Source organism: Coffea arabica, chromosome 2e (assembly GCF_036785885.1).
Source record: "Coffea arabica cultivar ET-39 chromosome 2e, Coffea Arabica ET-39 HiFi, whole genome shotgun sequence".
NCBI lineage: Eukaryota > Viridiplantae > Streptophyta > Magnoliopsida > Gentianales > Rubiaceae > Coffea > Coffea arabica.
Window position 1 is genome coordinate 11,122,981 of NC_092313.1, and position 117,653 is coordinate 11,240,633.

At 35.5% G+C, this 117,653-nt stretch overlaps 6 protein-coding genes, 1 long non-coding RNA gene and 1 pseudogene across 8 annotated transcripts; 3 read left to right on the forward strand and 5 right to left on the reverse strand.

The window, feature by feature from the left end:
• The first annotated feature begins 7,059 nt into the window (after nucleotides 1-7,059).
• Nucleotides 7,060-10,732, forward strand: LOC140004030 (metal-nicotianamine transporter YSL1-like). 2 transcript variants are annotated; one of them, XM_072078919.1, is made up of 8 exons: nucleotides 7,060-7,311; nucleotides 7,406-7,780; nucleotides 7,884-8,056; nucleotides 8,555-8,649; nucleotides 8,768-8,908; nucleotides 9,005-9,194; nucleotides 9,334-9,448; nucleotides 9,648-10,732. In XM_072078919.1, exons 1-8 carry the CDS (start codon nucleotides 7,275-7,277, stop codon nucleotides 10,571-10,573), a joined length of 2,052 nt encoding a protein of 683 aa, XP_071935020.1. In that variant the 5' UTR covers nucleotides 7,060-7,274; the 3' UTR covers nucleotides 10,574-10,732. The 2 variants fall into 2 exon arrangements, with proteins under 2 accessions (XP_071935020.1, XP_071935019.1); XM_072078918.1 differs by having other exon boundaries at nucleotides 7,060-7,780.
• Nucleotides 10,733-14,126: 3,394 nt separating this feature from the next.
• LOC113730932 (caffeoylshikimate esterase) lies at nucleotides 14,127-15,496 on the reverse strand. Its single transcript, XM_027255930.2, has one exon. It carries the CDS (start codon nucleotides 15,248-15,250, stop codon nucleotides 14,294-14,296), a length of 957 nt encoding a protein of 318 aa, XP_027111731.1. The 5' UTR covers nucleotides 15,251-15,496; the 3' UTR covers nucleotides 14,127-14,293.
• A 4,517-nt stretch (nucleotides 15,497-20,013) lies between these two features.
• Nucleotides 20,014-24,884, forward strand: LOC113728553 (serine carboxypeptidase-like 31). Its single transcript, XM_027252948.2, has 10 exons — nucleotides 20,014-20,696; nucleotides 21,288-21,395; nucleotides 21,582-21,677; nucleotides 21,880-21,972; nucleotides 22,058-22,140; nucleotides 22,589-22,876; nucleotides 23,158-23,288; nucleotides 23,405-23,500; nucleotides 23,612-23,717; nucleotides 24,588-24,884. The coding sequence occupies exons 1-10, from the start codon at nucleotides 20,423-20,425 to the stop codon at nucleotides 24,732-24,734; spliced, it is 1,422 nt and encodes a 473-aa protein (XP_027108749.2). The 5' UTR covers nucleotides 20,014-20,422; the 3' UTR covers nucleotides 24,735-24,884.
• Nucleotides 24,885-29,121: 4,237 nt separating this feature from the next.
• LOC113730933 (S-linalool synthase) lies at nucleotides 29,122-35,983 on the reverse strand. The gene is made up of 12 exons (XM_027255931.2): nucleotides 35,611-35,983; nucleotides 34,044-34,236; nucleotides 33,658-33,884; nucleotides 33,200-33,323; nucleotides 32,988-33,103; nucleotides 32,659-32,891; nucleotides 31,988-32,103; nucleotides 31,402-31,500; nucleotides 31,077-31,292; nucleotides 30,241-30,373; nucleotides 29,888-30,133; nucleotides 29,122-29,802 (listed from the first exon to the last, which is right to left on the reverse strand). The coding sequence occupies exons 1-12, from the start codon at nucleotides 35,933-35,935 to the stop codon at nucleotides 29,293-29,295; spliced, it is 2,538 nt and encodes an 845-aa protein (XP_027111732.1). The 5' UTR covers nucleotides 35,936-35,983; the 3' UTR covers nucleotides 29,122-29,292.
• A 5,970-nt stretch (nucleotides 35,984-41,953) lies between these two features.
• LOC113729706 ((E,E)-geranyllinalool synthase-like) lies at nucleotides 41,954-46,989 on the reverse strand (annotated as a pseudogene).
• Nucleotides 46,990-57,856: 10,867 nt separating this feature from the next.
• LOC140037190 (uncharacterized) lies at nucleotides 57,857-59,725 on the reverse strand. Its single transcript, XR_011841115.1, has 3 exons — nucleotides 59,562-59,725; nucleotides 58,490-58,643; nucleotides 57,857-58,310 (listed from the first exon to the last, which is right to left on the reverse strand). It is a non-coding gene; the product is annotated as an uncharacterized lncRNA (long non-coding RNA).
• Nucleotides 59,726-82,355: 22,630 nt separating this feature from the next.
• LOC140036103 (uncharacterized) lies at nucleotides 82,356-82,758 on the forward strand. Its single transcript, XM_072077374.1, has 2 exons — nucleotides 82,356-82,682; nucleotides 82,729-82,758. The coding sequence occupies exons 1-2, from the start codon at nucleotides 82,356-82,358 to the stop codon at nucleotides 82,756-82,758; spliced, it is 357 nt and encodes a 118-aa protein (XP_071933475.1).
• A 49-nt stretch (nucleotides 82,759-82,807) lies between these two features.
• Nucleotides 82,808-95,222, reverse strand: LOC113728554 (calcineurin B-like protein 4). The gene is made up of 8 exons (XM_072077375.1): nucleotides 95,021-95,222; nucleotides 94,719-94,801; nucleotides 94,534-94,572; nucleotides 93,768-93,876; nucleotides 93,566-93,618; nucleotides 91,892-91,975; nucleotides 91,688-91,825; nucleotides 82,808-82,873 (listed from the first exon to the last, which is right to left on the reverse strand). The coding sequence occupies exons 1-8, from the start codon at nucleotides 95,220-95,222 to the stop codon at nucleotides 82,808-82,810; spliced, it is 774 nt and encodes a 257-aa protein (XP_071933476.1).
• Nucleotides 95,223-117,653: the final 22,431 nt, after the last annotated feature.

Below are 117,653 nucleotides of genomic sequence, written 5' to 3' on the forward strand. Positions count from 1 at the left end.
TATGAGATGAGAAAAACCTTTGAACTAATCGTGCTTGGCACCAACACAAGTTGGTTCAATTGATAAGGACGAGATAATTTTTTCATAAAAGATCGTGCGTTCGAAATCTCCTATCGATGTAAAGGCTGTATTGGTGGGTGATCTGTAACAATTCCAATAAGCGATCTATCATTTCGGGGGTACACCTTGACCTCCGGTGGTAATTAGAGACGAATTCATTCAAACTTAAAAAAAAAAAAAAAAACTTGAACTTCGGTAAGTGACTTATGGTTTCGAGAGTACGCCTTGATTCGTGGTGGTAACCAGAGCCGAATCCATCCAAATTTTAAAAAACAAAAAAAAAGAGAAAAAAAAAACCTTGGTTGCCAATATTAGTATTTGTCCAACCTTGTTTTTTTTTGTTTTTTGGAGTATTCATCCAACCTTGCTTGGTTAGCTTGGCCAATGTACGTATTTAGGCAAGTCAATAGGTAGGGTCTGAGTTGGATTCCTTTTATCCAGATCCAGATTTATATAATTTAGTTAAATCCAAACCCAGATCTAGACCCTTTTGGATTTGAAAAGGTAAATCCATACCCAGAACCTTATGGATTTGGGTATCCAATAGGCATCCATGGGTATTTTCTAAACATATTAAAGTAAAAATATATAGAGTTCATAAATAATATAAATGCCATCTAATTTTTTTTCAACTAATAAAATTAACATTCAACAAGTTGAATGCAATATTGTGAACTCAAAGAAAGAATTATTATTGACTATTTCTATATATTTTCAAAGATTCAACTTCATCCACATCCAACATTTCATTCGTTCACTTTTACCTTTTCTTGAAAAAATTTGTACAAATTATAATGACAATTAGGATTAGTTTTTAAAAAGGAAAACAACCATAACATATATAAATATTTAGCTTTATTAAAAAAAATATAATTTTGTACCTCTTTTTCTTATTTAAATCTCAATATTGGTAGATGTCTCGCGATCCAGCACTAAAATAGTGAATGAGATAAAACTCATTTGACTAAGAACCAATGGCAAATAAATAATAGAATAAGAAAATTTATAAACACTTAACTCATTTTTTTATTCAATCCAATCATCAGTAATCACTAATGTTTCAATCATATCTGGAACCAATTTAGCACAAGTCTCATCAATTATCCAACCACCAACACTAAATGCAAATTCTGATGCCATGAAATCTTACTGTATTTGATCCAATAGTCATAAAATATTAGGTTATTTTATAAATTTACTAATATATATATATATTATTTAATTAAATATATATGAGTTTGAGTAGGAATTGGTATGGATTTGAATTTGAATATGAATTCTAGAAAACTAGACCCTATCCAAACCCAGGACTCTCTCATAGGATCTAAGTTTGGGTAGGTTCTGAATTTGAGAAATTAAATACAAATTCTGTCCAAATATATTAGATCTGAGTTGGATATGGATAAGATCCGACCCATTGACATGCCTATCCGTATTCATCCAACCTCGCTTGGCCAGCTAATGTTGAAAGCATGCTGAGTCTGAGAGGTCATTCTCAAGAGAAAATGTTACCACTAATAATCGCGGACATTTGCTTAGGCAATAAGCAGAATAAAAGGAGTATCGTTTGATTTAATTTCCTTGTTTCTGAATCCTAAGGTATGCCAATAATACATTGGCTATTCTTCCTCCTTAAGACGCATCGAAATCTGGCCAATTCTAAGGTAATGAAAAGCTTAACAATAAATTTCTAATGGTACTTTGCTTAAATTCTCAAAGTAAAAAGTTAAGGTATTTGTTAAATATAAATAACTTTTCTAAAAAAAGAAAGAAAAACTACAAGAAATCTGTGAACATAGAGGGTTCGTAGCTGGCTTCTCCTGTTGAGCAAATAAAAAAAAAATGCTAATATCGTAAGTAAACAATTTCAACTAGATATAGAAAAAATATCACGTTAAATTTTGGAAGCTACTGGGATAAAAGTTTTCAATTCCGTGGCTCATCACCCACATGGACAAGTCATTAATTTTCTTTTGTTCTGCAAAAATATGTAAGAGTTTGCAAAAATCGTAATTGAAGCTTTAATGTAGTATATTGGAATCCATGGAAATAGGTGTAGTAGCGGAGAGGTACAAGGGAATAGACAATCTGAATAAAGAAATTTAGGCCTTGTTTAATAACTCAATTCAGCACTTAAATTTAATGGATTCAAATTTTAACATATTCACACCGTTTGATAACGAAAAATTGAACATTTGAATTAATTAAGTGGCACTGAATTTTCTAGACAAAACTTTCTCTCAAAATTAAGTGATAAGCTATTCACTTATCATTGAATGTAATATGTACTCAAATGTATTAGATTTAATGGTTAACAATTTAATAAATTAATTGATTCAGACTTTAGATTTCAGATTTCAGACTTCAATTTTATCAAACGCACCCTTAATCGGTGTAGAAAAATTTTCCTTTAAGAATACTTGCAAATTTCTGAGATTCATACTTTCTAAATAAAAAAAATTATGTTTGGATAGCAAATTTTTACAAAAAAATTTTTTCACTTGCATTATAAACACATTTTCAATCTACCTTTTTATATTTTCAACCACCTTTTTATCTCACATAAATCACATCACAAAAAGTGCTGCAGTAATATCCAAACATGTGTCACTTTTTTCCGTGTTTGTCCATGTAAGAAGTGATATAATCGTGATGAGAAGATCGACGTTATAAAAAAGAGAGAGAAACATATTCACTGAATGCGTTGTTTAAGAAATTGGATTAATTATTTTCTCAAAAAAAATTCTCAAATCGTGCTACCTTTTTTTTTTTGTTAAAAGAACTTTCAAATAGTGAAGGTTTTAGAAGAACATATTCACTGAATACGCCGTTTAAAAAATATACATCTATATAAATTAAAAGACATATTTAGTAAATGCATCTTCTGAATAGACATTGTATTCTTTTTTTTTTTTGTCAAAAAAAAGGGTCTGGCCCCACTTCAGGCCCCAACCCTTATTTGGGTTGTTGGGTTATTCCCCATTTTTGTTACAGGGTTCGAACTCTGGTGGATGCTCTAACTAGAAACTACACCACCAGGTCGGCTACCCTAGAAGGGTTGAATAGACATTGTATTCGCTAAATTCGTTTTCACCATTTGAGAAAATGTTCGAAAAACATCAACCTTAAAAACAAAAAAATGTCACATTTTGGAAATTGGTTGGATGTTGCGATTCAAAATCTAAGGTTAGTTAATAGACTTTGTGTGACATGTTCGGTAACTTTGATGCCATTCATGTCTTTTTTTCAATCAACAAATAACTGAATAAGCTGCGCCCTTTGCTCCCTAAGGGGCCCTTTCCTTTAGTGAGATGATTTTCTCATGAGAGCTAAGGGGAAGAATTATCTAGTGGACTGCCGTGCACGTCCGGAAAGCAAATAATTGAGAAATGATTGTTAAGACCTTTTCAATTGTAGTCAATATCTTATAAACAAATAATTGCAAAACTTTCAGTAGCAAAAAGGGAGCAGACCGGGGCTTAAAGAAAAGAACTTGTTATTTGGCCTCATCTTAGGAGATGTAAAAGTAATTAATTGGACAAAAATAAAAGGATCGACCTTCCAAACTATGGGTTTTTTGTTTTTTTGCAAAGAAACGATGTGTTATCTTCTGAATCGAGAAATGTTTACTTAAAATTTTTGTTTTTAAAGAGGTAGACAAAATATGGACCCCCGAGAAGGACTAGAAAGATGAATTTGAATTAGTCGTTCGAAAGGATGTTGGCAAATTAAGATAGGACATCCTTTCGGCTAGAAAATTTTGGATTTGGAGCAACTAGAAAATTTTGGCTTCCCCGCATAGTTGATTTTGGACGAGACATTTGCTGCTTAAGAGTAGTAATATGTTTACTTTTCTGTAAGTTGTGCTTTTCATATTTTTATGTTAATATCAAGAACACCAAAGTCCGAATTAGTGAATTCATCTGTCTAACAGTCATAATGGACTGTACCAGTTTGGGTTGAGGTCAGCATTAATTTCTTTGTATCAATTCTAAGGATTCTTGAAAGTTGAAAGGTCACGTTACTGTCCAACTTCAATGTTGGTGACTGACGGGCAAAACCGAGTTACGGAGGTGGACTTTGACTTCATCTTTCCTGAGGCCATAAAAGTGTTCTAGAGACCTTGCAAAGAAGTCCAACTTAACATTATTGAGCCTGCCTGTTTTGACTCTTCCTCCTGAGTGAGTGTGACACAGCATTCTTGTTTTCAGTTCATCAGTACTTAAATGAAATGGTGGTGTTTTTACTTTTTAGGTGACTTAAATCTGGGAGAGCTAGCTGTATTCCAATCCTTCTGCTAAAATTAGGGTTCTCTTTTTCTTGAACGCCATATGTTTCTTCGTTTATAGGGCTGCAGTTTGCCATAATTAGGAAGCTATCTACCTAACTTGAGCTTCTGCATTAGTCGTTTTACCTATTATTAATATCGTACTTCTTGTATTCACCTCCAGTAGAGTGGTGGTTGGGAAGATCTGTTCGAGTCTTTTTCGCTGTGCAATTTTTTGCTGTTAAGTTCATGATTCGAATTTTGTTTCTGACAGTTAAGAATAGGAAGAGAATGAAGAGGGATCGGAGGGTGAAAAAATACGTATATATTAAAAAAAATCCATACTTATATTTACCTCGCTTGAGCTTTAGTAAATTTTGTTTTCTGGTGATTTGTCTGATTTATTACTATGATTACGACCTATGATTTATCTAACAATTATAATCATTTCTGTCCTCGGTTTCTTTTTGTTTTCCTATTAGTTGCTTTTTGTTCCAAGCCAAGTGAAATTAGCTCAAAGGAAGTGGAAAATATACGCATGGCATGGTCTCAACTCTCAAACTTGGATCTTTTTCCACTGGCTGCCTACTAAATTGAGACCCCCATGGCAAAGGTTATTGAGATCAGTCATACTTCCACATTCGTACTTGCTAATAATAAGTATGTCTTTAAACTCGAGGAGCCAGATCAGGCAAACTTGTTACCCCATTTAATGCAAAGCCTACAATTAGTCAATTACTAATTCTCATAATTATACGAATACGATTGGATTGTAACCAGTGATATATTGTCACACGGAAAAGGGGCACGGACGGTTGCAGGTGCAACTGTCCCAACGGTTTTTGTCATTTTCAATAGCGCGTAACTTTGGTTATACACGGCATAACTTTATTTGCACAGCGTGTAACTTTAGTACAAAATTTTATAGGCCCCACACACGGTGTGAAAATCGATGCACAACTTGTTATCTGGATCGCACAAAATTTTTTGGCCAAATCATGGCCATTAACTGCTCAGGCCCCATTTCCATTGTCACACCACTCACCACTTGACAAGTAGGGTAGACCCACCATTTGGTTTTATTCAAAGCCATCGAAATGGACTAATAATGCATCTATTCAAGTGTTTGGATTGGACACCCAAGTTTTTGTACAAAGTAGATTGTACTTTTTTTTTTTTGTCAAAGCCAGTTAAGACTTTTGATAATTTACAACCCTTAATCCACAGAAACCACAAAAGCCTGCAACTCTTATGGTTCCTGAGGAGACTTATAAACTACCCCAAATCCCCCCAACTCCGATGTGGGAACTAACCTACAAAGTAGATTGTACTTACTTGAATTATATATACAATTTTAATAATTTTAATAACTTTTGTATTCCATTAGTCTCATTGTGATGCTCTTATTTTTCTTTTTTAACCGTCTCAATTTATAGTCCACCTTCCAATTCAATAATATAATAAACTTTTAACTTCTCTAAGATATCTTTATTTAATATACATTGTTATCAATAAATATAACCTATCCTATTTAATACAGTTTTTTACCAATAATTATTTTGATATATGTATTGAATGGTGCAATATACCATCATTATTGTTGTTATAATTAAAAAGGTATAGTGATTAGTGATATTCTTAATATTAATGTAAACATATTTTAGGAAAAATATTAGTCTAGATTTACTTTTTCAACAAAGTTAACTATTTTTTTAAAACTGTGTGAGAAAAAAAATCAAAACTATCAAAAAAAATAAAAGCTACCAAAAATGAAATAGAGAGTATCTTACATATATCACAATACAAAACGCTGTTTTTTCCGTCTAGGCGCATGTGACTCCACTTCCATTGTTATTTTTGAACATTTTTAGTACTTGTAGAAGAAATTTAGAACCTCGTTTTGTGCAAATGGAATTTAGGACTACCTGCCCAACACAGAATTACTTTGGCGCCGCAGGCTATCGCCGAATCCTAAAGACTCCAATGTCATTGTTGCTTCATCCGAATATATATATATATATATATATGCACACAACCAGAAAGTAAGCAATATATGATATGAAGGCTGTACCCGTTGTTAAAGAAAATGAAACAAAGTTGATAATGAGAATTAGTTAATGAAGTCAAGGACAAATTTATGCAACACTGCTTGAAGCTCAAAGGACAAAATATGAGAGGATCCAAAACTTTACACTGAATTTACAATCACCCAAATCCAATACCTCTTGAAATTCTTTCACTGGACGTTCCTTCAAAAACCAGAAGATCTTCGACTAATCCAAGGTTTTCTTTTCTAGTACACAGAATCACAGATAAACAAGCAACTCTGGTGCATTAAGATATTAAGTGAACAAACCTTCTCATCTGCCTCTGTTATTTATTGATGATCAAGTTGTTCATCAACCCAACGAAAGGAGTCTCTTCAACTCTTGTGACCAATCAGATTACATTTGATGTAATTTGTGGTTGGGGTTTCACAAGTTTCATTTCAAACAAGTTTGCCTTGTAAGTATAAATGGTCTAAAATTGCATGTAAATAAATTATAGATATGGCGTAAATAAGTTGCAATACGATGTAAAAAAAATAACAGAAAAGATTTAGAATGGTAATTTCGCCTTGAAATGGAACTTGTAAACGCCAGAACCATGTATTTTTCATTCCTCATCAATCAGAGTACAACTTTTTTCATTGTTAAACTTTCCACAGGTCGGGCGTGGTAAAAGAAAGTTACATCGTACTGAGAATCGTTCCTACTCCTGTCCCTCTCCCGCGAACCGCCTACTAGAGGCCCAACTTTATCTTCTTTACTCCACCATTATCACAAGTCACAACTACCTCAACCTCAAGTGACATGGAGAAACGAGAGTCAATGACAAGGTCGACGGCATGAAAAGCCAAGCATGTACAGTAGAGGATGCATATCATGACCATTGAACTATCAACAAAATGACAACCCCAATCATTCTTATAAAGAGTCCCATGGGTCAGAATTTACATGTATTTTGGCAGGATTTACTCCTTTGACATTACACAGAGGTTTTTCTGGAAACTAAAGATGATGAACAATACTCTTGTAGAAGCTATGGATGTTGAAAAAAAGACAATTCATCACCAGAAGGAAGAAATGATTGAGAGAGAGGACTTGGAAGAGCTGCAGAAAGCGGCTGAGGTTCAGAGGAGGCTTCAACCATGGAAGAAGCAGATCACTGTCCGAGGTGTCATTGTCAGTGTATTCATAGGGAGCATCTACAGCATCATAACTATGAAGCTAGCCCTCACGGCAGGGATCAATCCACACCTCAATGTCTCTGCTGCTCTTCTTGCATTCATCATTGTTCGTACATGGACAAAGCTGGTTCGAAAGGTTGGACTAGTTTCAGTTCCGTTCACCCCGCAGGAGAACACTATGATACAAACTTGTGCAGTTGCGTGTTACAGCATTGCACTGGGAGGTTAGAGCACTCTTACTAGTAAAGGACTATGAGTTTAGTTTATCTACTCTCTTAGTACTGTCTCTAATTATCTATCCCTTTTGATTTGTTTTCGGACTTTCAGGCGGATTTAGTTCTTATATGTTAGCTCTAAGTAAGAAGACGTATGAACAGACAGGAGTAACCACTGAGGGAAATCCTCCAGGCAGCTACAAGGAACCTGGGGTTGGTTGGATGACCGGCTACCTATTTGCAGTTTGTTTCATTGGTCTTTTCGTGTTGATTCCACTCCGAAAGGTATACGTACGTGAATATGGCATTTGTCTTTATTGTTGGTTTTGTTCCTCTTCCTAAATCTTTTGAACATCAGATATGATGCAATTCGTAAAATTTGACTTTTTTTTAGCTCAATTTTCCTCTATTAGGGAAAAATATACAAAGTCGAATTCTCATCATGCTGATTTGTGTCTTACTCTTTAAATAGCTGCACTGGAATGGATTGCAACTTTTGAAGATTCCCAACTTTCTATGAAACATCGATATACTAGTATACTTGTATTTGTATATTCGATATAGATGCATGACCAAATGATGAAAGACTACTCATCGTGTACATCCAATTCCACTCTTACATATTTGCTATTGTTCTACTGTTGGACCACAATATGTACTTCCTTCAACAAGTTCTAGCAAAGATACAAACAGCATTTTCTTTATCATTTACCTACGAGTTTCAACTTTCAAGTACTACTCTTTTACAATTTAAAAGTCTTAGGAGTTCCTATTGGTCTGCAGATCTTGATAATAGACTACAAATTGACCTTTCCAAGTGGCACGGCAACTGCTATTCTGATCAATGGATTTCATTCCATGGATGACAAAATGGCTAAGTACACCTTCTTTCTTTAATATATATAACAGCTATCACGTACAGAAATATGTGCCTTTTTTTTAAAAAAAAAATAAACTAATGTTGGTAATGATGACATATAATTTTTGACGCTGCAGAAAGCAAGTACGAGGTTTCACGAAGATGTTCTCTTTGAGTTTCTTATGGGGATTTTTTCAGTGGTTTTATTCTGGACAAGGACTAGGAGAATGCGGATTCTCAAAGTTTCCTACATTTGGATTGCAAGCTCAGAGGCAAACGTACGTCTAGATCATGCAGCACTTATAGTTAGTTACTTTCTGAGTATCATTGAAGTTGTTTGACTTGCTGATACTTTGATCTTTTTTTTGGGTTAGATTCTACTTTGATTTTAGCTTTACTTATGTGGGAACTGGAATGATCTGTCCCCACGTTGTGAACCTGTCTATGCTTCTTGGCTCAGTGCTCTCATGGGGCATAATGTGGCCACTCATCAAAAAGCAAAAGGGACATTGGTTCCCAGAAGAAATACCAGAAGTCAGTATGAGAAGTCTTAATGGTTATAAGGTCTCTCTCTCCCTCTTTCTTCCACACATATCCACACACTGACACATTATATGTGCATCTGGCCTTAGTATGTCTATTTTCATGGGGATTCGACATCATGTTGGATTAATGATTCAATTCAAATACGATCTCCTGGCAGGTGTTCATTCCCATTGCTCTCCTTTTAGGTGATGGGCTATACAATTTCATCAAGATAACTTGTATCACGGTTTCTAGCATGTATGTCAAGTTCAAAGGGAGAAAAATCAGCTCAGGTAAAGATACGAACAAACGTGTAAGGCTATACCTGGAAGCATTTTGTTCCTAAACTTTATTAATGCCACGCCTATTTTTTGGTTAAAGTGGTTAAAAAGATTTTCAAGCATCTCGTCGAACATCATACACCTGGAATGTAAATTTGAACGATCTTGTGCAATAAAAAGACTCTAAAAAATTTACATTTCCTTTTGGCAGAGGAAAGTAACAATAACGATGCCATTGATAATCGGACACGAGATGAGGTCTTCATCAGAGAAAACATTCCAATGTGGATAGCAGCATGTGGGTATATATCCCTGGCAGTCGTTTCAGCAATCACTATTCCCTTAATCTTTCCTGCGCTCAAGTGGTACTATGTTGTCGTAGCATATATATGTGCTCCAGCTTTAGCTTTCTGCAATGCTTATGGAGCTGGTTTGACGGATTTGAACATGGGCTACAATTATGGTAAAGTAGGGCTTTTTCTCATTGCTGCATTGGTTGGAAAAGAACACGGTGTTGTGGCAGGATTAGCTGGGGCAGGTCTCATGAAGTCAGTCATTTCTGTTTCTTGTGTTCTGATGCAAGATTTTAAAACAGGACATCTAACCTCTACGTCCCCTAGAGCAATGTTTCTGAGCCAGGCCATTGGTACAGCTACAGGTTGCGTGGTTGCACCGCTCATCTTCTTCCTGTTCTACAAGGCATTCGACGTTGGAAACCCCAACGGCGAGTTTAAGGCCCCCTATGGTATCATTTACAGAAACATGGCCATTCTTGGAGTTGAAGGTTTTTCAGCATTACCACGATATTGCCTGGATCTCTGTTATGGCTTCTTTGCCTTGGCGGTTGGCATCAATATAGTGAAAGATCTTTCTCCGGCGAGGATCGGAAAATGGATGCCAGTGCCAATGGCTGTGGCACTGCCCTTCTTAGTTGGGGCATACGTCGCAATTGACATGTGCATTGGAAGTTTGGTTGTGTTCGTGTGGCACAAGCTTAACTCCAAGAAAGCAGAGCTGATGGTTCCAGCAGTTGCTTCTGGACTGATATGTGGTGAAGGCCTTTGGGTACTGCCGGCATCAATTCTTGCTTTGGCCAAAGTCAAACCACCAATTTGCATGAAATTCTTGGCTTCTTAGAATTAGAGGAAAATAATTTGCATTGTTGTTTATACGTCCAACAGAAAAAGGATGGCCCCAATCCAAATCCTGGACACAACACCATGGTAACTTACTTGTAGCTTAACCATAAGATACAAGGCATCAATATAAAATATAACCATATATTCCTTCCCATAATTTTAATTTTTCTAAATATAAAAGTCACAATTCACGTCGACCATAACACGGCTACAACAAAAGAAGCTTTCACTCCTATTCTATTAGTAGCCCCCAAACTCGATCATTATCATCCTCATGAGTAGTAAATTAATACCATAATTATGTTTATTTCAAAATCCCAAAAAAATAAAAAAAAAAAGAGATTCGGATATTATGTTCTCGATCTCCACTAATAAAAAGTTTCAATCTCAAAACTTGGGGTACTTTGGAATCCAAATAACTGCAGATGCTGATTTCACATCTCTTCTTCAATCTTTGAAGTCCTTGTTACTTTAAGGCCATAGTCTTTTCACGTAGCTTGGTTTCTCACTTCCCTTGGATAACAAACACCACAATTTGTGGCATAACTAACAAACACTACAGGCTACGTTGTAGGTTGCGTTTAGCAAATATTGAGGATTGAGTTCCAAAGCATTGACAAGCTTAAGCCATGACAATACAAAGCCAATATAATACTCTATCTATCTGTCCCATTTTGATAGTTCTAGTTTTTTTTTCCTCACACAGTTTAAGAAAAAGTAGTTAACTTTGTTGAAATAATAAATTTAAGTTGCTATTTTCTTAAAATACCTTTACATTAAATAGAGTACAACTTTATATTAATTATTTATGGAAACTTGAATTGATGGTTTATGGGAACTTGAATTGATGATCAAGAAAAAATCAATCCTCATTTCACATAGTTTCACATTTTGGCTTGAAAGAATAACAAAGTTGGCTTTTCATATATCAATATGTTTTGGAAAATCTAAATGTATTAAATGAGGTAGGTTAACAATCTATATTAAATAGGGTAGTTTATAACTTCATACTAATAACACCCTACATTGAATAAGGGTATTTTAGATAAATTAAAAGATAACTATATTTTTCAATTGAAAAGTGAACTACAATTTCGGACAGAAAAAAAAAGAAAATAGAGCTATCAAAATGGGACGGAGGGAGTATTAGTTTCTCTCTTCCTCATCCCAGGCTCCTAACTAATCTTCAAATCCCTCTGTTGAAGCCTCAAAGGAGGGGTATGGACAATTACGACTCCAAACAAGTGTTCGATTAGATGGCTCAGAAGAGATTTAGTTGTACATTTATAATCTGCATCTGCATGCTTTTTTCCACAATCTTGTTAGCTTAATCCCACATAATTGCCCCTTGTCGGTCGTCTCCATTTTTGCCAGATTGACATCTCATTTTACCACTGTTTATTTTGATTCACCTGCAATTTTGCATATAAATCAGTTCAAGTATGCAATGTCTTCTCTGTTGTCTGCAGTTTCTTTTACAAGTTGCTTTTGCCCTCAAAATTTCTAGTTTCCAAAAATCTCCACGCATATAATCTACTGAAGTTCGTCTCAATGATCGCGTAACCAATCAAATCAAGTTTCAACAAGTTCTAGTGTTCGTTTGTGAAGCTCAACTCATGAAGGCAAAGGAAAAATAGTAGTAATTCAGTACAAAAGAACCAAGCTACTCGAACTGAACTTGAGCAATACCGAAATTTCAACTTAATTTAGTGTTATTAAGAAGTCAAATGCATGTTTAAAAACCCAACTGGAAGATCATCTTTTCATGATGATCAAGAATGCAAGTCAACATTGATCCTGGGTGATTCCTAAGCAATACTATGAGCTTGGTACGGGCAAGTCTTTCATAAGCATTCGGCACTAAGTCAAAAACATATTGTACAGTTTAAAAGGACAAACTAGAATCATAAAGTGACTTGGGGTTGGATTTTAGGCTGTGCAAACAAATTCTGCATCTATTTCTGCCAATGTTTTGAAACTCGGACTATTAATTGAATTGGCAAGCTGTTTGGGTCAAGACTCAACTGGTTGGACCGATTCAACCCTGGTTCGATGAATTTTTTTAAAAAAATATATGAATGTATATGTATAAAATAAGACCTGCAATGGACTAATTTAAGATTTTATATGATGAAAAGTTTAATATTTTCAAAGATCTTGGATTTTCACAAATAAAAATTTTAAATTATAAATTGTAACAAATAAATTTCATCTCAGTCTCAATTATATTTACCAAAAAAAAAAAAATCTTAAATCCAACCCAAAAATACCACAATATTCTAAAATTATACAAAATTCACGTCCATGGAAATTAGACATTGTGAATTTAAATTTTTAATTTACATTTTTGGGATTTAGAGATTGCAACTTAAAAAAAAAAAGAAGTTTGGAGTTTAGAAGAAATCAGGAAAATAGAAAATAAAGATGCAATCTTGATAAGAGGCAAAAAATGAAAAGAAAGTAAGTGGATGTGACATTTTATAATTAGTCTTTAGGGTTAACGAAAACTTATTCTTTTTATATATTTTTCTATTTAATAGACAAAAACAAAAAATCGCTGATTCAACAGTTCAATCCGGTTTGCACGGTTCAAATGGTTTTTATTGGTTTTTGAATCTAGTTGACCCGAGGTATGAACTGGACTGGAGTTATGACCCGTTCACGGTCCAACCGGCCGGTCCGGTCTTCAAAACAATGATTTCCGCCTGTACAAGTCATTGCAGCTTGCAAGTAAGAGAAACAACCAAGGGGAGTCTCCCCAAAGGGGACCAAGTTCCTTACTGAGCTCACCCTATTATATTGGGCAACATTGCACATAGAAGAAGAGAATCATCTGCATCACAATTTGCTTGTATCTAATAAGGAGAAAATGGTTTTCTTATCTGAATTGATCTTGAGTCCTAAAATCAAGATTGCCTCAACTTAGCACTTCAAATTAACATATTTCAAGTTCAATGCGATATGTAAAGTATAAACCGCGTGCCGTGATTTAAACTTTCTTCTTGTTTTACTGGACGTGGAAGTAACCACCACATATTTTTATTGAAGCAACCATTACATACTCGTAAAAAGAATCAACCTACGGAGAATAAGTATCTTTAATATGCCAAGGCATATGCTGTTCTGCTCCTAGACACTGACGAGACCAAGAATCAATTCTCATCATTGTTAATGTAGCACCCCTGTTTCTAAGTTCCTTCGAATTAATGGAATGATGTACCAAGAAAAAAAAAAAATGAAGGAATGCCAGTATTTATCCAACATATCAGACGACCTTTGATTTACCTTAGCAAATTTTGCAACCATTTTGAGAGGCCATTTTAGAGAAATAACTGTTAACACTAATCGCGGATAATTGTAGCCAGTAAACAGAAAACAAAGGAGTCTCTTTTCATCCTTTTTCCCCTTTTTTCCCCATTCTGAATTCAAAGATATGCTATTGCTGGCTGTTGTTTTTCCTTGGAATATATCGAACCTAGCCAAGTCTGCTCTGTATTTTTGAAGCTTCAGCAACAATTTTGCTTCTAGGAAGAACCCAAGACCAACTGGAGTTTCAATCAAATGACAAAATTCTATCATGGATTGCACTAAAATTTCACTGCACTTCATAGCCATAGCTATGCATAAAAGTACAATCATCCATTTGGACTCATAAACAGTAAATGAATCAATTCATCTCAACATGGTAACAATGAACTTTACATTCCTGTCTCAGCATCTATGATCTATTGTTCAACCATTTTAAGATATCTCCTCTTACAATTTCAATATTCTCATCAGGTTCCCCATACAACAAGGAATGCAGCATCCCGTCATAGATCTTGATAGTCTTGTCCTTGCTGTTAGCCAATTCATACAATTCCATACTCACTTGTGGATCAGTAACAACATCAGCACTGCCATGCAACACAAGAAATGGAAGATTAACATCAGATAATCTACCATTAATGTAAGCTGTAACCCTCAAAAGCTCAAGAACAGTCCCTAATCTTGGTTTCCCATTGTATCTTGATGGATTTGATACTGCAGTAATTTTCTTTTCTGGGACTTTGACAGACTTCTCTATTAAATCAGCTGTCGGTACAATAGGTAAAGTTGGTGCAAATCTTGCCACAATTGTCAAGATTTCAGGAATAGGCCATCTAGGCCTAACTTTTTCAGAAATCTTGCACATGGGTGCAATCAAGATTGAACCGTTGAACAAAGTTGGGATCTTGAAATGAATCAACAAACAAATTGCTCCGCCCATTGACTCACCATACAAGAATTTGGGGAGGTTTTGAAAGGTGGGATTTTGGGACAATATGAAGTTGAAGAGTGAGAGGCAATCATCGACAACAAGGTCAACATTTGGGACATAGGCCTTGAGGCCCTGAGATTTGCCATGGCCTTCAAGGTCTACGGCGAAACAGGCATAACCATTTTGGGCAAGGAAGATTGTGGTTGCCTGAAAAGTCCAGCTGATATCATTACCATAGCCATGGACCATAAAGATGACGCCACGTGGATGGTTGTTAGGAGGTAGCCATGATTTGGTGAAGAGGGTGACGCCTCTGGGCGAAGTGTAAAAAGATTTGGTTGATTTGATGCCATGGAGGTCGAAGTACTCGTCCTCCGGAGTGGTTCCCCAGTAATAGGGTTCTGTTTTGAGGGCTTCGTGGTGATCTTCTCCCATTACTGGAGTCCGGAGAATGGGGTTTTGTGGCCTTTTTCCTTTCTTTAATGGGGTTTCTTCTGGGATTAGAGATTTATTTAGAGGTGAGTTGCGGCGGAAATTTCTTACTTTTGCCGAGCAGGGCTGGGGATTTTTCCGCCTTTGTCGGTTGTGGGGCTGGGGGCCTTCTCAGCACTTACAATTTTGTATTGGACTATGGCTTTGGAGTTTGGACCATGAGGTGTAGGATGGTAGTTGGTAGATATCTTATGCCAAAGCTGTGGGTTGGTCTTATTGGCCCTCTGAATTTCCCAGTTACATTCGTCTCTCCAGTCTCCACAAAGGAAAATCCAGAACTTGAAAAAGAACAAACAAAGGTTTGGAGTCCTGGATGCAAGACAAAATGCATTGTTAAAATTCACTTTATGATCTTTATCGCAAGGTACTGTTCCCGTCAATTTATTTGACAGGTCGTTGATCACCACATCTACTATATTTTAATCTGCTGAGCTTTTGCGCTTTAATGACTGCTGACACGTTATCTTACTTTTCAATGGATGGCTACGTTTGAGCAATATTAAACTGCAATTGGTTGTTATGTTTGGTTGTGGGCTGTTTGTCACTGCGAAGGAAATATTCTGCTTAGAATTTTGGGATTAATCTAGGGTCCAATGACTTTTGGAAAAATCCAATACTAAAACAAATAGGGCTTGGAGTACAAAAGCTCTCATACTGTCAATTTTCCTGCTTCCGGGAGGATCATTGATGATTGTTTGTGCTAACACCAGAAAAAACTCAAGCGCCAGAGGGTCTTTTAGCTTTGTAACTAGTCTAATCTCACTCTCAGAGGTAAAGGATTATCTGCTGATGAATATCCTGTCTCTGTTTATTCCTGTTTCATTGAAAAATGTTTGCTTGGTCTTCTAGATATACTTTTATATTGATTCTTCTTCATGCTTTAATTTTTTTTTAATGAATTTTACTGTGTTAAGGTGTAATCACTAGCGGTGTTACGTTCGTTCCAAATTGATGTTCTTATGGATATCAACTTAATCAAGAAAACTGTTAAGATGCAATGCATCACAATGATTAGAGATAGAGACGAACGGCAAGTCAACAACAACCGTGCATTGTCTCTTTCACTCAAGCTTCTAGGGGGAAATTTCTAATTACAAAAAGAAAGAAAAGTTGAATAAAGTAAAAGTGACACTTCCGCAAGAACACAAAAAGCAAACTGTTAATTGGCATTTAGGTGGGGTCAAATTTCCATCACGGAAGGTGGAGACAACAGATTCTAGCTAGAGAAAAATAAATTTGAATCACGTTTATAGTAGACAAGTCAACTTAAAAAAAGGAGCCGTGGGGAAAAGACCAGCTACTTGATTAACTATTTGAGTATGCTTCATATGGACACCATGGTGCTGTTAGTGACAGTGTGCAACTCAAGATCAAAAGGAAATTACACTAGATTTTTGGCACATCCTTGTCCTGCTGTCCCTTTTAGGTGATATACTATTGGGTGTTTACAAAGATTTTCCCACAAAAAGATTGTCTTGCCTGCACCTTCTCTTGGTCATCAGTGTGTTACAGGAAGCGAGTTTGACTCCCCTCTCTCCTTTGTGTCCCCCACATCCTCCCCTGCTATTATGTTATTTGGCTGTATTTAGCCAAGTCAAGAAGGAAAAACATAGAAAAGGGTAAATAAATACTAGTACCGTATGCCCTGGCCAAGCCATCTACAAAATGAAAGATAGAATTGCTTGAACTTTTAAAGATGCGGTCTTAATGCTGTAAACCTATTAGCTGAAAATTGGTTGGAAGCAGTCTAGTCTTCTTCAGCACATTGAGATTGCCCTCTGTTTCAGCTCTTTATAGATTATTTATCTATTTATATCTACCACATCCTAGTAACTGCTGTTTGGATACAAAGGTAGAAGTATTCCCATTAGGTTACAATACTTGGCAGAAACAGCTGTTTGGATTTCTTTTACCTACCACATACCTTACTCCAAACTAATGTTGACAGTTGCACAGTCAAATTGGAGATAGTGGAATAGATGAAAGGGTGTTGTTAAACTCCTTTGATGCTGATATATACTCTTTCATCCTTCTGCTTGCGGCAAAAAGAACTAACAGATAAGCTTTTCTGGACAGTTTCTAATCATTTTGAAAGACTGAAATGCAAAATAAACAGATACCGCCTGCAAAATTTAGAAGTGACATCTTCTCTTTAAGCTTCACCAGTAAGGTCAAATTTCATTCTTTCTGTAACAATGCAAACAACGAATCGTCATGCTTAAGAGAGGTGCCTATATGGCATTTTTTAATTTTTTCAAACCTTTGTCTGGGGCTGGGTGGGAGGTGGAGAAGGTGATAAATGGATGTTTAGTCATACAGATAACAGAATTATGGTCCTTTAGAGAGAATGATGGCCAATGCCATGATTGATGTTTCTATAGATAACTATTAGACTAGATATACTGTTTGTTAATCTACTTGTACATCTTGGTATTGAAGGCACAAAAGAGTGAAAGACTACTTTGGTCCCATCTCTCTGTTTGCTGTTCCATTTGCTTAGGTTTTGCCTGGCACATTTAGTCACTTTTCTCATCACTGGGATTTAAGGGCCACAAGCTTAATTTTAACAGTTTTGCAAAATGTTCATCTCCAAAGAAGCAAAATTGATGAGCTAGTGTCTTTAGATTGACAGATCCTTTGGCTTTTGAATTGTGTTTGCTCCTGTAGGATTTGAAAGAGCAACAAAGGTGACACAGTAGTTCTATGATTAATTAAGTATTTCAGACACTATTTGTATTTAGACTAGTGCATTCTTTTCCTTATTTACTCGAAGCAAAGGAAAGTCTAACTCCTGCAAGACCACGGAAGTATACAAGTTAGATAGATCTTCTTCCTCATCTATTATAAGTGGGAACTGCTTTTGAGATAGTGCAGAGTCAACTGTACCTTGTTCTGGGGACCAAAGAGCCTCTTGTGACTTGACAGACACCTAAATTGAAGGATTCATCATCAGGTAGATAGAGTTCACCATTGAACCTGAATTTCTGGTCAGCAACAATTTTTGGATAAAATTATATTCTACGTTATCTTACTGTGATAATTTCTGGAATACAGATACAATTTAATTTATTGGATTGGAGTGCCTCCGAGAACAGTGTGAACAATGAATCACATGTCTGTTCAGTCAGGGAAGATGAAAAATGCAATTTTGAGAAAGATTTCTGTGCTGCTGAATTGATGCCAAAAGAAATTACTTGGTACGGTGAGGAGCAAGGAGGAAGTTCCTTGCTCAAGCAAGAAGAAATAGGATCTTGCAGTTTGGCAGGAAACATGAATTTTGATATGAGATATTGACTGCGTATTGTCTCATAATTACGATGACCTTAAAAGATCATATACAGCCACACTATGCAAATCCATGGAAAAGAGTTTCAAGAATTGTACAACTATAATCTCCATTAATCTGGTTTCACCTGAAATAAGGAAACACATATAGCTGCAACTCGTCACTCACGTTTTAGCTGTTACGTGGACAGTTGGTTATGTATTCAGAGATACTACTTCTTCTTCTCTCATTGAAGTACTTTAATTGATCCTAAAAACCTCCTTTCCCTAACTTTAATCCCTGTATAGCTTAATCTTGGTGTAGCCTTGTCAGCATCTTTAGATGCAAATTCACTTGTACTTATGTTGCAGGATATGTATGCATCCTGTCAATACATGTATCAAGACATGCTGGTAAGAAATCCGTAGATTGGCCATAAGAGGGCTATCTTTAGAGCTCGATTTCTTTAAGGTGGCGAATAGATTACTAGAATGCACATAGTCTGGATAGAATTTGTAAACCATAAAATAATTACTAAATAATCAAGGGATGTATCCCTACCTGTTGTATTGGGATCCAAGTCATAATTCACGACTAAGTTGGTTGCTGTCATCATCGCTTATCATCACATTGACTTCAGGTAATAGAGTCACGACGCATAAGGTTCGCCACAAAACTCTTTCTTTCTCACCTTTGATGATGAGATTCCAAAAGCAGCTCATCTTTTCTTTGTGTAGCAAGGGCACCATCAGTTGGGAATATATACCAAAACTTCTTTCACTCTGTTGAAGTGAAAATTTCCTTACAAGAATTTGGTCAGCAAGCATAAAGAAGTGCCACGTGCGGAAAACATAATGAAGCCTTCTCTTCCTATTCAATTCTGCTGTCACTTTATCCCTTTATCTCTGATGTTTGAAATTCCATTTCTATCTTTGATCAAATCAGTGGTCATTTGGGCCAGTTGTCACCACTGATTTGTTAGTTGTGATCACTTGGATACATCTTTCTAAGCATGTCAAATCCGCGGTGACATTTTAGCTTATGATTTATTGAAGAAAATATGGTTGTCCGGTCCAGATATTCCAAATGATTGTCATAGTATTTATCACTCGATTTGTTGCGTTTATTCATTGGTGCTCAGAAATTCCCTCTGTTTTTTCTGGATAAAAAATTATTCATGTTATCTGCAAGTACTAAGTTTATGATTCCTGATATGTTATGGTGGTTTCTCATTTTTTGAGGACATCCCACCCACCAATCATCCTAAGTTAAATTACAAGCTCTGAGATAAGTTGTTGACACATGCAGAAAACTTCTTGTTTCCATCTCTAAGTTTTTTTTTTTTTTTTTATTGTAAGTGAATGACATATGCTTTGCTATGCCATCGATCCTTGAACTTTCAAGGATCATAATTAGTAGTTGTAAATTAATGAAGGACGTTGTCATCTAATGAAAAAGGAAGTGAAAAACAACAAAAGACTGGTGGGAAAAGAATACCTTCATGTTTTTCTACGATGTGAGTTGTAAGGTGCGTCAAGGGAGTGAAAAAAACCTTTGAAGTTGTGTATTAGAGACTAGCAATTGTATTAAATTGTTTCCCGTGTTGTTCACGTGATTGTGATCCAACAACCCACGTGGAAATGGAGGCTCCACTTGCCTTTCTGGTGCAAGTTAAAACTCTGAAACCTGCCTAAATCTACGTCAGAGAAAACCTGCCTAAACCCACAGAAGACAGTTTGGCATTCATTCCTTGGTGCACAGTGCATCCTAGAAAGTATATATAGCCATGTGGGTGTTTGTTTGTTTCACCCTCAGGACTTGAATTGTCCCATAGCTGGTGTCTGTTCTAAATGGATCCCATATTCAAGATAATGGTTTTCTTCTATTTGATTCTTGTTAACTTGCTGGTCTTGAATGCTAGGCATTGGTCCATTGATAAAAAACCTAACTTACGGGAAACAGAAGATCTAGTTGCTAATTTGCCGGGTCAACCTATGGTGAACTTTCGGCACTATGCCGGATATGTCACCGTGAATGAACAAAACGGAAGAGCACTTTTCTACTGGTTTTATGAAGCCTCTGCTCTCCCTGATGAGAAACCTTTAGTCCTCTGGCTTAATGGAGGTAAGCAGCATGGAACAGTACACAGAGGTTTTTCTCATGTTAATTAATTGCAGAATGCTTCACATCTGTCATAGGTTTTAAGACACCTTTCCTTTAGTAAAATCTTGGTCTTAGCATCATTCATGGAAATGTGAAGTATTTTCTGCAGCTTTTTGCGCTTTTACTGAATGAGAATAATGTCAACCATCTAACTCTAGGGTTTTCAAACCCTACTATGTCAGCAAGAGAAAAGGATTAACAAGTTTTTTTTGTATTTTCGTGGCAACCGAACCGAGTATTTCTAACGATTGTTTGACCAGTCCTCTATTCATCTAAAGGATTACTAGACAAAGGAATTTAATTTTCTGACTAAAAAGAGGAGAGGAGAATCTTAGCTAATATTTTAATCTTCTCTTTAGATGCTTGCACTTTAAAAATGATCAAGCTCTCTGTACCACCAATAGATTAGATTAATTCTATCTCATTTACTAGTACTTGGTACACTGTGCTTTTTCCTTTTTCTCACATAATGCATAAGGCCACCTACAATTTGTTTAATCCATGCTTGTGTAGCTTGTTCTCCAGTAAGGTGACAGGAGGTTAATGTTTCAGGTCCTGGATGTTCTTCTGTTGGATATGGAGCAACACAAGAGATTGGACCTTTCCTTGTGGACACAGATGGACATGCCTTAAAATTTAATCCTTATTCATGGAACACAGGTTTGATGTCTACCAAATTGTGCATTATTAGGTGTGCCACTTAATTTAAGTTACATCTGTGCAATACAGAACAGCATGTCACCACTCTCCCTACACATATTTTAAGATGCGACGCACCGCCAGCATAATATATACTCCAAATTCATACATTGACAAACTATAGATTTATCCTGTGAAATGATGCAGAAGCAAACTTGTTGTTCCTGGAATCTCCTGTTGGTGTTGGCTTTTCATACTCAAATACAAGTACCGATTATGATAACATAGGAGATGACTTTACAGGTGATACGCCACAAGCTTTTTCCTTTTAAAGTTCCTTTACTATCTCCTCTCTTCATCCCTTACCCCTTCCCCAATCTCCCTGCACGTTGTACACTAATGTCCATTGGTATTTCTCTGATGCATAATTATTTAGGTTTAAAAGCATATGTTTGTACTTCTAATTATTCTATTTTTAACTGTGTTTGTTCCACTGTGATATCAGCACAAGATGCTTATATTTTCCTGCACAAGTGGTTCCTCAAGTTCCCATCATATAGAAAGCGAACCTTCTATATAGCTGGGGAGAGTTATGCAGGTTTTTGTACTTTTTAATCCTACTGTGGTGTTCATTTTGTCAAAAGTTCGCATATGCTCATATTCTCCTTGACATGTTATAACAGGCAAATACGTACCTGAGCTGGCCGAACTTATCCATGACGAGAATAAAAATTCTTCACTTTTCATTGATCTTGGTGGCATACTGGTATAGTCTGTCTTAATCATGGACGGAACTTAGGCCTCTTGTTACAGCAAATCTGATGCATTGAGTGACAGTCCTATGTATTTCTTTACATGTTATTACCTAGATATCTTGCAAAAGCTAAAGGAGTCAAAAAAAAAAAGAAAAAATCCACTTTCAGTGAGAGGGTAACTGTGATTGCCTCTTCTTATCGTTACTTCACTTTCTTAATTTCAATGCCAACATAATGATCACATCTTGACATGTCAATAGGAGTGTGCATTCAGTAGCAATTGGTTATTTTGTTACGGGAAATGATACTTCCTAGTTTTTAGCTATTCCCACGTCTGTGCCTATTGCATAAAGATGTTGTGATTTTTAGTAGCTTTTGTAGGTGAACTCTTTTGTTATTCATTATTGTAGACTTTTCTCTGACCAGTAATATCAAGCGAAAACTGTTGCTTTGCTTCAGCTAGGTAATCCTGAAACATGTGATGCTGAAGACTGGAAAGGTCTTGTGGATTATGCTTGGAGCCATGCTGTGATTTCAGATGAAACCCACAAAATTATCAAGGAATCTTGTGATTTTTATAGCAATGACACATGGAGCAATGAAGCTTGTAGTCAGGCCGTGGATGAAGTTCTTAAACAGTACAAGGAGATAGATATCTATAGTCTATATACATCAATCTGTATTGGCAATTCAACAAATTCCGAAGACAAATCAATGCAAGTCATGTTCAGGAGCACTTCTAAATTGGTAAGAAGCGGGCTTTTTAAAGTATGTGAAATAACTATATATTCCGTAACGAGGTGCCATTTTCCAACTCTCTAAAGCATCAATGTCATATGAGACTTTTAGATAATAGTTAAGACTTTCCTGGGAGCCAAAATGAAGCATGTGGGTTCAGTTAGTCATTTTCAATTCGTATCATTATGCATGATATCCTTCCTAGTCTAGAGTCCAAAATTGACTATCAACAGGATGAATTAACCTGTTCTGGTGTTTGACATGGCTGTGCTTGAACACTCGTATACTAGATGCCAAGGATCATAGGCGGCTATGATCCATGCCTTGACGACTATGCAAGATACTATTACAACAGAGCTGAGGTGCAGAAAGCCCTCCATGTTAGTGACGGTCAGCGCCTTAGAGGCTGGAGCATTTGCAAGTAATATACTTCTCATCCATCTCACTTATTTGAATTCTGTGGTTTGCAACTCTCATTTGTGTGATAAATAAGATTATTTAGTTCTCTTAATATCGCATCAACCACATTTGATGCAGCATGACTATCTTTAATAGCTGGTCAGATTCAAAGGAATCTATGCTCCCTATATACAAGAAACTCATTGCTTCAGGACTTAGAATTTGGGTGTATAGGTACATGGCCAAAACTCTTTCTTTCTGCTTTAATTTACTTGCTATTTGAATATCATTCACTTTATAAAAGTATTTGGACCAATTTTTGGGTTTTTTTTTCCGTTGATGCAGTGGAGACACTGATGGAAGAGTTCCCGTCTTGTCCACAAGATACAGCTTAAGTTCCATCGGTCTTCGCATTACACGAGCGTGGAGGCCCTGGTACCATCAGAAACAGGTAACGTGATTTGGATACAGTAGATCATGAAAAAAATTGCTATTACCTGGTACCACTTTGATCCCTCTCATAAACTTCGACTGCTAGCCTTGTGCAGTTCTGGGACACCGGGAGGAAAGAACAAAAACAGAAAATACTAGGAGACTCCTGAAAGAGAGATTTCTTTGACTCCTTTTCAAATAAATTGGCTTTCTCCAGATCTGTCGCAGTGTTAGGCTTTCTTTAATGTTTTCAATATTAATCTGACCTCGCCCAAGATTTTGCTTTATTGTTTACCTAAGTTTCGGCAAACCAGTTGCTAAAAGTTGATGATTTATGATCCTAAAAGAAATATGGAAAAAATTTTCCTTAATTCTAAAGGTAAATTCACTACAATTTAAAAAGTGATTATCTTTGTCACATCGACGCATAACAGCTGGAGATATGCAACCCACCCCGAAAATAGAAATCCCTATTTTGCTAATAACTTCGACTTAAGAATGTAGGACTAATAATTGAACATTCAACACGTTTTATTCTCTGGGGTATTATATGACAGCACATGAGTATAACTTGGATCAAAGGGAATAAGAAAACAAATTCTTGCATCTGATACAAGACTCGTGGTGTTCATAGTGTTTGGATTCGTTGAGTGGAGGGTTTTAATTGTTGTTAAACTAGAGCCTACTTGAGACCTTTGCAGTAAAGAAATGCCATAAAATGTTGGTTTAGCTCCACTTCCATCGTCATGATTGCATTCATGAGTGGGATAAAAAACCCTGCCAAATGATCTAGTATTCTTCCATAGTTAATACTTGCATTGATTCTTTTGTGCCCAAAAGACAATTGAATTGGTCTGACGTGAAGATTATGTTGTACCATTTATGTTAGGTTGGTGGCTGGCTTCAGGAGTACGAGGGGGTTACTTTTGCTACATTTAGAGGAGCCGGTCATGCTGTGCCCATTTTCAAACCAAGCGAATCACTTGCATTCTTCTCAGCATTTCTATCTGGGGAGTATCCACCTCTCCAACGTTAGATCAAACATAATTGTCCTATTTTTAGTGTACTTTTCCAAGAATTTTTTGCTCTTCTACTACTGTTATTCACGGCATATATATATATATATATATACATAACTACTGTAATTTTTATGTGCATCACTGCGTTTGCGGCATGAAAGCAATATGAGCGTATTGGATGTTATTGATACATCATCTTTTTTTGTAGTCCTCCAAAGCCTCTAATTCTAACTTTCACACACATGCAATCTTCCTCTCCACATATATAACCTATAAAACATTGACTCTTCTAAGTTGCTTATATAAGCATTATACTCAAGCGATAAACATTCAATTGATGCAAAGCTTTGATTAACCACCAGTGTTGGTCCGTTGGTTAGGGGAGAGCAACTGATACGAAAAACGTAATTTAAATGAAAAAGTCACTCGAATAATTTCTTGAATCCAAATCAAAGGTTCGAAAAAGTGATAAAAGGCTGCCAAAGAAACCCTTCCTCCGGGCAGGTTTAGAATTCGAATATTGTGCCAAGGAATTGGGAATCCTGTGCCAAGCACTTGGGGATTGGAAGTGTGTGGGAGGAAAGTGACAAAAGGCTACCAAAAAAACCTTTCCTCCCCTGACATGTTAGAATTCGAATCTTGTGCCAAATAATTGGGAATCTTGCACCAAGCACTTGGGGATGGAAGGGTGTGGGAGGATAGTGATAAAAGACTGCCAAAAAAACCCTTCCTCCCCCATCAGGTTTAAAATTCGAATCTTGTGCCAAGCAATTGGGAATCCTGCGCCAAGCACTTGGGAAAGGAAGGATGTGGGAGGATACAACAAGATAAAAAAAGAAAAAGAAAAAGAAAGCTTTGATTCACATGCAAAACTTCGTCACAATCTGAAGGGAAAATAAGCAGCTCTATTTTCTCATTTTATGGGAAAATGTGGAATTAACTTTAGGATAAATGTGAATCCTAGAATGTATAAGATTTCATATATATATATATATATATATATATATATATATATATATATATATATATATATGTAGATGTGTCATGTCAAACAGATGTTGCCATTAACTAGAAATTTAATGTCACAGCAACTCGGTATTAATTGTCAAGGTTACCTTTCTAATCAATATTGGACTTTAATTGACATGTAAGGGTATTACGAGAAAAATTTGTTGTGATATTCAAGTTCTTGTTGTGGCATTAAATTGTTTTTTCCCTCAATTAGATTTCACACGAAGTAAGAACAACAGGCACTAATCATGTGAATTTTTTCGCAGATTTAGCGAAGACATGAGCTAGATGCCTAACTAATCCATTAAATGTTACGCATTTGTAAACTCTCACAGGTCCCTTTCTAATGTTCTTTATCAAGGTAAATATATTAGTAAATCACATTCATCTTACCTATGACGTTGCCACAGAAGAAATAAGCTCCCTTTTCTTTTTCCCGTGAATTGATCTCCCATAATTTGGAAATTTGAGGGAAAATATGAAAATGCACAGAGACTTTACAAAATGTACAGATTGTATTTCCAATATGGTTGAAAAGCATAGAAATTTTTTTCCAATATGAATGCATAAACATTAGTGCATGTTGATGATAAACAAAATATGAGGTGTTTTAGTATTGATTGTTCAAATTTGTGAACAAACACCAAGCTATACATATTTTTACAAGTTTTTTGAAATTTCGGAAAAACTTATAATGCACCATGATTGGACTCATGTATATATGTGGTCGAACAACAACTCACATGAATTTGGTATCATCAATTTCCCTTCTGCCAACTATGATACCTATCAATATTATTTTACTTTTATTTTTGTCGAATGCATGGAAAAGGAACCTCCATGCAAAAAGCTTATAGCTCCGATGGAGTATATCAACTTAGCTAAAACTCAAGGCAAACCCTTTTTTTTTTTTTAAATTGCTATTGGAAACGAACAACTCAATAAAGTTGAATTCAGTTTGGATTGATTCGGTAAATCTAGCGATTGCTGCAGTATTTTAAATCATATTAAACTGGTTGATATTTGATACAACCCCAAGAAGTCACTTTTTGGCATAAAGGTACTCTTATTCCTCCTACATCTTTGATAGCAGCCAAAAGAATAATATCTTATATCGTTAAAGGAATGCAAGAAATTCAGATTTCATATTCGCTGTGTGAGGTGGTATGGGATTGTGGCACATTATGATAGGGTATGTGTTGCAGAATGTATACCAATGAGCATTTCTATCACTAAATAGAAATCTTCAGTGGTTCCAAAAGTGCAAAATATTATGACATACCTAATGGCAAATATTTACTTGCACTCGAATAAATTACAGAATATCACTAGTTGAAAGAGTACAAATCCGGTTGAACTTGTCCATGAACATTGATGCTGCTATATGTTTTCTTTCCACCAATTGTTTTATTAATATTTCAAGAGAATTTGTTTACCTAATGTCAAGTTTTACATATTTTTATCAAATTCTTTAACAACTCAAAAGAACAAATTCCAGGACCCTAAGTTTGCATGTACACTTGTACCTCAATTACTTTTTTCCCTTTTAGGGTCTGTTTGTTTCGGGTGAAAATGTTTTCCAGGAAAATATTTTCCTAATTTCCCGTGTTTGGTTGCACAAAAGTTACTGAAAACATTTTCCTATGTAAAATATTTTCACTCAATCTTATGGAAAACAACTTCCCTTCCAAACTTACTGAAGTTGTTTTTCGAAATGCATGCATCCCGCCTGTAATATGTTCCAAACTTACTGAAAACATCTTGTAGTATGTTCTTTTTTTTTTTTTTAGTGTAAACAGGAGGATTCGAACCCAAGACCTCTTCCTTACACTCCCTCCCCCGTACCACCCAACCCAACCTAACCCTCCCCCTAGTATATTCAAAATAAAAAAAAACCTCATCCTGCTCATCCTATACTAGTAATTAATTATGTATAATAGGAACATTCTTTTCTAGAGAAACTTTCAGCAGTGAGAGTGCAAGATATATGTCACAATAAGCATTGCATGTGATTGATTTTTGACACTAAATGGCCAGCAATTTGTTTATTGCTTAAGGAGATATTTTTTATTCATATATACATTTCTCCAAGATTTTTTAAAGTTAAACAATGAGATAAATTTTCTTATTTTGCATGGGAAGAAGTATGTAGTTATAATGTGTAGAAAGTAAAGATAGAGATAAAAGTGAAAATATTTCAAAAGTTAAACAAACACCAGAAAAATGAAGTAAGAAAATATTTTCAATAAGCTAACCAAATACCTGAATATGATGAAAGGGAAATGATTTTCATGGAAAATTACTTCCACGGAAAATATTTTCCTAAGGAAAACATTTTACTTCCAACCAAACAGACCCTTAGTTCTTGTCTTTTTTGAAAGTGATGAGAAGATCCTCGATGATGTCAAAATTAGAAGCTGTGAATCTACTATTCAGATTCCGACTTTTGAGCTTTTATGAAAATCAAAAGCAGTTGATAAATTGACAATTGGAAAACTCAGTACTTGAATGGGATATATATATACAACAAGATGGGGGAAGATGAACGAAGAGTCTTTGTCACCGTCCATGAGATATCATATGGGGGCCCGTATTGCTGTAATTTGCCAACAATCGGGTGCTTCATCAAGGAATATCCTGGCTGCTGTTGGGCGAGAAGTCCATTATGTGGTCCTCAGTTGTGGAAAACTTCCAACAGCAGGGTTTATATTTTAAGCAATTTTGTTGGCTTGTAATGTTTAGCATTTTCTGACTGATATAGATTGAGGAATTCCTCGGGCATGTACTGTTTTGCTCATCATTCATAAAGCTGTTTCTAGGTTGCTCAGGACCAGAGAGAGAGGGGGGGCTGAATGTATTAGCATGTTTGGATAGTAGATTATTTGGGATAATTTTTTGAAAAAATATTGTAGTATTTTTTGATGTGATGTATATGAAACAAAAAAAGTAATTGAAAAATGCGTTAATGATATAAGTAAATAAATTTTTATAAATAATTCACTATCCAATTCCAAGACTTAAAAGCAAAATCATTATAGTGGTCCATATTCCATGAAATTAAGAATGCGAAACCGGCATCCTTTTTCTTCTTTTTGACAAAAAAACACTAGCAAAATACAAGTTAAAATAATTCTGCCAAGGTTTTTGAAATATTTATTTGACCATAAGAGATTATTTGAAATAATTATTGTGGCACTTTTTTGCGAGATAATGTACGTCAGATAAAAAGGTGTTTGAAAAGATAAAAAAGTGTGATAGAAAAATATATTTATAATGCAAGTAAATAATTTTAATTACTATAATATTTTTTGCGATGTGATGTATATAAGAGAAAAAGATGTTTGGGAAGATAAAAATGTACATTAAAAATGTATTTGTGATGCAAATAAATAGTAATTTCTATCCAAACATAATCTCAACGTCTTATTTCAATATCATACAAATCACACAGTAGAGACAACGTGCCAGCAATATCCGACCAAGTGCACACAAACAACATCTAGGAAATACACCAGAAGAAATTTATACAGACAACATTATTATTCAAATGATACAACCAAATTATTAAAATCTTGGCGGGACACAGACTGCTCCACTACCACAAACAGAAATAGGATTCTTGATCAGTAACTGTTGTCCCATGAACATGGCTTTGCCGCCGCGGTATTTGACTTTGATGTTGGGGTCGAAACGGGCAGCAATTTTGACGACATTTTTCTTTTCTGGAGGAGCTGATGATGGCATTGGCAGTGGCTTAACTCGATGGTCTGGAGTTTGAGTATAATCAGGAGGAATGTGGATGGCTTTCTTGATATTATCAATCAAATCTTCCTTGCTGTCATATAGGTTGGTGGAGTTGAAAAACATCTGAAATACTTTCATGCAAGATAAATGCAAATGCCTGAATGATTTAGGCATATCGCTGGAGCTATCTTCCAGAACAATTTGTAGGAATTCTTTCGTCTTCTCGTCCAAAATGTGTTTCACATAAGCAACCGAATCATCAATATCCGCCTCTGGATTTTCATTTAAGTGGAGCGTCACCATGTTCATTTTCCCATCCGCTTGTTCTTTCTAATAAGAGAGTAAAATCAATAATCATAATTTATGCTTATTAGCAAGGGTACAGCTAGTCAAAAACAGATTGTGAAATGATTACTTGATAGCTCTGAGTGTCATTCACCAAACGGGTGGAAGCCATGAGCAATTTCGTGATGTCTCTGTACTTGCCCGGCTTGAACTCTTCCACTGGCAGTTTTTGACTTAAGAAACGAGAAGCAGGAAGAACGAGCGTGTGTGCCGCAATAGATACCATGCCGGTTTCTAGATATTCCTCCATGGATGGTAGGTAACCGGTATCACTCCAAGTCCTTTCTGTCATCCAAGAAAGAAATGTTTCCCGCCACTGTCATTGAAAAATTATGTGTTTGTCAGTGAAAAATAGCACTCATGTTTAATCGACACAATGTATATGGAGTTATCAAGAAATGAGATTTTGGTTCGAAAGCGTACGATATCCCTAAATTCCTTCAAGAATTTGGTTTGTTCTTGCTGAAGATGGTATGTAGCTGCAGTCTTTGTCACTAGATCATCAAGGGTATCAAAGATTGTCTTACTGTGGCCCCTCAAATTTTTGCCATCCCATCTGTAAGGATTTAGACCACAGGAGCGAATATAAGTAATAAGAGGAACATGTGCATTATCAGCACAAGAAGAAAAATTTTGTAGCATGAATGATAGTGTATATGATACTGCACATAAAATCTAAGCCAGGTTGTTCTTATTACTACTTTGAATGCTGTAATATCCTTATTACACCAGCCACGGTTCTAGAAAAATGCGAGAGACTGAAAGCAATTAGTGGATAAAATTTGGGTACTTTTTAAGCTTCTTAATCATTTTGGTGCAGTAAGGATGGTTTAACTTAGATATTTTTTTTTTTCCATAAAAAGCACTAATTGGAGTAGCAGGTTGCTATGATTTAAATGAGGCTAAACAAGTGAACGAGATTATTAATCGAACAATAAATGCTACCAAAATTGCATGCACTAAAAAACAAATCTATACTCGCTGAGAAAAAATGTGGATAAATGTACACCACAAGTTTCTAGTGAATAAGAAAAAGAGACGCATCAACATCTTGAGCAAAGTTCTTTTCTTTCCTCTTAATATCTGGCAATAAGAAAAGAGAGATGCATCACCATAACTGAGAAATCCCCTCATCTTTAAAGTAACATGCATTTTAAAATAGATGTTGCTGTATATATACTGCATATGGTGTAAGTTTACACTAATCCACTGGCGATGACTATATAATTTAAAGGCTAGAGTTCCAAACTATGTTACACCTTTGAACGGCCTCAGTCAGGGCTTCCAATTCAGTGATAGATCCTTCCATGTCGTAGAAGTCATCGGCAACTGTAATAAGAATTGCAGCCTTGGCAACAATCAGCCTAATGATAGAGTCATGGGGCAAGCAACAGCAGACCGAAATAGCGAAATAGCAGTACGTAGTTTTTTCTCGTCCAAATCCCATGTCAGCTAGACCAGACTCAGTGGACCATCTGCATTTTACATAAATCCAAAAATGTGTCAAAAAAACAAAAGGCCAAGAAATTAATTTGTGGGCAGCAGCAAATTTTGACGAATGTGTCCATCCAAAAAGAAGTGCACCTCTTTAGTTCTTCCAACTCCTTGGCGTAGATTGATTGCCGAAACTTGTAGTTCTCGGAAGCAAGTTGTATCAGTTTCTCATTGTTGAAACAAGGCAACCTAATAATTATTCAACATCAGTAGATGTATACATTTGCATCGACAGCAAGACTTTGTCATGCATTATTGGAGGGGAAATTGGACTGACATGGTTGCTATCTTATGCTTAGGCATCACTAAGTTTTTATTCCATGGGATTGATGACTCGTGTTTTTATCTATGAAATTCGTTTTACATACTTAATTTTTAAAATAATGTGATGCCATGTCCTTGTACTCATGTTTCTCTATGTTGCAAACTTAAGTGGAAAAACAAGTATAGGATGAATTTTAGCGTTACGTAATACCTACATGAATATGGAGAACATTTCATTTACAGATTAAAAGGAGCCATCGTAAGCACAGTCAAGAATATGCAGAATTATGCATGAAGATTTAAAGGGATGCAGTCACTATACGAATTGCTGAAAGATAATTAGTAGCGTGTAGCCTAGGAAACTGGCAGTGATTTTAGTATGGACACAATCAAATCAAATCAAATGCTATACCTGTAGAACGATGCCTTTCCGAGCCACAGGGGACTGAATTTATTTTCTTCAATCCACATCCTATGCTCAAGATGATCAAGTCGAGTAATCCAAGGCAGTGTCAACTCATGTTTTATCTATTGAAACGTCATGAAAATCATGTCAAATAATGCCACTTATTATCTGGAAGCTGCACAACTAATGTATGGAGTAGCATCTAATATCAAGAATCAAGTACGTACTTGACGTTGATTAAGTATACCCTGAATTGGCAATGCAAAAGTTTTTAGGTATTTCTTCATCTTAAAAAGTTATTTCTGCTCTTTAAAATTGATTAATTTCACGAGGATAACTTTTCATGAGCCAAAAAAGAGTCTGATTCTCATACAATTTAAAGCTGTAGTTAAATCCTTACTAGTATTCCTTTTTGTTCATCTGATAAAAAGGGCATTTTTCTATCTTTTGGCTTTAATTTCCAATTCTTTTTTTTTTTAAAAAAAAAAATTGTTCTGTGTTTCATGAATTCCATTCTTTCCAGAGTGTTTAATACGAATTTTTGTATTTGAGGTCGTCTCAGAATAATTCCAATTGAAAAAGGCGTAAGATAATTAATTAAGCTACCTCCCTTTACGAGGTTATACGAATCAAAGTTAATTACTTATTACCGAGTGCAATAAAAGACAGGCACTCACAACTTTTTGAAGACCCGGAAAAATCACAAGATTATCATCTCTAATCCTGACAGCACTGGTTGCTTTCTCCAACAATTTTTTGGAGAAAGATCGTGCCTCCTCCAGCTCATATTCGCCTGTAAAAGCAATATCCGCGGCTCTATATACAGTATATAGTACACTTGTAAGATGTTCACAATTTTGCTCCATATAATCTAGCATGTTTATATCTTGCAGAAACCAACAAAAGCAACCTGCAAAAAAGAAATTTAGCATAACTGTCAAATTAAAGTACTTAATTTTGCACTAGACATGGAATATTGAGGATAATGATTATATTAACTCCATACGTGGATTTAGATCATATCCCTGCATCCGCAGGAGCCGAAATGCCAGTGCGTCCTTGGACAGTTTTTTAACTAGGAGAAATGTTTCAGTAGGTTGTGAGTCATGATACCTAAAGTTCCTGCAAATTAAAACGGAGGAGTTAATGAAAGGTTAATCAACTATGCAAATTCTGCACATATGTACGTTTCAACTTTGAAAATTATCGGCATATTACCCATCAACTTGTTTCAAGATATGTTCAATTTCTTCGTTGAAATGCTCCGATAATCCTAGTCTCTGTACATGGTCAACCATGAGGAGCTTTGTGAATTCTTCATCCACGGGATACACGGCTGGTACTGCAAAAAACAGTTCAAATTTCGGTGCCTTAGTAGAACCTACATATTATTGTCAACAGGAGATATCCCTGCTGTAGGTTTGGTGTATAGTGAAAAAGTCTATGCTAGGTGGTTCGCGTTGCTTCAGCCCTAAAACGTAACGGTAGACGCAAGTTTATGAATTTTGGGCAACACTTAAATAGCTATTTTATCCTGCAGGCAGGTAATTACATAATGCTGGCCCAAGGTAGAGTAGCAAAAAAAGTGGATCCATGAATTATTTTTCTTTGAGGTCAGTATAGTAGTGAAACAGATAACAAGTCAATGATTGCTTCCTGTGGCGAAGCTGTCTAACCTCCAGTGGGGCACCTCTGAACAAGAGACTTTAGGTAATTCAAGCACTTCAAATTTCCAGTGGCTATATATGCACTTGCTGTGGCTGAGGGTGACTGGAATAATGAGCCATCTCCACCCAAATTCTTCAGTATTTTCTGTTGATCGGCATGATACGCAGAAGGCAAGCTCTCTAGATATGATATCAGTGGTGGATAATACTGGTGTGAATCATCTTCAACGTTCTCCCTGCAGCTCCAAACATGTTATACATCTATTGATGCTCAAAAAGTGTGACTGGGGGAATGGACAACATCTAAGAAGATATTTTCAGGAAAAAAAAAAGGTACTATAATTACTATGATACAATCAATTTGTGACTTCTAAAAAGATGGTAGAAGGCAATACATGTCCAGGAGTTGTTGCCGCTTGCATAGAACATCGGCCAAAACAGTCTCTGACCCTTGAGTGAGAGCAAGATCAAGACCTGTTGCTTGTGCAAGTTCAACCATTGCAGGGAAAACAATAACAAACCAGCGTGGAAGATGATGATAAGCTAGTTTGAGGATTATCTCTGCTTTGGATTGGAAGAACTCTAAACCTGCACAACCCCAGGAGGACAATGCGTTATTCAAGTATAAAAAGAAAAGCTTATATGAACGAAACCAATAGAGAACTATGCGTGTCACAGCATGCATGGTTCTACTTTTGTGAATGATTATGACAAGTATTCTTGTCGCCATGAGCCAAAATATACTTTTGCTCATCATCTTTGTTTATATGCATCAACTGTTTTTACGAGTCAAGTACTGATAAATGTTAGCATATTTTGTAAAAGATACACCTACCATACATGAATGTGTAAGAACTTAACCGTACCTGCCCAACTCCCTGTTTTTATCTTGCTACACTTAGAGACTATCCGTGTTTCCTCTTCCCCAAACAGAAAGTATTTTTTTTTTTTCGAAAAAGTGGATTTTAGTTTTAAAAAGCCAGCTGCCAGGTTGTTTGGAGAGTTAAGAAACTTGTCAAAAATGTGTCATGATTTCTTTTTAAAGATACACACGTGGGATGGTGAATGAATGATGGTAGAATTGTCTATGAGTAGCATATAAGACTGTATATAGTACGCTATTTCGAGTTTTCGACCCTTTGGCCAAGAAACAATAATGTGGCAATTGGAAAAATTCAAAATTTTGGAAAAGTTACTGTATATTTAGAGAAGAAAGCTCCAAAAGTTCGACCGATATGACTAGAAAACCTGTAAACGTGACACGACAGCCGAGCTAGTACAAAATCATACTAATGTTATCCACATATTTGTGTCCTTTTATTTGGCAAGTGCTCCCTTCAATAATTGCAGTATTGTCATGTGAAATGGTTATAACGACCGTGGGCATGTGGGATCAACTTTATATGCGGTATAATTTACTTTCAATAACAGATAGGTTTTGTTTGGTAGAAAAGTTTTTTGTCAAATTTATCTGTTATAAGTTCTTAAAAAACTTTAGCTACAGTATCCTCAAAAAACTTTTCAAAAATTTTAAATTATACCATTCAAAATATTTAAAAAAAAATTTCAAAATTTTTTTTAAAACCTTCTACGGTAAGTTACAGTAAAATTTTAAAAAACACCCAAAAAATTCACTTGTCAAACAGGACTATAATTATAGAACAAAATTTTGTGAACTTCAAACGTGGAGTGAAAAATGACGTATAAGATGTAATTTGAATTTTACATTTTTTTTTAGCCAAATCTTAGCCATAAACTTCTAGGAACTGTTGCAACCGTTCCTGCACCTCCTCGTTAAGTATTTCCTAAAGATTTCCTAGTGTACGTACAATGACCTTAGGTGAGTAAGTAAATAAAAGTTGAGCGGAAGTAAGTACTTCATAGTTGACAGTAAGAACTTGGATCCTCACAACTAAAATGTTCAAATTCTAGTGTAGCAAATATGGTATTAATAGTCACTACCTTTTCCTATGTTTCCTTCTCCAACATTCCATGTTCTGAGAGCAACCAAACAAGCAAGAGTTGCCGGAAGAGTATCAATGGTAGGACGACCCTCCGCGTGAGATTCTCCCCAGAACCCTGCTTCATTTTGGTTGTTGAGTATCCAATCCAAGCAACTGTTGAACATTGGTTGCTTGGAATTTGTGGGGTCTGGGATCATGGCTAACCAAGCTGTGTCATAGGCAGAGGGGGTAATCAACGTGTAAATGTCTTGATTGGAGAACATCCCCTTTTTTACCTCAGCGACTAAAGAAAGAATAGAAGATAGGGAGGACTTCATGTTCATGGGAAGCTGGGAGAAGACGATAGAAGCAAAATGTATTTAGTATTAACAAATTTCTGGTTGAGTTGGAATGGTTGTACCATGTCGAGATCTATTTATAGGAGGATTTGGAGAATTACGCATTGGAAAATGTATGGATCACGATGCTTTCCAACGTACACGTAGATGTACAAGTCACATGCTTTTACATTTGTAATTAATGCTGGTCGTTTTCTGGTTCTCAAAACTCAGTTAGATCCTTGGTGTCACTTTTCAGGCTCAACTTTTATATTTATATCAAATAAAAACAATATGACTACACGTAATTGCAACTTTGATAAACTTAAGAATCTCGTTCTCAAATGCTTGCCTAATCTTATCTGAATTATGCGGTGTGAAATTCCAAAGTAGAAGACTATGGGTATAATTAGGATATTATTGAATTTGAAACCCATTTACCAAACACTCCCTAAATATGCCTTCAATGTTATGTGCTATATCAGCAATATTAATAAATGGAACTACGTAGTTTTGCATTGAATATGAAAAATAAACAGATATAATGGATAAAGGATCCCGTCTGATTATTTATTTAAGTTTTCTTTATCCTTATATGAGAAGTAGGTAGGGTTGCAAACGAGCCGAGTCGAGTCGAGCTTTGACCTAATCGAGCCGAGCCTCGACTAAATTTTACCAAGCTCGAACTCGAGCTCGAGCTCGACGAGCCGGCAATTTTCGAGCTCGAGCTCGAAAAAAATAAAAAATAATTATTTTATTTTTTAAAAAATAAATAAAATAATATTTTTTTTCTTAATAAATAATAAAATATTAAGGATATATACGTAATTTTACTATGAAAATAAAAAATAAAAAATATATATATATAATATACGTAATTTTATTATTAAATAAAAATAAAAATAAAAAATATATATATATACTCAAGCTCGCTCGCGAGCTAACGAGCTTAATATTCTGAGCTCGAGCTCGAGCTCGAGTTTGACTCGAGCCGGCTCGAGCTCGACTCGAGCTCGATATTAATCGAGCTCGAATCGAGCGGCTCGCGAGCACCTCGATTCGTTTGCAGCCCTAGAAGTAGGATTGCCACTCGATTTGACATCTAATAGTGGCACGATAGGATTTCAACTACTCAAAACTACTGCCAACTAAAATTTATACATGCATAGAGAACCATAGGACCACAAAAAAAAGCATTAACAATTTTGAAAAAGTACTTGCCAAATTTGAAAAAAAGAAAGAAAGATTGCAGCATGGTAGAATATACAGTAGTTGATAACATGATCTATTAATCCGAAGCTTTGTACACCCATTTATCGTGGTGTCAGCTGGATTGAATGAAGTCGATCCAAAAGGTACATCCATTACAACCAATCACATTACAATAGCTGAACCCTTTAAAGTTGAGGAATTTTTTTTTTTTAAAATTAGCAGCAACAAAAATTTCAAAATCTACAAAGATGGCCTAACTTTGCTTAACTTGCACATGTTTCTGGTCAGCGCTAGTGTAAATATGCTTATATTAAGCACACCAATTTTTTTGTAATTGTTCGTATTAAAAAAAAAAAGTATGCCCTCTTTATAAATTACAAAATCTTTGTATTTTTTATGTGAAAAAGTTTGGATGGATTTGATTCTAAATTCTATCACGGGTTAGGGTATACTCTTGGAACTATAGGTAACTTATGAGAGTTTTTATAGATCACTCGTCAAGTTCTTATAAATCACTTATCAACACAACTCTCATATCATCATATCATCGACAGCAGGATTCGAATACACAATTTTTTTATAAGGAAGTGATCCGTCTTTTGAACCAACTTGCCTTGGCAAAAGCTTTGTCATCTTTACCGGAGTGTACCGCTAAAAGTTTAAACCTGCAAAAGTGAATGAAAGTTATAAAAGAAAACAAAAAACCAGGCTGCCAGAACTGAAAATCTAAGCTTCTTGTGTTTTTTATGTTATTTTTTTGGGACAAAAGAATGATAAAAGTTCTGAAGTTGTGCATTGCCTGGGAGGTGGGTGGCGTTCAATTTTAGGAATTTTGATAACCTTGTGTCTGGATATAGTCCTCTCCCCACATGGTTTTCACAGGAAAAAAAAAAGAAAAAAAAGAAATCCATAATCCAATTTTTTTTATATCGGATTGTTAGGACCCCATTATCTCTAGAGTTATAACTCATGTTTCATTTCTTTTTTTTTTTTTTTCAAATAAGAAGATGTGAATCCAAAGTTTCTTATTTATAATCCCTCATACTTTACCGGTTTAACCACCTAATCCAACGCTCCCCCAACTCATGCTTCATTTAAATCAAGGCGTTGCACAAACCAACTTCGCTGCAAATTTTGGTACGTTTTACCTTTCTTGGAGGCATGGATCACGACTTACGATGGGACTTCTCTTCCGGAAAAAAAGTTTAGGTGGAATTTGATTATTGACGATTGTGTTGAAGCAAATGCTACGTTTCAGAACCTTCATATTGGGATTTCTGAATACTTTCTCTGTCAATCAACATTTTTTGCAAATTAAAGAAAAACTCATCCTCGTATGTGGCAGAAATGACAAGGACGAAAAGGATGTTACGTTGGCCAAAGCAGAAGAAGCAACAAACCTCTCATTGGATTTAAGCGGGGGCTGGGGCGGGGGCCGGAGTACGAACGTCTGTGTGAATCGTTCATCCCCTGAAGTTAGTGTTCCAGATTGACCAGAGTCTTCGAACCCTACAAAATAAATGTATGGTTGTGTACAAGTTATATTATACAAGGCCAAACTGGCTTTCTTCAGTAACAAAAACGACGACGCTGACGTTTTAAGATGAAAAGTCACTATTCGTGATTTTATTATTTTTTTTGAAAAAAAGAAAGAACATTCTCATCTCACTAAACTAACAAAAGAGTAGTCACTGCAGTGCATAAAATTTGTTTTTTTTAAAAAAAAAAAGATGAATGTCAATTGCTAGTCTATTTCATAGCCATTTCTTCTGAAGTCACGCATAGATGATAAAGAGATATTGATCATATTAACAGTATATTAATTTCAAGGATACCATAATGGCAGGATAGAGTTTATCCATTTTTTTTTTCTTTTTGGGGGCAGTTTATCTGAATTGTTAATCAAGAAAAACATCTTTGTCTGAGAGAGGGAAAGGAAGTTAAGTTTCTAAATGTAAACATGGAATGGAATAGATCATCATGCAAAATGGAGTAGCCAACAAAAGTTGTTTTTCTTCCACTTTTGACTTCTCCATTTTTACTGATAATGTGCTGATCACGTAACTGCTAACATGATAAGAAACGAATATCACGTATTACAATTCTTCACATCATCATCGTATTACTCAACTCAACCCTCCTTACAGTGAAAAATTGATTCTCAAGTTGGTTCCTTAATCATTTGTCACTAAATAATTTAGGAAAAACGAATTGCAGCATGAATCCTGTTACCCGTCGTGAATCGCGAAAGGCTTCATTCACATGGAGGCGGCTGGAATCGGAAGGCGGCCTCCTTGCGTTTTGCGTTTTTGATATAGACCTTGCAAGAAATGTAGGAGTTTTGCCAGACCATATTATTGACTTGATAACTAGGGAAGACAACGATTGCCGCATAAGTCTGGTCCATAAATACTAAGAGTCCTTTTACTCTGTAGTCAATAGTATGACCAACAAAAGCTGAGGCCACGTTTCTAGGCTGCTGAGAAGAGCTTTGAGGTCTTGAAGGAGCTTACCTTGATCGATCATTTATTTGCCTGAAATCTTTCTGGTCCTCGTGCTTGACCTTATGTAGACAAATAAAGTTAGTGGTTCGCCATTTCCCTCTCAGAATTAAATTTTTTTTTTTTATTTATGCAATTAAATTTAGTAGCATTATTTGATGGACCCAAACTGACAATGAACAGAAACCCACGGAAAAGAAAAAAACACAAGAAATCAATGTACAGGCAGAAAGGATTTTTTCTATTGAAAATGAGGCTGCGGCTCTTACATATACAAACAAAAACAGGGCTGCTATTTTTGCACCCTACTGATTCATATGTGACACTAAAACTGGAGACTGCGACTCTTATGTCCCTTATGGTGTTTTATGACTTTTATCCCATGTCACCGCCCTTACATCCTAAGAATGAAATCAACATTACTAACCAATAAACTAACACCGCGTGGCTAAGTAAACTAAGCATTTACTACTGACTTGGTATAATATGTCTACATTATTTGCATTTTGCAATTACATCCCCCCCTCCCCTCCCCTCCCAACGAGTTCTAGAAAATCATATTTTTTTATCTCCTTTTAAGATTTTGGGAATTTTGAAATACTCTTATACGTCATAAGCTATTTGTCCTCCTAAAAATTTCAAAGAATTTTATGTTGACTCCAAGATTCAAATGCATGCGTATTTCGTCCCCATTAAATCAAATTTCCTACCTCTATGCAGTTCATATATCTAGGATAACAAAAACTTATGATTACACGTCTAGAATCTTTACGCTGAATTAAGTGCCAAATGCATGCGGTCTAATTTATAGATTAATTTAACAATGACATAAATCCATTGCTTGGTAATGGAAAAGAATGAACCGGACACGTAGTCTTTAAATTGCTTAGCTAACAGTGACAAAGAAAGGTATAGATTCTTGCGTGATAGAGAAAGATGTGGCAGTGGTTTTTCTTTTTTAGCCTTGTTGCTTTGATCAATAAAAGCTCTTATTATTTGCCCCAAAAAAAAAAGAAAGGTATAGATTGGAAATGATTCTACAAAGTAGCCATTTTTTTTTATTTCCTTTCCCTATTTGTCATTTTTTTAAGGGCAAATTACACTTTACCCTCCTGTAATTTAGTGTTTTTGTTCATAACCCCCATATGGTTTCAAAAACTATATGTAACCCCCTCATGATTGGGATTAAAGTGCCAAAGTGACGGAATTTGTAATTCATAACGTAGTCACCTAAACTATTAAAAATACTCCTATGTAAAGTTGAAAATTATTTATTAACTATAGGGGGGGTTGTGCATATATTTTGAAAATTATAAGGGGGTTATTTTGATCACTTCAACCATTTTAATTTTTAAACAAGAGTACTTTCGACATTTTCATAAGTTCCATTACGAATGATCATGTCTGCCACTTTGACACTTTAATTTAAATCATGAGGAAGTTATGTATAGTTTTTAAAATCATAGAGGAGTTATGTACAAAAACACTAAATCACAGAAGGTAAAGTGTAATTTTGCCCTTTTTTTTTAATCATTCAGAAAAAAAGATCCTCCTGAGCACGTATGTGATGGAACACGGCAGTATAAGTCTTCATCACTTCATTAATCGTTAAATGCTCCATTAGTCACAAATAAGTTTTAGATTGAGACAGTGGTAGGGTTAAAAAAAGTTTGACACCACGCCTCACAAGTCGAGTTCATTCAATTTAAGTCGATTAATATAATTTTTAGTGTTACCTTATATATAATTTGGAAGTAAATTTGAATTTATCAATTCATATAATTAAATTACTGTAAAATTCACGATTTTACTAAAATTATATGAATTTATACCAAATACAATGAAAATTACACGAATCAGTTTGAATTGAATGGAAATCAAGTTATGAGGTCGATCTGGATCCAAAAAGTTCACTCGAATGGTGAAGGTATAGGCTCTTAGAAGAATACGTAATAATAATTGGCAAGGCATGGAAGAATTGTATGCCATATCATACGAGATGTTCTTGATTTATAGAAATTTGCCTGTCCTTGTATAGTAACTTTGCAATATTATAAAACTGGCGGCGTGATTTGCACTCTTCTAGATTCTTACAATTTAAGGACATACTCAATTATTACTAACTACAATTGAAAATGAGGCAGAGTTTAGAACATAATACTGAGCTTTATCATTTAAAACCCTTATGCTTTAAAGGCAAAAAAAGAAAGAAATTGAAAATGACTGGAGCAAGTTATTGTAACCATATTCAGGGACAGCTAATGGACACACTTAACAACATATCTAGCGTCCAAATCTGTTTATTGGAATATTAAACAACACTTTCTTTTCCATTTCCGTGAAGAAAATGCTGTGTTGTGTTGACATCCCAACGAGCGGAAATTTGAAGAATCTCTTCCTTTTCTGGTGGAGGCGGTAAATAAAGGTCTGAAATTTGAGAATCGAGATCCGGAGGAATGCATATGGCTTTCTTGATATCGTTAAGTAGTTCTTCCTCGGAGTCAAATAGGTTGGTGGAGTTGAAAAACATATGAAAGACTTTCATGCAGGATAGATGGAAATGTTTGCATGATTTAGGCATTTCCTCCGGCCCATCATCCATTAGAACGATTTCAAGGAATTCTTTAGTCTTCTCCTCCAAAATACCTTTCACATATGCAATGGAGCCATCAATTTTCGCGTTTGGGTTTTCGTCCAAGTGGAGCAAGACCATGTTCATTTTTCCATCTTTTTGCTCCTTCTGCTCAGATAGTACAACAAAGACTTACTGTTTTATCCCATTCTAAAATAAACCAAGTACCCAAAAAAAAAAAAAAAAAGAGACAGAGAGACAGAGAGAAGTTTCGTAATTAATTACTTGATAGCTTTGAGTGTCATTCAACAATCGGGCAGCGGACATGAACAATTTCGTGATCTTCCCATAATTGTCAGGCTTGAGCTTTTCGATTGGATAATCTTGGCTTAAGAAACAACAAGCTGGAAGAATGATCGTATGTGCTCCAATGGATATCATGCCAATGTCCAGATATTCGTCAAGGGATGCTCGGTACCCGGTGTCACTCCATGTTCTTTCCACCATCCATGAACCGAATGTTTCTTGCCACTATATGTGAGTGAATGGAACGTGATTTATGTCGTTATATGTTTGCCATGAGTGAAGATTTTTTGATAATTACCAAAATAATTCTGGTGCATTTCTAGGAAACAAAAAAGAGAAGAATGTTTGTAGAAATTAATTAAGCCTTACGATATCTCTAATCCCCTTCAAGAATTTGCTTCCTTCTCGTTGATGATTGTACTTTCTTGAGATGTCCATGACCAGGTCACAAAGGGCATCAAAGATAATCTTACTATGGCCGGTGAGATCTTCACCATTCCATCTGCGAGGATTTAGTGTGCAATGGAATAAGTGAAACAATTTAGTGTGCAAAAAGATTGTAAAGAAAAATTTGGGGTGCAGCGTTGGAATCAATTAAAATTTTAAAGGTACACACTCGAACTAATAAAGCACGAGACCGTCTAGTTTTTTAAACATCCTTAACTATAGCAAAATGCAAGTTAAAATTATTATAGTTAATGAAAATGAGGTGATATGATATGAATGAGTTGATGATCAGATAGATATCTTGTACATCTTATAATCTAAAGTTTCAATTGAAGGAAGATATAATCTAAGAAATTAGTATAACTGATTTGATAATGAAATAACTAGAAAACATTGAGTGGCCTTGTCTGCGCGTAAAGAAGAAATTTTAAAATGCATGATATACCGTTGAATGGCCTTAGTCAAAATTTTTAACTCCCTTGTGGAACCTTCCACGTCGTAAAAGTCATCAGCAACTGTAATGAGAATGGCAATCTTTGCAACAATTAACCTAACAACGGAATCACGAGGCAGGCAACTGCTGGCAGCAACAGCGAAATAGCAGTAAGCAGTTTTCTCTCGTCCAAACCCAATTTCCCTCAGACCGGATTCCTTGGACCATCTGCATTAATTAGTCCGTAGGCAGCAACATATGAGATCAAGTATTCATTCATTACTGTTTTGGAGTGATTAAGAATGTATAGAAATGTCTAATGAATTTCAGCTGTACCTTTTTAGTTGTTCTAGTTCCTCGGCATAGACCGACTGCCGAAGCTTGTAATTTTCATTAGCAAGTTGCACCAGCTTTTCATGTTGAAGATGGAATAACCTACAAGTGTTGGTAATGTTCAATGGGTCATTGATTTTTCTTTTAATTACGACAATGCAAAAAAAAATGAATCCTATTCTTTCAATTTTTGTCTGTTATAGGCAGATTAAAATGATTTATGTTCTTGAAGCTATCACCGCAGAGAAGCTGTTTTCTTAGCGAAGCTACTTCGTTTTCTTTTTTTCGCGTTTCATTAATGGGACTCTCTCTTGATTATAAAGCTTTTGTAATAGAGTACTACGCGCATCAGCACACTATGCTAAATCAATTTGTAAAACAACTGGCGCTGGATGATTTTCAGCAATTTTAGTAGTAAAATTTACTCTGTTTTTTTTTTTAGAAAGAAAATGATTTGTATTGCTTAATTATACCTGTAGAAGGATGCCTTGCCAATCCACAAGGGGCTGATTTTATTTTCTTCGATCCACATCCTCTGATCAAGTTGATCTAGCCGAGTAATCCATGGAAGAGTCAACTCATGCTTAATCTATTTCAAAAACATGAGACCAAGTCAAGTTTTGCCTAGTAATTAAGAAATGGCAATCAGAATCATTTTAATTAATCAATATAGTATTAATTTACTAAAATGGTCTAAGTATCTGACAAATTCACAAATTGAGCACGTGGAACTTGAGCATTGAATATTAGTCCATTGCACTTCATTCTCAATTCAATTTCAGCGAATAGTTCACAAAAGTGGATAAGTCACACACGCGCAAGCATTCTTGTCTTCTTGGCATTGAGGTTTCATTTTCCATGATTAATTGCAATACTTATGATCCCTTCCACTTTATCATTCAATCTAACCCTCTCCCATGATTAATTACACTTCTAAGTTTTATATTAATTGTGGTATAATTAAAGCACTAATTATATATAAAAAATCATCATAAGCTGCTGAAAAAAATGCACGGGTGACCTGCTCTGGCGTAAGAATTATATATCCTTCCGTTCTTTTCTAAATCTTTCCCTTACAAAACAAAAAAAAAATTTTAATGAATTATCGGTTAGAAACAAGACGTGGACTTACTAGTTTATGTAGACCGGGGAAAATAACAAGATCATCGTCCTTACAGCTGAAACTGATCGATTTCTCCAGCAATTTCCTAGAAAATGCGCGTGCCTCCTCGAGTTCATATTCCCTCCTGAACATAACGTCCGTTGCTCTATAGACATTATATAATACGCTAGTAAGTTGTTCACAATTTTGTTCTATATACTCGAGGGTATCAGCATGCTGAAGGAACCAACAAAAGCAACCTGCAATAGGAAATAAGCAGGTATTTATTCCTTTTTTTAGGTACTATTTCCTTTATTTAAATAGGAAGACAACAGAGATTTGATTAATTAATTAATTAATTTTAACGGCGTACTTGGCTTAACATCATGGCCTTGCATCCTAAGAAGCCGAAAAGCCAGCGCGTCCTTGTATAGTTTTGCAGCCACAAGACGCCTGTTGGTTGGCTCAAAGTCTTGTTTCCTGAGGTTCCTGGAAATTTTCCATGAGAGGATCAAATTCGATCGATCATAACTTAGAAAATGCTCAAATATATGGTTTAGCCTTGAAAAAAAAAAATTAATTGTACATGGTTATTACTTGTAAACTAGCTTTAGGATGTCTTCAATCTCCTCTTCGAAGTGCTCAGCCAATCCTAATCTTTGTACATGATCAACCAAGCACAGCTTTATCAATTCTTCATCCAGGGGATACTCAGCGGGCACTGCTAAAGAAAATGTTAGTAGCAGTTTGATTAGAGGTTTTACTTAGACTTCTTGATACTATCAATATACACATAACATACACATCATTGAGATATAGGGATCAGTTTCAAAATAGAATTATCAACCTCCATTAGGACATTTTTGAACGAGGAACTCAAGGTATTCCAAGCATTTCGAACTTCCAGTTCTCAAGTATGCGCTAGCTGTGGCGCTGGTGACTGGAAAATTGAGCCGTCTCCACTTAGGTGCTTCATTATGTTTTGTTCATCAACATGATACGTAGGGGGCAAGCTCTCTAGATACCATAGCAGCGATGGAATTTTTTGCTGTGAGTAATCTACAGGGTTCTCCATGCAAGTCCTAAAAATCAATTACAAGTCATGAGTATTGCAAAATTAAGTTCCCTCTGCATTGCATTTTTTGTGCTTTCTTCCCTTTAAATACTACAGTAGCATTTTCTTAAAAAGCCTTCTATGCATGACGAAGAGGTGATTTGGAGATCGTTTGGAAACTTTCCCAAAACTGCAAACCAAAGGTGTCTAAGCTATTTGTTATCCTGTAGAAGATTTAGGCAAATTAATGACGAATTTATGTGCGTTGTTAATGACGTATTCATAAGCTAGAAAAACAACACAAAAAAATTGAAGCATCACATTTTCAGAATTTGTTGCCTCTGATGGAAAAGGTCGGATAACACCCTCTTGGATCGTTGGGAGAAAACAAGATCAAGACCAGCTGCTTGAGCCAGTTCAGTCATTGCTGGGAGAACAATGGCAAACCACCGTGGAAGATGATGACGGTGTTGTTCGAGAATTACCTCAGCGGTGGTATGAATGAATGCTAACCCTACAGCATGGAAGCAAGCAAATGGCATTTAACATATTGAAAAGCATCACATATCAAAAGTCATAGTATGGGACAAATACATTTTGGTATTGGTTGTGTGATTACCATGTTTTATACATGATTTAGTGTATATTTGTATATAATTTTGTTGTACGCATAAACTTTATTTACAAAAACCAACATAATAATGAGGTATTAACCAGTTAAATAGCAAAATATCTACTTGCCTCTTGCTATGTTTTCTTCTCCGAGATTCCATGTTTTCAGGGCAACCATGGAAGCAAGAGTCGCTGGAAGAGTATCGATGGTAGGAAGGCCCTCTGCATAAGATTCTCCCCAGAACCCTCCTGCATTCTGGTTGTTGAGTACCCAATTCAGGCAACTCTCGAACTTTGGTTTGTCAACTTGTGTAGGGTCTGGAATCATGGTCAACCAGGCCGTGTCATAGGCAGATGGGGAAACCAAGTGGTGAATATCTTGATTCAAAAACATCTCTTTCTTGATCTCATAGACTAGAGATTCAACCGAAGAAAATGAGGTTTTCATGTTTTTGGATGCTGGAGACAGATGGGAGAAGGATACGAGGAGCAAAACTTTTGGAATGCAAGTTATTGGTGAGTGCAATCATGATGCTCCCGAAGAAAGCTATTTATAGAGGACACGAAGCGGGAAAAAGCTCGCAATGGATTTTCCGTCCTACTTTCTACCTCGTTTTTTGTCCAGCTCTTTGTTATATTATCATTTTTCCATCATAAATATTTTATTTTAATTCTTCTTTTGTTTCAATAGCTACTAACATGGCAGAAAAAAAAATAAACTGGCTAAATAAAAATATATAATAGAAACACAAAAAGTACAGCAAAAAATTCATAAAAAATTTCTATTTTTGTGATATTTTGTTTTGATGATTTATTAAATTTTATTTTTTACCTTGTTTGTAATTAGAATTTAAGAAAATAAAAAAGAATTATCATAGAATATTTGTGAAGGAAAATGATGATACAATAAAATATGAGACAATGAGCAAGATAGGAAGTTGGATAGAAGATGCATTAAAAAAAAGGATAATTTTTTATATACCGTCAATGTAAAAATTTATACAAATAGGTTGAGATCATGCCACATAATATGAATTTAAATTTAAAATTCAAATAATACATATGTGATATATATCCAAGACTGCTAATATAAAAAATACCACATAATATAATTTTAAATTTTAAATTTAAATAATACATATATAATATACATCCAAATTTATTAATATAAAAAAAATTACTATACTGTTAATACATAAAAAGTTTACTAGCTTGTCAACGAGAATCTTGCAGGAGGCCCATCTAGCAAAAATATGTGGCTGTCCTTGATTTAGTACCAACCGATGAACCTCCTTAGAAAAATTTTCTAACTTGTAAACGAGAATCTCGCAAGAGGCACAGCTGGAAAAATATGTGGCTGTCCTTCGTACCAACGGATAAACCTCACAGCAATATTCCCGCGAGGCGCGAAGCGAACCGACCCATGGGAGAAGCTTATGCCTTATTGCGGTTGCTCCAACAACCAAAGAATCGGCCCAGGGAAAACCGTCCAAAATACTAAAATAGACGTGGGTCCCGGGCAAAATAGCCTGTCATCAAGTTTATCTCACTAGAGTTCCTTTTGTCCCAAAAGGAAAAAAAAAGATTAATATCATTTGTCAAAAGTTCACACTGATATAAACTTATGGCTGATTTTACTTTCCTTTTTTATTGTAAGGGGTAGCTGATTCTACTTTGAACCTCTAAAATGTCGAGCATTACAAGTTTGTAACGTGGACCTTTTCAGTAATACTTAAACTTGCATTTCTTCTTGCGCTGACCTAATTTGTAGTTTGCTGCGAGGATAAAAAGTAGATTGTGCAATTGAGCATTATTTGATCATGGCAAGATAATTAAGGTGAGTTATAATTGAGAATATAAAAAGGTGAATTATTTGAATAGAGTATTATTTGATAATGGAGTCAGTGCCAACATTCATTGCAAAATTTGTGATAGAGGAGTTTGTGCCATAGGAGTCTGTGCAAAATTATTACTCGGCTGGATTTTGTGTTTGTTTAAACAAATATTGTAATTTGATTTATAATTTAGGGCTCATTCGGGATTGCAGTACATTTACGAAGAAAAAAATGCTTTTAAGCACTGAAAGTATTTGTAGAATATTTGGTAACTAATTTTATGTAACTTAAGTAGCATAATTTTTGGTAATTTAAAAGCACTTGTATCAGAAATGTTTTTTTATAAACCACTACGACCTCAAATGAACCTTGATGTGATACAATTTCCACTTTATAAACACTCTAATTTTGACTTTCAAATTTAAACTAATAGCACTTATCATGGTGAGAGCTGCTGCATCCATCTCTTTCACTTCTCTTATATCAATCTAACTACTTCCCACTAAATTAAGGAAAAGAGAATGGCTAAACTGATGCATACACGTTCTAGCTTGTACTCTTTGTGCCTTTATGATTTATATTACTAACATGGACACAATATTCTCCAAAAAAAAAAAGAAAGAAAATAAAAAACTAACGGATTCATTTGGATGTCATTATTTTAAAAAAAATTAATTTTAGTGTTTTCGAACAAATTTTTTGTTGCTTTTTATTTTATAATCGTCACGTTATAAAACGTTAACAATAAATAATATAATAAATTTTTTTCAATTATAATCCTTATATGAGTGCTAGTACTTTTCTTGAGCCTTAATAAATGTTCACCAATTATCATCATTCCTCGTTCATCATCGAAAAGGCTAATCCCTTTTGGTCCCCAAGAAACACTCTTTAGTACACGTGTCAACAAAGACATCCAAATCATCATTCTCCACGTGGCATTTAGGTCCCACCTGATGTTAGTAGTATTAGTATTTGTACAAGGGGTAATTTAGGAAAGTCAAAATAAAAGCGTAAAGCTTCATTATTATTTTTCATGTCCTACTCGATAAATCACACTACGTGTGTTTGGATAGAGTATTATTTGAAATAATTACTATAAAATTTTTTGTAATGTGATGTATGTAAAAGAAAAATGTAGTTGAAAAAATAAAAAGGTAGATTGTGAAATGTGTTCATGATACAAGCGAAATATTATGTGAAATAATACAACAATCCAAATGAAAAACAAAGTGTAGTCAAATTGGGAAGGCACTTCATCTGTGATCAACAATGGTCTCAAGTTCGAGTCATCGAGGAGATAAGTGGAGTCCCACTGCTGATTCTCTTATAAAAGTAGGAAAAAAAAGCAGAAAATAATGTTAATCTTACTATCTTTAGACACCGTCAATTTTTAATGAATGATAACTAATGTAAATTTGAATTTAACATTCAAATTTTGTATATATATCATGCATCAAATGCTAATAATATACGCACCGTCAATGCATACAAGATTTACTCTTAAAAAATCCACATGTAGTAGTGAAGTTTTTGTCCAAAAGCTAACATTCAATCTCTAACTTGGCTAAACTGGCAAAAGATTATAGGTTTAATACTTAATGTCAGACACTAAAGTTCGAAATGCAACCTCTCAAAAAGTCTCGTCCAATTCCCTGCTGCTAACCGATCTGTTGCTTGGAGTTGGGCTACAGTTACTCTTGAAGGAAATGGGGGCAATTTGATAGCTTCATTACAGGGTGAATTGATGATATCTACCAATATTTTGTTCATTTGTCGATGATGTGAAGCGCCAATTAATAAGAAATAGTAGCATACTAACTCATCAATTTGATTAATTAATTGTCTGAATATTTTGACGGCAAAATCTTGTGGCCCTAAATGAGCCACCATCGTTTGTATTTTGCTAACGTATATAGCTCCAGCTTAAGACTATTTTTTTTCATTATCTATAAAAAAAAAAAAAAACCGGAAAGACTGGTACATGAAAATTTTGAAGTGCAACCTAGAAACGAGATGAGAGAAGGTACTAATCAAATTTGGCTTAGTGTGGCTCCAAAAAAGAAAAAAAAAAAAACTGGCTTAATGTGAAAACCATGTACTACAACAACCAACACAACGGCATTGCAAGTACTTATTCATCAGCTTTAATTGGAAAGAATGTCAACAACTACTTTTTTGTTGAAAAATTCAATGGAAACTGAATTCATTAATTTTGATTTGTGGGTGTGATCACTTTGAATTCTGAATCAATTGTAACCAGGCAATCGATCACAAGGAATACTCACGTTGGATCCTTAAAGCTACAGAATAGGACGTGACAAGGTTTTGCTTAAATACTGTTCACACATAAGATTTAGGACCCGGATCAAATGTCAATCAGTACAGATAAAACATACTAGTACGTTTGTTGAAACTTTCAATCTGCTACTGGAAATTGTAACCCACGAATTACACGATCTTGAATTTTTCATGTTCTCTCAATGAATTCAGACTATACTTGTTAATTGCATTGCATTGATATGTGCCTTTTTTTTGTTATCTACATGTACTTTATTGGCATAGTAAAGGTCTAAATTTTCTCGTAAGAGGCAATCGTTCCATAATGGATTACAGAAAAATGTGGGTTCGGATGATCCGAACAATGAATAAGTTCAGATTCGGCTAAATAAGTTTCACGTATTGTGTCTGATCTTGAGTTCCCTAATCCTCCTATTCCTACTTATTGGAAAAATAGTTTCTAACTTAACTGCAACTTCTTACTAAGAGTGCGTTTGATAAAACTGAAGTTTGAAATCTGAAATTTGAAATGTGAATTCATTAAATTATTAAATTTTTAAGTTTTAAATCTAATATACTTGATTACATATCACATTCAGTGATAAGTGAATAGCTTATCACTTAATTTTGGGTGCAAGTTTTGTCTAGAAAATTCAGTACCACTTAATTAATTCAGATGTTCAATTTTTTATTATCAAACGGTCTGAATATATTAAAATCTTGATAGAGCAATTATTGGGCATATTTTGCACTATTATTCTGTCCTAATTTTGGCTACTCATGATGCTAAGAATTGAGAATTTGCTCATATTTCATATTTGTGTCAATTGTAGGTGATTGGTGTTAAAAGTGATCGCGTGAGACAAATTTTCAGAAAACTCTTTGTTTCATGGCGTGCCTACGCCAGAAAGTGAGGAGATATATCTAATATCGGACCCGCGAGCTCGGTGGCAGCAAAAAGTGAGCAATTAGGAGGTTGGGTCCACGTAAACCGCGAGAGGCATGGGATTAAAACCCCAAAAAGAAAAGCTTTGCTCCTGACCTTTTGTGGATTTCTCCTGGCGGCGCTACAAAAGAGAGGAAAAAAGCCAGATTTATGTCGTAGTAATTAGATTAGCTTTTGCTTTTGAGTGTCACACGTTTTCTTTTCCTTTTTTCTCTTCGGGAGCAATTAAGAAGCCAGAATCACGTGAGCTTTATAGTGGTAGCTTTTGTCTCTTCCTATTAGACAATCTCTTACGGGCGGCTTGGCTCTTGTCTTTTGGCAGCCGACTTTCTCTAGTGCTTTACTTTTACTTTCTTGCTCCAGTACAGACACGGATACGGGGCAGGGACGGTGTCCCTGAGCGGTCCTCTCACAAAAAAAAATGAGAGGACTGCAATAGGCCACGTATAATGGGAGCAACAGCAAAGGAAAACGACGTTGTTTTAGTGAGTGAATAGGAAAAAAAATAAAAAAACATCTGAGGGGCTAACGGGCTCCGTTAAAATACCTCAGCTGTCCGTTCCAAAAATTCTCGCTCAAATTAATGAGGCACGACTCTTCATCTGAACTCTTCAAATGAAATAAAATTTTGATCTCCCTCCAAAACCATATCTTGTGAACATTCATTCACAATTCCAGAGTATCAGCAAACTAATATCCCTACCCCAAATTGGGAAGTTTCAGATGAGAGGTTTTTGGAGAAAGTGTATAGTGTTGCAGAAGTAACTGTTGCGGGACAAAAATTTTCATGAAGTCTGCAACAAGACGGAAGTTGGTGAGATCTAAAGCAGAGATAGACTCAATCGAATTGGACTAAACCCCAAAGGTAAGAATATTGCAAACTCATTGTACTATTTGGCTTGTTTTACGACAGAAGGGGGATGAATTTACTTGCATGATTTTGTTTGTACAACTCGTTTTAAGACAATGTGACATGAATAATGAAATTGAAATTCTGGCGAAAACTCCTAAACAAGGAAATCATATGGGTAGCATAAATTAGATACATTGAGAGCCAACTTAAAGAATGTATGCACAGGGAACTTATGCATGCCAAGTGTTTGTAAATTTGACTCAATTGATGAATTAAAGTTCTCACCTTTTAAAATCTGGTTGCATAGTATACATATATCTTGGCTAAAAGAGGTTGAGTGGGGTGGCTTGCGTAGCAAAAACTATCAGGGTAGTTGATAAGTACATTTGTACACGTTGTAACACTAGAATAACATTTGTAATACTAGAATAACACGTTGTAACATTTGTACACGTTGTAACACTAGAATAACACTAGAGTAACACTAGAAAACTATCACGGTGTAATATCATTTGTACACGTTGTAACACTAGAATAACAGCGAGTAATTATACTACCTTTAACAGCAGTAACCGTCCCTGCCCCTTCTCCACTAATTACATAGTCCATGATACTACATTGGATCAGTCTAGTAACATGATACGTAAGCCTTATATTGCAATCCAATTCTGAACAAAAACACCATCTACAACTAGTTGTTTAGATGGTGAGAATTGCAATGCACAAAACTATACACAAGTAGTTCTAAGATTAGTCAAACAGCACCATAAGTGGCAGGAAATATAAATCAGATGCACATTGCACCACTTATCAAAAAATTGTCCACAAAAGCTAACATTGCTTCAGTATTGCTGGGAGTTAAGAAGACTAGTACCTAAACTATTTCAGATACCACAAGCAAGGATTGCGGGGAACCTTTAGCACTCTCAAAACGTCATAGAGAAACTGCTGGTTATAGTGTTAGAGGCCACTATTGCAGCAGTATTAATGCTAACAGAAGTTTCGGCTTGAGATCCACCATTTAGAGTAGCTTGAGCATTTGGTACAAAGGGAATTATACCTTGCTTGTTTACAGCAGCATTGGTTTTCATTGAAGACCTTCCTCTCTGCATCAGAAAAGAACAAATTTAAACTTTTTTGCTGCAAAACTTTAAATTACTCCAGTAGTGCACTAGTTCTGAATTTTGCAGCAGCAATGTATGACATTATAATGCTTACCCTCTTAGTAGAAGTGCTTGTGCTAGCCTGCAAATTAACTTGCACATTGACAGCTGCATCTTGTTGGCGAAAACTTGGATTACTCCCCTGACTTGAAACAACCACTGGCACATTTCCTTGTACCTGATCCTAGATCACAGAAGACATGATAAACAAGTTAATAATATGTGCAACGTATATACTTTGGTACATGATCAGATGATCAGATTGAACTTAGTTACCCAAAGCACAGCCCCTGCCAATCCCGTGTTAGCTATACCTCTACCAGGCTTTCCTCTCCTTAGAGCACCCTGCAATGTAACAACTTCAAATTTGAGCATATAATTATCTAGCTCCCACAAGTTAGCTAATATTTTGTGATTATCAGGACAAATTTGGTCCCTTTTACATGTATACATAGTCAAGTAACTAACACCTAACGTGATGTATATTTTTGTAAACTGATTGTACCTCATAAATCACCTTGTGTAAAGTACTCACAGATAAGCAAGAACTACTCATACAAGTAAAATTACATATCTACTATAGGGAGATGCACAAATTGATCAAAGGGCTAAATAACCATTCGAAATTTATGCGTATACATGCACTACCTTTTATAGATATACACAGTCAAGTAACTAACATCTAACATAATGTACATTTTTGTAAACTGATCGTACATCATACATCACCCTTGTAAAGTACTCATAAATAAGCAAGGACTACTCATACAAGCAAAATTACACATCTACTATAGGGAGATGCATAAATATAGTAGATGCATAAATTGATCAAAGGGCTAAATAACAATTCCAAATTATGCGTACCATTACACTACCTTTTATAGATATACATAATCAAGTAACTAAGATCTAACATAGTGTACATATTTGTAAACTGATTGTACCTCATAAATCACCCCGTGTAAGGTGTTTATAGGCAAATTGTGCGCCAAAACAATGGCATTTTTGTTATTTTCTGGTTTCCAATAATTTTTCTTATTCATTATTTTTTTCCAGCATTTCCCCGCTTAAAACTTTGCCTGGTGTTGGTGGTTTTTGGGTAATTTCTCACCTTTTGATTAGGACAACCTGTCACATCCTATTGCCAGGGGTGCTAAGTGTGATTTCAAAAATATGGGGGTTACTAGATGTGATTAGAAGAAACCTCAGGGGAGGTTTCTGATATTAACCCAATGAATTTACTATATAGTTGTTCGCTGGTTATATAGAATCGATATAAGCGTACAAATTGGGATCTAATATGTTATACCCTGCATGCAATTGTTAATACATTATATCTTGTTCAATTTATTTTACAGCATACCAAGGATAAATACAGCTTCTTTTCACAAATTAATGGATATCAATCAAAGGTGGTAGAGCAAAGAAGTTAGATTGGATAATTAGATAGTTTTTTTTTTATTTTGCCAAACTCATAACACTCATTAGAATATATTTACACTTAGTTCTTAGTGCATTACCACATGTTCAATCTATTTTATAATGTACTAGGGGAAAGAAAGGTTAAATTGCTAATTTTAGATTTTGTTTATTGATATTGCTAATTTGCAGTTATTTGTCCACATGTATATCGCAACCACATGCATAGTGCAATGGTATGCATATATTTGGAATGATTATTGGTGCTTTAATCCACCTGTGCATCTCTTTGCAGGCTACAGTGGGCGTGTAATTATATTTGTATGACTAATACTAATTTGTCTATAAGCAAATTACATGGGATGATCTATCAGTACAATCAATTTACAAAAATGTACATCATATTAGATGTTAGTTACTTGACTGTGTATATCTATGAAAGGTAGTGCAATGGTATGCATAACTTTGGAATGGTTATTAGCCATTTGATCAACTTGTGCATCTCTCTACAATTGATGCATAATTTTACTTGTATGAGTAATACTAGTTTGTCTGTGAGTATCTTACACGGGGTGATCTATGAGGTACAATCAGTTTATAAAAATGTACATCATGTTAGGTGTTTGTTACTTGACTATGTATATCTGTAACAGTGAGATTAGATATAGTGCAATAAAAAGTAGTCACCTGAGTTGGAATGTATTTTAGAAACTTTGGTATAATGCTATTAGTATTTTTTTGTGAAGTGTACACGTTGTTTGTAGGTACGGAGTAGTGCTATATGTTATGTATGCTTACATGGTCATAAATTTATAAAAAGTTAGTCTATTATTTAAATTTGTAATTGGTTGTTAACTCTTACACATTGTCACGTACATATACATAATGTAAGAATGAATTTACCATATAATTGTTTGCTGGTTACATAGAGTTCATATAAGCATACAAATTGGGGTTTGATTAGCTATACCGTGTATGTAATTGTTAACACATTATATCTTTTTCTCCTTATTTTGTAGCATGTGAAGGGCAAAGATAGCTTCTTTGACAAATCAATGGATTTCAATCAATGCTGGTGGAGCAAAGAAATTATATTGGATAATTAGATAGTTTCATTATGCTAGACTCATAACACTCACTAGAATGTACTTACATTTAGTTCTTAATGCATTATCACATGTTCAATCTATTTTACAATGTACTAGAGGAAAAAAAGTTAAATTGCTAATTTTAGATTCTATTTATCAGTATTGTACATCTAGTTAGTATTTAAGTAGTATTTGTTGTTAATTTTTTTTATTGTTAGCTCGATTTGTTTTACAATATATCCAAAGTAGTAACTTCGATTCTATGAATTGGTAAAACAAAATTTCTATTGCTAATTAGTAACATCCCGATGTTGTACCCCATGTTAGTATTTATTGACTTTTTGTTGCTATCATCTTACAAACGGTTTAGTCCATTTTATGATATGTTTTAGGAAATAAAAATTTTTGTTTTACAAATTGGTGAAAACTAGTTACATTTAGTTATTTATAAGTTACATACATGTTGATTAAACACAAATTTAACTAGTCATATACCACTATTATGGAAATAGTAGCTTTAGGTAAAATTTTAGTTGTCAATATATTATAATCTCAAAAAGTAGTAATTGCCCATCAGTAAATTTGTTACACTCAATCATAGTGTCACTCGTTTCTGTTTTTATCAAACCCCAAACTAAAAACCTTAAAAACGTGGTTGGAATATCAATTTTGGCATACTTCTATCATTTAATTGATCTTTGAACAAATATCCTTAAGTTTATTAACTGTGATGCATATAAAAATAAACCAAATGAATACTCTAGTTATAACATTATGGACAACAATTCTAATGGATATATACAATGCTTCAAACAAATCTACAAATTGAACAAAAATCTACGATGATTACAATGATATCTACAAGGATTCTTACCTATCACTACATAACATTTTGTATAAATCGAAATTGAAAATTTACAAATATTGTGCTAACAAAAATCTATAAAAATAAATTACAAGAGTTATACAATGCTGTTAACTGAGTTTCACTTGCTCCATTTCTTCTTCTCAAGTTGATTTCTTCTTTTTCTTTCTAATTATAAATGGTGGGATTGGTTCTGCAAGGTCAATAGTTCCCACTTTTTATATTTCTTCCTTTTCATTTGGATTCTTTTTTATCCTTTTCCGTGCCATCTTGCCACTGCTCATGCAAATTGTAAAGGCTATTTACTTTGTTCAATACATATCAGTTTGACTATTAGTGATAGATGACTAATTAAATTTTTATTCAATCAGCGTGTATGTAACTTATAAGTAACTAAGGGTCCGTTTGGTTGGATCAAAATGGAAAATATTTTCCTAGGGACAAGGGAAAATATTTTCCATTGAAGTCATTTTCCTGAAAAATCACTTCTTTCTCCATAATTTTCCAGTGTTTGGTTATTAAGTGAAAATATTTTCCAAATTCCTTTTTTCATAATTTTCCAATGTTTGGTTTATCAATGAAAATATTTTCTAATATGTTTGTTGATATGTTGCAAATATTTTTCTACTCTTAAAACATTCATTTCGTTAGAAGTTAATTTTAGTTTCTATCCATTATAATCATATTATCATTTCTATAAAATATTTATTCATATTACACCATGAATTCTTAAATGGAATTATTAATGATACTAATGAATTGGTTGGGAAAGAAGAGTTAAAAACCAAACAAAAACCTAGCTGAACACTATTCTTTATTGGTATAGTATCATGTCATTATGTTGTTCCTTTGAAAAGGGAGAAGAACCTAAATGCAGAGAATCCTATATTGGAATATAAACCAAGATTTCAGCTCCAGAATCAAAAATCTTATTCATGGTACAGAGTTAGAACCATTGGTACATACAAGCACCCTAATCAAGCCTAGAGTGATTCAAATCCCTGCTTTAAATGTTGTTGGCCTCAGTTGGATCAAAAATCTGGAACAATTCAATACATACAAAGGCAAATATAAGCCAAAATATAAAATATTGCTCAACAAAAAGGAAAATCACATCTCCAAATGGAAAATGGTCCCAAAAATATCAGTTGCCTAGGTAGTAAATCATGGATACAAAAGGAAACATCTATACAACACGTCACCAATGTTCATGTGAACGTTTTACAGGAAAAAATTTAGTGACCAGAGCTTTGAACAAATCCAGTTGGCCTGCACCTACAAATTCCCAAGGCCAAGGCAAGTGGCAAGGTACTCAGTCAGCCCTCCTTTTTTCCACTTGTAGATCACCTCCAAGGTGATGCTGAAACACAACAGGAAAAATAAATATCTTAATACGTGATAGGATCTAGTTCTTTCTTAACTAACTGATGCTTTCTTTTTATTTTAACCTGCTACATGCGTTGATAACTTAGCAATGACACAATGGACATTGTGAATAGCCAGTAAATAAACCCTCAACAAGGATTTATAATGACTTACCTTACTATCTATGTGACATACATATGGGCATGTTGGACAAAAGAATCTGGCAGGGCGGTCCATATGCGGCAATTCATACTGCAATAACATCCCACAAGTCCGGCAAAATTCCATTGCAGTCTCTTTTAGGATAATCCACTATTTATGTATGTCTCTACAAAATTAAAACAAGGGGAAAAAAGCATCAGAGTAACATAATATTAGCACACAAACTTAATCTTCACTTGATTGTTTCATTCACAATTTAAAATAAATAAGTAATACATATGCAAGATGCGCAAAAATGAAGCACTAACACAGTGGCCATAAAGAAAGGAAAACAGAAGTATCTAGATGATTAGAAAAGAAAACAAACTCTTTGATTTGACTCAAAATGATGAGCATTTCATTCCTTTCTATTGTTTACCTTTCGACACACACGCTCTCTCCTTTCTCTTCTTTCTTCTCCCTAATCCCAGAAGAGTATATGCGCAACTGAATGAATATTTAAGATGCTAGAGAACCTCACCTTGCGAACGTCTTAACAACTTAACCTTTACCCCAATCCCAAAACATAAATCCTAAAATTTAAATTCTCTAGACAAGAAATTCCAACATTCAGTATTCATATCGCTCAGAGAAATCAATAACAGCCATATACATTTAACAACAAATTTCTCAATAGAAAGACAAAATCAAACTCTAAGGACACCAATTGATTGATAATTTACAAAAAAACTACTGAAGTTTCTTAATCTATCAATCAATTGATACAAAAACAATCATGCAAGCTCAAGCCCTTACCTCAATAAGAATCGTCAGAAAATGGGAGTGGAGCAATAAATTTTACCAGAATTCCTAGAGCTTCATATAATTATAGAAAAAGAAAACTGAAAACTAAAGATAAAAGAAACATCTTTAAAAAAAAAAATCCAAATTCCTCTGTGAAACTAGTGCCACAATTCTCAAGAATTATAGCAACAAAATTTAAAAAAAAATCGATAGAATCCTAGATTGGAACAACCGATTTTATCAGATTTTTTTGGAAAAAATAAAAAGATATTCAAGACAAAGCCCTAAATAAGAATCTCACCCAAGGCACCTTGCCAGAGTTGGAGATGGCTGCCATCAGAAATGATCATATTGTTGGTGATTTCTGAGTCTCTCCAATCTTCATTGCCCACTCTCTGTATCTTTAGCCGCAAAGTCTTTGTTTGTTTTTGTTAGAATGTGGGTAGGGAGCTCTATTGTGAAGTGCAAGAGCCGCCCGTTTTAATGAAGGAAAATAACTTCAGTAAGTCAAAAGATGAAGTTATTTTCCACCAAGTGAAGTAAAATATATTCCCCGCATAAATCTTTTTCCAAGATAAAATGATTACCAAACACAGGAAAATTTGGAAAACATTTTCAGGAAAACATTTTACATTCAAACAAACACACCCCAAATGTAACTAATTTTCACCAATTTGTGAAATAAAAATCTTTATTTCCTTAAACATATCGTAAAATAGGCTAAACATACCTAATGTCTTTGCTTCACCAGTATTGATTGATATCCATTAATTTGTCAAAAGACGCTATCTTTGCCCATGACATGCTGCAAAATAAGGTGAATACGATATAATGTGTTAACAATTATATACAGAGTATAGCTAATCAAACCCCAATTTGTATGCCTATATGAACTCTATGTAACCAATTAACAACTATATATTAAATTCATTCTTACATTATGTGTATGCATGTGACAGTGTGTAAGGGCTAACAACCAATTACAAATTTAAACGATGGACTAACTTCTGTAAATTTATGACCATATAAGCGTACATAACATATAGCACTACTCCATATCCACTAACAACGTGTACCCTCAATAGAGAAATTTTAATATCAACTATACCAAAGTTTGTATAATACATTCCAACTCATGTAATTACTTTTTTCTGCGTTATATCTAATCTCTCTTTTATATATATACATAGTCAAGTAACTAAAACCTAACATGATGTATATTTTTGTAAACTGATTGTATCTCGTAGATCACCTTGTGTAAGATACTCACCTTGTCCAATTCGATTGTGTAAGATACTCACCTTGTCCAATTCGATTTAATGTAAGATACTCACCTTGTATCTCGTAGATCACCTTGTCCAATTCGATTGTGTAAGAGGGTAAGCATTATAATGTCATACATTGCTGCTGCAAAATTCAGAACTAGTGCACTACTGGAGTAATTTAAAGTTTTGCAGCAAAAAAGTTTAAATTTGTTCTTTTCTGATGCAGAGAGGAAGGTCTTCAATGAAAACCAATGCTGCTGTAAACAAGCAAGATATAATTCCCTTTGTACCAAATGCTCAAGCTACTCTAAATGGTGGATCTCAAGCCGAAACTTCTGTTAGCATTAATACTGCTGCAATAGTGGCCTCTAACACTATAACCAGCAGTTTCTCTATGACGTTTTGAGAGTGCTAAAGGTTCCCCGCAATCCTTGCTTGTGGTATCTGAAGTAGTTTAGGTACTAGTCTTCTTAACTCCCAGCAATACTGAAGCAATGTTAGCTTTTGTGGACAATTTTTTGATAAGTGGTGCAATGTGCATCTGATTTATATTTCCTGCCACTTATGGTGCTGTTTGACTAATCTTAGAACTACTTGTGTATAGTTTTGTGCATTGCAATTCTCACCATCTAAACAACTAGTTGTAGATGGTGTTTTTGTTCAGAATTGGATTGCAATATAAGGCTTACGTATCATGTTACTAGACTGATCCAATGTAGTATCATGGACTATGTAATTAGTGGAGAAGGGGCAGGGACGGTTACTGCTGTTAAAGGTAGTATAATTACTCGCTGTTATTCTAGTGTTACAACGTGTACAAATGATATTACACCGTGATAGTTTTCTAGTGTTACTCTAGTGTTATTCTAGTGTTACAACGTGTACAAATGTTACAACGTGTTATGCTAGTATTACAAATGTTATTCTAGTGTTACAACGTGTACAAATGTACTTATCAACTACCCTGATAGTTTTTGCTACGCAAGCCACCCCACTCAACCTCTTTTAGCCAAGATATATGTATACTATGCAACCAGATTTTAAAAGGTGAGAACTTTAATTCATCAATTGAGTCAAATTTACAAACACTTGGCATGCATAAGTTCCCTGTGCATACATTCTTTAAGTTGGCTCTCAATGTATCTAATTTATGCTACCCATATGATTTCCTTGTTTAGGAGTTTTCGCCAGAATTTCAATTTCATTATTCATGTCACATTGTCTTAAAACAAGTTGTACAAACAAAATCATGCAAGTAAATTCATCCCCCTTCTGTCGTCGTAAAACAAGCCAAATAGTACAATGAGTTTGCAATATTCTTACCTTTGGGGTTTAGTCCAATTCGATTGAGTCTATCTCTGCTTTAGATCTCACCAACTTCCGTCTTGTTGCAGACTTCATGAAAATTTTTGTCCCGCAACAGTTACTTCTGCAACACTATACATTTTCTCCAAAAACCTCTCATCTGAAACTTCCCAATTTGGGGTAGGGATATTATTTTGCTGATACTCTGGAATTGTGAATGAATGTTCACAAGATATGGTTTTGGAGGGAGATCAAAATTTTATTTCATTTGAAGAGTTCAGATGAAGAGTCGTGCCTCATTAATTTGAGCGGGAATTTTTGGAACGGACAGCTGAGGTATTTTAACGGAGCCCGTTAGCCCCTCAGATGTTTTTTTATTTTTTTTCCTATTCACTCACTAAAACAACGTCGTTTTCCTTTGCTGTTGCTCCCATTATACGTGGCCTATTGCAGTCCTCTCATTTTTTTTTGTGAGAGGACCGCTCAGGGACCGTCCCTGCCCCGTATCCGTACAGACACAGATACGAAGAGATAGTTAAGCCCTTTTGTTCGTTTTCCTCGTTGCTTCATCTTTCCCAATTTTTCGACAATTAATTGAATGATTTCGATTAAATCACGCGAGATGAATATGATAAGGAGCGGTTAGGTTTCTCCTCTACTCAAAGGTCGACGCGAAGGCGCGGTCCATAATATCTGTGAGATCTAATCGAATCTTCATTATTTCTTCCAGCTTGTTACTATTCGTGCGTTTCTTGGATTAATTATTCATATGTATTTTATTAATTGGATATCAATGGCCGGGTATTTGATTTAATATAATAGCCTACTGCCACGTTAATTAAATTAAATCCGTAATTGTTCGTTTAGTTGACAACTAGTGGCAACCACCATAATTGGTTTTATGTTGGGGAAACGTAAGATCTGATTTAAATAAACCCTCTTAGCGTGCTTATTGGTCAGGGTTGTGTTCTTCTAGCCTTAATGCAACTGGATAATTAAATTCCTACGGTCGTACCTAAGGTTATTTTTTGGTTAGAGAAGCAGTCAATGGTCATACTTTGACTGTCGAAAAGGTAAGGAAGAACTGGTTGTCAAAGCTTGTTGATAGCTATAACCAACCTAGTGACAGATGAATGAAATATTTTTGCATCGATGATCATTTAATAGGACCGTGTCTGAGCAGTTGATCCTTTGGGTAGAATTTTATTATTTACTATTTTTACTAAATTAAACTTGTTGAATTAACTTGTTGAATTATATTTATTTTATTTTTATTTTCATCCCATTAACTATCCCTCTCTTTTATTCTACTGACTTGGAGAGAAATAACTTCCTACCCGTTCCCTGTGGAATCGACCCTATTTACCATTGTATGCAAACTTAGTATTTTTATAGACAATTCTGGTATATCGGATCAAGCAAATTTTTCGGGAACAAAGTGAATCAAATAACTCATTGCACACCTAGGGTCCCTGTTCCAATACTTGAATTTATTCTATAATTAATTGTGGTGGTAATCAGGACTTTTTAGTAATTATTATTGTGCAGGCCCGACACCTGTCAATTTTTGGCGCCGTTGTCGGAGACCGGTGTTTTGGTTAATTTTTTTTTCTAAGTTATTTTTTTTGGATTTGTTTGGCATTTTTTTTTCTAGTTTATGCCTCGTTCTTCTCGTACAGGTGAATTGATTTTTGACCCAAAAGTAGAAAAGACAGCGCCAAACTAGGAAAGCGACCAAACAACTCAGAGAGGAGCAATCTAGCACTGCATCTCAGGGACTGGATCCTGAGGTTGAATCAACAGATTCAAGTGGTGAAAATTTAACTGACCCAGTGCTCCAAAATTGCCCCAGTAGCCTTTGTGCATCACATCCCAACTTTGGCTGAAAATACCTTATTCGAATTGAAGTCAGGATTAATTCACCTCCTTCCTACGTTCCATGGTCTCTCAGGTGAGGAACCCCACAAACACATCCAGGAGTTTGATGTGGTATGCTCCAGTATGAAGCCTCCAGGAATTACTGAGGAGCAGATTAAACTTAGAGCCTTCCCTTTCTCCCTCAAGGATGCAGCGAAGGATTGGTTATACTACCACCTACCTGCAGGTAGTATCACAACATGGGCCCAACTTAAGAAGAAATTTTTGAAAAAATTCTTCCCTGTATCCCGGGTTGCAAGTCTAAGAAAAGAGATATGCAGCATTAAGTAGTATCCTAGAAAATCCTTATATGACTATTGGAAGAGATTCATTAAGTTGTGCACTAGATGCCCACAGTATCAAATTAGTGAACAACTATTGATCCAATATTTCTGTGAGGGCCTCCAGTCGTCTGATAGGAGTATCATTGATGCTGCGAGTGGGGAAGCGTTGGCGAACAAGATACCAAGGGAAGCATGACTACTCATTGAATCGATGACAGAGAATTCTCAACAGTTTGATTTTCGTGAGAGTAACCCTACCCGTAGGATTAATGAGGTAGAGACGTCATCCATTCAACAGCAGCTATCAGAGCTAACTTCCTTCGTTCGATAATTAGCTGTGGGAAACGGGCACCAGGCAAAGGACTGTGGAATCTGCACAAATGTGGGCCACCCCATGGATTCATACCCTATGTTGCAAGAGGATAGGGCTGAACAAGTGAACATGACTGGAAGCGTGCCCGCGCCTCGTAGGCAATATGATCCATATTCCAACACGTACAATCCGGATTGGAGAGACCACCCCAATTTCAGCTATGGTAATAGGCCACAAAATTCATTCTCGAATCGTCCACCAGGATTTCAGCAACCTTGGCAACAAAAGTCTCAACCCTCGTCCTCCAACTCAGGAAGTTTCTTGGAGGAAATTGTCAAGAGTTTGGCCACGATTACCACTCAGCTCCAACAGGAGACTAGGGCCCTAGTCACGAACACTATTCAGTTCCAGCAGGACACCAGAGCAGGCATGAAAGACATGGAGACTCGAATGAGTCAAATGGCAACTGCCATTAATCGCCTGGACTCCCACGTTTATGGGAAATTGCCATCACAATCCGAGGCAAATCCCAGGAATGTAAGTGCCATGACATTAAGAAGTGACAAAGAGGTGGAGGGACCTAAGTTGGTAAATTCGAAAAGAAAAAGTAAGAAGGAGATTGAAGAAGAAGGGCGCATTCGCGAAGACCCTAAGGTAAAATTTACTCCTTCAACTCCTATTAAATCTAACTTACCTCCTTTTCCTTGCAGGTTGAAAAAGACAAAGAAGCAAAATAAGGAAAAAGAGATATTAAAGGTGTTTCGAAAGGTGGTAATCAATATCCCTTTGTTGGACGCAATCAAGCAAGTGTCAAAATACGCTCAATTCTTGAAAAACTTGTGCGTCAACAAGAAGAAATTGAGGGGGGATGAACAAATTGTGGTAGGTGAGAACGTTTCAGCGATTTTGCAAAGGAAACTACCACCTAAATGCGGAGATCCAGGTATGTTTACTATCCCCTGTAAGATTGGATGTTCTAATATCGAAAATGCCATGCTAGATTTAGGGGCCTCTATTAATGTGATGTCTAAATCAATCTATGATTCCCTAAATTTAAGACCTTTAAAGGAAACAGGGATAATAATTCAATTGGCTGACCGTACATTTGCTTATCCGGATGGAATAGTTGAGGATGTTTTAGTTCAAGTAGATGGATTAATTTTTTCTACTGATTTTTATGTGTTTTACATGATGATAGAAGTGCCCCAAATCCATCACCTATTATATTAGGAAGGTCATTCTTGAGTACTGCCCAGACTAAGATTGATGTTAGTAAGGATACTCTCACGATGGAATTTGATGGAGAAACAGTCTACTTTAATACTTTTGATACAATAAAACATCTTGTTAACTCTCATTCTGTGTTTGTTATTCATGCTACCGATCCCTCTGTGCAAGAATTTTCTGAGTTTAATTGTAGGAATAAATTCAAAGTTGCTGCGAACAAGTATCATGGAATGAAAGCAATTCATGAGGTGAAAATGGATAGGAAATTAATGAAAAATGTTGCATTCAATGGCTATTTGGATCCCGGAGGAGGGGCCACAGATTACAAGAAAAATTGAATTACATCCAGACTGAAGAGATGTGTATAGTGTCTAGCCAAAGACATTAAAGAAAGGCGCTACTTGGAAGGCAATCCAAGGATTTCAATTGTGTTTTATTTCATATTTGTGTGTTCAAGATCAGTGGGTTTAGGTTCCTATTGATAAACAATCTTTATTGTAGGTAATGGGTGTTTCTGTGTAGTTTTATTCTAGGTTGGGAGCAAAAAAATTTGTGGGCAGAAGACTTCATGTTACAAGGCGTGCCCGCGCGGACACGCCTTGTACTCACCGCACATGGACAATTGTAAAATTTGGTGATCAGAAGACCTCGACCTCCAAGGCGTGCCCACACCTTCCAACCTTTGCAACAATGAAAGTCAAAAAAATTGATCAGGACCTTCTCTACCCCCACTTTTCTACTTTTCTCTTTTCTTGTCTTGTCTGGTCTTTTTAATTTCCTCTGTTTTAGTTTCTACTTTTCAATTTCCTTTGTTTTGTCTTAGTTTCAGTTTTTTCGTTTCCTCTTTTCTTGTTAGTCTGCTGCGCACAGCGCGTCGCCGTGGCGTGCTCCTCTTACTATGCTCCTCCTGTTGGGGATTCCCAATATCGTGCCCTCCAAGATTCTATCCATGAACTAGGTGAGCGGGTTGAGGGACTAGATAACTTTAATATCGTGCCCTCCAATATCGTGCCCTCCTTATTGGTCAGGGTTGGGTTCTTCTAACTTTAATGCAACTGAATAATTAAATTCCTACGGTCGTATCTAGGGTTATTTTCTGGTTAGAGAAGCAGTCAATGGTCGTACCATGACTGTCAAAAAAGTAAGGAAGAACTGGTTGTCAGAGTTTGTTGATAGCTATAACCAATCTAGTGACAGATTAATGAAATATATTTGCATCGATGATCATTTATAGGACCGTGCCTGAGCAGTTGATCCTTTAGGTAGAATTTTATTAATTGCTATTTTTACTAAATTGAACTTGTTGAATTAGCTTTTGAATTTTATTTATTTTATTTTTATTTTCATCCCATTAACTATCCCTCTCTTTTATTCTATTGACTTGGAGAGAAACAACTTCCTACCCGTTACCTGTGGAATCGACCCTATTTGTCATTGTATGCAAACTTAGTATTTTTATAGACAATTCTGGTATATCGGATCAAGCAAACTCTTCGGGAACAGGGTGAATCAAGTAACCCATTGCACACCTGGAGTCCCTGCTCCAGTACTTGAATTTGTTCTATAATTAATTGTGGTGGTAATTAGGACTTTTTAGTAATTATTATTGTGCAGGCCCGACACCTGTCGGATTTGAATCCATTAAATTTAAGTGCTGAATAGGGTTATCAAACAGGCTTAACACTCCTTACTAACACAAGGGATTAATGCATCTAAAAGACTGCACTAGGACTGACATTTGATGATTCAGCCAGTATCAAATAGTATCTTCAATGGTACAAATATACCTTCTCTTTTTTTAAATTTTTTTGAAGATATCCTTTGTCTAATTAAGACTCATAAAAAGTCTTTGAAAAAAAAACTTGTTTAATGCATTTTAGTATCTTTCAATTTAATAACTTTCATAGAATATAATTATTTTGACTTAATTTTACTCAGTCATAAGATTATTTAGTTACATGTTGAGTAGAAGATGTAAAATATTTTGTATTGAACATAAGCCTACTTTTCCTGAGGAAAAAATATCACTATGACTATTGATTGAATCAAATTGTAACTTACAAATTAAATAAAGTGAAAGTGCCTTTCACATAAAAATTAAATAAAGAGCATGCGTGGAATAATGTCTCCAATTACAATGGGCAAAGGGAATGTGTTTTTGTCTAGCTACTAGTTAAGGACAGTGTTGTTAATCGAGCCGAGTATCTGAACGCCGAGCTCGACTCGTGACGAATTCGAGCCAGGCTCGAGCTCGCTCGACCGTGCGGACGAGCCATGATATGCACTCGAACTCGACTCGAAAAATAGAAATGTGACTCGAACTCGAGTTCGAGCTCGACTCGTTTATCACAAACGAGCCAGGCTCGGACGAGCTCGAGCTCAAGCTCGAAATATCTGTCCGAGCTCGATTTTGAGGCTTGAGGCTCGATTTCGAAATATTTGTCCAGCAATCAGTTATTACAAAGTCATGCTCCAGCATAGTTCCATTTAATAGATCCAAAAATTTGTCCAGAGTTAAGCTATCCAAAATCAACAAAAATTACTAGGATTGGCAAGCAATGCCATTCTCATTCAAGAATACACAAACTCTAACCACATTTCATCCGAGACAACATATAAGACCATAACATCCATACAACACAAACTCTAGGAATAAAAGTCAACAAATACACAAACTACAACCTAATTCCATACGAGACAACATCCATAAGAGCCAATATATCATAACAGGTTTTGTCCAGCCAAATAAACACACAAACTACAGCCAAATAACTATGTAAAACACTGCTACATAGCTAAAAATTGTCCAACTTCAGAAATCACAAGACAAAGTACAGCAACCCCTTCAGAAATCACAAGAAATAGTACATTTCACAAGTCCAACTTTACAAATCACAAGAAACAGCATCACATATTCTAGAAAATAGCCTTCAAATGTCCGGAAGATAAATTTCTTCAATTGTAGATGATTCGGGAATATCGAGTGGTTCCTACAAAACGAAAACAAGAAAGTTACAACTCCTAACAAGATAAAATGAGCTGCCAAAATAAACAACTAGTAGAAGATATATTTTACTTACACGAGACTTGTTTTTTAACCCATGAAGATTGCGGATCCAATCATTCCCACAAAGTAGCATTTGCACCGTTTCAACAGACATAGAAGCACGCATATCATCGATTATTCTACCACCAGCACTGAAAGTAGATTCGGACGCCACGGTTGTACCTGGAATATCGAGTACATCACTTGCCAATCTTGACAATATAGGAAACCTCCATCTTTCCCCTTTCCACCAACTCAGGACATCAAGATTTGCATTTGCATCACAAACATATCCGCCCTCTTCCAAATAGACATCTAAATCTGATTTTTCAGGGAGAGTCTTGTCAATTTCACTAACAATCATCTGAAATTTTTCTTTCCCTGTTAAAACATTAACTCCAAGCTTTTTAGCAGCCCCTTGGGTAGATTTACTTGAAAGTTCTGCATGTTTTCGTTTTCCAGCTTCCCTTTGTGGTTCCTCACCATGAGATGAGATGTGAGCATCCACATATTCATTATAGAGGTCATAAAGAATGCATCTAATCTCATCAATATACCTAGGGGCTGCATCTTCTCCATAAATAACTAGGAAAGTATGATTAACAAGGACCATTTTGTACCTCGGATCAAGAATAGCTTGCTTTCACTCCAATACTTGTCAAATTTTTGTGCCATACTCTCAGCCGTAAACCTAATATGATCAGAAAAATCGAGAGCTTTTTCATTTAATAGCTCTTTAATCCTATACAACTCTACAAGAAAAAGGTTAGCTGTTGGGTAATCGGATCCAGAAATAATATTGGTGATCTCATAAAAAATACCAAAAAATTTACAAACTTCTTCAACTTTCATCCACTCGTGCTCACTTGGGACATAGTGAAACCCAGGATCAATGTCCCCATACCTGAGAAATACATCCCTAAACTCTAGAGCTAAGCCAACATCAAATAAGTGTTGTTCCACCTAGTTGGGCAGTCCAAAATGAGATTTTTAGAAGGCAATTGAAGTTGTTTTTTTATTTTGGCAAATTCATTGAGACGAGACTCTAAAATTTTCAAATATTTAATCCCCTCTCGAACAACATCAATCACATCAACAATTTGGTTAAACCCATCTTGAACAAGCAAATTAAGTATATGGGCACAACACCTAATATGAAAAATTTTTCCTCCAATGCTCAACCTTTTTCTTAGAGAAAAATCCTCTTTAACTCTCCTAATGCATACATCATTATAAGAAGCATTGTCCACAGTGATAGTAGAAACCTTATTCTCAATACCCCACTCAAGAAAACACTTACTTAAAGCATTGGCAATAATTACCCCCGTGTGAGGAGGTGGGACATTACAAAAATTTAGAACCCGTTTTTGTAACACCCAATCACTATCAACAAAATGCCCTGTCACAATCATGTATTGAATTTTTTGACCAGATTTTCACAAATCTGTGGTTATACTAACCCTATTGGTACCTTTTAATATTTCTCAGCCTTCTCTTTTCAAGCATGTAAGCAGTCACACAATCTTCCTTTACTGTTTGCCGATTAATCTTTTTATAAAATGGAGATGCAGCTTTCATGAACTTGTTAAAAACAACATGGTCCAACATAGAGAAAGGATACTCATGCACAAGAACCATATGAGCTGCTAACTCTCGTACTTTAGCATGATCATAGGAGAAATTAGTTATAGAAGTTATACCATCCGAGGGTCCTTCGGTAAAGGATAACACTTGCTGCCTCTTTCGATTTTCCTCCCCAACAGCCAGTCTCTTTTGTAGGCAATTTTTGAGGTGACGCTTGTGTTGAGAAGTAGCTCCAGATGGACTTTTGGCAAATAGTTCTTTGCAGTGATTGCACTGCACTTTCAATGTTCCATTAGGACCTTTTTAACTTAAGGGTTATTATCATTTTACCCTCTTAAACTATATCACTATTATCAATTTACCCCTTAACGTTATTTTTTATTTACGTCACCCCCAAAAGTAATTCAACTCAACATGTTAAAAAATTTTGGACAAAAATACCCCCTTTATTCTATAGCATTATCACATTGTTATTATCACTTTATCTCTTAAAATTATAGTGATACAATCGCTTTAATTTTTAACATTATTTTTTAGGCATTTTATCTCATTATTAATCTAACTAGTATCATCAAAAATTTTTAAATATATTTACCTTTATTAGATATAATTAAAAATAAAAAAGTTGGAATAGTTATTCTTCTTTTTTTCACTTTAAGAGATTCAAAAACATAAAAATAAAAGGATTTTCTCATTCTTTCTTTCTTGTATTAAAAAAGAAAAAGAATTGAACTCTCTCTCTATCTCTCTCCCCCCCTCCTCCCCATCTTTCTATTTTTTTAATATTAATAAGATTGTCAAGAAGAAAGAGATTAACACTTTGACTTTTTTTCTTGATACTAAAAAGTAGAAGAGCCACTCTAAATTTTTTATTATACAAACAGGAGGGTACTTTCTTCTAAAGTTCTTTAATTTACTAAGTTGGTTTAATGGTGGGATAAATTACCTAAAAAATAACTTTAGGGGATAAATTGATAATGAAGCTATAGTTTATAGGGGTAAAGTGATAATAATTTTAAGGACTAAACATGTCTTTTTACTTTAATTAACAAATTCCGTTAAGTTTGACCATTAATCTTGGGGGTAAAGTGACTAAAAGGTAACGTTAAGGGGGAAATTGATAATGACACCGAATATTAAAGGAGTAAAGTTATAATAACCCAGTAGTTAATTGGTTAAGAAATAATTATACCACAAGGTATGTGAAGATTTTGATTGATATTGATTCAATCCTGTAACGTCAATTTCAGTATAATCTCATCAAATATCGTGAATCCCGTTAAAGTGAGTTAGTAAGGATGTTTAAGTTAGAATTCTTTTCGTATAAGCAGGTACAGGAGTATTAGGGAACTCAAAATTAGACGCAATACATGGAACTTATCTAGTGGAATATGAACTTATTCGGATCATCCGTATCAACATTTTTATGAATTAAGTAACATTCGTGGAGCATGATATCTAACAGGATGCTTATGAAATATATATAAAATTTTCCATCTAATTTTGTTAAAATTTCCACCATTTTATTTAATAATATTTTCTTTTTATCAAATAACGGATGCTTAATAATTCTAGATAAGATGTTTTTGAGATGGATTAATTTCACTTTCCACCCTTCAACTATACCTAAATTTCTACTTTGGTTTCCAAATTTTGAAATGTAATAATTTAGTCTGTAAAGTATAAAATTTATTTATAAAATTTAAGTAAAATCTATCCCTTAATCCCTAATGTATAAAATCTTTAACAGACTTTATAATTAAGTGTGGTAGATTTTATAGATTTTACTTATTAAATGGGATAAATTTTACACTTTAGGGACAAAAGTGTCATATTTTGAAGTTAAGGGACTAAAAGTGGATATCTTGAACGGTACAAAATAAAATTAACCCTTTTAGATTGATGGCCCAAATAAATTTTAGTCGAATGGAGTTTTATTAGAGGTTTTACACCTTTAATTTTCAGTAGTCGGCTTTCTGTTGGGCACAATGGTTCTTGGTTTTGTCCCTAAATGTTCTCTGAGTTTCTACTAGTGACTTTCTCTTACAAAATAAAATTAACCCTTTTAGATTGATGGCCCAAATAAATTTTAGTCGAATGGAGTTTTATTAGAGATTTTACACCTTTAATTTTCAGTAGTCGGCTTTCTGTTGGGCACAATGGTTCTTGGTTTTGTCCCTAAATGCTCTCTGAGTTTCTACTAGTGACTTTCTCTTACTTTCTACTAGTGACTTTCTCTTACAAAATAAAATTAACCCTTTTAGATTGATGGCCCAAATAAATTTTAGTCGAATGGAGTTTTATTAGAGATTTTACACCTTTAATTTTCAGTAGTCGGCTTTCTGTTGGGCACAATGGTTCTTGGTTTTGTCCCTAAATGTTCTCTGAGTTTCTACTAGTGACTTTCTCTTACTTTGTGAATAATAGATAATAACTTCTTCCAATGAAAAGTTAAAAATAAAATTATGATTAAATTTTCTAAACTGAAAAAGGTTAGAAAACCTTTTCAATCATTTGCCAGGCAAGGATCAAGATCTCCTTGAAAATCTCATCCCTTGCATCTCCTAGGAAGAAACTTTAAAAAGAATGAAAAAGACATCCTGCGGGATCTTGAACTACATCCTGCGGGATCCTGCGCAATCACGTAATTCAGTTTCTAAATACGAAGCAAATGGATTGAGGAGTTTCTTTCTCAAAATCAAAATTCTTAAGTAACTCTACGAAAAGGGAATCAAGATGAAGGAGGTGGAGGATGTGTAGTGCGTAATATTGTTTCCACATGATGATTAAAAATTTTATCAAGAAAAGTAATTAATTTTCTTCTTTTTTAACTGAAAATTAACTGACATTTTCTTAAATGACTAAGCGATAAGCATGATACAGAGCCAAGGCCCTACCAATTACATCAAACTGACAGAATCAAACTATTAGCTAGGAAACCCGAAAATATATCAGAAACTACATAAATTTGTCAAATGCGTTTTATTTGGGGGAAGACAAATAGATAATCCATGGGGTCTAATCAAGCTATATGTGTTTTTCTCCGTCATATGCATACAGGTGGCAAGTATACAACTTCAACAACTCGCATGCATTTTGGCTCCAGAGTGTCCCCTTCTACAGTTCTACTACCTCGTCCAAGTTCTCTTTGACTGCAGCAGAAACTTTTGCTAGGAAATCGGACCAATTCCTGCACACATATGAGAAGTCAAGCCACCATTACATCAGCGTATAGGGGATTTTTCTCTGTTTTGTTTTCCTTCTGCATTCCAAGCAAATTCAGATGGAGAATTTTGAGAAGAAATTTATCAACACGTACATCTATTCAAGAATCCAGTCATGTACAAGACATAACATAATTGACAATTAATGGATCAAATTCTGTATGTACTTACCCCGTGGATGTATCAAACGTTATTGCAATCCTTTCTTTTGCCTCATGGAGGGCTCGATTAAACCTTTCCAGATCTTCTGTGGAGCAGCTTCTCCAAGCCTTAATCTTAAGCTCATTAGGTTTTACGTCACAATAGATCGGGATAACCTTCTTGTTTGAGTCTATCATGAGGGACAATTCATGACAGCAGAAGTAGGATTCACAAAAATGGGGTGAAAACACGGGAATTCCAACCTTAGATTTGAGCACTGCCATGTCTAAGTTCTTCTTCAATTCATCTCCGGGTTTCAAGTTCTTGCAGTCCAAGAATGGCTGGAGCCTGAGACATTTGAGGTAATCATAGATCAACAATGCAACGTTTCTTTTTGTGTCGATCCCTCGGTGGCTGATGAATGCATCGAACCCTTGTTGCCTAGTTTTTTTGATTTGGTTTTGGCACTGAAAAATTTGATAGCATGTGTTCTTGCGCGATGATAAACGATGCATGGCATCAAAATATTCAAGAGGAGCTTTGTTTGCCCTATTTTGGCGTGTTTTAGGAGTTAAGATTTTAGGAGAAGGGCATCCTACGTAGGAATAACGCATCTATCTTGACCAGAGTTGATGATCGAGTAAAATAAATCGAGTTTGATGCCTCCAAAGTTTGATTTTTTTTTTTTAACGAGACTTTGAACTTTTGATCCTTGGAACACGTTTAAAAAAAAAGAGTAAAATTTGAGTTTCAAATTCAAATTCGAATTATATATCATACATTTAATGGTGAAAGTGTATACACTGTCAGTATATAAAAGATTAATTCATTAAAAAAAGCCACATAATTATGACACAATCAACATCTACAGGGTTTACATAAAATGATAATTTTTTTCTCCTATACGTTAATAAAAAGTAACTGAATATAATATTTTTGTCACAAAAATGTGCAAGAAATTTGCAATGAGTTGCCAACTAGTCCAAAAACATTACAAGTGATTGCAATGTGACGGCTCCTGCCCCCTCTCCCGGCTCAAAAGTCAAAACCCCTCACATCTATGACACCGAGCATCATAAATTTTCTGCGGCGCGTGAAATAAATTTCCATGAGCAAACTTCGGTCGCATCCAACCGAGCAATGGCTGACCATTGAGTCATAGGTGACGCTAACCACAACAATTCTCAAAATTCCTAATGCTGTACACATTGTATTCCCACATTCAGAATCTTTAACTTCTCTTCCAACAGTTTTGAACATGAATTTTTTTTTTAAAAAAAAAAAGAAAGGAAAAGAACTTGATTCCCCTCACTCAACTTTCCAGTACCATTTATAACTTTGGTCAAATGCTTGTGCTAGACAAAAATATGCATACCGAAACCACGTACTACCTAGCATCATCCAGTTAGATATGGCGGAAAGTTAATTTTAATTGAGAGTAAAACTCAAAGATAAGGAAGGAGCTCTTGAAAGCATAAGGATTCAAGCTTATTGACATGATTTAGTGGACAACCTTTGTGTAAGATAACTGTAAATTCAAAATTAAATAGTTTTTCTTTTTTGTTTTATTTTGTATTGTAAGCAGGTGGTGATCTAATTTGTTTGTTTGCTCCTTTAAATATGTATTACTGATATAGGATTTTATATAGTGATCTTACATTCTAGATTTTCATTAAACTAGTAATGCAACCAAAAGAATCTAATCATATATTTCAAGAAAAGACAAGGCTCAGGAAAATTCTGAACTTTTTTCCCAGCATTAACCGGAGCGATCGATGGGAAGGAGCAAGCATATTATGACAAGGGAAACCGAAACTATGAGAATGAACCCTTTATTTTCTGGAGGATGCAAGACATGAACTCGTAACCACAATTATACCTGGCAATTGGACAGGTTTGGCGAGTTTTGAGAGGGTTAATATTGGATTTTCATTTAAATGGGTTACACCCAACCCGCCTAACTTTAGATTGAGTTAATTTTGGGTTGGGTCATATTGGGTCATCTCAAACACATGATCCAAATATGACCCAATATATTAATTAATAGATTTTGATACATAAACTCTCTCAAATATATTTCACATACAAAAAAAAAATTTTCGCACACATAAACACATTTTCACATAGATAGACATATTTTCACACACTAAAACACTCACAGATACAAACACACACTCACTTTTTAAGCTATTTTGAATACTTTATTTTTGCAAATATAAACACACTAAAATACACATGTATCTTGTATGATATGGGAGGAGATGGGGGGTTTTGGCGTGGGTTAGTGGTGTCAGAAATGGATTTAGCGTAGTGTGTATTTTGAAATAAAATGAAGAAGGAATCGTGTTATGAAAGCAAGGCTAGTTGCCTTGATCAATTAAGATCTCTTTAATGTCCAATTCTGCGCTGGTCTACCAGAACTGAGAATGGGAATAGCGTACTAGTACAGCAAGAAGTGGGAAAGGCACACATATGATATGATGTCTGCAAACTTTCTCAGATTGTTATTTTTTCCCAAAAAAATTTTTATGTTTTATTGAATGCATTTTTTTATTATTTTGTTATTACATATACATTAAATTGTTACAGTATATTTTTTTAAAAAAAAAATTCAAAAAATAACAATCCAAATGGGCTTATATTTGATTGCATGACAAAAGAAGTGGCGAAAAATATTATGGAAGTAAAAGGAGTGGAATACTCTGAATATAGGAAAATAATAAAACGTCGACGCGTGCAAGTAAGTATTATAGTTAAGTAACTCATATAATTTTGTTAAGTATCCATACATGGAGACCCTGCTTTGGCTCATGTCTCATGCTGTTTCATGAACAATGAAATGTTTCTGTATCCCATATCCCATCCTTTGTAATTTGTTTATTTGTTTTTTTAACTTAAGTTAATGGGTGCTCAATACAAATATTCAAACCGCCCAAAATATATGTGAGTTTTTATTATCTAACCCAAAATTGACCCAATACCCAACTTACCCAACCCAACCTCTCAAATTAGTGGGTGAGTTGTTGGGTTTTGAGTATAATTATCAGGTCTACCACAATTGATCATTGAAGGTTGAGAGATCTTGGACATTGCCATATAATTGTTCTGAAGAAGCATATATGTTCGTGGAAGTACGCGGATATGGGTAGTGACCCAGTCTGTCTAGAAACCACATTCTATAAGCCACCAGCCCACCACCTACATCTTCATGAAACTATAAAATATTTTCTTACGCTAGGGGGTTTGCCCGAGCTCAACACGGGAGTTTTGACCTGTGGGCTAGTTTTTGTGTGTACAGGTATAGATGTTGATGGTGATAAGTGTACTTGGATCGGTTATAGTGTGTCATAAAGTAGGATTGTGAGAAAGGAATTGTACAAAATTATAATTCTAATCTATGAAAGCAAAAGAACCAGCAAATTATATAGCAGTGACAATAAGGACACCATATTATTATAGATGGTTTTAGCAAATGCATCATTGTCTGGGTTGATAATACTGATGGTACAATAGAGTTGTTAGTTCTAACCAACAACAATTCAATTCCAACCAACAAATGCAAGTGCAAAACAATGATAACAAATTAAATACTCAAACCAACAGCTTTGTCAAGTAGGCTAAATAAAGCATTAAAGTTAATTGTATTGACTGCAAATGATCCTTCTGTAAGCCCCGATGCAACCAAATACAACCAAAATACTCAACCAGACAAGTAGTCAAGTAAATACAATGACAAAGAATATAAGCAATTTTAAAGCACAAAAATAGAGTAACAATAAAGTAAAAGAAATTCAAACCAATCAAACTTCCAAGCTTCTTCCAAACTTGGAGTTGAATCCATCAAATAGTTTCTTCAATTGATGGTAGTGCTAACCAACTTGTACAAGTGAAGGCTCACTCCTTCCTCACCCCAAACATACTTTGGTTGAGCAAAGGAATTTTACTACTCTCCAAGTAAACCCTCAACTAGCTACAATTGAAAGCTTACCCACTCAATTAAGAACTACTTTATACAAGTGAGGCAACCTTTATCAAGGTTTTACCACTCCAAGTGATGGGTTCACCTTCACCAAAGTTTTACTCCTCCTAGAGAGTAACCTTCACTTGAGCAACCTCACAACCCAACTTTCCCAACCCCTTATACAACCAACAAAGAATATTTCTACTCAAAGATCTCACTTGTAAGCTTGTATTTAGTGTTGGCCAAAAGTCTGTGTCTTCTTGTGCTTTGGGGTATTTATAGAAGGTGAGAAATGGCTTCAAAAGGCTCTCCAACGGTCAAATATTAAATGCTGTCGAAACTAGCCGTTGGCCTGTCGGACGTCCGAACCATTTGCTCTGCGTCCGAACCATGCGTCCGAACCACCTATCGGACGTTCGAACCATTTGTTCTGCTTCCGAACCCTGCGTCCGATAGAAGTCAGAATGTTCAACGTTCATTCTTTTTGTATTGGACGGCCGAAGCAATGAATGAGCGTCCGATCCAAGCGTCCGAAGAGTATCGTCGTCAGTCGGACGACCGATCCTCTATCGAGCGTCCGATCCTCTACGTCCGAACCTTCATATTTCTTAACTTCTCTTTGATTCAAATCTTTTCGATTCTCTTTTGGATCAATGACATGTTCTCACAAATTTCTCACATAAAAATATTAGTCCAAATCTACATTTTGGTTTGTTAATCATCAAAACCAAGGACTGATCAACCAAGTGTTGGAATGTATGCCCTAAAACAATGTATTTGTTTTTTATCTTATACATTCCTTATTATATGTTTTGTATTTTAATAACTTCTTATTTATCTGTTAAATATTAGATACAACCGATAAAGTCCTTATAATATTACTAATGTGATGATAGTCACAAGAGTTGGTGACTATGAGATATCAATCACATTTATAGTAATATTATTAAAATGCCCTAGTTTTTGTACTAATGAAATAGGACATCTTTAGTACGATAAAACTAGTACACAGTTAGCCTCTAATTAATGTAATTAGTGGTTGTTCTCATCAACTATGGTATGAAGATACTTAGGCTAATGTGTAGATGATTTGAAAAGTACAAATGCATTGGATGATCCGTTTAGAGATCCCGTTAGGATATCTATCTAGTGCCAATGGTGTATCTCTAGTGAAAATTGTGTAAGTGATCCTACGACTTGAGATCACCATAGTATCTTGAGTGTGAATCGCTACATTTTGACTCTATTTACTTGTTACTCTTCGTGAGTACCTTAAAATGTAGAAGTTGGATGTAGTGTGAAGCACGTAAAGAAAATGGGTGATCAAGACAGGATTTACCACTCTGATAGAAGGAGTTGATATCCGGATGGCCACTAGTGAGAAATTAACCCTAAAGTCGACTACTAGGTAAATTGAAGAATGTATTCAATTTAACCTAATTAAGGGTAAATTTCGGGAACTAGAAAATTTAATTAGTCATCAGGGAATTGGCACTTATTCCTTATTCCTGACTAATTGGATATCTTTGGTAAAAGGATAATAATTACACGGTAATTTTTCACGGAAAGGTTAGGTCAAATTCCCTTGACTAATTCCGAATAATTGGGCAATCACGATGTGTTGCTAGACACCGCTCGTGATTTATAATTATGGGTTAATTATTTATTATAAGTTATGATAAAATAAAGTCGTTTATTTTATCTAATTATTAAACCATAATTATTACCAATACATTCGGGACCTATTGGGTCACACGCAATAGAGATTTAATCCTGGATTGAAACTATGTGAATTATCGGGGTTTAATTTTAAAAGAAAATTAATCCCAGGCCTATTTGAGCAGATAAGAGTAAATGGTTATCTCTTATCTATCAGATGATGATAGATAGAGTCTTGAGTGAAGAGAAGTCTTAGGCTTTTGATTTTGAATCAGACAAGGAGACTTATCATCATATATTATCAGGTATCCCTCTCTCTCTCGGTGAAACAGTTTTTGGCTGAGATACGAGAGGGTGAAGGTAACAAATAGAAAAAGGGAGAATCTGTGAGTGTCACATATTTTTTTCGAATAAGAGCAAGAAGGGCTAGCAACTTTTTCTTGCTCTTCAATACATAGTTCGTGAGACGACTCAGGGTTGCTCTAGCGTGGATATCAGTAGAGGCAGGACGATTGGACTGCTCAAGGGCTGACCATCCTCAAACAACGCTGCAGGGAGACGCTGCTTGGATTAAGGTAATCCTATAACCCTACTTTTGATACATCATACGTAAAATCTAGGGTGATTCCTGGATGGTTTTAGGGAAAAATTTTTATTTTTCCGCTGCGTAGTGTCCCTAAAACCCAACAGTGGTATCAGAGCCATCCCTAAGAATTTTACGTATGATTTTAAGCAATTTTGGATTCATGGATTAATATTGCTGGTTGGATTTAATTGATATGCGGAATTATGGAAGAATTGTTTTTGGGTTTTTCAAAACAAGAAAAGAAAAAAAAAAAAGGGTTTGCATGAAAGCTTTTGAAAACCTGATTTTTAAAAGCTTTTGAAAGCCGTGGCCGCAGTCGCAGGTTTTCACAAGCACCTGGTTTTTTCCTTTTTCCCCTTCTTTCGTGGATTTGGGTCACCCATGGTCATAGTTGATCATCTGCAAAAGTTGCAGGATGATCATTGGACCAAAAGAAAAAAAAAAAAAGTCGACATAGCAGGTTTGCGTTTGCAAACCTGCGGTTGCTGCGATGTAGCGGCTGAAAGGGCTGCCGCCAGTTGCAGCTGCCATGTGAGACCATGGTGGTTTTTCCATGGTGGCAGTAGAAGATGCACGCCTGGTGGTGGTTGCTGGGTAACAGAGCTATGAGCTCTCTGGGACAAAAGCGCAGCAGATTTGCTGCAGACATCGGCCAGAGCACAGCAGCCTCCTCACGGTTGCTGCCCATGACCTCCGATGGCTGCTACCAGGAGCCGCTGCCACTGGTGGTCAGTGGAGACTCCAGTGGTGGTGGCTGTTGCGGTGGTAGCTTCGCTATCCAGCAAACAGGCGACCAAAAGCAGCAGCAGGCCATGGGAGCCGCAAGGTCATGCGAGTGATTGCTGCCAGCGATCTTCCAAGGGCTGCCGCTTGCTGCCGCTGCTATGTGAGGCCATGAGAGGCTTCCTTGGTGGTGGTGGAAAGTTGCTATAGCTCTTGGTGGTTGCTAGGTAAGCAAACCAAGAGCTTTTAAGGCATGAGAATGCATCAAAACTGCTGCAAATTGCAGCAGCAACCTATGCAAGGAAACGTTGCAGCAGGTTGCTGCTGTAGCTGAGCTCTATTGTTGCGACCACCTGGGAGCTACTGCTGGGAGCCGTTGCCACTGGTGATAAGTACAGACCTCAGCGGTGGTGACTGAAGTGGTGGTGTCCAATGGTAGTTGCCGGAGATGACAGTAAACGATTGCAGGAGTGTTTTAGAAGAAAGAAAAAAAAAATTTTTCTAAAACTTGAAGTTTTGAACTTTTGGCAATCTTCTGAATTAAATCCCATTTTAATTGTTAAAATGTATTATGGAATCATTTATTTCATATACTGTTAGGTTGGGAATTAATTTAGAACTAATTTGATTAATTTGAATTATTTTCCCATTCTTTCCTCAAATTAGTTGAGGATAAAGTTGACCTAATAAAATTTAATTTTACCAATATTTCTTGCGTATGCATGGACCCAAAATTTGTTTGGGACCTTAGGAATTAAATCCAATTAATCCATGAATTGAGATTGCTTATTTTACATGCTTTTCTTTTATTTAAAGTTGTTTAAATCGTGAAAATGCATGGTGGATGGTTGTGGATATAGTACGCAATATGATTGTGGTATTTTGGATGGTTACAATCATTCTAAGATTGAATGGTTGTAATTAATTTTAAAATAGGGCCTGCGTGTCCTGCTTTTCTTATTTTCTAATTGTAAATTCTTTTCTCATCTAAATTCCCCCCGAATGTAACTCGGGGTTTCTTCTATACTATTTGTAATGTACAATAGATAGGAATAGATGATAGGAATTTATATTATTTATATAGAAATTGTTACTTTGAAAAGAAGAAAGAAGGCATACTACAACGAAGGGGTTCGTCGCGAGATTAAAGGTTTTAGTCTCATGCTAATTTTCCTAATGGCCGGGGAAATTAGTCTAGGAATATCCACAACCATCCACGATTTAAATTCATGTTTATAAGTTTGATATAGTTATATGCATGTTTATTGATGAGACCAAATGAGCAATTTTTCCAAATTATAATTATAAAATATTTTTGGAAAAAAGGAGACAAATCCCTCAACAATAATATTAAATCAATAAAATGCCTTCCATCATTATAGTCTAAAACTAGAGTAGTTATTAAGTGCTAGCTTGTTGGGATTCACCCAAGGCTGCCTTACTTACTACGTGTTTTTGCTATGGGAAATGATCTCAAGAATGATGGGTTTGATTTAACTAAAATTATGATTTGTTGGGATTCACTCAAAATCATTAATTTTAGAGGCAAGTGTTGGGTTGATTCATAGAGATTTAAAGTCAAGAGTTGACACCCAACTGATCTAGGAATTACAATAAGTTGTAATTGATAAAAGTACCTACCTTTCATAATTATTTTCGATTTGTTGGGACACACTCAAGGTCGAAATAAATTAAGATAGGATTCTAGCCACTATGGAATTTTAGAAATTCCCGAATCAATTTTGAAGGGTAATTGATTTGAAAAAAAATAGTGAAAATAAAATCATAATTTTGAAGTTTTTATGATTTTATTAAACAAAACATTTTTCTAACAAATTCTATCTTTCATTTTGTTGTAGAATGAGTAACAATTTGAGCCTTCGTACTATTCTTACTGATTGCAAACTCAACGACACAAACTTTCTTGATTGGCATCGTAATGTCCTTATCGTTCTCACTCATGAGAAAATTGAGTATGTACTTGATGGTCCTATGCCTCAAGAGCCTGAACCTACTGCACCTGCTGCTGTTAGAAATGCTTATAAGAAACATAAGGATGACAATAGGGAAGCTTCATGTATCATGATAGCTTCCATGACTCCTCAGCTTCAACAGCAGCACATGAACATGGGGGCGTATGATATTGTACAACACCTGAGAGAGTTGTTTGAACAACAATCGAGGACGGTTAGATATGATACCTCTAAAGAATTGTTCAGGTGCAAGATGGCAGAGGGAGCACCTGTTGCTCCGCATGTCTTAAAAATAATTGGGCTAATTGAAAAGCTGGCCGAATTAGGTTTTAAGATGGATCAGGAGCTGAATGTTGATTTAGTACTCCAATCTCTGCCAGATTCTTTCTCACAGTTTGTTATGAACTATCAAATGAATAATCTACAGCACACTTTGCCTCAATTGTTGAATGTGCTGAAAACTGCTGAGAAAGAAATCAAAAAGGGAAAAGGCTCTACTGGTGTGCTTGTCGTTACTTCCTCTAAGAAGAGGAAGAGGCAAGAAAAGGGATTTAAGAAATCCAAAAACAAGCCCACCCAAAAGCCCAAAAAGGCAAAGGCGGATCAGTCCAAAGCAACCTGCTTCCATTGTAATCAAACTGGACATTGGAAAAGGAACTGCAAGTCATACTTGAAGAGCCTGAAGCAAAAGAAGCTTGCTGAAGCTTCATCATCAGGTACATATATGATTGAGATTAATGTGCCTACTTCCAAATCAGACTCTTGGGTATTAGATACCGGATGTGGTTCTCACATTTGCACATCTATGCAGGGTCTAAGGGACAGTAGAAAGCTGGGAAAAGGAGAAGTCATCCTACGTGTGGGCAATGGAGCAAAAGTTGTTGCTTTAGCTGTAGGGACTTATTATATCACTTTACCCAGTGGATTGATTTTAGAATTATCGAATTGTTATTGTGTTCCAGCACTTACTACAAACATCATTTCTATTTCCTGTTTGGATTTAAATGGGTTTCGGATAACCCAGGAGAATAAATGTTGTTCTTTTTCTAAAAATGGTGTGTTTTATGGTTCTGGAAGTTGGAATAACGGTTTATATATTCTAGATCTTGATCATCAAATTCTCAATGTGAGTGGAAAAAGAATGAAAACAGATAAACTAAATAAAACCTACCTCTGGCACTGTAGGCTTGGTCATGTAAATGAAAAACGCATCTCCAAGTTATACCAACACGGATACTTGGATTCATTTGATTATGAATCATATGATACATGCGAAGCTTGTTTACTTGGCAAAATGACCAAAATGCCCTTCACTGGAAAAGGGGAACGAGCCAGTGATTTACTTGGGCTAGTACATACTGATGTATGCGGCCCAATGTCGATCACTGCTAGAGGAGGTTTTTCATACTTCATCACCTTCACAGATGACCATTCGAGATATGGTTACGTGTATTTAATGAAATACAAATCTGAATCCTTTGAAAAGTTTAAGGAATTCAAGAATGAAGTAGAAAAACAAACCAATAAAAGTATTAAGATACTACGATCTGATCGTGGTGGAGAATACTTAAATGACGAGTTTGGAGTTTATTTAAAGGATAATGGAATAGTTCCACAATGGACTCCTCCAGGTACACCACAGTTAAATGGTGTATCTGAAAGGAGAAATCGAACCTTATTGGATATGGTTCGTTCTATGATGAACCACTCAAGTGCCCCAAAATCGTTTTGGGGATTTGCATTAGATGCAGCCTCTTACACTCTTAATAGAGTACCCACTAAAGTTGTCGACTCCACACCATATGAGATATGGAAAGGAAAGAAACCAAATCTGTCTTATATGAAGATTTGGGGCTGCCCAGCTTATGTGAAGAGGGCAGAGTCAGACAAGCTTGAACCTAGATCTGACAAATGTTTGTTTGTAGGGTATCCAAGAGAGTCTATAGGATACTATTTCTACAATCCAATTGAGCAAAAAGTGTTTGTCTCAAAACATGCTATTTTTCTAGAGAAAGAATACATTCTAGAAAGAAACAGTGGGAGTAGAATAGATCTTGAAGAAATTCAGGATCATCCAACAAACATTGAACGATCTCATGAAGAACAGCTTCAACCACATAATGATGGGGTAGATACTGAAGCTGTTAATACACAAGGGGTTCATAGGTCAGTAAGAACACGCTCAACTCCCAAGAGATACCAATTTCTTGTGAGCCATAGCAATGATGTTCTAGTCATTCAAGATGACGAACCTACCACCTACCAAGAGGCAATGAGTAATCCAGACTCCTCTAAATGGTTAGAAGCCATGAATTCTGAAATAAATTCCATGTATGACAATAAGGTGTGGACCTTAATTGATCCACCTGAAAAGATAAAACCTGTAGGGTGTAAATGGATCTTCAAGAAGAAGACTGACATGGATGGTAATGTGGTTACCTATAAAGCTAGACTGGTAGCCAAAGGCTACAAGCAGAAAGAGGGAATCGATTACGATGAAACTTTCTCACCAGTAGCTATGCTTAAATCCATTCGGATATTGCTTGCCATAGCAGCATATCATGACTATGAGATTTGGCAGATGGATGTAAAGACCGCGTTCCTTAACGGGACATTGCATGAGGATGTGTATATGACACAACCTGAAGGCTTTACATCTCCAAATCCTAGTCAAATATGTAAACTACAAAAGTCTATTTATGGACTTAAGCAAGCATCTAGGAGTTGGAATATCCGATTCGATGAGACGATCAAAGAGTTTGAATTTCTCAAGAATCCGGATGAACCTTGTGTGTATAAGAAAGTTAGTGGGAGTTCAATTGTTTTCCTTATTTTATATGTAGATGACATATTAATAATGGGAAACAATATACCGATGTTACAATCGGTAAAGGGTTGGTTGTCGAAGAACTTTTCCATGAAAGATTTAGGAGAAGCGGCCTATATATTAGGCATTAAGATCTATAGGGATAGATCTAAAAGGCTACTGGGTCTTTCACAATCTACATACATAGAGAAAGTGCTAAAAAGGTTTAGCATGGATCAGTCTAAGAGGGGTAATTTACCTATGACTCATGGTATAAGCCTTTCTAAAAACATGTGTCCAAAGACACAAGTTGAGACTGACAAGATGCACAATGTTCCATATGCTTCAGCAATTGGATCAATTATGTATGCTATGTTATGTACAAGACCTGATGTCTCCTATGCTCTGAGTGTCACAAGCAGATTTCAAGCTAATCCAGGTGAGGGTCATTGGATAGCCGTTAAGAACATTCTTAAGTACTTAAGAAGGACCAAAGATTTGTTCTTAATATATGGAAAGGGTGAGTTAGAGCTCAAAGGCTATACTGATGCGAGTTTTCAATCAGATAAAGATGATTGTAAATCACAGTCAGGCTTCATTTTTACTCTTAATGGAGGTGCTGTCTGTTGGAAGAGTTCCAAACAAGACACCACAGCAGATTCTACAACAGAGGCTGAATACATTGCGGCCGCGGAAGCAGCTAAGGAAGCAGTTTGGATCAAAAAGTTCGTAACTGAACTTGGTGTGGTTCCAACCATTGTTGATCCGGTCACTTTGTACTGTGATAACAATGGAGCTATAGCTCAAGCCAAGGAACCTAGGTCTCATCAGCGATCCAAACATGTGCTTAGGAGATTTCACTTGATTAGAGAAATTGTTGCTAGGAATGATGTAAAGATAGAGAGAGTCTCCACAGAGGATAACATAGCTGATCCTCTTACTAAAGTTCTTCCTCAAAAGAAGCATGATAGTCATGTATTATCTTATGGGATGAAAAACATAGATAATGTGTTTTAGTACAAGTGGGAGATTGTTGGAATGTATGCCCTAAAACAATGTATTTGTTTTTTATCTTATACATTCCTTATTATATGTTTTGTATTTTAATAACTTCTTATTTATCTGTTAAATATTAGATACAACCGATAAAGTCCTTATAATATTACTAATGTGATGATAGTCACAAGAGTTGGTGACTATGAGATATCAATCACATTTATAGTAATATTATTAAAATGCCCTAGTTTTTGTACTAATGAAATAGGACATCTTTAGTACGATAAAACTAGTACACAGTTAGCCTCTAATTAATGTAATTAGTGGTTGTTCTCATCAACTATGGTATGAAGATACTTAGGCTAATGTGTAGATGATTTGAAAAGTACAAATGCATTGGATGATCCGTTTAGAGATCCCGTTAGGATATCTATCTAGTGCCAATGGTGTATCTCTAGTGAAAATTGTGTAAGTGATCCTACGACTTGAGATCACCATAGTATCTTGAGTGTGAATCGCTACATTTTGACTCTATTTACTTGTTACTCTTCGTGAGTACCTTAAAATGTAGAAGTTGGATATAGTGTGAAACACGTAAAGAAAATGGGTGATCAAGACAGGATTTACCACTCTGATAGAAGGAGTTGATATCCGCATGGCCACTAGTGAGAAATTAACCCTAAAGTCGACTACTAGGTAAATTGAAGAATGTATTCAATTTAACCTAATTAAGGGTAAATTTCGGGAACTAGAAAATTTAATTAGTCATCAGGGAATTGGCACTTATTCCTTATTCCTGACTAATTGGATATCTTTGGTAAAAGGATAATAATTACACGGTAATTTTTCACGGAAAGGTTAGGTCAAATTCCCTTGACTAATTCCGAATAATTGGGCAATCACGATGTGTTGCTAGACACCGCTCGTGATTTATAATTATGGGTTAATTATTTATTATAAGTTATGATAAAATAAAGTCGTTTATTTTATCTAATTATTAAACCATAATTATTACCAATACATTCGGGACCTATTGGGTCACACGCAATAGAGATTTAATCCTGGATTGAAACTATGTGAATTATCGGGGTTTAATTTTAAAAGAAAATTAATCCCAGGCCTATTTGAGCAGATAAGAGTAAATGGTTATCTCTTATCTATCAGATGATGATAGATAGAGTCTTGAGTGAAGAGAAGTCTTAGGCTTTTGATTTTGAATCAGACAAGGAGACTTATCATCATATATTATCAGGTATCCCTCTCTCTCTCGGTGAAACAGTTTTTGGCTGAGATACGAGAGGGTGAAGGTAACAAATAGAAAAAGGGAGAATCTGTGAGTGTCACATATTTTTTTCGAATAAGAGCAAGAAGGGCTAGCAACTTTTTCTTGCTCTTCAATACATAGTTCGTGAGACGACTCAGGGTTGCTCTAGCGTGGATATCAGTAGAGGCAGGACGATTGGACTGCTCAAGGGCTGACCATCCTCAAACAACGCTGCAGGGAGACGCTGCTTGGATTAAGGTAATCCTATAACCCTACTTTTTATACATCATACGTAAAATCTAGGGTGATTCCTGGATGGTTTTAGGGAAAAATTTTTATTTTTCCGCTGCGTAGTGTCCCTAAAACCCAACACCAAGGTCAACACCTTCACTTCATGCATTTACACTTTTCATCGGTTACAAAAGTGGGTTTCCAAGCAGGCTGCATTAAAGCTCTCTTCAACATAGTTTTATTACTCATTTAAGTGAATCCCATTTCAGGTAGAATTGAGCTCCAACTCTATAATTCGAATGCCCTTCTCATCTCAGGACACTCTCCAAACGATCCTTCATCTTGCACATATTACAACTCACTTAAATTGAGTCCCATTACTTATTTGTGTGGTTCCTATTCTTCATCGAAGTTGAATTGCAATTCTGTGGTTTCATCAGCTTTACTCCCTTTTTCTATTTGTATTAATGACAAATTTAACAGATACTTAAGCCATTGAATTCGTAGTTTAAAAGCTGTATAAGCACTTAAGAGGGCATTATAGGCATACAACATTGGCAGAAGCATTAGGATGTTGTACGCCAGGCTGTACCATTGTCTTCCCTGTTCTTCTGTGACCAAAATACCCCTACATAGGATAGTTTACAATCCCCAACAGTCCGTGACCAACTAAGGTAAAAGGGTAACATAGACAAAACACTGCTTCTCAAACCATGCCTAGGTTGTACTCTTTGCAGGAATTCTGCCACCACAATGTTGCTCTCCCAGAAATACCCCTCCACAAGACAGATGAAAAATTCCCAAGAGTCAGCTGCAAATTGCTTTTTATATATGCATAGGATATCTATAGCACGACATTTGGCATTTGGTTTTCAAATTCTGTATCACTTTTTTTTCTATTTTTTTACCACCGTATAGTCAGTATTTTGACCACATTAAAACTATAGATAGATAATCAGTAAGTTTCAAAAAAGTTCCACTAATTTCTTCTATTCTCTTCTTATTAATTCCAATAATTTCTACTTTTTTTTTTCAATTTTTTAATATTTGCATGTGTTTTTCCCAGTAGTCGATCGACAGTATGCTAGGCTAATCACCACTCTGGTCCCAATGTTTGGACTGTTAGCTAAGTTTCTTCTAGAATCCGTTTGCTACAAGGTACAAGTTTTTCTTTAAGAAAATATTTTCCTAGAAGTCGTTTTTGAGGAAATTGATTTGTTCTCTCCCTTATTTTCTAGGGTTTGGTTGGCTAAAGGAAATGGTTTCTTTAACTACTAAAAACCTTGAAGAACGTTTCTTTTAGCCATTCCATCCAATTGACCAAGGACATACTCGACTTAATGGACATTTTCCCATATGGGTGTGCTAATTCTTTTCAATCTTCATTACAATACTAACATTTTTTGAGCAAGCAACATCGTTTAGTATTGTTATCTCAAGCTTTGTTTGGGGACGGATCAAGCAATGTTTTAGTAGTCCATCATGAGCAAGTAAAATCGTTTAGTAGTGTTAGCTTTTGAAAATTGGCGCCCTGCAGTTTGGCCGAAAGGGGGTGGAGCCTGCATATTAATTACTTGGAGTCGGAGGATCTTAAAAGTATGAGACAGCAATCTTGAAGTAACACCAACTCACAAAACCCATGGAAAGAATACGTAATTTGTTTTATTAAACTGTTGCAATCTATTTGAGTTTGCCGCGGTGCTACTATTACTCTCAGTTTTTTGTTGTTTAAAAAAGAAAAATAATTTTAAATAATGACCCAAACGTGTAAATAAAGTACAAGCTCAATCTATTCTTTAGTAATTCAGTCAAAAGTCCGACAAAGTTTGATGTTGAATGACTCAACTCGAGTAAAGTTTAAGTCATATTTATCTGAGCCAAGCTCCAGCACGGAAGTATTAGGTTTGAAACCCGGGGCTGGGTGAACTCGATTGAGCTTTCGTACGTATTATTCTTTTGTTCTTTATTATTTTTATTCATGTGAAAGGGCTATTATTTGTCCCTCAACGTCATGATTACTTTTTTACTCAAGCTTCATTGGCAAATTAATCTAGGCTTGATCGTGCTTGAACTCGAATTTGATCAAGCTCTCAACTGGTTGTTGAATATTACTTCAGTCAAATTCAAATATGTTAAGAACACCGTCAAGTCAAATTCTCATGCTCGAGTTGCATCATTACATGAGCTGGAGTCCAGACTCGGGATGTCCCATTTTTACTCATTCCACTTGCACCCTACTGGAAGCCCCTTACTGCCAGATTTGTTCCTGAAGAACTCATGTACCATGCCCATAGTTGTATATCAGCATACTTTACCTTTTTGGTATTAATACACGCCAATCTTGGTTTCAGGTTCCTTGGTATTTGTATTCCGTCCATATAACATGCATGTGGTGCATGCTTACTTATCTTTCCGATCTTTTTTTCTTTTAGAGATCTATGTTGGTTTAGTATGGCCAATTCAAATTCAAAATCGAGAGTTTGCAGTCAAGATTTCTAGAACTGTACCCTATATTGCCAGAGAGGCAACTTTATTTTATCATGGGTAAAAAACAAAAAAGCCCCCTGTGATAAATTTAATACACAGAAAAGCCTCCCATGGTTTCAAAATATACAACACGATCCCTCATACTTTGAACTAAATTGTAAAGGTGACGGAATCCATTAAACTTAACGGAAATGAACAAAATGACAAAAATGTCCTGATATAATTAAGCAAAAGACAGCTCAAAAAATTTATTTGTTTTATTCTCTAAATAGAGAGAATTGAGGGTTAAGGGGTAGAATAGGTATATTTAATAAAACTTAGGTATAAAATTTTTTTTTAGGTTCCAATAAGTCATTTCCGTTAAGTTTAACGAATTCCGTCACCTTTACAATTTAGTTCAAAGCATGAGGTATCGTGTTGTATATTTTGAAATCATAGGGGACTTTTCTGTGTATTAGGCTTACCACAAGGGGTTTTTTTGTTTTTTACCCTTTTATCATTCATAAAAACCTATATGAGCTATGGTAGCAAAAGAATTTGAAGAAATTTCCAATCGAGAAGCAGAATCCAGCTTGCTTTTGTTTTAGACACTCGTTGTCGAGAAGCTACAATATGGGAGGAAAACTAAAAAGCTTTACTCGTCAAGAATAGTTAGGGTTTAACGCACCAAACCAGGAGACTTTTCCTCCTTTTTTTTTTTTTCAAATGAAGTTACCAGGAAAGAGTTCTAAAAGTTTATATTCTCTCAAGTCTCGTACACTTTGACGTGTCAGAATAGAACAGCCCTATTTTTGGAGAAAAACAGTAAATAATACGTAAGTGTACATCTTAAAGATGAAAAATTACACGAAAACGTATCACTGGTCATGTTACAATTGAACATGTTATTCCTGTTCTTAAATCTAAGCATTCTGAGCAGGATCATAAAAGTGTGCTTCCCAAAGAAGTTGTACGTACTGCTTAGAGCCATGAATCAAACCAGGCGGATGATTAAGGTTAAGCCGAGTATGGCAGTGCGGAGAAATAAAGTTTGATTGAGCCCCAGTTAACTAGAGATTCCAAGCTACAATTTTTTCTTAACCATCAACCTCGATTTCTAGATCTTCAATGTCAGAGCTCACCACAAAGCTGGGAAATGCTAAAGTTTAAGTCCCCGGACAGGCCAAGTAACTGCGTTAGCTGACCTTTTTTTAGGGCTAGAATCTGACATGTAGTTTATCAAAAAATTCCCTTAATTCAGAATTTTTCCTTTGGAAGGATTCTTTTCCAATTTGAATTTGCAAATGAATGTTGACATCGCTTTTCCTTTCAGAATAATTATCCCTATTTTTAGCACTTTTTTTTTTGTTTTATTTACTGCTACAAAACCCAGAGAAAACTTTGAGGATTTTACCTTGGTGATCATATTTGACACGTTAAGAAGATTTAATTTGACCGACAACTTTGAGAGGTTATCAGACTTCAGATAAGGAAGAGTCATGTTCTTCAGAAGAGATGGATTCTTTAATACAAAACATTTCCATTCATCTAGATCAATCCTGCCATCACCTCTCGTATCTACATCTTTGAATGTCTACAACGTAGAAAAGTTGGAGGAATTTTAGAATGAACAAAACATAATCGTCTAGAGAATTTTCACCTTATCCACAATTATTTCAACGAAATGATCCGAGAGTAGGAGCTCTGATTCGTGCGATAGTACTGCTAGTACCATCTCCCTTAGCTGCCAGTTGGTTTGATTAATTTGATGATCATGATAAATCTTATATACACTGACAGTATATACACTATCACCGTTAGATTCATAACATGCATGCAAATGTTGAATTTCAAATTTAAATTTTGCATAGTTATCATTCATCTAATATTGACAGTGTAGAAAAGATTAATCCTATTAATAAATAAAGTTTTCATATTTGCATTTGTTGCCAATTAAAAGGCGGTAATTTGGATGAGAGCAACGATGTACGCACATCCTTTTCTAGCTTATTACACTCCTTTAAGTAAAATTTTTTGTGCTGGAGATTAATCAGTGAAAACGGATATGCAAGACAGCAAGAAACTAGCAATGGTATGTGCATATCATTTATCTCTGACAGATTGTAGGAACATAGAAGTTAAAAAAAAAAAAAAGAAGGGGGGGGTTTCTGTTCTGTGCCTAAGAGCACAGGATAAGTAAGGAAGTGAATAATCACTCCCTATTAAACCTCCTAAATTTAAGTGAGCATATTTCTCTCACTTCCTCTTTAATATTTTACCCTTTTAGCAAAATTTGATATTCAGTCCTCATTGATTATTCCAATGACCGAAATTGACGGAAGATGATCCACGATTTGAGGCAGCTATTTACTCATCACTCTTTTTAAGCAGCTACTCATTATCTCATATTTTAGTTAAAATTAGCGCCATATGGATAGCGCCAATTTTCTGGTGTGTCTAACTTTTTTTTTTTAATTCTAAATGGAAAAGAAAGAATTGAGACTTCCTCCTAGTTTTTAAATATCTATCCTTAAGATACTTTTATCCTACTTATACTTCTAAGGTTAGCTCGTTGTCAAAGATACTTTTTACAATGTTAGGAGGCTTGCAAGGTTTTTTTTTAGCATTCAATGTCTGTTGCCAGGTAAAATGACAAAGAAAATATTTGTTGTATTTTTTTCATTTTCTATATGATTTTAAATATTTCTATTAGTCATTTTCTTTTGTATAATGGATGACGAATCTTGCGAATTTAATCTCAGTGCAAGTGTGGTACAAAATCAATTTGATTTGAATGAACTCTGAAGCTTTTGACGATGAATTTAGGCAAGAAGATGTTGAAAATTCAACTAAAAATATAACGCTTATTAGCCTTTTCAAGAAAATTCAAGAAGATGTTAAATTGAAGCTTTTTTCAACATATTAGTAGTTTCCTCTATAAAAATATACAAAGTATTATGCCTATTGAGATAACAATCATAATTCCATTGCTTTTGAAATTCAACTTTTACACACATATCATGAATCAAATCGTGATAATGTATACACTATCAGTGTATTCTATCAATTAAGGCCGAATATCAAGTTTTGCTAAAAGGGTAAAATGGTAAAGGGAGAGTGAAAGAAATATGCTCATTTAAAGTTAGAAGATTTAATAGGGAGTGATCCCACTTCCTTGTTTGTCCATTAGTTTTTGTTATTACCTACTCTTATCGCGTGGCACAGAATTGAAAAATCCATAAAAAGAATTTCAAAAAATGGAGGCTATTGGGACCTATTGTACATGCTGCAAGCCAACCTAACTTAGCTGATGCACAAATGCCGTTGAACTAACCTCTTGCTTCTCAATGTAACCATTCTGCCTAAGATCGTACAGTCTGAATCCAACTGGTGGAAAACAAACAAAAATACATTAGCAAACGAGTAGTGGACCAAGTTAATTTAAAGACTTATTCACCTAAAAGAAAAATATGAAGCAAAACAAGAATACAAGTCTAAATTACAGCGTGGTTTATTATACAAAATGTAAACCTTACATAAAATTTTATCTTCTGTTGGTGCATTTGGGTGAAAAATACCCAGAGTTCGAACGAATTCACCAAATTCAATTTCTCCATTGCATTTAATATCAAACAAATCAAATAACTGCACAACAAAATACCATGGATTCAGTCACCACAGTTGCATAATCTTAACGTAGTGAGAGTTGTTCAAAGTAGAACCAAGACTAGAGACCAAAGACAGAACCAAAACAGGAGTCAAAGGGCAGAACAAAAAGTGGAATAAGGAGGGAATGTAGAGAGCTTCAAAGTAGATTAATAGTAAAAGTCATGAAGAAGCAGCAGCTTGGTTGCAGCTTGCACCATGAACAATAAGACAAAAGCAGCCAAATTTTATCCCCTGCGGTTTGATATATTCGTTGTGGAAAATTCTTGTATGGATTCGCGTCCTCTCGTTTCAGCGTATGCTCAGGCGAAGAATATGGATATAATATGGTTGGTATGCCTGGAACAGATTCGTCAACTTGTACCTTCTAGAACAGTATAACGATTAAAATCTTAATCTCTGTAAAAATTAGATCCATCTAAATATTTTCCTACAACTTTTTAGGCGCAAGAAACACAAAATCACATAAAAGTTTATACATCATTTTCGTCGCAAAAGAAAATAAAATAGAATAAGATAAAAGAGGAAAGTTTATGGACCATGTAGCTTTAGAGTTGATCCATCCAAGAATTTTTCATTTGCTCAATGATCATGAATTTCAACAGCTATTAAAGAAAAAGGTATTGAAAGACATACCCTGTCTGCAAATAGATTCTTTTCTAAGCCAAACTCTTCCTGAGAATGAAATTACATTCACAAAGCATTAGTTGACGAAGGCCCTTTCTTCCTTATGCAAGATCAGTACTAAAAATAAGTTGTGTGGCCAGAATTGATAGTTCGAAAGCGTCGCTTGTGTAACCTCACCGGTGAACAGAAGATACCTTGTGGATGAGCCCGTCATCAATAATGGACCTGCTGATTTTCTCAAACAGTTCAAATAATACCTCTACTTCATTTATTGAAACTGCAAAAGTATCACCATGTATAATTTATCAATACAAGCTCTAGAGTGTCCTAGATCACCTCAGAGTACTGAGTCAAAGTTTTACTGATAAGTGAATATTTTACCTTGATTTCATTTGATAAAGTGCAAGTTTTGTTGTCTTTTTAGGGGAGAATAGCCATGTTTAAGCCCTTTTAAATATAAAATTTCTTTAAGTGTTACTTAGTGAACTAAATGTACAAATGTATGGATTAGTGCGGGAACATATGGCATTTTGTAGGGAATGAGCGCATGGAACAATCTCTAGGTCCTCAATGCCATTTGCTGTATGGAGACAAGAGTAATGGAGCGCATTGACCAACATAAGCGCGTTATGACGGAGAGGTTGGAGAGGCATGATCGGCGTCTTCGTGCTTTGGAGAACTATTTCCAAATCCGCCATTCACCTACACCGACTCTGCCTCCGTACATGGTGAGGGTCAAGCTGCGTCCATTCCTGAACGCAGAGGCGAAGTTGAGCAAGAAGTTCATGTAGAAGTCGGAGGCGGACCCTTAGTTTAATTTCCTTTGTTTTCTTTTGTTTTGGACTTTCTTTTGTTTATTTTTCTTTTAGTTAAGTGTTTTGTTTAGTTAAGTCTTTTGGATTGTCTTACTCCCCTACTGTTATGTACTTTCCCCCCTGTAGTCTAAGTAGATTTTGGGATGTTCGTGATATTCGAGATGTTCGTATTGACTGCTGGATCTCTCACGCAAATTGATTAGGGTAGTATTGTTTCTTTGCCCTCCTTTCACATTGAGGACAGTATGACTATTAAGTATAGGGGAGGGTGTGGTTTCTATGGTTGTTAGTACATGTTAACTCTTTATTTTTTATGAGAAATGCTGGAAATGATTGTGAAAATATACATTACGACTGAATTCTTGTTGAATTGTGGTTTGCTGACAGGGAGTTTCATCTATTTATAGGGAAAACTCTGCCAAAATTTTTCCGGAATCTTTTCCAAAATTGCACTATGACCCAAGAAGCTAATTAGGTTATCAAATTTCCTTAATCGTTGACCAAATGAAAATCTGCTTTAGAAGAATTCATTTCTCCCGTGACTTGTAATTAGTTTTATGTGATTACGATTAATGTATCTTAGAAAGTATATTTAATAAAGTGGGAACAATTATACTTTTATTTCTATCTTTAATGAAATCTCTCCCTTTACTTTAATTTACAAATAGGCGAGTGATATTATCCCATAGTGATATTTTTTCTCTTTTCATGTTGAAAGAGGGTTGATTCTTAACATTGAAAAAAAATGTGAAGAAAGAGAAAAAGAAAGAAAAAAAAAAGAAGAGAAAGCAGCAATAAATTCACACCGTAAATTTAAGTACTGAGTAACCGGGAATCTTTATCTAAAAATGTTGATTTACGCGTAAAAAGGTATTTGGATGGAAAGGTGTGGGAAATTTGACGTTTAAGTGCTGAGTAATCGGGGGTCCTCACCTACAAGTGTCGATTCTCGCATCAAAAGGCACTTGTAACATTACAAGTATTGGTGATTAGTATATATTTGAGATGCCCTCGTTAATAGTATTTTGTGGAGGAAACAAATGAAATGGAAAATTCTCACTAAGGGATGGTAAGAATCGGTTATTTGTGTAGCCAAGTAGGGGAGAGAGATTGATTTGAATATGATAAAATTTAGGGATAATTGATTCCACTTTATTAAGTATGATGAGTATTAGATGCATTAAGAGGAATTGCATAATGATTAAAGGATGAGTTGGGAGAACTGAATTTGATAAAGCATATGTTCTATTTGACACTAGAATTATTGGTTGAGTGTTTTGTTGGATTGCTTGAGGACAAGCAATGATTCAAGTGTAGGAGAGTTTGATAAGTAAATATTTTACCTTGATTTTATTTGATAAAATGCAAGTTTTGTTGTCTTTTTAGGAGAGAATAGCCATGTTTAAACCCTTTTGAGTATAAAATTTCTTTAAGTGTTACTTAGTGAACTACATGTACAAATGTATGCGGGAACATATGGCATTTTGTAGGGAATGAGCGCATGGAACAATCTCTCTAGTTGAAGCAAAGTGCAAGGCAACTCAAGGAGACTAACGTGTACATGAAGCAAGATAGGGAGTTGCACGGCAAAAAAAAAAAAGATGGAAGCTACAAGCAGGGGAAGAGGATCCGAGCTCGGATCCCCTCCCAGAGGCCACATATCCGAGACCTCGTTTTTTATTCTGCAGAAGCCGATCCGAGAGCACAGGATCCGAGCTCGGATCCATTAGGAATTAGGTCTCGGATCTTCTTCTGCAAGAGACGTGAAAGAATGGAAAAGATGATCCGAGCTCGGATCAGTTTTTTCGCCCTCGGATCTTAGGTCTCGGATCTTTCTCTTTCCTCTGCAATTTGCAGAACAACTTGTGTGCATTTCACACTTATTTTTTGACTCATGTTTCACAACAATTTCCAGCTGCACTACAAGAAAAAAGTCCTATTATGACATATCTATAAGGACACTTTTTTGTAAGTGTTATTTTACATCTTTTATGAAGACATGAAAAAGTGAGCGTCATAATAAAATAACATGAACCAAGTAGCATTGCCTTTTGTTTTATATTTTTTCTAAATTGAAAAATTTGATATGTCAAAATAGAATAGCTATTAGGGCATTACCTGTGAATGTCAGCAGAAGTAATAGGAAATTGAGATAGAAACGACATAGTTTTATCACTGGTATAAAAGAAATGGTGAGAAAGCGCAGGGAAAAGAAAAAAAGAACGCGGCAAGGAAAATTTTGCCACTTCACTGATAGTTTGCCGATTCACTAAAAGTTTGCCCAATACATTCTTTGAAAGCTCCGTCGATTAGAATTCACACCAAAAGTTCCACCAGTTTCTTCTCCAAATCTAAACCCTTGGACCCTATTAATAAAATCCATCATCATCAAAATCAATCTTCCAAGCCTACATTCTTTTTTCATTCTTTAATCCCTACCCTTTCTCGTTCTGTCTTAGTTTTTAGATGCACTCCAATTTGACCAGAGGAAGAGAAGGATGGTGTAGCGGTTAAAAGGTAAGTGTATTATGGGTTTTTGAAAAGCATATGCTTTGCCTGCCGTACGTGAATCATTGCAATTTGTTTGTCGATATTTTCTTGCAAAATTAAGGGTTTGAGGTATGGATAATAATTATTCATGCGATGGAGGAGTGCAATCCTTCAATTTGAAATGTATTGGTTTCTGAATTTTAACTTCCGAAGTGATAAGTTTGCTTCTTGAGTTTATCTCGTCTCGTGGGTGTGAGAACTTGTAAATCTCTTATATTTTCTTAAAATCCCCTTTTATTTGGAAAATATTACTTTATAATGGCCCTACTACTCAATCACCCCACAATAAGTGTAAATGAACATAGAATTAAGGGTTTTCCCTTTCGTTTTCAAGATAGTGCGAATTAGGGTTTTTACGCCTATCCGTAGCGTGACTATCCGGTACGGAGTGTGGATCAAATTTAGTGATTAAAAGTAAGTTTTAGATGATATTAAGTGTGTGATTGGAAGTGATAATAATAAGTTAGTGAAATATAAGTTAAAACCCTAATATGTGCGAAATAAGGAAAAACGGGTTGGACCGACGGGTACCGTTTACTACCGATTGAGTGCACCACTTGAACACCACATTATTACCTTAATCTTCTCACTTTTATTTCAGAAAAATTGGCCCTAAATATCTCCTCCATAGGGCCGAAATTATTGACCAAGAAAAGGGAGGAAAAAGAAAACATTAAGATTGAATCTTGTGGTGACACTTGTTGGCAATCCATGGACCTTTGACCAAATGAGTTTCCTTCCTTCTTATCTTTCTTCTTGGCTTCATTCCCTTCCATTTTTCTTCCATCTTGGCCGAAAATAAGAGAGGGAAAAGAGAGAAAAACAACTTCACCTCCAACCTTGATTCTTCCTTGTTGAGTTGAAATTAACCGAACCAAACCGATTAAACTTACCTTTTGGTGCTTGGAAGGCTTGGTGTACTGAAATTTTTGGAAGAACGTGGTGTCTTTCTCATCTCCAAGGAGCTTTTGGAAGGTACCATAGCTGCCTAACCCTCTACTCTTCCCTAATCTTGTTTAAGTGTGAATAAAAACTCATATTCTTGGTTTATGACAGTTAATCGGTTAGTTTTGATTGATTTATTGGGTATGGAGCTAGGGTTTACATTTTCAGCTTTGATTATAGTTATCTACCTCTTAATTGATGTTATTGAATTAGTAATTGGTGGGTTTGATGATAGAGCACTTATTAGATATGGATTTCTAGAGTAAAGGTGCACAAGCCAGAAATTGGAAACCAATCTGCCCTGTTCTGTCCGGTTCTGGTTGACCATGAGGGGGGGCCAAATTAGGCTTAGTACAAAACATGAAAGTTGTAGGGAATGATGTTTTATAGCTTCCTGTAAAATTTCAACTCAATCCGAGCACTTTAGCATGTGAAAAGATAAAAATACCCCTGACTGCCATAGGTAGAACTTGAGTGACAGTTTTGACATTTCACCAATCTGACCGCATCTGTTCACCCTGATGCGTACTGACTTAGCATTTGGCCAAATACAAAAGTTGTAGTGCTATGTCTTAGATTTCCAACGTCCCTGAAAACGCCTTAATCGGACTTCGGTAACCTGAGTTATTGTCGTTTAACCATAGTGCGGTTAGCTAACCTGTTTGTGAGATTCTGGTTTTGTACATTGAAATTTTGACCTAGCTACACTACGAACTGGACTGAGTGGTCTTCATCAAAGTTGTAGCCCTTTATTTTATCTTCAAAACGGTATAAATTGCATCCCAATCCGATAAGCGTAGCCTCAGTTGTGTCCGTTACGCAAAATAACATCAAATCTGTCTTTTGTTTCTTGACTCAAACTTCATTTCCGCACATGTTCCTAGCTTGATTTTGTCCTTGTATGACATAGAGCCTATTGAACGGCGATTGAAATGAGATTATTTTGTGTGTGATTTGGGACTGATTGAGGAAAAAAATGAAGCCATAAATGGCTGAAAAATAGGTGAATACAAAGGGCGTGCTGCCCAAATTTACACTCGAGGGCTAGGTAGATATACTCGCGACTTGCGTAAGGATTTGAGAACGAATACCACTTGAACCATCTAGGATATTTGCGTCTTCTTTTATCGAGATATATAAGTTAGATCGTGGCTGACCTTGTACCCTTAAAAAAATGAAATTTACGACTAATAAAAAATATGTTTTCTCCATTTCTTCGACTTAAATGGTAGTTCAAGTGTAATTGTTTCAAAGTTTCAAAAGTTTACGAGCGAGCATGAATGTTTTGAAATTTGATAAGTATCGTGAATACTACTTAAGTGCATTGCATTTACTTGATTTTCTTGAACCAAAACTCCTATATTTCAAATTTTAGAGAGTTTTACATTCGCAAATGATATTTTATCGCAAATTTGGACTCCAACTAGGGAGTTGGACCTGAACGTGACTTTTGAGAGGCACTAGACCTTTGGTGAGTGCTTCCAAATACCTGATTGAATTAGACACTTATTTTCAACACTTGACCAATGTGATTTAATGATATATCATTTGTTTGATCGGGTAAGAGTGCACTTTATCGCACTTGCCCTAATATGAGATATATTTGTTTATTGTTGAAATGGATTTGATATATTTGTGTATATGGTGCGCACTTCCTGAAATTTCAGAAATCCTGTGGCGAGTTACTAGAGTCGAGCCGACACGGGTTTGGTCGATTGAGTAACGAACCCTGAGTCTTTTGTTTTGTCGAGTGGAGCAATATCTTCTCGACTAATCGGTATACTCGAGTATTATCACCAGTGTTTATTGAGGATTTTGGACCCAGTAGAGGGTTTGAATGGTGGACGGAGAGTAGTTTAAGTGGTACTCTATTGGATTGGTTACTTACTTGAAAGTTGACGGAGTGTTAACTATTACTTGATCAAGCTCTGGTGATGCAATGGGAAGTTGGCTCCTGAGAGCCATCTATATCCTTATACTTTGGAATGATTAGTACTTCTCGTGTTATTGTTTTATTTTAAAAGAAAACTTTACACTCGCTCATGTTGAGATTTGCTATTTGAAGTGTTATTACTCTCTTTTATGAACTTTTCATGCTCATTACTTTGCTACGTGATACTTGCACGTTTAAATAATGGTCAACATTCTATTTGGAACCTCACTGGGCTTTTAACTCATTTCACGTCATTTATTTTCCTTACAGGGGGTACGAGAAAGGCGTGAGACGTGTACAAACTAGCGTAATCTAATTATTTTAAATTTTGAATTGTACTCGCGCTAGCATCCGACTAGGGTTGGTTGTACTTGAATTGTAAACGCTTTGAAATATTTTGGTGTGTGGAAGTTTTGTATTTGGATTTGAGCATCAATGTATATATATATATTAAGTTGAAGTGGTTGTGTTATTTATTTTCTATGGTTGTACGTTATTTTTCTTGAGCTACGAGTGAGTGAGTCCTGACGAGAGTTGGGCAGGCGGTCCGCTAGACCTTGGGGTACGCCCTAGGGGGAGGTGGGGCCGTCACAGATGGTATCAGAGCTCCTATCGAGCTCGTGCCGGGAGAGGGTTCTCGGACTGTGGGGATTGGTTTGTTAAGTGTGAAATAAATGTCTATTGTTGGGGACTTTAGATATATATGTTGGGTAGGAATCTAAAAAATGGTTGATTTTCTCTTGAGCCTAGCTAACTCGAGTGGTGAATTATCATATTTTCGGATTCCTGTATCCGAGTACCGGAGAGTGATACCTTTATGATAAGTCGGTATCCCGAATAATATGAGGATAAGTTTGGATGGCGAAAATCAAGGCAAAGGGGATGCGAATAGTTTGGACTTGGGATAAATTGAAGATATTAGTGAGTTTGGGGACCCTTACTATTCACGCGTACATATTTGGTTGTACTTCGTCAAGTTTTGAGTAATATCTAGGGTTAATGTCCCATAGGATATGTGACTTGCTCTGACATGTATATAAAGTATGATTTCCAATGTGTTATGTTATTTTCGTTTTATGATTTGAAAATACTTTTATCGGCCTTTATAGCTATTTTATTTTGCTTATACTTATGTAGGAAAAGAGGTATAGAGGGTAGACGGAATCAAGGACGTGAAACTACCCGAAGACGCGGTTCTAGCCGTGGCCGTGGGACTAGACAGGCACAAAAACCTGTACGAGAATCCAGAGAGGAAAGAGCTGAAACAGTTGAACCGCAACCTGGACCCCGAGCGGAAGGGGGGGACCAGGTAGCAACGGCAATTCAGTAAATGACCAATATACTTGCCCGTTTGGTAGAACAACAGGGTCAAGCCCCTGTGAACCAACCTAGGGATCTCGCTATTGGACAAGATAGAGCACTCGAGAGATTTCAAAAATTCTCTCCTCCTAAGTTCCTGGGAGGACCGGACCCTGAGAGAGCCGAGAGGTGATTAGAGACCATGATCAATATCTTTGCTGTTTTAAACTATACGGAGGATAGACAGGTGCATTTCACTGTATTTCAGTTTGAAGGACCAGCTAGGGCCTGGTGGAATGTGATTCAGGCTAAATGGGGGAGAGAGGGAACTGCCTGAACCTAGTTAAATTTCGTACGGGAGTTTAACGCGAAATATCTGTCGCCGATAGTTCAGGAGAAGAGGGAGGGCGATTTTATTAAGTTTCATCATGGAACTCTGAGTGTATCTGAGTATGAGACTCAGTTCACGAAACTATCTAAGTTTGCTCCCGAATTGATATCTACGGAGCAAAGGATGGTAAGGAGGTTTGTCCAATGACTAAATGTGGACATACAGGAGGTTTTGACGGCGGCACAAATTAATACTTTTACGGATGTTTTGGAGAAAGCCCAGAGAATAGAAATTGTTAGGGCACAAGTGAGGGTTTTTCATGCAAAAAGAAGAGGTGCGCCTGGTGGAAGTCACGGGCAGGAACAAGGTGATCTAGATATGCCACCCTCTAAGATGAGTCGAGGGAATGGTGGTAGGCAAATTTCGAGGACACTTAAGGAAATTACTGCAAGCGGAGCCTCGAGTGGAAAGGGACAAGCAAGAGGTGCCTCGCAAGGAGGTCAGACCTCAGCCTCTCGAGTATCTTGTGGGTACTGTGGTAAGACCAATCATACTGAGGATGATTGTTGGCGAAAGGCACGAAAATATTTATGGTGTGGTAGTGCCGAACACCAACTTGCAACTTGCCCCCGTAGGTCACACCTGAATCTTGAACAAGCAAATGTAGGAGGGACTAAATCAAATGTGCCAGTTAGGGTGTACGCCTTGAACCAACAGGCAGTACCTGAACCACCGGAGGTAGTAGAAGGTACAAATCGTGTTTTTCATTGTTTAGTTAAATTGTGGCTACGGTGAGACCTAAGAGTTAGAAACGGATATGCAAGGGAAATACCCTAAGTTGTTTACGACTAAAGGTATGAATTTCGAGATCGAAATTCTCTTAAGGAGGAGAGAGTGTGAGGACTTGAAAATCTCTTATATTTTTCTTAAAATCCCCTTTTATTTGAAAAATATTACTTTATAATGGCCCTGCTACTCAATCACCCTACAATAAGTGTAAACGAACATAAAATTAAGGGTTTTCCATTTTATTTTCAAGATAGTGCGAATTAGGTTTTTTATGCCTATCCGTAGTGTGACTATTCGGTACGGAGTGTGGATCAAATTTGGTGATTAAGAGTAAGTTTTAGATGATATTAAGTGTGTGATTAGAAGTGATAATAATAAATTAGTGAAATATAAGTTAAAACCCTAGTACGTGCGAAATAAGGAAAAACGGGTTGGACCGACGGGTACCGTTCGCTACCGATTGAGTGCACCACTTGAACACCACATTATCACCTTAATCTTCTCACTTTTATTTCAGCAAAATTGGCCCTAAATATCTCCTCCATAGGGCCGAAATTATTGACCAAGAAAAGGGAGGAAAAAGAAAAAATTAAGATTGAATATTGTGGTGACACTTGTTGGCAATCCATGGACCATTGACCAAATGAGTTTCCTTCCTTCTTATCTTTCTTCTTGGTTTCATTCCCTTCCATTTTTCTTCCATCTTGGCCAAAAATAAGAGAGGGAAAAGAGAGAAAAACAACTTCACCTCCAACCTTGATTCTTCCTTGTTGAGTTGAAATTAACCGAACCAAACCGATTAAACTTACCTTTTGGTGCTTGGAAGGCTTGGTGTACTGAAATTTTTGGAAGAAAGTGGTGTCTTTCTCACCTCCAAGGGGCTTTTGGAAGGTACCATAGCGGCCTATCCCTCTACTCTTCCTTAATCTTGTTTAAGTGTGAATAGAAACTCATATTCTTGGTTTATGACGGTTAATCGGTTAGTTTTTATTGATTTGTTGGGTATGGAGTTAGGGTTTATATTTTCAACTTTGATTATAGTTATCTACCTCTTAATTAATGTTATTGAGTTAGTAATTGGTGGGTTTGATGATAGAGCACTTGTTAGATATTGATTTCTAGAGTAAATGTGCAAAAGCCAGAAATTGGAAACCAATCTGCCCTGTTCTGTCCGGTTCTGGTTGACCATGAGGAAGGCCGAATTAGACTTATCACAAAACATGAAAGTTGTAGGGAATGATGTTTTATAGCTTCCTGTAAAATTTTAGTTCAATCCGAGTACTGTAACATGTGAAAAGATAAAAATACCCCTGACTGCCATAGGTAGAACTTGAGGGACAGTTTTGACATTTCACCAATCTGACTGCGTCTGTTCACCCTAATGCGTACTGACTTAGTATTTGGCCAAAATATAGAAGTTGTAGTGCTATGTCTTAACTTTCCAACGCCCCTAAAAACGCCTCAATCGGACTTCGATAGCCTGAGTTATTGTCGTTTAACCATAGTGCGGTTAGCTAACCTGTTTGTGAGATTCTAGTTTTGTACATTGAAATTTTGACCTAGCTACACTACGAATTGGACTGAGTGGTCTTCATCAAAGTTGTAGTTCTTTATCTTAGCTTTGAAACGGTATAAATTGCATCTCAATTCGATAAGCGTAGCCTCAGTTGTGTCCGTTACATAATACAACGTCAAATCTGTCTTTTGTTTCTTGACACTCCTGTTCTGTCCGGTTCTGGTTGACTCAAACTAATCACAGATATAAACAATTAATTTGCATCTCAAAAAGATAAGTTTAAAACTCTTCTATATTTGTTTGTTCTATTTTCTTTAAAATAATTAGGAAAAGTCATTCAGCACTTTTGGTTCCTTCTCATTTTCCAAAATATTTGTCAAGAAATTTGCAAGCTGGTGTTATTTTCTTCTTGAATAATTAGTGAAGGACGTATACCACCTATTCAAAATATTATACAATTGTTAAAATTTTACTTAAGTTCATTAATGTTTCATTACAAGTTTGAATTGAAGATAGCTATCTATGAAAAGTGTTCGTTCTTGAAGACGGTGCACATTGATTTCACTAGAGATACAAGCTAACTTATATTCTTGTGTTTTTTTCTATTAGAAATTAGATTAATTTACAGATATGATGTTAAATTTGTTCATTTGTTTGAACCTGTAATGTACGTTCCTTTTCATCTTTTGGTCATTCGGATTCTTAATTTCTTTGCTAAACTGGAGTGTCATTGTAGTGGATATGTCATATGACATGCAAATTTTGTTCTTAACATTGATTCGTGTAAAAAACTGTTTACTTGGTGATACGTGATAAATAGCTAGTGGTGGAATACCTTTGGGTTCGGTCTGTTTGCTCATGGCTTGTGCTTTTACCTCAAACAGTGATCTTCTTGTTGACTTCCAAATAGCTTCTTGATATTCTTAATTGCTTTTTGCTTTTATATATATATATATATATATATATATATATGTATGAATGTGCATATTTTAAGGTTAAATTTGTCATGGTTACAGAATATGGATAAAACTTGGATGCAAAAGAATAGACGAAGCAAAGAATATTGGGATGGTTTGCAAAAATTCTTAGATTATGCATTTCAGAATTCAAATATAAATGGGATGATATTATGTCCATGTAAAGAATGTAAGTGTGGTGTATGTATTACCAGGGAGAATACAGAACTTCATTTGAAAGTTTATGGTTTTGTTAAAGGATACACCCATTGGGCAGCTCATGGAGAATTTGTCTACTCTAGTGCACCAAAACCTACTTCTCATGATATCTCACATGGGGTACGGGATGAACTTGATGACATGCATGATTTGGTTCATGATGCATTGGGAATTCCTGAACAAGATCATACAAAGATAGATGGAACTGAATACAAAAACCAATTGCCCAATGGAGAAGCTGAAAAATTTTACAATCTGATTGATAATTCTAACAAAGAGCTTTAGTCTGGATGTAAAAGATTCTCAAAACTTTCTTTTATGATTCGGTTGCTTCACCTCAAATGTCTTGGTAAACTCAGCAACAAAATTTTTGATATGTTACTTGATTTGTTGAAAGAAGCCTTTCCAGATGCGATAGATGGTTTGCCTAAGTCTTATTATGAAGCTGAAAAGTTAATGAAAGAATTAGGACTTGGGTATGATAAATATGATGCATGTCCGAATGACTGCACATTGTATTGGGAAGTAGATGCAAGCAGAAAGCATTGTGAAACATGTAAAGAATCCAGATGGATTAAATCTGAAAATGATCCGACTGGTGAGGGAAGAAAAATACCTCATAAGGTTTTATGGCATTTTCCCCTAAAACATAGGTTACAACGCCTGTTTATGTCCGCTAAAATTGCAGGCCATATGAAATGGCATGCAGAGGGTCGTACTAAGGATGATAACATGAGGCACCCTGCTGATTCTCCTCCATCTTGGCAGACCTTTGACTTTCAGCATCCAGAATTTTCTCAAGATTCTCGTAATGTGAGGTTGGGCCTAGCATCAGATGGATTTAATCCATTCAAAAATATGAGTTCAACTCATAGCACTTGGCCGGTAATATTGATGCCATATAATTTGCCGTCATGGATGTGTATGAAACAGCCAAACTTTATGTTGTCATTATTGATACCCGGTCCATTTGCTCCAGGAAATAATATTGATATATATTTAAAACCTCTCATAGCAGAATTAAAGGAATTGTGGGATGTTGGAGTGAATACATATGATGCATCAAGAAAAGAAAACTTTCAACTTCGTGCAGCACTTTTATGGACCATTAGTGACTTTTCAGGTTATGCAATCCTCTCCGGATGGAGCACTAAAGGAAAACTTGCATGTCCTGTATGTCATAAATACACATGTTCACAGCATCTACAAAATTGAGGAAAATATTGCTATATGGGCCATCAGAGGTACTTGGAAATGAATCATCCATTTCGCAAAGATGCTAAATCTTTCAATGGGTCTGTAGAGTATGGAAAACCACCAGGAAGGTTAATGGGGTCTGAAATTTTAGATGAGTTAGCTGGTTATAGTATTAAACTTGGGAAGAATGTTAGCGACAATCCAGAATTGCCGTTTAATTAGAAAAAATTAAGTATTTTCTTTGATTTGCCCTATTGGAAAGACAATATGATAATCTTGACGTTATGCACATTGAGAAGAACTTTTGTGAGAGCATTGTGGCTACATTATTGAATCTGGAAAAAACCAAAGATAATAAAAAATCACGCCTTGACCTTCGTGATATAGGTATAAGATCAGAATTGCATCTGATTGAGAAGGAAATGGTAGGAGTGTTCTGCCTCCAGCTTGCTTTACATTGAAAAAGAAGGAAAATGAGATATTTTGCAAAGTTTTGAAAGGGATAAAAGTTCCAGATAGATATGCAGCAAATATTTCTAGATGTGTTAAAGTAAAGCCACCAAAAATTTCTAGATTAAAAAGTCATGATTACCATATTTTGATGCAACGGCTTCTCCCAATATCTTTGCGAAGAACTTTATCAAAAGCAGTTCGCTCTCCTTTGATCAAATTGAGCAGGTATTTTCGCAAGTTATGCTCCAAAGTTTTAGATCCGGCAGATTTAGTTCATTTGGAAAAAGAGATTGGTATCATACTTTGTCAATTGGAAAGGATTTTTCCACCGCTCTTTTTTAATGTGATGGTACATCTAGCTGTTCATTTGGTTAGCGAAGCAAAAATAGCAGGGCCTGTTCATTATCGGTGGATGTATCCTATAGAAAGGTACTCATGAAATATTTAATTGAAATATTTTACAAGTTTTAGACATTTTTAGTAATTAACTTCATCTCAATATTCTAAACCTGAATTAAAACTTGCCTTGTCAAGGTATTTAGGAACTTTGAAATCCTACATCCAAAATAGAAGTCGACCAGAAGGCTGCATTGTTGAAGGGTATTTAGCCGAGGAATGTTTGAATTTTTGTTCCTTATACCTAGCTGATTATGTTGAAACAAAGTTTAATCAGACAAGTAGAAATGATGATGTGGCCGAGACCTCAAGTGAAAGGTTGGATATATTTTCCATTCATGTCATCCATTAGGAAAAGGAACTCCAACAAATTTCAGCAATGAAATTTTGAGAAAAGGACATCAATATGTGCTATTTAATTGCGACCACATCAAGCCATATGTTGAGTAAGTAGATTCCTTTCAATTCAGAAATTTATATATGTTGAATACTTAGTGAGTTTCTATATGCAGCCAACACCATAAAATGGTGGAGGAGCAAAATCCACATGCTGGAAAACATGTCATTGAGTGTATTCATTGTGAGAACTTTGCAGATTGGTTTTCGAACCATGTAAGCTGAACAATCTTACAGGTTCTCTTATATTTTTTATGCAAAAAAGAAGAAATTTTGTCATTGTTACATTTTTTATATAATAGGTTAAGCAGATTCAAGTGGCTAATGGTGTTGACATCTCCAAAGATTTGAAACTTCTGGCTAGGGGTCCAAACAACGTGGGGAGAACATATCAAAAGATTCTTGTCAATGACTTTCACTTCCATACAAGACAATTAGAATCTCAAAGGAAAACTCAAAATAGTGGGGTTCTTGTCAATGCAACAACATCAAGCTTTTCAAGTACTAAAGATAATAATCCAATTTTAAGTGACATGGCTTACTATGGTATTTTGACGAATATCCTTGAGTTAAATTACACTGAAGGCCGAATTGTCACTTCATTTGAATGCGATTGGATATCAAAAGGCAAAAGATTAAAACAAGATGAGGATGGATTCACATTGGCCAACTTCAAGAATGTAAAGTCTCACCCTGAGCCATATGTGATAGCAACCCAAGTTTCACAAGTTTTTTATGTTGCAGACCCCTTAGCTGAAGGCTGGAGTGTTGTTGTTGCTACATCTCCAAGGAATGAGTTTATGATAGACCCCGTATGTGATACTGAGATGTATTTGCAGAGCACAATTACCTTTGATAAGAATATATTTTACGTATTTTTTAGTGTGTTTTATTAGTTAATTTTGGTTTGATTATTTAGTTTTATAACTAAAATAACTAAGGTTTTGGTAAAAATCTACATTTTATGTTAAAGTGGCTAACATTGCATTTCTATTGATTTTTATGGGAAAAACTTCATATTTTGTAGGTTTAATGATTCAATCATCAAATGAAGTGCATTGAGAAGATATTTGGATGATTGATGATGGATTAAAGTGGTGAAAATAAAATATGAAGTGTAAAAGGAAGAAATGCAATTTGAGGACAAAAATCAAGAAAAGTCAGCTTTGACAACTCAGACACATTTTCGTATTTTGACTATATCAGGAGCTACAATGATCGGATCAAGGTGATCTTGGTACCATTTTGAAGCTAAGAGATATATCTACATTTGGTATGAAGACATCAAAGTCCAATTCAGCCGATTTCTTGGTCAAAAGGTCGAAACACAGAAACTTATCTGGATGGTCGAAAGCTGAAGCCCAGAATTGACCAGTCTATGGTATTTTGACCATATCTTGGTCCGTCGATCTCCAAATTAGATGATTCTTGAAGCATTGGAACTCTAATTCAAAGGGGTACAACTTTTTTGTTTTGCACAAAAGCCAGTTCGGCCTTCATCATGGAGAAAAATGCAGTTGAAGTGAGGTCAAAAGTAAAAACGTGTCTGGCAGCCGAATTTCTGTAATTTGCTCAGCCATTTTTCTCATCTTCACACTACTTTCCAGCTAGAGTTGGAGAGAAAACGTAGGCTGCACATGCTTCAGAAGACATAAGGAAGAGATATAGCCAAGGTTCCAAGTCAAAAGCCATTATTTTTGACTCCCTTAACAAATTCAGATTTGGAGAATCATAGCAGAAATTTTTGACTGGTAAGGGAAGGACTTTTCATCAGCTTATATGCAGAGACATTTGAGGTCTAGAATCAGACGGGAGAAGCTTGAAGAGTGCAGAAATGTAGTTCTTCCATTTCCTTAGTGTAGGATAGTGTAGTAAGTGTAGTTCATCCATTCTTGTATAATGGCTAGATTAGGATGAAAATGGAGATGAAGAAAGAGAAGTTGAAGCTCAAGTGACATGGGTTATCTCTTCTCCAACTCTTTATCTTTTGTATTGGATTCTTAAATATAGTTAATATGCAAGTTCTGGAATTTATGTCTATTATGTGTTTCTAAAGTTTATGCCTTGGGTTTGGTTGAACTTTCTATGATTGTTAGTGTTTATCATTTGGCTATTTAACTGCTATGATTTGAGCAAGTTATTTAGCACTTTAACTCTTTAAATCATGATTAATCTGGTACCATTAATTGTGATTATCTAAGGTGTTATTTCTGCAATGAAAATTGAGATTTAACATTAGTTCAATAAGTGCAAAACATAGGGAGTACACTCACGAAAGTAGAGGTGCACCTATGTGGTTTTTAGTGATTCATTTCATGTAATTTCACTGAAGAAATGAACTTGTAGCTAATTTCATAACCATGAGAATAGGTATGGATTAGTTATAAGTATAATTGATTCACTACGAAAATAGGATTCAAATGCATAAGGAAATTACACCATAATTAGCCTAGATGTAGTAATTAATGATCCAAATATAGCACTTGCATGAGTAGTTAGGGATACCACAAGCTAAGGAGTTTTTATTTGTTAATTTCTTGTATAAGTGCAGTAGGTTAAATTTCTTATCATTAATTGATAGTCTAAATAATAAAGAAACTTTAGTAATACCGGTAGTTGTTCACTCTTCCCTGTGGGATCGACCCGATATATACCCTAAACTACTAGTTGATCTGTATACTTGCAGTGAACGGGTGTAATTCGGTATTTTTTAGCTTGCACGTATGTAAAATACTCGTCAAGTTTTTGGCGCCGTTGCCGGGGAAGATTTGGCAATATCGGTGTGAAGAGCAACTTTATTAATTTAGACAATTTTTTTTTATTTTTGTTGTTTTTGTTGTATCTTATGTGTTTTATATCATTTTTTTTTTAGTCAACTTTTATTTTTTTTTCTGTTTTAGTTTGTGTCTTGGAATCTATCCTTCTTAACTAATCTTACTTTTGAGATTGTTTAAAAGTAATTTTAGATAATGAGGAGGGTAGGTGAATTGGGAGGACAAAGCTTGAGAAATGAAAGATTGGCAATGGATGGTTGCCTAGTGCAAAGCTCCTTCAACAGAGGTAACCAAGAATTTACTGAATGTATGTCTTTTGAAGATGGTTTGAAGTGCTTAAAGGCAAAATTTGATGTAATTATGTTACAAGTTCAAATGGACACAATTATAAATGAAATTGAGCAAGGGAGGAATGTTAATACTTTTAATTCTTATCATGTGATTTGTGACTTGTGTGGAGGTTATCATGCAACTAATACATGTATGCAAGCACAAAATGTGGATTACTATGATGAATTAGAGCATTACAATCCTTATTTTGATCAATACAGTGCTAATTGGAGCAATTCTCTTTCTTATGGTTGGGAAAATCAATGTGCATATAGTGATTATCCATATTTTTATGATTACCAATCTGAAAATGTCCATTATAAAGCAAAACCATCTTGGGAGTTAGCTATAGAAAAATTAGCTAATGTGACTTCCGACCGTTTTGATAGGATTGAGGAAATGATAGATGAATTGGCTTCTCACTTTGGTAGAATAAAAGATCAATTACATGTATTGTGTGAAGTTATTTCTTCTAATAATTTGCAAAATGATCCTAGCATGAATGGTGAAAATATTGTATGTGAAAATGGATTGCATTTGGATGAAAATGATGAATCTCAATTATATTTCAATGAGCAAATATCCATTTCATATGATAATACCTTTGAAACTAATTTTGAGCCTCAAGAGGTGAGTTTTAATGACTCATTTTTCACCCCTCTTGAGGAGTGCAGTGAAAGTATAGGTTCTAAAGGTATTCCTGCCCAAGATACTCTTATGGCATCCCCGTTGGTAAGTTCTCAAGTGGTGTATTTTCAAGGTAATATTTATGAAACACTTGGAATAGGTAAGCCACTTCCATCTCTCACATCATTAGAATATGTGACTTTTGCTATAAAGTCACCTTTTTAATGATCCACCACGACCTAAAATGGTGGATTATTCGTTAACTAAACCTCCTTGAAAAATGAGGTTCAATAGTCGAGCCAACGACTATAAATAAAAGCGCTTATTGGGAGGCAACCCAATGTTTTGGCTATTTATGTTATTTTGGTGTGATTTTATGTTTAAAGTATGTGTTTGAGTTATTTTGTTATTTTTCATTTGTAGGTTTGGGAAATGGAAGCAAAAGTGACCAAATGAGGTGAAAAAGGCGAAATTTGATCAAGGAACTCAACCCCTCAATTTGAGTAATTGTTGTTTTTGATTTGTTAGAAGGGGTTAAAATGCATATTTTGATCATTTTACATGTGCATGTATTGAGTATTTTAACAAACAAATGATCTATGATGCATTTTGAGTGTTGGGATACCAATGGTAATTTTTCAAAGTTGGCTTTCTGCAAAAATTTCGCAGAAGAAAATGCATTTGGGCTGAAAACGCGCCTTAGAATCGCGTTTTCCATAATCGCGTTTTCAATTCTGCGCCTATACTGAAGAAAACGCGCCTTCAAAACGCGACAGAAAGTCGCGTTTTCTACCAATTCGCGTTTTCCAGCCTGATCAAAAATTGAAAACGCGCCTTCAGAAACGCGACATGAAGTCGCGTTTTTAAGCATAGCCGCGTTTTCGATCCTGCAAGATATGTGAAGAAACGCGACTTCACAAAACGCGGCTTGGTGGCGCGTTTTGATGAGTCACGTTTTCTGAGCACTTTTTTTTTTTTTTTGAAAAAAAAAAAAATGCAGTTTCCTTGATTCTCTTTTTCTTCTTTTCCTCATATATTTTCTTGTAACTTTGAGTTGCTTATTGTATATTTTATATAGGTACATCACCAAAACAAAGGTTTGAAATTACGGATCGCCGTTTTGTTTTATTAAGCCTTTGTTATCACTTTTGTTTCTTATTTTCTATGTTTCGATTATTATTACTAATGGTTATTCAATGGAACTTATGAAGCGTTGGAGTTACACGGACACTGGATTTTGAAGCTTCATATTCAATCACTACATAGGGGAGTTTTACTTTCTTTCTCTTGATTTTCCTTTTTACACATTGAGGACAATGTGTATGTTAAGTGTGGGGGGAGAATTGAGATTATATATATTGTATGTGATTGACTTATTAGTTGCAAATATTGGACTTGTGTTAAAATTCAAAATTTTTCTAACATCTTGTCCAAAATTGCAAATTTGCCCCCAAAAAAATTTTAAATTTTAAATTTCATCCAAAGGGGTAACAAAGTTCCATACCATTAGTAGTTCAAATTCCTTCTACATTTGAGATAAATATATGTGGTTTAAGCACTTCTTTTCTCATTTAACTTGGAAATGACTATTATGTGATTATAATTTTTGCATTTGTAGGAAAGTATATCTTTTAAAGTGGAGAAAATTATGCCTATATTTTTTTTGCATATTTGATGAAATTTCTTCTCTTTGTTGGATGTTATAAGTTAAGTGATAAATATGGTCAATAATTGCAATACTCTTCTCATGATTATGCTTTCGAGGGAATGTTATTATCTTTATGTCAAAAAAAAAAATGAAAATGAAAAAAAAAGAAGAAAAAAAAAAGATTTATTCTACTCCAATGATTCTTGTACTTAGTAACCGGGAGTCTTCATCTACAAATGTCGACTTTCGCGTAAAAAGGTACTTGAATTAAGAGTATGCAAAGCAACTTGAGTATGTGAAGTGTTGAGTAACCGGTGATCTTCATCTAAAAATGTCGATCCTCGCGTAAAAAGATACTTTCACAACTTAAGTAATATTTAGCTACGTTATATGAATAAATATCTGTTTAAATAGAATAAAAAGATGATCATGGGTTTAGAAAGCATATTATTGGCCATATGAGTTACTTGCGTATGAAATTGGGTAAATATGAAAAATTGATTTGAATTTGTTATAATGACGGTATAATTGTCTCTCCTTTACTTGATATTATGAGTACTTGAACTTAATTGAATAATTGCATAATGGTTATTTACTTTGTTTTGAGGAAATGAAGTTGAAATGCTACATATGTTTATTTTCAAATTTTGGATCATTGTTGGTTTGTATTTCTTATTGCTTGAGGACAAGCAATGGTTCAAGTGTGGGGGTATTTGATAAGAATATATTTTACGTATTTTTTAGTGTGTTTTATTAGTTAATTTTGGTTTGATTATTTAGTTTTATAACTAAAATAACTAAGGTTTTGGTAAAAATCTACATTTTATGTTAAAGTGGCTAACATTGCATTTCTATTGATTTTTATGGGAAAAACTTCATATTTTGTAGGTTTAATGATTCAATCATCAAATGAAGTGCATTGAGAAGATATTTGGATGATTGATGATGGATTAAAGTGGTGAAAATAAAATATGAAGTGTAAAAGGAAGAAATGCAATTTGAGGACAAAAATCAAGAAAAGTCAGCTTTGACAACTCAGACACATTTTCGTATTTTGACTATATCAGAAGCTACAATGATCGGATCAAGGTGATCTTGGTACCATTTTGAAGCTAAGAGATATATCTACATTTGGTATGAAGACATCAAAGTCCAATTCAGCCGATTTCTTGGTCAAAAGGTCGAAACACAGAAACTTATCTGGATGGTCGAAAGCTGAAGCCCAGAATTGACCAGTCTATGGTATTTTGACCATATCTCCGTCCGTCGATCTCCAAATTAGATGATTCTTGAAGCATTGGAACTCTAATTCAAAAGGGCTACAACTTTTGTGTTTTGCACAAAAGCCAGTTCGGCCTTCATCATGGAGAAAAATGCAGTTGAAGTGAGGTCAAAAGTAAAAACGTGTCTGGCAGCCGAATTTCTGTAATTTGCTCAGCCATTTTTCTCATCTTCACACTACTTTCCAGCTAGAGTTGGAGAGAAAACGTAGGTTGCACATGCTTCAGAAGACATAAGGAAGAGATATAGCCAAGGTTCCAAGTCAAAAGCCATTATTTTTGACTCCCTTAACAAATTCAGATTTGGAGAATCATAGTAGAAATTTTTGACTGGTAAGGGAAGGACTTTTCATCAGCTTATATGCAGAGACATTTGAGGTCTAGAATCAGACGGGAGAAGCTTGAAGAGTGCAGAAATGTAGTTCTTCCATTTCCTTAGTGTAGGATAGTGTAATAAGTGTAGTTCATCCATTCTTGTATAATGGCTAGATTAGGATGAAAATGGAGATGAAGAAAGAGAAGTTGAAGCTCAAGTGACATGGGTTATCTCTTCTCCAACTCTTTATCTTTTGTATTGGATTCTTAAATATAGTTAATATGCAAGTTCTGGAATTTATGTCTATTATGTGTTTCTAAAGTTTATGCCTTGGGTTTGGTTGAACTTTCTATGATTGTTAGTGTTTATCATTTGGCTATTTAACTGCTATGATTTGAGCAAGTTATTTAGCACTTTAACTCTTTAAATCATGATTAATCTGGTACCATTAATTGTGATTATCTAAGGTGTTATTTCTGCAATGAAAATTGAGATTTAACATTAGTTCAATAAGTGCAAAACATAGGGAGTACACTCACGAAAGTAGAGGTGCACCTATGTGATTTTTAGTGATTCATTTCATGTAATTTCACTGAAGAAATGAACTTGTAGCTAATTTCATAACCATGAGAATATGTATGGATTAGTTATAAGTATAATTGATTCACTACGAAAGTAGGATTCAAATGCATAAGGAAATTACACCATAATTAGCCTAGATGTAGTAATTAATGATCCAAATATAGCACTTGCATGAGTAGTTAGGGATACCACAAGCTAAGGAGTTTTTATTTGTTAATTTCTTGTATAAGTGCAGTAGGTTAAATTTCTTATCATTAATTGATAGTCTAAATAATAAAGAAACTTTAGTAATACCGGTAGTTGTTCACTCTTCCCTGTGGGATCGACCCGATATATACCCTAAACTACTAGTTGATCTGTATACTTGCAGTGAACGGGTGTAATTCGGTATTTTTTAGCTTGCACGTATGTAAAATACTCGTCAAGTTTTTGGCGCCGTTGCCGGGGAAGATTTGGCAATATCGGTGTGAAGAGCAACTTTATTAATTTAGACAATTTTTTTTTATTTTTGTTGTTTTTGTTGTATCTTATGTGTTTTATATCATTTTTTTTTAGTCAACTTTTATTTTTTTTTCTGTTTTAGTTTGTGTCTTGGAATCTATCCTTCTTAACTAATCTTACTTTTGAGATTGTTTAAAAGTAATTTTAGATAATGAGGAGGGTAGGTGAATTGGGAGGACAAAGCTTGAGAAATGAAAGATTGGCAATGGATGGTTGCCTAGTGCAAAGCTCCTTCAACAGAGGTAACCAAGAATTTACTGAATGTATGTCTTTTGAAGATGGTTTGAAGTGCTTAAAGGCAAAATTTGATGTAATTATGTTACAAGTTCAAATGGACACAATTATAAATGAAATTGAGCAAGGGAGGAATGTTAATACTTTTAATTCTTATCATGTGATTTGTGACTTGTGTGGAGGTTATCATGCAACTAATACATGTATGCAAGCACAAAATGTGGATTACTATGATGAATTAGAGCATTACAATCCTTATTTTGATCAATACAGTGCTAATTGGAGCAATTCTCTTTCTTATGGTTGGGAAAATCAATGTGCATATAGTGATTATCCATATTTTTATGATTACCAATCTGAAAATGTCCATTATAAAGCAAAACCATCTTGGGAGTTAGCTATAGAAAAATTAGCTAATGTGACTTCCGACCGTTTTGATAGGATTGAGGAAATGATAGATGAATTGGCTTCTCACTTTGGTAGAATAAAAGATCAATTACATGTATTGTGTGAAGTTATTTCTTCTAATAATTTGCAAAATGATCCTAGCATGAATGGTGAAAATATTGTATGTGAAAATGGATTGCATTTGGATGAAAATGATGAATCTCAATTATATTTCAATGAGCAAATATCCATTTCATATGATAATACCTTTGAAACTAATTTTGAGCCTCAAGAGGTGAGTTTTAATGACTCATTTTTCACCCCTCTTGAGGAGTGCAGTGAAAGTATAGGTTCTAAAGGTATTCCTGCCCAAGATACTCTTATGGCATCCCCGTTGGTAAGTTCTCAAGTGGTGTATTTTCAAGGTAATATTTATGAAACACTTGGAATAGGTAAGCCACTTCCATCTCTCACATCATTAGAATATGTGACTTTTGCTATAAAGTCACCTTTTTAATGATCCACCACGACCTAAAATGGTGGATTATTCGTTAACTAAACCTCCTTAAAAAATGAGGTTCAATAGTCGAGCCAACGATTATAAATAAAAGCGCTTATTGGGAGGCAACCCAATGTTTTGGCTATTTATGTTATT

Excerpts from the sequence above, each read along its gene's own strand:
- LOC113728554 (XM_072077375.1), bottom strand. The coding sequence starts at position 95,222 with ATGGCGGATTTGGAAATAGTTCTCCAAAGCACGAAGACGCCGATCATG. Across the intron at positions 94,573-94,718 it reads ATGACGGGCTCATCCACAAG|GAAGAGTTTGGCTTAGAAAA; the intron begins GTATCTTCTGTT and ends TTTCATTCTCAG. Across the intron at positions 91,976-93,565 it reads GTTACATTGAGAAGCAAGAG|CTAAGGGAGATGGTACTAGC; the intron begins GTTAGTTCAACG and ends ACCAACTGGCAG.
- LOC113730932 (XM_027255930.2), bottom strand. The coding sequence starts at position 15,250 with ATGGGAGAAGATCACCACGAAGCCCTCAAAACAGAACCCTATTACTGG.
- LOC140004030 (XM_072078918.1), top strand. The coding sequence starts at position 7,324 with ATGTATTTTGGCAGGATTTACTCCTTTGACATTACACAGAGGTTTTTC. Across the intron at positions 7,781-7,883 it reads TTACAGCATTGCACTGGGAG|GCGGATTTAGTTCTTATATG; the intron begins GTTAGAGCACTC and ends TCGGACTTTCAG. Across the intron at positions 8,909-9,004 it reads TTGCAAGCTCAGAGGCAAAC|ATTCTACTTTGATTTTAGCT; the intron begins GTACGTCTAGAT and ends TTTTTGGGTTAG.
- LOC113730933 (XM_027255931.2), bottom strand. The coding sequence starts at position 35,935 with ATGAACATGAAGTCCTCCCTATCTTCTATTCTTTCTTTAGTCGCTGAG. Across the intron at positions 33,324-33,657 it reads TCAGAGGTGCCCCACTGGAG|TACCAGCCGTGTATCCCGTG; the intron begins GTTAGACAGCTT and ends TGTTTTTTGCAG. Across the intron at positions 31,293-31,401 it reads GAGTTGGAAGAACTAAAGAG|ATGGTCCACTGAGTCTGGTC; the intron begins GTGCACTTCTTT and ends TGTAAAATGCAG.
- LOC140036103 (XM_072077374.1), top strand. The coding sequence starts at position 82,356 with ATGAGTAACAATTTGAGCCTTCGTACTATTCTTACTGATTGCAAACTC. Across the intron at positions 82,683-82,728 it reads TTGAACAACAATCGAGGACG|AGGGAGCACCTGTTGCTCCG; the intron begins GTTAGATATGAT and ends GCAAGATGGCAG.
- LOC113728553 (XM_027252948.2), top strand. The coding sequence starts at position 20,423 with ATGGATCCCATATTCAAGATAATGGTTTTCTTCTATTTGATTCTTGTT. Across the intron at positions 21,678-21,879 it reads CATAGGAGATGACTTTACAG|CACAAGATGCTTATATTTTC; the intron begins GTGATACGCCAC and ends CTGTGATATCAG. Across the intron at positions 23,718-24,587 it reads CCTGGTACCATCAGAAACAG|GTTGGTGGCTGGCTTCAGGA; the intron begins GTAACGTGATTT and ends CATTTATGTTAG.